The sequence below is a fragment of the Schistocerca nitens genome, chromosome 11 (assembly GCF_023898315.1).
Source record: "Schistocerca nitens isolate TAMUIC-IGC-003100 chromosome 11, iqSchNite1.1, whole genome shotgun sequence".
In the NCBI taxonomy this organism is placed as follows: domain Eukaryota; kingdom Metazoa; phylum Arthropoda; class Insecta; order Orthoptera; family Acrididae; genus Schistocerca; species Schistocerca nitens.
The window spans coordinates 37,453,382-37,597,560 of NC_064624.1; the positions used below are offsets into that span (position 1 = coordinate 37,453,382).

At 41.1% G+C, this 144,179-nt stretch overlaps 1 protein-coding gene across 1 annotated transcript; it reads right to left on the reverse strand.

Annotated features, from left to right (window-relative positions):
* Positions 1-9,998: 9,998 nt before the first annotated feature.
* On the reverse strand, positions 9,999-120,434 carry LOC126213110 (zinc finger protein 708-like). Its single transcript, XM_049940712.1, has 6 exons — positions 120,385-120,434; positions 119,275-119,363; positions 73,986-74,078; positions 72,858-72,950; positions 45,188-45,225; positions 9,999-12,025 (listed from the first exon to the last, which is right to left on the reverse strand). The coding sequence occupies exons 2-6, from the start codon at positions 119,344-119,346 to the stop codon at positions 10,618-10,620; spliced, it is 1,704 nt and encodes a 567-aa protein (XP_049796669.1). The 5' UTR covers positions 119,347-119,363; positions 120,385-120,434; the 3' UTR covers positions 9,999-10,617.
* Between the last annotated feature and the right edge of the window lie 23,745 nt (positions 120,435-144,179).

Here is a 144,179-nt window from a genome sequence, read left to right on the forward strand (position 1 = left end):
ACATTGTTATGAGATGAGAATTACAGTTTTGAGGTAGAAGATTTCCCTAAATCGTTTCAGGCAAATGCCGGGATGTTTCCTTTGAAAGGGCACGGCCGATTTCCTTCCCCATCTTTCCCTAACCTGAGCTTGCGCTCCGTCTCTAATGCCCTCATTGTCGATGGGATGTTAAACACTAACCTCCTCCTCCTCAGGTTAGTTAGGTTTGAGTAGTCCTAAGTTCTAGGGGACTGATGACCTCAGCTGTTAAGTCCCATAGTGCTCAGAGCCATTTATACTTTAGAATTCATAGTTCTCTTGTCCACAATATGCAAGTAAACTACTTAATTAAATACATGAAGAGACAAGAGATAAGTGCATTCATTTATATACTAGTTAAGAACCAAATTTGCAGCAACCAGATGACCTCTATATCAAGTGTTTGGAGTTAACACTAAAGGCTAACTCTTCCCATGAATAACCTACAGAGATCATGCACTTGCTATACTCGCCTAATATATGCAAACCACAGGTACTTGAAATTATCCAAATCTCTAGTAGTACACACAAGTGGGAAGTTATAATGTATAAAACAATATTATCTGGGGGGTTGTGTTAGCCTTTTGTAAACAAAGAATAACTCTCACTGCAACATTTCACTAGTAGTCAGGCCAATGCATGCATACAGTGTAGTATACGTTACTGTTTGTCAGCACCGTTGCACGTCAAATGATCTATATTCTTTGTATGTAAAGGATAACACACCAAAAGTAAGTCCTGGTGTTTGTAATTTGTGGTGGAATGAATCGTACCTTATGTGGATTGGTCTGGTGAAACAAGCTAGTTATGGTTACGAATTTTGCCATATGCTAGTCTAGGAAATTTATTATGCCTTTAACAACTACACTTTTCTCGATTCTCCACCTAATTTACAATAGACTTCAGATGTGAAATCCTGAACATCATAGATAAGTCCACTGTCAGAAGACACTGCTACATGTCGAGACCACAGATTCAGCATGACAAAAATATAGAGTATCAATGGTAGGTCAGGAGAAAGAGAGCATAGATACGTTAAATTATATACTACTTCTGTATCACGAATGACTTAACTTCATTACCAAACAATGATACTGGAAAGCCACTAAAGATATAGAAGGTGTCAAATGTAGTTTCCCTGCAATGGTTTGTGAAAGGTAATGTTTTATTATGCCCAGTTGTATATGAAGTTCAGAGAAAAAAAAATTTTAAACAACAGTAGCACCTTCACTGTCAAATGGATGAATTAGAATTACTTATGGTTCTGCAAAGAAGGGTAGATGCATTGATTGTTGTAATTACACAGTGATGGGCTATCAGCTCTTATCACTGCTACAGTTACTCTGAAAGTATTTTACTTTAAATATTTCTGTGAGTACCTCTTTTTATGCTTTGTGTTACTTTTTCTATATTTTGTTTACTGTATTTCATATGTGATAGAAATGATGTCATGAGAGTCGCTCTCCCCTGACACTAGCCAAAACCAGTGAACTAGTTTGTTGTACTAGTATGTGGTAGATTACCTTCCTTTTAGCTTCAACATAGTATTTCATTTGAAATACTCTGATCGGCCAGTGATTTTATTTCTTTCGTTTATGGGTAACCCAGTGATTGTGATTTAATATCCTTCTGGGAAAACCTACTTACTATGTGCACTACAGTGACACATTTTCTCTCTTCATCTACTTTTGGAATCATGAACTACACTGCGTGTACTCTGACCAAGTAATATAATAGATGCACTTCTACTGCATCTCTCACTATTCAGATGTGTAGCCATAATTAAAACGAGTTGTTCCCACAAGACCTTGTGGTATTTACCTGTATTACAAATGATTAATGTCCATGTGGACATAATTTTGATAGAACCCCACAGATATGAATACATGTGTGCATGGATCCATGGTTGTACCATTTTGCTGTTAGACAATCCTATGGTGCTGGCACGTGATACTGTACATTATGCTATCCTCTTTTAATCTGGCTATCTGCTAAAAAAATGTATGTAGAGACATTGGTTCTCATCCTCAGTAAACGAGGAGGAATAGGGACAACTTCTCAATAACATGTTTTCTTAACTACTGCTAAGGCACAACGAACAGTCATTCTGTACTGCTGGAGAAATTCTGTAGTCACATATAATTGAAGTTAGTTTCTTAACCCTTTCATGTTATTCCTGTCCCTACTACCATGTTCCTCAATCTATTCTGTTCTTCTGTTAAGGAGGGACTAGTCTGAGCTCATCTGGGCCATGTCACTCTACATCTACATCCATACTCCGCAAACCACCTGACAGTGTGTGGAGGAGGGTACCTTGACTACCTCTATCAGTTCTCCCTTCTATTCCAGTCTCACATTGTTTGTGGAAAGAAAGATTGCCTGTATGCTTCTGTGTGGGCTCTAATCTCTCTGCTTTTATCCTCATGGTCTCTTCACGAGATATACATAGGAGGGAGCAATATACTGCCTGACTCCTTGGTGAAGGTATGTTCTTGAAACTTCAACAAAAGCCCTTACCGAGCTACTGAGCATCTCTCTTGCAGAGTCTTCCACTGGAGTTTATCTATCATCTCTCTAACGCTTTTGCGATTACTAAATGATCCTGTAACAAATTGCACTGCTCTCCATTCGATCTTCTCTGTCTCTTCTATCAACCCTATCTGGTAGAGATCCCATACCAGTGAGCAGTATTCAAAATGGCTCTGAGCACTATGGGACTCAACTGCTGTGGTCATCAGTCCCCTAGAACTTAGAACTACTTAAACCTAACTAGCCTAAGGACATCACACACATCCATGCCCGAGGCAGGATTCGAACCTGCGACCGTAGCAGTCGCACGGTTCCGGACTGCGCGCCTAGAACCGCGAGACCACCACGGCCGGCAGCAGTATTCAAGCAGGGGCGAACAAGTTTACAGTAACCCACTTCCTTTGTTTTGGACTGAATTTTCTTAGGATTCTTCCAATGAATCTCAGTCTGGCATCTACTTTACCGGCAATTAATTTTATATATGGTCATCCCATTATAAATCACTCTTAATGCCTACTCCCAGACAATTTATGGAATTAACTGCTTCCAGGTGCTGACCTGCTATAATGCAGCTAAATGATAAAGGATCTATCTTTCTATGTATTTGCAGCACATTACACTTGTCTACAATGAGATTCAATTGCCAATCCCTGCACCATGCGTCAATTTGTTGCAGACAATTTGTTGCAGATCCTCCTGCATTTCAGTACAATTTTCCATTGTTACAACCTATAGATATTCTACAGCATCATCCGCAAAACGCCTCAGTGAACTTCTGATGTTATCGACAAGGTCATTGATATATATTGTGAATAGCAACGTTTCTACGACATTCCCCTGTGGCACATCTGAAATCACTCTTACTTTGGAAGACTTCTCTCCATTGAGAACGACATACTGCGTTCTGTTATCTAGGAACTCTTCAATCCAATCACACAACTGATCTGATAGTCCATATGCTCTTACTTTGTTAATTAAACGACTGTGGAGAACTGTATCAAACGCCTTGCGGAAGTCATGAATCACTGCATCTACCTGTGAACCCGTGTCTATCGCCCTCTGTGTCTCGTGGACGAATAGCGCGAGCTGCGTTTCACACGATCGTCTTTTTCGAAACCCATGGCAATTCCTACAGAGCAGATTTCTAGTTTCCAGAAAAGTCATTATACTCGAACATAATACGTGTTCCAAAATTCTACAACTGATCGACGTTAGAGATATATGTCTATAGTTCTGCACATCTGTTCGACGTCCCTTCTTGAAAACGGGGATGACTTGTGCCCTTTTCCAATCCTCTGGAATGCTACGCTTTTCTAGAGACCTACGGTACACCGCTGCAAGAATGGGGCAAGTTCCTTCGCGTACTCTGTGTAAAATCGAACTGGTATCCCATCAGGTCCAGCGGCCTTTCCTCTTTTGGGCGATTTTAATTGTTTCTCTGTCCCTCTGTCGTCTATTTCGATATCTACCATTTTGTCATCTGTGCGACAATCAAGAGAGGGAACTGGTCTTCCTCTGTGAAACAGCTTTGGAAAAAGACATTTAGTATATCGGCCTTTAGTCTGTCATCCTCTGTTTCAGTACCATTTTGGTCTCAGAGTGTCTGGACATTTTCTTTGTTCCACCCACCGCTTTGACATAAGACCAAAATTTCTTTGGATTTTCTGCCAAGGCAGTACATAGAACTTTACTTTCGAATTCATTGAACGCCTCTCGCATAGCCCTCCTCACACTACATTTCGCTTTGTGTAAGTTTTGTTTGTCTGCAAGGCTTTGTCTGTGTTTATGTTTGCTGTGAAGTTCCCTTTGCTTCCGTAGCAGTTTTCTAACTCGGTTGTTGTACTACGGTGGCTCTTTTCCATCTCTTACGATCTTGCTTGGCACATACTCATCTAATGCATATTCTACGATGATTTTGAACTTTGTCCACTGATCCTCAACATTATCTGTACTGGAGACAAAACTTTTGTGTTGAGCCGTCAGGTAATCTGTAATCTGCTTTTTGTCACTTTTGCTAAACAGAAAAATCGTCCTACGTTTTTTAATATTTCTATTTACGGCTGAAATCATCGATGCCGTAACCGCTTTATGATCGCTGGTTCCCTGTTCTGCGTTAACTGTTTCAAATAGTTCGGGTCTGTTTGTCACCAGAAGGACTATTATGTTATTCCAATGATTTGGCACATCAGTTGTCAAAGAGTAAGTGTTTGAGCAATGACAAGAATATCGTTAAGCACTTCATCTTGGCCCCCACTAACCCTACCTATGATTTATTCACATCGTCTTGGCTCATATGTCTTGGCAATGGGCATATCACCACTCCATTCATGCATTTCACTGTTAATTATGGACTTACCATTGCATAAGCAAACTATCTGAAACTGTGATCATTCTTTTAAGATATTAATATGGTTGTTTCAATTGCAAAACCTACAAAGGTGATTCCAGCAAGTTGCAAACTGCTTCCAGCGTGCATCCTAATCTGAATGATAATAGTACTGCTATCCTTTACACCATCTTTTTTTTCCAACCACTTCCATTTAACATAAGGGTGTAAGACCATTAAACAATGATATACTGTGAGAAATGTGATATGCCTTGTTCGATGTACAGGCTCCTGTTTATTCCACATCATTAAGTGCTCAACAATTTGCTCGTGAAAGGAACCAATGGGCCTCGCTAGATAGGCAATTAGTGTCTTTCAAAATCTATCCAACGCAAATGAGGCAGGAAGATGTTGCTTGGCCTTCTGGTTCCTCCAGAGGCGTCATCCTAAGATGGTGCGATTAGTGATCAGAGAGACCCTGTTCTGGTCATAGCACTTACTTCTGATTCTTCTTTGTACTATGGTCCATTTTACCATCTGTCATCTTGCTGTCAAATAAAAACATACGTGCCCCACTTGCACACTGAGAACTACAACACCTCAATAACGGTAGTAGTGGCTCCACTCACACACAATACAAACACCTATGAAACACAACATTCCCTCTTAGACACTTAAAGAGAGTGGGTAACTATCTCTAATTCCTACACTACCATGTTATTTTGACTCATAATGTTTCACCTACCACTGACACGGCTTTGAATACTATGTGTACACAGGCAGTAATGTTCCATATTGTTTCCAGTTTGAACACTGATCTGCTCTTGGGTATCTATCCGTTTAGTACCTTTTTATAATAATACTGGAGCTTTCATTTGATGCTTATGAACACTTGTCCTACATTACTCGTCGCCATTGTGCAAAAGGGGACCTCAGACATTATCTACATCCTCCATTGAATAAAATGTGGCATTCAGTAGTACTGAATCACATTTATCAAGCAGTTCCTGGCTGATGCACCTGGCACCACACCAAATTTCAGGCCTGTTCACTCCTTCAAGATAAATATGAATAATGAAGTCTTTTTTCCCAATAAGGCCACCACCAATGTTATCAATTACATTCATACTCTAATTAAACACTCACTAACCAACAATTTTGTGCATTTGTCCCTCCAGTGATGTGTTTTACCTGCCACTTAGGCTCTGCTATTTTGATGACGCGAATGCCAACTAATCTGATGCCCTCCATTCCGTTTATGGAACGATTTAGAACGCTTCATGCAATCAGTTCAGCTGCTCTGTGCTTCCCAATCTGTCACTAACCAAAAGAGCCGTGTATCTGGATAGGCATACATTACTGATACAGGTTACTTTTGTGACCCTTTCATTTGCACTAATACATACCACGTGCATTCACATGTACACTATAAATAGCTATACAGTTGGACACAACCCCGTGCTTTACACACCCACAAAGCTGATGTACTACTTGCCAGCACTGCATCACTGAGAAAAACTTTAAATGTTTTGCCTCTTTAAATTCATTTACTTACCTGACTTATCAATAGGCGTTTCTGCTCATTTCATATTCCTTTACCACCTTTGCTTTGACATACTTTTATAGCAGCAGAATAAATCTCTATGGCTTCATGACACAAATCTTGTATGGCAGCAGCACACACACTTCGATTCCTAACACTCAAAAGTTCAGTACACCTTGATAGGCTGATGAGATGAAAAACGTCTGATTCATCTAGCAACAAGCTCCTGCCCTTCCTTTTGCATCCCTTTATGAGATTAAATCTAAGTTGTCATAGTTGTAGCGCATGATGTCACCTCTTTTCCTGTTAATGTATTTCTGTTTTTCACTTTCTACTGTCATGTTCTGCCATCTGTTTTTATCACCTAATTTAATTAGGACTGGCATGGACCAGTTAAGTCCCTCAACAGTCACAAGACCGTAATCCTTTTACAAAATTTACTATTGTGAACACGTTTTCCGTTCATTATATAGGGCACCCTGTGTGGTGCACAACACAACAGTTTGCTTGAGCCATCATGAGCTTGGACAGTTGATCATGATTCCTTTCGTAGTTCACCTCTGATCCTTATTGCACCTTCCATTATATTTTAATGCATTACATAAATGTAACAAATCTGTCAACTTTAATTTCGATACAGACAATTGAAGCTGGTTTGTCCATTTTCCTAACAGCGAAGCCCTCTATTCTTTCCCATAGCTCACCAAGGAAGTTATCACTACTGGGTAGGTCTACTGGCTCCTATTTTGTCAACCTTGTCCTAAATCTAACATCTCCATATTCATGCCAGTTTACATAATGGACACTTCCAAAATGTGGTTTCATTCTCATTAGATTTTCAGAAAAGTGGGGATAGAAACTCGCATTTGGTTTACCAACAAAGTACAGAATTAGCACAACTACAGTAAATCATACACATCAGCCAACCGTTGACCTAATTCTGCAATATGTCAGGCCATGACGTCTTCTGGTCTTTCTGAAAGCATCCCAAACACAACTGGCTGTGAATTCAGTCCTCTCAACGTTCAGCCTTACTCAACATAAATTATCACTATTTTTTAGAAAGAATAATAAACTTTTAAACTTGTGCAAAGTTTCACGACAACTAGCACCTGTGAACATACTATAAATACCGCTGATCAATCATCTTGACTGCAGAGGCATCGAACCTTGGTCCCTGTTGCAATTGCCTCCACATGAGTGCTAACTTTTGCAGCATTCAAGCAGAAACGACCAGGCAATATGAACTACCATCTTTGTCTTTTCACACTGATTTCATTTTCCTTCACTGCATTACAGACACTATTCATCCTGTGGATAACTAGTCACAGTACCACTCCACCATGTTAGGCAGCAACTTTGGTTTAATGGAAGTGCAGCTGTGCTGAAAACAAACTTTGTACCCCTGATCATACTGATGCTGATAGCTGTGATAAAAGCTCCCCAGCAAGCTTCATTCATTGTTACACAGTATAATGAAATCCTAGTATGTGCGGCTCACTCACACTGAGGATAACCTATTGGCTACCAACTGACAAATCCATAATATAGTCACTGTGCCAATACAGAAATATTAGGGACTTAAAAACGCGATCCAGCGTGTCTTAATAACTATACACAGGGAACTGTGCAGCCTGACTGCTACTTTGGAAGTAACCAAAGCTTCAGAGATTTTGTTGTACAGCAGCCATGCAACAGTTGCATGTTAACACCTTGCTCCTACCATTCAGCCAAAACTGCAACAGAGACTCAGCCCTAACTTAGTGCCAGCTGAAACCTTCCAGCAAACCATAACTAGTAATTCATTTCATGCATCAGTACACAAGCAAAAGACCAACTCCATGTAGGAATCAACCTTGCTGTATTATTGCACTGGTGGTATTGTAAAACTGTCAAGATCGATAGACGTGTTAATTGTGCAGCTATCCCTGTCAATAATCTGCACCATTTGCAAATCTGAGTGTTATCGCCTTCTCTTTCCCTGTCACCTGTGTAGCTTCTTATGAACGCAATGTTTGGCAACGGATATCCTGATTGTTTGCTAGGGTTGTACATCAGACTGTCATGTAGTTCGAATTTCAACTGTGCATTCACACTAATTATTACAAGCATCCTACTTTATTACCCTCACTACTGTCACAAATTGTGAAATTACATTAATTTTAGAGGAAACCAAAGAATTCCCTTGCTCTTGCACTGTTGTTGCAATGCACAAACCTTTATTTTGGCCACTGCGAACAAATTACCGTATTTGGTAGCACAGCCAACTACAGTAGCAGTTCTCTGCTCTGGCCATACAATTACACTTCAGACTTTTTAGTTTCTCTAACAGTAGATTTTATTCAACTTTCTTATTATAATGTATCACACCCACCATTAGGTTATCTGTTCATTTAACTTACACACACAACAGCTTTGAACTTTTCTGTTAATTTCCCTGAAACACCTTTTGTGCTGGCACCCAACCGACAGACTGCCTACACCACCAAAAAAATCAAAGACTCGCCTTCAGCAAACCATTGATGAATACTAGCTTGGGAAAATTGCAAGTTACCATTGACCACGACACTGCACACATCACTGAGTGGAGTAAGCTGGATTACCTACATTGAGTGGTTGCCTTGGTGTCATCATCTCCCAGTCACTGTAGTTGTCCTCAGATTGGTTATGTTGTTGTTGTTGTCTTCCGTCCTGAGACTGGTTTGATGCAGCTCTCCATGCTACTCTATCCTGTGCAAGCGTCTTCATCTCCCAGTACCTACTGCAACCTACAACCTTTTGAATCGAATCTGCTTAGTGTATTCGTCTCTTGGTCTCCCTCTACGAATCTTACCCTCCACGCTGCCCTCCAATACTAAATTGGTGATCCCTTGATCCCTCAGAACATGTCCTACCAACCAATCCCTTCTTCTAGTCACGTTGTGCCACAAACTTCTCTTCTCCCCAATCCTATTCAATACCTCCTCATTAGTTATGTGAGCTGCCCATCTAATCTTCAGCATTCTTCTGTAGCACCACATTTCGAAAGCTTCTATTCTCTTCTTGTCCAAACTATTTATCGTCCATGTTTCCCATACATGGCTACACTCCATACAAATACTTTCACAAATGACTTCCTGACACTTCAATCTATACTCGATGTTAACAAATTTCTCTCATATGTAATCAAGGATATTGTGAATTATTGAGATCACCGAAACCAGTGGTGCATGAGCAGCAGCTGTTGGGTAATTTTATACTTAAGTAGATTTTGGACACTGGCACAATTCAGTCACGACTCTCGTTTACGACTAAGCATTAGGAGATTGGATGCCTTATGTATTAGTTTGTTTACATTGAATTTTGTCATTTTTCTTATTTTGCAAAATGGGAGAGTATTACTTTCCACTTAGTTAAGGACCAAACCAATGAGGTAGGATTTAACAATCAGTACCAATTAAGTACATGAAACAATATTTAATAAAACATCTGGTGCAACATACTTCCAGAAACATGTAAACAACTTGTCAAGTACCTATCATGTAGAACTGTCTACGCATTGTGTTCCCAACGTGGACAATCATGCTATTGAGCAGGTTGTTATATTTGTTGCTACATTTACTAATGCAGGATTAGTACTAACAGAACAAATGTACACACTTAATGACACACAGGGCAAATCTCTTGAGAAAACATACCTGAGTAAAATAATTGCCATAATCATGTTTCTCCAGTGTTGAGTTTATTAACCTGAGTGAAGGAACTGCCATGAATGTATGGGTACCCAATTGCTGACATTGTTCCTAAAATGCAGAGTAACAAGTAATACATGATGACTATGTTAGGGATAATAATCAGAAAGTCATGACATTTCCTTGGCCTTATACTAAATATTGCATGCTACTTATGATTACTGAGAAAAGTAAGGATTTATCGCAATTCAGAATCCTCTTGTCTCAAGATCGGTAGGAAAAAATAGTGTTAATAACAGAAACATATTTGATTCACATTTGAGGCACATTTAGCAATACAATTTCTTGAGATTTCAAGCTGCAGATATGGATTTTTTTTTGTCATTTTATCTGCTACCATTCTAAAGTACACATAATTACACATTTTTTCACAATTCTACCACATTCTACTGTTATTTCACAGCCATTACAATTTGTCTCCCTGCTACATCCATTATTTTACAGGCCTTGAGAGCACCAACCAGGGATGCCTATTTGCTTAAACTAACACCTACTTGTTTCTTCCTCAAGTGGAGTAATGCATGTGTCTTGAGCGTACTCAATTGAGTGAAACTTCTGTCACAGATTACACATTTATGAGGCTTTATTCCAGTGTGAATTAATACATGCCTATTGAGAGTGCCTGACATAGCAAAAGATTTCCCACAAATCTCACATTTGTGAGGTTTCTTTCCAGTGTGAATTAATGTGTGTTTCTTGAGATTGCCTGACATAGCAAAAGATTTCCCACAAATAACACATTTGTTAGGTTTCTGTCCAGTGTGAATGAAAACATGTGCCTTCAGACTGCCCGACATAGCAAAAGATTTCCCACAGATGTCACATTTGTGCGCTTTCTTTCCAGTGTGAATTAATGTGTGTTTCTTGAGATCACCTGACATAGCAAAAGATTTCCCACAAACCTCACATTTGTGAGGTTTCTCTCCAGTGTGGAAGAATGTGTGTTTCTTTAGATCGCCTATCATAGTAAAACATTTCCCACAAATCTGGCATTTGTGAGGTTTCTTCCCAGTGTGAATTAATGTGTGTTTCTTGAGATCACCTAACATAGTAAAAGATTTTCCACAGATTTCACATTTGTGAGGTTTCTCTCCAGTGTGAATCAATATATGAGTCTTCAGATGACATGACTGGGCAAACGATTTGCCACAAATATCACATTTGTGAGGTCTTTTCCCGGTGTGTATCAGTGCATGCCTCTTTAGATCACATGACCTAGCAAACAATTTGCGACAAATATCACATTTGTGGGTTCTGTTTGCAGTAGGTAGATCAGCCTGGGCAGTGACATTAACAGCTGTAGATGAAGCTCCACAATCATTTGATTTCTCCATCTCATTTCTCATATGTGTGTAACGCCTGACATTAGAGGACGTCTTTGAAGCTTTCGAAATTTTCTTACATGAAGACTGCTCGTTGTGTTCTGTAACAGAAACTTCTGGCTCACTATCCAAGAAGATACTGCTTTGATGATGATCACTAGAGCCATATTTTTCATGGTTGCCAGCAGGTAAGACAGAATTCTCACTCATTCTCAAATGGTTTTTCAAACTAACATTACTGTGAAATACCTCACCACACCACTTACAAACATACAAAGGTGGTTGCGTACCATCAATGTGCACAAACACATGCATTATGAGTCTGTATTTGGAAGGAAAGCTTTGTCGGCAGAAATTACAGCTATATACATGAAATTCCTTTTCCCTTGTACTACAGTCATATTGGGTAGCAACTGAGCACTCCTTATCAATAATCACATCTTCTGTATTGGGACCCAACTCGTGTGTTGACATCTTCAACTTATCCTGGACTAGCCCATGGTGATAAGTTTCCTCACATAATATGCCACAGCTCCCACCAGTACTCTGAGTCAATCTGAAGAGTAAGGACAAGAATGTTAAATAATGATATACAAACAACAAAGAAACAATATTTGAGTGTCCATAAATCAAGTACTATAGGCCACAAGTCATAAAAGTGTATAAGAAATTACATATTCAGTAACTGTTAGTAATTTAAAATTACAATATTCACCAGAAAGAAAGAAATGAAGTAAACTTGGTTTAAAACGAAAATAACCAGACGAAACTCAATAATGATCAATATGAGCCACTGCAGATTTTATGTGTAATTATTAAAATGGTTCAAATGGCTCTAAGCACTATGGGACTTAACATCTGAGGTAATCAGTCCCCTAGACTTAGAAGTACTTAAATCCAAGTAACCTAAGGACATCACACACATCCACACTGCCTTCGTAAGAAGAAGTTGATCCGAGGCATTCTAAGTGGTTGTAATTAAACTGACAGTGTTCGGGGTGCTGCAATATGGGCTTTATACTTTGCAGGATGCAAAAACATTGTAGCATGTTCATTAACTGGTGTCCTCACGGAGTATGCTGAAAAGTAATTTTTCACTTTCTACCACCAGGTGAAAATATGTTGCTATAAGCATCCAGAATGAGTTACCAGTGCAGGAAAATAGGAAAAACGACCAGAGCAATGATAATGGTGGTTCTCGTGCGTTTACGAGGCTATTATCAGGTGTTACGTGTTCAAAATGGTCTACCGACTCTGCAAAATGATGTATCCATGACATGACATGGTTAACGGTTGCCTACAACAAATCCAGTGTATCTCACATCAAAATAATGGTGCAGGCACTGAAATGCAGGAATCACGTTGCATAACAAGGTCCTTATCAAGTTCAGATGTCACTGTACACCGAAGGGGTCCATTATGTGTCATTGTCTCCAAGAAACGCTGACAGAATGAAGGGGCTTGTGAAACCACACCACATTCACATAAGCTGAGTGCAGTGGATGTTCTGGCACAATATTTGGGAGGAGAAACCCATATGTGACAGTTCTGTGCATTCACAGCCCCATGCAAAGCAAAATATGCTTTGTCCATCCAAAAGTTACTCATTTCCCTGCATGCCAAAAATGAAGGTCAAAGTCACTTCAAGCCTATCTTGGGGCTTCTTTAGCAGCACATTGAGATACTAGTGTAAAATGTGCCACAAAATCTTTTGAACTGTTGACCAGGTGGTGGGGTGGTGGTGGTAGACAGAGGCAGAAGCAGAAGTGGGGGGGGGGAGAGAGGGGGGGAGAGGGGGGGGGGAGAGAGAGAGAGAGAGAGAGAGAGAGAGAGAGAGAGAGAGAGAGAGAGAGAGAGAGAGAGAGAGGGGGGGGGATATCCTGTGACAACTCTAGAGCCATCTGCTGCATGGTCGGCTGTAGCTAAAAGCAACTTCACCAACTGATATTGGAATCTGCTGCAGCACTCAATTCACGTATTTCTTCAAATTTCTTGATCATATTCTTCAACACATTTATTCACACAGAGCCACTTCACAGCCATTTCTTTCAATGATATTCCTGCAACGTAGTGCTACTGTTCTGATAAAACAACTGTACCACCAGTGCATGGCGTTTCTTCTCAATAGCCACTTCATTTCATATGGAAGGCTGAAACCATAACGAGGGTGTATACCTGGACAAGACAAAGAAATTCCCCTATTTCCCAGTTAGAAACGCCCTTTCTAGGGTGAAAACTAGTTACTGGTTGGAAGCACATTTTTCCATGTTAAAAGATGGTATCATTTCCCTAGGAGCTGTAAATCTTATGAATCCCTTGAATGGTTATGGATTTATAAACCTGTATAGATCTTCCTGGCAGTATAGCAATCTCAACCCAGCAAAAATCGAAGAATTTTTGAAAATTCTTTGATGTGTGGATACATATGCACTAGATAATTTCGTATCACAGAAGTATGAACACGAATTCCACCAATTACATCATGGTAGCTTCCAAAGCACTGAAACAAAGATTGTGACGTGCTTTTGTCGACCAAGCATAGCTCGTGTCACATGATCTTGCCAGCCAATGGCAGCAGATATTCAGAGCGTAGGAAACGTGTGTCAGCCAGTAACAACATGAATGTTACGCTGTGCAAACACACAAATAGGAAAAGTTAATGGTTTACACTAATATACATCAGTACACCCACAATAAAAGCAAAGTTTTCATATATAATATTGACTTTCGAAAAATTTTTGCTGTTTTTCCGAGGGTGTGGTTACAAGAGCACCAGCGTCAATTGCAGCAGCTTAATATTTCTGACGAGCACGGACACTTCATTCCTTACGTGTTCTGTAGAACACTGATTTTTTACATAGATCACTCAAGAACTTACTTCACACTTGTTTTTGAAAGGCAACTATACTTTGTGTCACATTATTGCATAACCTGTAATCAGTGAAAGAACTAAAATAAATATGAAAGACTAAACTCGAAACTTTGTTATCTTTTGTGTATTACCTTTTCAAGATATGTGGAAATGCAAATGTGCAGTCAAAATTTAGATTTATGTCATGGTCTTCTGGGACCATAATTTATCTATATGGCTGGACAGGAGCGTTAAGTTTTGAATGGGAATATAATGATTTAGTAAATTCATCACACGTTCTCAAACATAACATCTTGCATAAAATGAAATTTACTTTGAAATTAACGCTTCTGAAACAAACATTCGCAATATTTCCTCTGTCCAGTTGTAAATGTAAGCAATTACGACGTCACTCATCAAAATGAGCCCAGGAATGAGACTTATTGAAAGCAGTTCGTTGTTACAAAGTATTGCAGAATCTTTAACACTGTTGTCAGCAGGTGCTTGTGTGGCACGGGTTGTTGTTGTTGTTGTTGTGGTGAATGGCCCATTTTCCTTGTAACAAGAGAATTATTTTGGTGACATTCCCCCGTTTTTGTTTTATTGCTGCAGTATTATTCTGCAGTGGCGGGCTACAGTACAATTTTTAATTAGTATATCAAGTTCTTAGGAATCAAAATTGCAAAACTTTTGCTTAAAAATAAAATAAAAATTGCTGGAAATCTGAAAAATCCCTCGTCTGGATCTGAACAGACTTGAGTCCTTTTTGTATGGATATATTAAACAGAAGGTGTACAGCAGTAACCCCAAAACCATTTCTGAGCTGAAAACATATATTCAGGTGGTCATCGACGATACTGATGTTCCCATACTTCAGTGGGTCTTCCAGAATCTTGCTATTTGGCTGTGCCACTTCATCGCCAATGATGGCAGCCATATTGAACATGTCATAACCTAAATCCGAATATCTGTAGAGAAGTTTACATTTTGAATAAAGTGTGTGAACGCTGTAGTTTGCAACTAATTTACGATATTTTCCATATAGTTCAATAACTGTCACCTTGTATGTTTGCTAAGTTACAGACTGGGCACTGGGCTATGGGCTGCATGTCCCTCACTGTTACCTGTATTTTGACGGAGTAATTCAATTACAGATGTTGGTGTGGCTTTCTGCCCAAGTTGAAAGTGAGATTATTTCTTTTGTTATAATGCAAAGGAAGGTGAAATCACTGTTGATGTTCAACATCCTTCCCCACAGTATCACTCCCTCCTTGACTCTCTCATTCTTTTATGGAAACAATTTGTGGTCAAGAGAAAATTTAAGGGACCACTGATTGAAGCTTTCACCTTTTCCTGATCTTTGTTTACTGGACAGTATACATCATTAATGTACATAGTCATTAGAACCATTTAGTCTGAATGTCTAATCATATATATATTTACTTTGCGATTGATCAAAATGTTTGCGGGTACTCACTTTATTGGTTACTAGTATTAACTGCTTATGGTGTTACACATTGTGTCAATGATGAATTGCAAATTGTAGTTTAAAAAGGAAACAATGAAATGGTCTTACATCCAAATTTCCAAGTTGGCAGGTTAATGTATAATACTCTATCCCACTGATTTCTGAACTTAGTCTTCAAAAACTATTTGCATGTCTGGTACCCATGTAGGTACATTTCTTATACACCTGCTGTCAGATAAGACAAGTTACACAGCACAGAGGTCTAGTGAACCCTTTTAGATATTACTCAGAAGACTGAAGCTTTCACGATCTACAGATGGCAAGTGCTGACTATCAACTTTAGAGTCCTCTAAACACAACTAATAAGACCATTCCAGACTTAATTTATCAGACTGGTTTGTAGAGTGGGCAACCACAGCCAAACTTCGACAATTTTTCAAAGAAAATTCCGCCCTGACTATATGAATGATTTTTATTAAATCTGTGACTGGTTTCGCACCAGTTATCGGTGCATCCTCAGGCAATCTGTACAAAAAATAATATATTATGAGCTCATATAAACTATTTGATCCTCAATTCTGAGGTGTCAATTAAACTTTTAAATAGCCAGTTTTTTAATGAAACAAGAAAGTACTCACATACACCATTTATAACATAGTAATGCTGAACATTGCCCTGTAGCCACTGCCTACCACTCACATTCAATATACTGTCATCTGGTGAAAGCAGTAGTCAAAACTTGAAAATCTTTTTAAAATTTTTTTTTAATGATGGGAGCGGCAATGACCTAGAAAATACGCACTGCCCAAATGTTGCAGTGGCGTACAGGTGGTTAGTGCATTCCAGCGATCATAGGAAGTCACTCGGTTTCTTGCAGTCTGTCACCCAGATAAACCATATGCTGATCCACCTTTCAACATGATTCTGCTTACAGCTAGTAAGATACAAATTATAGTAACTATAGAGTAATGTACAGTCCTTGCCTGGTTTCGTGATATTACACTACATTGTGTTACATTAACACCTGATCCACAGATCATGAATATGACATTTTGTAATGTGGAATTTGTCAGTTTAACATTAGGTTTCTTAGCACAATGAAATTTTTTTACAATAAGTATTTCATATTTAAAGACTCATCTACTGAGGAGACAACATCATCATTCATAAATTCTTTTGATTTGTTCTTAGATGCTGGTTGGTTATCTGGTAGACAATCAAAGATTTTTGTGGCAGCATAATTCATCTCTTCCTGTGCCCAAGTCAGATTTAGCCCAGTGCACTTTGCTATTATCTTTGAACTGTGATTCGTCATTAATAACAAATTTAGTAAGTGAACGTACGTATTGTGAAAGTACTGTGAATATCCCAAGTTTCTTAAATAAGTGTCTACAAGGTTATCTTGGGTGCTCTCCTACTACTAATCTGCTTTTGTGCAATGATTACTTTTTCTCTTAATGATGAGTTTCCCCAAAACTTGATGCTATATAAGAGCAGTGAATGAAAATAGGCGTTGTAGGTTAATTTACTGATGTTTGTCACCAAAATTTGCAATAACCCTAATAGCTTAAGTTGCTGAACTGTTCAGTTTCATCAGCTCATCGATCTGCTCCTTCAAATTTATTTCTCATCAATGCACACACCCAGAAATTTCGAATATTCTGCTTAGCAACAGATTTGTGATCAAAATCTATATTTAAGAAATGGTATTATGCTATTTACTGCACAGAACAGTATTTATTGTGTTTTCTCAAAATTTAGTGTGAGACCATCTGCAGACAACTTCATAATTTCCTGAAAAACGATTCACAATTTCCTCAGCTAATTCTTGTTTCTTGGGTGTGATTACAGTATAATCAGAAAAATAACTAGCTTTGCATCTTCATGAATATAGAGTGTGAAGTCGTTAATACATATTAAGAAAAAATGGGGAACAAAACTGAACACCATGGAACACCATTCTTCATACTTCCCCAGTTACAGTTGCACACTATCTCTACTGTTAATTTCAACCTTCTGCATTCTTCCACTTAAATATGAATTTCTCTGAGTTCTGCTTTCCTGTACTACCTCTGCAGCAAAATCAATAACCAATGTCACATTGAAAGAAGTCATACTTCAAAGTCTTTCTTTCTGTCAGATTATTTCAGAATATCTACATTGAAAACCCCACAAACAATAATGTGATTCTCTCTCACTGCCAGATGGCATAATAAAGAATCCAAGTACTTCAGAAATCGCTGGAAAATTCCCAATGGGGACCTATACACAGCTACAATCATTTAATTTAAGCTCACAGGCACATGTTTCTATATGTCGCACTACACAATTTTTTTTGTTTCTAAATTTTTCATACTGTCTTTAATTTTAACGTATGGAGTCCCCTCTATGACCTCAACTTGCCCCCTCCCCTCTACTCACACAGTCCCCTCCCTCTTGCCCCTCCATTCCACTCCATTTCTCTTCTGCTTTTCTTCCCCCTCCACTCCCCTTGCCTCTTCATTCCCCTTCCCTTCCGCTCAATGATACCCTGTCCACCTTTTCTGCACTAATAGGGCAGTCTCACAATCGTGTGTTCCATTTCTGTTGCTAAGCTGTGAAGTTCATATCGATTATAAAGATGACAATGACACGTGACAAACTCCACCTTAGTATAGCAGCATTAAATTTACTTTTCTCTTCAAGCTCATGTGGAATTTCCTCCTCCTCTGTTCTTTAACTAGGAAATTTCTCCTTTATTGTGGAATTGTAACTGGCATTGTCGATGACAATCAGACAGTCCTCATTGAATAGACTCAATAAAGGTAAACACAAGGGTTGAAACACGCTGCTGCTAAGTTCTTCATGATAATCATTGGTTTTGGGGCATGTAAATAATAGCTTTTGGTAAAGCCATATTTAGATCATCCTGCATGACAGTAAACGTGTTTCCTTTGCCATACAGTACTTTCATTCTATTATTGCTTTTTGAACTCTGTCATATGTTTAGTGCATTATTTTGATTGAGCCACATCTGACCAAAATAAATAATACAGAAACGATTATTTCCTTTCCTGAGGCTGTGAATTTATCTCAGAGAAGTAGTAATATTTACTACACTATCAGATCCTCTATTGGGGTGCATCTTTCGTCATTCCATTTGTTGTATGTGTATCCCAAAGGTTTCAGGATTCTTCCTCTTGATTGGTGACACCCTGTGAAAGCTATCTTACAATTTACAACATCATCTACATTTTTCCTTGTAGGATAGTCGCCATGGTCAAGAAATTTCAATATAGTACAAACAGCACAGCAAACGCATTGTTGTGGCCAAGATAGACATGAAGCCCACACCTACGACAGTAGTACAAGTCTATATGCCTACTAGCTCCGCAGATGACGAAGAAATTGAAGAAATGTATGATGAAATAAAATTATTCAGATAGTGAAGGGAGACGAAAATTTAATAGTCATGGGTGACTGGAATTCGATAGTAGGAAAAGGAAGAGAAGGAAACGTAGTAGGTGAATATGGATTGGGGCTAAGAAATGAAAGAGGAAGCCGCCTGGTAGAATTTTGCACAGAGCACAACTTAATCATAGCTAACAATTGGTTCAAGAATCATAAAAGAAGGTTGTATATATGGAGGAATCCTGGAGATACGAGAAGGTATCACATAGATTACATAATGGCAAGACAGAGATTTAGGAACCACGTTTTAAATTGTAAGACATTTCCAGGGGCAGATGTGGACTCTGACCACAATCTATTGGTTATGAACTGCAGATTAAAACTGAAGAAACTGCAAAAAGGTGGGAATCCAAGGAGATGGGACCTGGATAAACTGACTAAACCAGAGGTTGTACAGAGTTTCAGGGAGAGCATAAGGGAACAATTGAAAAGAATGGGGGAAAGAAATACAGTAGAAGAAGAATGGGTAGCTTTGAGGGATGAAGTAGTGAAGGCAGCACAGGATCAAGTAGGTAAAAAGATGAGGGCTAGTATAAATCCTTGGGTGACAGAAGAAATACTGAATTTAATTGACGAAAGGAGGAAATACAAAAATACAGTAAATGAAGCAGGCAAAAATGAATACAAATGTCTCAAAAATGAGATCGACAGGAAGTGCAAAATGGCTAAGCAGGCATGGCTAGAGGACAAATGTAAGGATGTAGAGGCTTATCTCACAAGCGGTAAGATAGATGGTGCCTACAGGAAAATTGAAGAGACCTTTGGAGAAAAGAGAACCACTTGTATGAATATCAAGAGCTCAGATGGAAACCCAGTTCAAAGCAAAGAAGGGAAAGCAGAAAGGTGGAAGGAGTATATAGAAGGTCTATACAAGGGCGATGTACTTGAGGGCAATGTTATAGAAATGGAAGAGGATGTAGATGAAGATGAAATGGGAGAAACGATACTGCATGAAGAGTTTGACAGCGCACTGAAAGACCTGAGTCGAAACAAGGCCCCGGGAGTAGACATTCCATTAGAACTACTGATGGCCTTGGGAGAGCCAGTCCTGACAAAACTCTACCATCTGGTGAACAAAATGTATGAGACAGGCGAAATACCCTCAGACTTCGAGAAGAATATAATAATTCCAATCCCAAAGAAAGCAGGCATTGACAGATGTGAAAATTACCGAACTATCAGTTTAATAAGTCACAGCTGCAAAATACACTCCTGTAAATTGAAATAAGAACACCGTGAATTCATTGTCCCAGGAAGGGGAAACTTTATTGACACATTCCTGGGGTCAGATACATCACATGATCACACTGACAGAACCACAGGCACATAGACACAGGCAACAGAGCATGCACAATGTCGGCACTAGTACAGTGTATATCCACCTTTCGCAGCAATGCAGGCTGCTATTCTCCCATGGAGACGATCGTAGAGATGCTGGATGTAGTCCTGTGGAACGGCTTGCCATGCCATTTCCACCTGGCGCCTCAGTTGGACCAGCGTTCGTGCTGGACGTGCAGACCGCGTGAGACGACGCTTCATCCAGTCCCAAACATGCTCAATGGGGGACAGATCCGGAGATCTTGCTGGCCAGGGTAGTTGACTTACACCTTCTAGAGCACGTTGGGTGGCACGGGATATATGCGGACGTGCATTGTCCTGTTGGAACAGCAACTTCCCTTGCCGGTCTAGGAATGGTAGAACGATGGGTTTGATGACGGTTTGGATGTACCGTGCACTATTCAGTGTCCCCTCGATGATCACCAGTGGTGTATGGCCAGTGTAGGAGATCGCTCCCCACACCATGATGCCGGGTGTTGGCCCTGTGTGCCTCGGTCGTATGCAGTCCTGATTGTGGCGCTCACCTGCACGGCGCCAAACACGCATACGACCATCATTGGCACCAAGGCAGAAGCGACTCTCATCGCTGAAGACGACACGTCTCCATTCGTCCCTCCATTCACGCCTGTCGCGACACCACTGGAGGCGGGCTGTACGATGTTGGGGCGTGAGCGGAAGACGGCCTAACGGTGTGCGGGACCGTAGCCCAGCTTCGTGGAGACGGTTGCGAATGGTCCTCGCCGATACCCCAGGAGCAACAGTGTCTCTAATTTGCTGGGAAGTGGCGGTGTGGTCCCCTACGGCACTGCGTAGGATCCTACAGTCTTTGCGTGCATCCGTGCGTCGCTGCGGTCTGGTCCCAGGTCGACGGGCACGTGCACCTTCCGCCGACCACTGGCGACAACATCGATGTACTGTGGAGACCTCACGCCCCACGTGTTGAGCAATTCGGCGGTACGTCCACCCGGCCTCCCGCATGCCCACTATATGCCCTCGCTCAAAGTCCGTCAACTGCACATACGGTTCACGTCCACGCTGTCGCGGCATGCTACCAGTGTTAAAGACTGCGATGGAGCTCCGTATGCCACGGCAAACTCGCTGACACTGACGGCGGCGGTGCACAAATGCTGCGCAGCTAGCGCCATTCGACGGCCAACACCGCGGTTCCTGGTGTGTCCACTGTGCCGTGCGTGTGATCATTGCTTGTACAGCCCTCTCGCAGTGTCCGGAGCAAGTATGGTGGGTCTGACACACTGGTGTCAATGTGTTCTTTTTTCCATTTCCAGGAGTGTACTAACGCGAATTCTTTACAGATGGATGGAAAAACTGATAGAAGCCGACATCTGGGAAGATCAGTTTGGATTCCGTAGAAATATGGGAACACATGAGGCAATACTGACTCTATGACGTATTTTAGAAACTAGATTAAGAAAAGGCAAACCTACGTTTCTAGCATTTGTAGACTTAGAGAAAGCTTTTGACAATGTTGACTGGAATATTCTCTTTCAAATTCTGAAGGTGGCAGGGGTAAAATACAGGGAGCGAAAGGCTATTTACAATTTGTACAGAAACCAGATGGCAGTTATAAGAGTCGAGGGACATGAAAAGGAAGCTGTGGTTGGGAAGGGAGTGAGACAGGGTTGTAGCCTCTCCCTGATGATGTTCAATCTGTATATTGAGCAAGCAGTAAAAGAAACAAAAGAAAAATTCGGAGTAGGTATTAAAATCCATGGAGAATATATAAAAACTTTAAGGTTCGCCAATGACATTTTAATTCTGTCACAGAGAGCAAAGGACATGGAAGAGCAGTTGAACGGAATGGACAGTGTCTTTTAAAGGAGGATATAAGATTAACATCAACAAAAGCAAAACGAGGGTAATGGAATGTAGTCGAATTAAGTTGGGTGATGCTGAGGGAATTAGATTAGGAAATGAGACAAAGTAGTAAAGGAGTTTTGATATTTGGGGAGCAAACTAACTGATGATGGTCGAAGTAGAGAGGATATAATATGTAGACTGGCAATGGCAAGAAAAGCGTTTCTGAAGAAGAGAAATTTGTTAACACTGAATATTCATTTAAGTGTCAGGAAGTCGTTTCTGAAAGTATTTGTATGGAGTGTAGCCATGTATGGAAGTGAAACATGGACGATAAATAGTTTGGACAAGAAGAGAACAGAAGATTTCGAAATGTGGTGCTACAGAAGAATGTTGAAGATTAGATGGGTAGATCACATAAGTAATGAGGAGCTACTGAATAGAATTGGGGAGAAGAGGAGTTTGTGGCACATCACCAATTTAGTATTGGAGGGCAGAGTGGAGGGTAAAAATCGTAGAGGGAGACCAAGAGATGAATACACTAAGCAGATTCAGAAGGATGTGGGCTGCAGTACGTACTGGGGGATGAAGAAGCTTGCATAGGATAGATTAGCATGGAGAGCTGCATAAAACCAGTCTCAGGACTGAAGACCACAACAACAACAACAACAACAACAACAACAACAACGGCTACGACGAACATCTTTCTACACATCTTCGAAATCCTTTTCCTCGACACAGGTTTCCATCGACTGCACTTCTGCAAATAATCTCAGTAAAGTTCAGTGGTCAAACACCAGATACCTATGCTGAAGTCTGCAGAGCTTTAAGATTTCCTCTCTTTTCGCTTAGTCTTTAAGGTCATAAAGAAATCCGTTTACCTAGTATAACACTATGTGCCGGCTATGTGTGTTTTGGAACGAAGTCATCTTAACTCAGAAATAAAAATTGCCATATTAATCAATGAAAATCACTTCTCTCTTAGCAAACATATGCTTCTTTCAGGGTGCACAAGTGAATGTTGGATAGTGAGCTTTACCATATGACCTTGTCTGTCCGGTACCCATTGCTTATTATGCTATTCCGAAGGCACCTATGGTGGAAATGACACTGTGGCAAAAGTATGAGCTTAGAGACATGGACCAAGCCAAAAAATAGGCCAAAGGGTGCTCGGTGACATTCAAAAACTGGAGGGAAGATGAAGGCTTTGAAAACTGGCATAACACTCTGAACCACAATTGTTGCTCCCTGATGTAGAGAAGCACGAACTTTATGCAAGGAAGCAATCTTGTTTTCTTTCAGAAGTTACAGGCGACAAGTTTCTGCAAGCCCAGTGCATGTCTTAGCCTAGTGACTGAGAATGTAGGATCATTGTGCAAGGGTTTCACAAAGCAAGACGATGTGATAATGGGTGGAACCAGTATTGACATGGGTCAGGTCTACAATATTGAGTACAACCTGCTAAAAATATCATCTGCACCCAATCTTACAAACGTGGGCTTGGTTCCTGCTTTCATGGGGTTAGGTTTGCCCCAACTGAACAGTTTTGTCAGGAAGGTCAATAAGGTCAATATGGAGTTAGATCAGCTACTTTGGGCAGCTACTTTGTCAGGTATGCCTTTAGTTCGTATTGATACTATTAGCAGGTGGGACTTCACAAGGTGTGGCCTGCATCTCAGTAGGAAAGGAAAGGGTAAATTGGTAGTGATGATAGCAAAATTTTTAAGCGGAGTACTGAAACTCAGGGAAGTACCTCTTTTTTTAGGCTAAGATCAGTGTCCAATGATTCGACACTGAATGAAATTAAGCTTAATGAGAATGTCAGACAGGTGGGCACTACACATTCTCATGAAAGTACAGTGAAAAATAATGTTAGACCATCGCATCAGAATGTCGGGATTAAAACATTGAATCAGATGAGCTTCTTTTTCGTTTAGAAGATTTAGAAACAGAGTGGAATAGATGTATTATGGCTGTGCAAACACGATATCACCAAAGATGTGGAGAAGAAAAATGTAGGTGGGTGTAAGGTTTCAGCATATGTAAATAGACACATTATGGAAAGGTGGAGCTGCCATATACAAGGTCTGTTCAAAAAATTCCGTAACATTCGTAATTTCGCGCCAATGGCGTCTTGGAGCGAAATGCAGTTGGCATCCCTGCACATGCTTGTGTTTAATGTGGGGGTGCCAGAACTTTCATTGTTTTATGTCTGTTATTGTTCAGTGCTGTATTGAGTAGAATATGTCACACAGTTTGCGAATTTCAAGATGGCAGAGTCAGAAAATCTATGATCCTGCATTAAATTTCGCATGAAAATCAAGAAAACCTTTACAGAGACACAACTGATGCACGAACCCTATGGTGGTCAGTGCTTAAGCTATATTCAGTTTTACGAATAGTGAACATAGTTTAAATGTGGCCGGACTCATTTTACAAAGGACCCTCAATCGGGATACCCTTCACAACATGTAGCAGTAATGCTGATGTCAGGAGTGTGAACGAAATTGCGCATCCCAATCGAAGAATGACTGTCAGAGAGATTGCAGAAAACTAACATTTCTGTTGGATCATTTCATGAAATCCTAACACAGCATCTTGGAATGCATCATGTTGCTGCCAACTTCATCCCACAGTTCGAGTCAAGACCAGGAAGACGTTAACCTCAATCTGTGAAGAGCTGTTGAATCTCGCAAACGAGAATGATATGATGTTTAAGAGGATCATAAATGGTGATGAGGTGTAGGTCTCTCATTGTGATGTTGAAACCAAGGTTCAATCCAGGAGCAATTCTCGAATACCAACAATAGTTTGTCAGGTTACGTGAAATGTGAAGGACAGGCTTACAGTTTTCGTTCACTTCAGGTGATTAGTTCAACATGAATCTGTGCCACGGAGACAAACTTGACTGTGCTATCGACACGTGTCAACAACACTTGCAAGAAAATGTTAGAAAGAAATGGCCTGAGAGATGAAGTAAGGCATGGCTCTTCAATCACTATCACACATCCACACACTCATCCCTGTTTCCCTGTTGGTGTGAGAATACTGCGCAAGAAATGGAAAGAGACGGAGGGCGGGGAGCGAGGGAGACGGAGGGCGGGGAGCGAGGGAGACGGAGGGCGGGAGGGATAGAGACTGCGCAGGAGGGACGGAGAGAGACGGCGCGCGAGGGAGGGGGAGGGAGGGGTGAAGGGAAGGAGGGGGTGGAGGGAGACGGAGATGACGTGGGAGGGAGGCATTGGGGAGGGATGGGGAGTGGAGAGAGAGAGGGGAGAGTGGGGGGAGACAGAGGCAGAGAGAGTGGGGGGAGACAGAGGCAGAGAGAGTGGGGGCAGGCAGAGAGAGTGGGGGCAGGCAGAGAGAGTGGGGGCAGGCAGAGAGAGTGGGGGGAGACATAGAGAGTGGGGGGAGACATAGAGAGTGGGGGGAGACATAGAGAGTGGGGGGAGACATAGAGAGTGGGGGGAGACATAGAGAGTGGGGGGAGACATAGAGAGTGGGGGGAGACATAGAGAGTGGGGGGAGACATAGAGAGTGGGGGGAGACATAGAGAGTGGGGGGAGACATAGAGAGTGGGGGGAGACATAGAGAGTGGGGGGAGACATAGAGAGTGGGGGGAGACATAGAGAGTGGGGGGAGACATAGAGAGTGGGGGGAGACATAGAGAGTGGGGGGAGACATAGAGAGTGGGGGGAGACATAGAGAGTGGGGGGAGACATAGAGAGTGGGGGGAGACATAGAGAGTGGGGGGAGACATAGAGAGTGGGGGGAGACATAGAGAGTGGGGGGAGACATAGAGAGTGGGGGGAGACATAGAGAGTGGGGGGAGACATAGAGAGTGGGGGGAGACATAGAGAGTGGGGGGAGACATAGAGAGTGGGGGGAGACATAGAGAGTGGGGGGAGACATAGAGAGTGGGGGGAGACATAGAGAGTGGGGGGAGACATAGAGAGTGGGGGGAGACATAGAGAGTGGGGGGGAGACAGAGAGTGGGGGGGGGAGACATAGAGAGTGGGGGGGAGACAGAGAGTGGGGGGGGGAGACAGAGAGTGGGGGGGGGAGACAGAGAGTGGGGGGGGAGACAGAGAGTGGGGGGGGAGACAGAGAGTGGGGGGGGAGACAGAGAGTGGGGGGGGAGACAGAGAGTGGGGGGGGGAGACAGAGAGTGGGGGGGGAGACAGAGAGTGGGGGGGAGACAGAGAGTGGGGGGGAGACAGAGAGTGGGGGGGAGACAGAGAGTGGGGGGGAGACAGAGAGTGGGGGGGAGACAGAGAGTGGGGGGAGACAGAGAGTGGGGGGAGACAGAGAGTGGGGGGAGACAGAGAGTGGGGGGAGACAGAGAGTGGGGGGAGACAGAGAGTGGGGGGAGACAGAGAGTGGGGGGAGACAGAGAGTGGGGGGAGACAGAGAGTGGGGGGAGACAGAGAGTGGGGGGAGACAGAGAGTGGGGGGAGACAGAGAGTGGGGGGAGACAGAGAGTGGGGGGAGACAGAGAGTGGGGGGAGACAGAGAGTGGGGGGAGACAGAGGGAGAGAGAGTGGGGGGAGACAGAGAGTGGGGGAGACTGAGAGAGTGGTGGGAGACTGAGAGGGAGAGAGAGTGGGGGGAGACTGAGGGAGAGAGAGTGGGGGGAGACTGAGGGAGAGAGAGTGGGGGCATACTGAGAGGGAGAGAGAGTGGGGGCATACTGAGAGGGAGAGAGAGTGGGGGGATACTGAGAGGGAGAGAGAGTGGGGGGAGACTGAGAGGGAGAGAGAGTGGGGGGAGACTGAGAGGGAGAGAGAGTGGGGGGGACGGAGAGGGAGAGAGAGTGGGGGGGACGGAGAGGGAGAGAGTGGGGGGGACGGAGAGGGAGAGAGTGGGGGGACGGAGAGAGAGTGGGGGGGACGGAGAGAGAGTGGGGGGGACGGAGAGAGAGTGGGGGGGACGGAGAGAGAGTGGGGGGGACGGAGAGAGAGTGGGGGGGACGGAGAGAGAGTGGGGGGGACGGAGAGAGAGTGGGGGGGACGGAGAGAGTGGGGGGGACGGAGAGAGAGTGGGGGGGACGGAGAGAGAGTGGGGGGGACGGAGAGAGGGGGGGACGGAGAGAGAGTGGGGGGAGACGGAGAGAGAGAGAGTGGGGGGAGACGGAGAGAGAGAGAGAGAGTGGGGGGGAGACGGAGAGAGTGGGGCGGAGAGGGAGAGAGAGAGGGGGGGAGAGGGAGAGAGAGTGGGGGGGAGAGGGAGAGAGAGGGGGGGAGAGGGAGAGAGAGTGGGGGGAGAGGGAGAGAGAGAGTGGGGGGGAGAGGGAGAGAGAGAGAGTGGGGGGGAGAGGGAGAGAGAGAGAGTGGGAGGGAGAGGGAGAGAGAGAGAGTGGGAGGGAGAGGGAGAGAGAGAGAGTGGGAGGGAGAGGGAGAGAGAGAGAGTGGGAGGGAGAGGGAGAGAGAGAGAGTGGGAGGGAGAGGGAGAGAGAGAGAGTAGGAGGGAGAGGGAGAGAGTAGGAGGGAGAGGGAGAGAGAGAGTAGGAGGGAGAGGGAGAGAGAGAGTAGGAGGGAGAGGGAGAGAGAGAGAGTAGGAGGGAGAGGGAGAGAGAGTAGGAGGGAGAGGGAGAGAGAGAGTAGGAGGGAGAGGGAGAGAGAGAGTAGGAAGGAGAGGGAGAGTAGGAGGGAGAGGAAGAGAGAGAGTAGGAGGGAGAGGGAGTGAGAGAGTAGGAGGGAGAGGGAGTGAGAGAGAGTAGGAGGGAGAGGGAGTGAGAGAGAGTAGGAGGGAGAGGGAGAGAGAGAGAGTAGGAGGGAGAGGGAGAGAGAGAGTAGGAGGGAGAGGGAGAGAGAGAGTAGGAGGGAGAGGGAGAGAGAGAGTAGGAGGGAGAGGGAGAGAGAGAGTAGGAGGGAGAGGGAGAGAGAGAGTAGGAGGGAGAGGGAAAGAGAGAGTAGGAGGGAGAGGGAGAGAGAGAGTAGGAGGGAGAGGGAGAGAGAGGGTAGGAGGGAGAGGGAGAGAGAGGGTAGGAGGGAGAGGGAGAGAGAGGGTAGGAGGGAGAGGGAGAGAGAGGGTAGGAGGGAGAGGGAGAGAGAGTAGGAGGGAGAGGGAGAGAGAGTAGGAGGGAGAGGGAGAGAGAGTAGGAGGGTGAGGGAGGGAGTAGGAGGGAGTGGGAAGGAGGAGAGGAAATGGGTTACAACCTGAAGGGCATAGAGTCAATGTGGATCTGGCAGGGGAGGCGAGAAGGAAATGTAAGAGTACACCCTCCTGCCTCCTCCCTGTGCTTCTGCTAATTGTTTTTATATCACCTCCCACGTCAAGTCCCCCTCTGCTCGGATTTCACAAGACAAAGATCCAATGCAGGTCAGATGCAGGTCATATTTCACTAACATGAGCATAAACATCCAACCACGAGTACCTCCACTCTGGTGGCCAGTGCTCCAGCAACTTTCATGAAGCACTCTCTTTTCCCCATGCACCTAACATCTCTGAGCCCATGTGATATCACATTACTACAACTAACATGTTTACAGTTTGCGTATGTTGGAATTGTTTAAAATGCCTGTCCGTACAAGAAATGTTTACGAACTGATCTACCTGTAAATTCCATTATGTTTTGATAATATTATATCAGCAGCAGGTCGTACTTCTTTTTAAAATATCTATGCACAGCACTGTTTCGGCATTTGCATCATGGCACTGACTGATGAAGACATCGATTGTAAGTATTTGAAATAAAAAAGAAATATCACTGCTAGGCATTCGATTTTGTATATTCAATTAATTTACTTTTTGTCCATGGCACAATGTAATGGGAGTGCTGATGATGATGATACTGAATCAACTTGCTGTTGTTGCTGTAGTATTCCAGAAAAGGTATTTAGAATAGTGTTGGCAAATATGTGAAGAGCAACTGGCATGCCACCTCTGGCTTTGAGACCATTTTCAGCCACACTACCTAACTGTCTTAAGGCAACAAACACAGACATATGGAAGAAGAAGAAGAAGAAGAAGAAGAAGAAGAAGAAGAAGAAGAAGATGATGATGATCTACATGATTACTTTGTAATTCACAATTAAGGTCCTGGCAGCGGGTCATCAAACCATCATATTTAATCTACTTCTCTGCCATTCCACACATCTTTCCATATGAGCTCTGATTTCTCGTACTTTACAATGATGGTAATTTCTCCCTACATAGATGGGCACCAAAAAACTATCATACTCTGATGACAATATTCGTGATTGAAATTTTATGAAAAAGTCTTACCATAGCGAAAAACGCCTTTGTTTTAATTATCACCACCCCAGTTCATGTATCCATAGCACCCTCTCCCTTATTTCATGAGAATACATAACGATCTGCCCTTCTTTGAATTTCTTTGATGTCCCACACCACACTGCAATACTCCACAAGAGGACAGACAAGCATAGTGTATGCCTTTTCTTTAGTAGAACTGTTACGTTTTCTAAGTGGTCTGCCAAGGAATCAGTCTTTGGTTTGCTTTCTCCAGAGCATTATCTATATGAATGTAATGATTTAATTTATTCATAATTGTAATCCCTATGTATCTAGTTGAGTTCACAGCTTTTAGGTTTGTATGATTTATCGTGCAAACGCAATTTAGCACATTCCTTTTAGTACTGATGTGGTTGACTTCATACTTTTCATTATTTACCGTCAGTTGCCATTTCTCACACTATACAGATATCTTGTCTATCACTTCACAATTCTTTTTGATTATCTGATGACTTTACAATAAGGTAAATGACAGTATCCTCTGCAAACCATCTAAGAGAGCTGCTCAGACTGTCTCCAAAGTCGTGTATGTAGATTAGGAACAAGAGAGGGCCTATAACACTTCCTTGGGAAACCACAGATACTACTTCGATGACTTTCTGTCAGTTATTACGAACTGTGACCTTTCTGGTACAAAATCACGGATCAGTACACACAACTAGCATGATACTCCAGGGGCACGCAATTTAATTGGAAGTCTTTTGTGAGGAACTGAGTCAAAAGCCTTCTGAAAATCAAAAAAATATGGAATCACTGTAATGTCATATGTCCATATCAGTCATTACTTTGCGAGAATAAAGAGCTTGCTGTGTTTCACATGAATTATATTTTCCGAATACGTGTTGGCTATTTGTCAAAAATGATGTCTTCAAGGTAATTCATAATGTTCAAACAGATTTTATTTTCCAAAATCCTACTGCAAAGCGACATTAGTGGAATGGGTCTGCTTTTCATCGGATTACTCCCATTTCCTTTCTTGGGTGTGATTTGTGCAACTTTCCTGTCTTTGTGTACCGATCTTTTTGTTGTTGAGCTGTATACGACTGCTAAGTATGTAGCTATTGTATCAGCATAATCTGAAAGGAAACTGAATGGTGTACAATGTGGACCAGAGGCATTGCTTTTTTCAAGTGTTTTAAGCTGCTCTGCTACATTTAGGATATCCACTCTTAAGTTATTCATGCAGGAAGTTATTCTTGATTAGAATTCGGGAATACTCTCTTTACTATTCTTGTGAAGGAATTTAGAAAAACCAGTATCAGCACTGCCATCAATAACATTACCATTGCTCTTGCGCAATGAACATATTAATGCACCTTGTCAATGGTACACTTCACACACAACCAGAATTTCTTTGGGTTTTCTACTAGATTTCGAGACAGAGTGTCGTTCTGAAAACTATTAAAAGCCTCTCTCACTGAAATTTGTGCTAAATTTTGGGCTCTGCAAGACTTTACCAATCTTGTGGATTTTGCGTTCTTTTAAATTTAGCAGGTGTATTTCATTGCTCCTGCACCAGTGGTCTGACCTGTTTTGTGTCAGTGCCACCTCTTACTAATTTATTTGACACATATCTCTCAGTTATTCCTTATTTGACTTTAAACCACATCTGGACTATGTTTACAAAAACTTATCTGAAGGAGTGGAGACTGTCTCTTCGGAATGTGTCAAGTGAACTTTTATCTGCTTTTTCAAGGGCAGATATTTTGTGTTTATTTTTGGTTAGTTTAGATATTACAGTATTCACTCTTATGAACTCTTCACGGTAGAACAACATTGTGGTCACTAATCCCTGAACCTGTTATGCTCCCTGTTTGGCCATGGTTATTAAGATGTCAAGGTTGTTTTCGCACCCATTTACACTTTCGGTGCACTTCTGAACTCATTGTTCGAAGTAATTTTCAGAGACGCCATTCAGCACGGTTTCAGACGATGTTTTATGCCTAACACTGACAAACATTTAATTTCGCCAATATATTGAGGGTAGACTGAAGTCCCAACCAATTATAACGGTACAAGTGGCATACCTATTTGAAATGACACTCAAGTTTTCTTTGAACTGTCCAGCAATTGTTTCATCTGAGTCAGAGCGTTGATAAAAGGAACTTATTAATTTATTCCAGTTGGTTGGTATAACCACCTACACTAACCGTAACGTGTAGGCTTTTACAGCTGGCGTCTTCATTAGTTAGAACTTCTGGGCTGAGAGGCTGTGGTCAATCTGTTAAACTACTACTTCCTGACGTTTCGTTGCCAACTGCGGACAACATCTTCTGAGGTAATTCAACGACTGGCTGCCAGGGCGTGGAGATCCCGACATTGCCCATCCATAACTTATTTCCAGTATGATGATGAGTTTTATGAACAGCCCTCCGAGTCCAGCTGTTGCTAATCTTTTCATGGAATTTTTTGAACAGCAGGCGCTGCAGTCTGCCACTAAAAGCGCTTTGAAGTGGTATCGGGATGTGTATGACGTATCGGTATGTGGATGAGATTTTTGTGGTATGGAATCACGGTGAAGAGGAACTGTATGGGTTATTGGTGTATCTGAATAGTATTAATCCAAAGATACAATTTACTATGGAGAATAAGAGAAATGGACAACTAAATTTTTTTGGATTTATCAGTAATCAAATGGGCAGATGGGAGTCTAGGGCATGAAGTGTGTAGAAAAGATACACACACCGACCATTACCTCCATAAGAATTCGAACCTTCATCTCAGGCAGAAGAGCAGTGTCATTAAAACATTGGTAGACAGAGCTACGAAGATCTGTGAGCCAGCTTATTTAGACGATGAACAAAATCATTTGTGAACGGCTGTTAATAAAAATGAATACGCTGACAACGAGATAGATCAAGCACTTCATCCCAGAAGAAAAGTGACAACATTCAGCGACAACCACTGTCAGCTGGAGAGGTTTTTCTTCCATTTATTCGCAATATTAAGGGCCGTATTGGGAAAGTTCTGGCCAAATTTCAAATTGAAACAATACTTAGACCCACAAAGAAGATTAATGAGTATTTAAGGTCGGCAGAAGATGCACAACACCTCTTAGCAACTCCTGAGATGTATAAAATTGCATGTAGCTGTTGTAAGGTTTATATTGGAACAACGAAAAGAAGTGTCAATACCCACTTAACCGAACATAAAAGGAACTGTCGACTGGGATGTACCTGCAAATCAACTGTAGCGGAACATGTTTTCAAAGATGGTGCTCATAAAATAAACTTTCGTGAGACAAGTGTGCTACGCAGTACATCACATTATTATGCATGTGTATGTATAGGGAAGGAACACCACAATAATTTCAGCAGAAAACAGGAAGGCTTAAAGTTACACAGGATATGGTGGTCGACTTTGCACCAACGGTGTGACGATTGATTACATTCAATTGAGAATAATGTTGTTACTCACAGATAGACTTACAGTCAGTGGAAGTGAAGTATGGTGATGCACTCGAAACATGATCTCTCTGGCCTGGCAGCCATTGTTGACTCACCTCCGAAGAAGTTTCCCCGCAGTTGGCAATGAAACATCAGGAAGAAGCAGTTTTACAGATCGACCAGTCTCTCAGCCAGGAACTTTTAACTGATCACTACCCATACTACCTCACAGGAACTATTTACTGAAATTTCACTGCAAGGTAAACTACTTCTAACAGCAATGAACAGTATAACATCAATCCTTTATGAACATGGTTAAGTCTTTTGAAAAAAATTCAGCTTGTTTCCGTACCTATAACGATTTGAGGTTCAGTGCTTTCTGTTAGCACTGAGCCCTGGTTCTTTTCTAATGCAGCTACGACAGTTTACAACTACAGTACTTATTGTGGTTGTATCTACCCTTTTTTGGTTGTCTACTTGCAATCTTTGAAGCTGAAGCCCTTTCTGCACTCATCCGAGACCATCTCACCTAAAAAAAGCACCGTCTCCTCTACACATCCCCCACACTCGTGTGGAACTGCTTCCTTTGTGTAATGGATTCCTGACCAATTTAGCAGAACTCGTGAACTACCACCTTTTAGCGCTAGTCGAGGAATCTGCAACCTACATAGTTGCAGAACTGTCTCGGAAATTGATTCCGACCTCCACTCCGCTCCGTACCAAAGAACCACTTTCAGTTGTGCCCATGATGCTAAAAATGGTGGGCTCCACCTTCATCTCACAAACGAGACTGTGAGTAGTACTACTACAGGTAGTCGCCTGAAACTAGATAGAATCTCTTCCGATCCAACGTGGTACATATTGTCAGCACCAACATGAGCCAACACCAACAGCTGACTATGCCACACTTTTCATGGCATCCGGAAGCACCCATTCCTCCGCCCTCTCAGTATGCACACAGAAAGCACAATGGATTCCTTCCGGTCCTATGCAGCCATATCTCTAAATGGCTCCACTACACACCTATCATCAGAGCTTCCAATTAACAGTAATACTACCAACTGCAAATGCCCAGTCTAGCATGCTGAGAGGCTTCCTCTGGAACATGGCAAGTGGAATTCATCAGCCATAGACAGCACCCAAATCTTTTCACCAGATGAACTGAGCAGGCTCTCTGATTGGCAACATGGAAATTCTTCCACTGCCACCCACACACTAGAACGACTTCCCACTCACAAACAAGTGAGAGGTAGATCTCAGTGTGGGCAGTACCCAAGGTGACCGCAGCAGTGGACCAATCGGTGGAAACACTGCCTGGAGCTGTGAGCGAAGTATCACCAGCTTGGTTCACAGCAATTACTATATCTGCCCATACCAGAGTTGGCATGGTAAATACACACACACATATGAAATATAGGAGTTGAATGTAAGGAACACTGACAAAATTTAAAGTAACACGCTTCTTACGAAAACGTGGACCAGCTCACAGTACTCTGACGTGCTACTGCTGCTACTACTATGAGAGCTATCACTGGATTGTGCGATCTAAGTGCAGCAAGTAACACAAAACAAGTGAGTGATGCAATGCAGACAGTGGCTCTATGCACTACACAGTTAATAAAGTGCATAAATGTGCCTGATAAGTACACAAATGTGCACAAAATACGGGATTTGAAGATCATCATCATCATCATCATCACAATTATAACTATAATAATAGTAGATGACGCAAAAATATACTAACAGCAATTGATAAATAAATCGCTCACTTGTAACAAACATCAAAGGATAATGAAGTCAAGTTATGCATCAAAAGTCCCTGTTCTGAGCCAGTTCAAGTATTAATGCTGATGCTGATGAACAGAGAAAATGAGCAAATAAGCTTCTAACTAACACTATGTGCTTTCCTTGCAGGAAAGGTGAAGTCGTTGCAGCAGCAGACATATGGTGTCAACATAATGCTGTTCAATCAAACCAACTGTTTGAATACCAGTGAGTGTAAGCACGCCAGTGTCAGTGTAATATCAAATAGGGTGGTAGTACTTAAAAACTATCAATTTAGTGATGACAAAGTATACTTCTCCTTAAATGAATGACATTGACCATGCAACGTGTCAGAGCAGAGTTCAACCTTGTTCCACGGAAAAATTTGTTCCCCCTGATGTTACTATTTCTGTAGGGGATTAAGTTGGTACAGTTAAAATATTTAATAACAGAGGGAGCACAGATCTACAGGAGCAGATTTTTAACATTTTAATGAAATGCAGTACAGGATGAGCTAATGTGTTGGCAAAGAAGGCAATCACATAGCCTCCAGTTCTATGACACACTGGGCAGTGATCTGCTGTGGACAGTTTGCCAAACTCTCCACCCATTGGAAACTACCATAGCTCAACTCCATGATGCATTCTCTGCAGTGATGGAAGTGGAAATGTATGATTTAACATTAACAGATGTGAGCAATGAATTATGATCTTATTTAAGTTAGTTTATATAAACAGCTATAAGTAAGTTTATAAAACCCCTCCATTTCAATGTAAATAAACTGGTTACCACCATAACCAAGTGGATGAAACAGTGTCACCACACAGGTCTTTAAATGACTGGTCCTGCAATGAAGAAGGTAGAAACCAGAACAACGGGACGAATGGATCATTACTTCCTACTATTAGAAGTGTTTTGGTTTTCAGGGATGCAGCAGAAAATAATCTACTTTTTACACTGCTGACATATTCTGTGGGAGTCCACTTAGAGCACGTATATATTTTTCAAAAATTGTTTCAGTCAAAATATCAGCTTCTGCAGGAAATTTCACATGGAGTTAAGGGAGTAACACACTAGACAGCCAGCAAAAGCAGTGATATTCCACCACCTGGAAACGTAAAACCAAACAGCATATTCATATTTGGCAACAACTCAGTGGAAAATCAAGATATCTGCAGATATCTCTGCTTTGCTCGCCACATGTAAGTCAATACATTTTATTTCAGTGAGACATACTTAAGCAAACCAAAGCTGTTAGTCTGGGATACACCAACCTTGTAACTTTCGAACAGGACAATCTGAATTCAAAGCATATTTTCCAAGCAGGTGTAGGAACTGACATGTCACTCAATGAATTCGTTGTATGTGAGGATTGCTGCAGTAACTCTCAGTATAATTTGCTGGTTATAGATGAAACTAGTAAACTGAATGAGGGTCAATAGAAACAAAACTTCAACAAATTTATTCAAAAAGGGCAATGCACCAAAACGCACCTGTGTCAGTATTTTTACATTATGTACAAATTTGCACTTTCATTCAGAGGACACAAAGCATGTGCATTTGACAAAAAAAATGGAAGCAGTCAGCACTAAATTAATGGAAGTAAGCAGGTGCTATGAATGTTGAGGTGTTGAATGCTCGAATACAGCAATATGAACTGTGTGTCGACAAGAAAATTGAAGGAGTCAATGTAAAACTAACATATGTGTGGAATGTAAATGTGATAGCTAAGGCACTTCATGCCCATCACCACTCAGTCTGAACGCACATGTAAGATTAAACTGTCTCAAATATGGCTTAGTATACAGCAGCATGTTGTCAAAAAAGTGTAATGTTAAAAACTGTGGTGCAGAAGGCAATTTGGCAGAAATTACTTTTGTGAAAGTTAGGTCAACTGCAATGAGACCAGTATCTCTCAGTAACATTTAAACCAGTAAGTGACAGGCTGGAGCAGCTGTTGTGGACTATGGATAAAAGCAGAAACAGGAGTAATGCTGAGTTAAGACAGAACATATGGGGTCGTCAGGACAAAGCCATATTTGTTATCTAAGCACTCAATATGTTTAACCAAGAAGGCAATAAGAATTGGGAACAAGGAATTTGAAAGATTTCCTAGGCAGCTACAGTTAATAACTCTGAAAATGTCAAATGTTAAAAATATACCCTGAAACTATAAAAACATGTGGTCCAATATTACACATTACCAATGCATGTAAAACAACGAAAAGATGAATGGAAGTACCATAGAGCGACAAATACAGGATTTTAACTAAACCATCTGTAGTAGCTCCACATTGTGCAGGTAAAATAGTCTATGTTCAGTATAGAAGACTGAACAATCTACCTCCAGAGAATATATATTATGATAATTAAATGAAATCGTAAATCAATTACGACTGCTTACAGTTTCAGCCAGTGCAGAGATTCGAGCTTATCTGAGCTTCGAAAAATATGCATCGTCGAGTAATTGTGGAGAGAGTTGTTCATGAGCTTTACAGACCTGCATGCACAATATTTCTGATAATACGAGGAATGGATTATGTATGACAGGCGGACCTCTTAGATACGCAAGAATACTTACAAACCAATAATGGTTTCATGCACATTCTAATGGTCACACACACACATTCCAATTTCGCTTGGAGCTTACCTTTGAAGGTAAAGACTGGGAAGGTGGTTTCAGAGGTTTCTGATCAATTGTTGCAGACAGGACTGCCCAATAACCTTGAGGCATGCCACAGAAGTGAATTTTACGAGAGGCATTTCAAAGCAGAATTGGAATGATGTGGGATAAATCACAATTCAACATTCTCTCATTTGGAAACTAGTACTGCCAAATAGTTTAAATGGACAATCAAAAAACTACTGTGGAAGGAATTTAATCTTCAACATAAGTGAAAATGGCTGAACATACAGCCAGAAATCATTGCAAGTACAATCGCATTATTAAACAGACAGTTAAGAACAAACCTATTGATGTCAGAAACGAATTACAGAAAATCTTTGAACCCAATATGTTCCTCACAGAGCAGGTCATAAAATGTAGAGTGAACAGGGCACTGATGAAATTGCTTAGTTTCTCATCGAAGCTCAACAGCTGGGTGAACACTCGCAATTTGCTATGTAATATGAAAAGCAAACCTCAAACCATGCAGTAGTGTGACATGAGTGCTAGGAAACACATCAACAGAGTTGAAGGTGGTATTCTCGAGTATCTGCCATTTGAACTTTGTATCTCTCAATAGAATTTCTGTGGAGCTGGAAAAAAATTGAAATAGCGCCTGGCTTATGGTGATAAGGGCTTTAAGGTTCTGGACAATGTATGCAAAAAGCACAACATTGAATGCACTACAAATAAATATAATCATATAGCAGACTAAATATTCATTGATAAGGCTGCACAGGTATGTCAAGGGATGGATGTTGATGTAGGACAACCTATTTCTGTATATGGGGTTGATAAGGCAATGTTTTCTCGAACTTAAATTGGGTGCTGGACTAAACTTCAAGCAATAATGAATGCACTTCACTGCACACTAAAGAAGAAGAACCAATGGGGTGTTTAAAAAACTGCATCAAATCAGTGGTGATAGTGGCAAAAAGTGCCTTGGGGCAGAAAGAAGGAAGGAAACGATGTGTTAAAACGCCCAGATTCCTACCAATACCAAAGACATCCGGTGGAATAATTTAGTTCCTAATACCTCCATTTGCTGGGCTGTCAGCTCTGGTTAGATAAGCTAGGAGAGCTGCTATCATATTCCAAGCAGTAGAGAACGCCCGAAAAAGCGAAAAGCAAATACAAACAGATAAAAAGCATAATGACTATGGAGGCCATCGCTATCGGTTAAGGCCTATATTTAAAATACAGGAAATGGATTGGGTTGGATATTTTAAAAAGGCCCACAGCAATGGTAATGGAGAGAAGGATTACAAACATACTCTGAGATCGCCTTAATCTAGTCAGAAAATTTAAAATCACGAAATTTTACAGAGTCTTTATGTAGGATACATTGCTTGAGACAGTGTGGAAATCCAAGAAAAGTGGAACTGTCAATTTAGATGTTGCTGGGGCCACCTGAAGAATTCTGTTGTCACTTCACCAATAGGAATCAGCTGTTGTACAATGTTCGACACTACCATGACTTCAGTTCATACCTGAGGATATTTGCCTGATATTGTTCCTCAAAATTGTATAAAAACAAGCAGTATGCAAGTCTCCACATCATTTGAAGCTACGATGTAATGACGTTCACTCTAATCATAATTGGTCTAAATTGAAAGCAAATTAATTTCCTGCAATAGATGAGCAGGGGGTAATGATGTACAGCATTGAGTGGACTGCAAACACACAAAAGCATAGCTATCACCACAGAATTAATAATAAATTGCATCTAGGGAATGGGGAAATTGTGATAATACCTCCTGGACCTTGCAACATCGACAATTCATATGTATACTGGATACATATTTTTAAACGATTTGAGGTACGTGCAAATGTTATGTTGAAATCAGAGATGAAAACAAAACACATTGCAGACTTTCGTCACAAATATTCAACAGGATCGCCACTAGGTTTCTCGAAAAAACAAGTGATGATGCATAATATTGGTAAAATGTTTGAGTTATCAACTGGTGGGCATACTGCCAGTCAGTACAATTCGTGTAGAGTGTAATATTGCAACGAATTTTGTACCCTGACAACAGATTAGTCCATACTATTTATGCATTTTTTCCTACGGTGGGTCCTCCTTATAAAAGTGAGGAAAATGAAGTCCACGATGAACATGGGCAGCTACATGAAGCCAAGATGCCGAAGGGTTAACAACCATCAGGAACGTGGGAGGTAACCTGAAGTTACACTGCCGAAGCAGAAGCCAAAAGCGAACTCCAGGAGGTAATAGGGAAGAATGGCGTTCCCCATACTGGCAGGCAAGGGAGTAATCAAATAAGATGGAATAGGTTGAGTGACCAGGTGTGAAAGAGAAATGGCATGCCTATCCACTGAGGAGGACATCATCCAGTATGACTAGTAGTCCAGCGTCTTCTGCAGACACTCAACCGGGCTGGTGAAAAAGCAGCCACTGGAGAAATGTATTCCATGATGGAGTGTGTTCAGACAGCATATGATGAACAGAGGTGCAGAGGAATGAACTTAACACCCACAGTCTAGTTATGAATGGACAAGAGATCACAAGAAATGGAGGAGGGCTGTCTGATCTGCTCCTCTGGAAATACCAATTAGGAGATGTAGGACACTGAGGGATTGGGTACTATGTACAGCCAAGTACGATACATGGGAGGACGAAGGAAGTTTCCTATCAAACATGAGCTCCAGGAATTTCCTGTTTCAGTGAAAGAAAGAGCACAAGGCGCAAAATGTAAAGATGGTGGAAGAAACTCATTCCACCGCCAAATACTTATACAAAAGGTTATGACAGTGGAAAAGTGAAAGCCACTGCCCATGTTCCATGAGAAAAGATGATAGGAATGATGCTGAAGACGCTGCTCAAGGAGACATGTTGACGTATGACTGGAACAGATACTTGGTGGGAGTCAGCCCATAATATGGTTAAAGGGGATAGCAAAGACAATGATACCCAGGACGAGTATTCGGGAATCCCGTTTTCCTGGATAAATGTGTGTGACAAGGCCAAACAATATAAACTTTGGGAAAACATCTTTCAAAACTTCCTCTAGTAAATGGGGCAGATGGCTTCTGAAGCCCCACATGTATAGACTACAGATGATACCAGTCCTCCAGCAGATGTATCAGACTTCTTCCGAATCAAATAATATGGCCATAGCCTTATTTCCACAAGGAACCATTCATGATATCGGACGACGAAGTGAAAACACGGTCAAACACAGAACAGCATGCTCGAAATCCACACTGTGCAGTGCTTAGCAGTTGGGCAGACTCAAGCCACAAAACCATCTGCCAATGAATCATATCCATCACCCTGGAAACACAGCTGGTGAGAGAAGGAAGGCTTAGGTTGGGTATAACAGTGGCTTCACACCAGCATCTAGGAAACATGCAATCTGCCCAAATATAATTGTACCTACCAAGGAGAAGGTGCTGACCTACAAGAGAATGCTGCAACATCTCAATTTGAACACTGTCTGGCTCTAGGGCAAATGATCTGGATGAAGTGAGAGCATGGCCTACATCCCTCATAGTAATAGCAACATTGTAGCATTCATGTTTCTGAGAGGATATGAGCTGAGCTGCCTCCACTTGTTTCCCTACATAACAGCATGACCGGAGCAGGTGACATGGTCGGGGTTGTAGGGCATGGCTGGGTAGAAGAAGGTGGCTGATTTTAGCAATCTTCCTATTTTTTATTGTTGGTTCTTCCAATAAATTCTCTGGTAGCTCAGCCCCACCGCTCGTGTCATGGTGGAGACGTGCTGATGCACGCAGTCTGGGGAACGCGATGCTGCACTCGGTCAGCAGCTGTGCAGGCGGTAGGTCAGCGGCATGAGGCCCGGCCCAGCTCGCCCCCTGCAGATGCGGCGGCTCGTGAGGACGCCGGGAGTCGCTGGTGCAGCAGCGGGCAACGCCCTCCGCCAGCCAGTCCTCAGGGACAGCGTCACTGATGACGACGATGTGACAGTGACCGAATGCCCAATCGGTCGAACCGAATGCCAACGCCCACCTCTGATGCCCTTAAATAGTGCAGGCCGCTGCTGAATCCGCCAGTTACACGGCTGCGTGTTTATTAGAAGGTTCTCTAGGAGTTGGCTAACGCAACCGTGCCACATGCAGCCCGCGCCTGCTTAATTCTGCTAATGCTGCGTTCTGTTGGCTGTCGCGCACATACACACATACCGACGATTATTGCAAAACTGTGTCACCTGCATAACGTGCTTGCGGCCTTCGTCCATCGTTTGCCATGAGGCTGGCACATCACGCACTGAAGCACACTAAATCAAAATTTCACACCGTATTTCTTAAACATAACTCCCTTGTCCTCTACACATGGAAGGCACCGTTACAGTGGGTGGGGCTTGAAATCTCTGTAAAATAGCTGTCCGAGGTGTTGGAGATAGCATGGGAGTTGACATGGTCATACCAGGAATTGGGGAATCGAATTTGGTCCCAGAGAGCCGATGAATGTTGCTCCACACAACAGAAGAGGGAGTGAAACTTAAAATACCTAATAAACGACATCCAGGTAGGTTTTTTAGTATCCCGAAAAATGTGACAACACTGCACACACCTCTCTTCATAATGAATATAACTCACCATCATAGGGTGAAGAGCACATCTCCACCAGTGAAACACATTGCTGCATGCCTCAGTCTACCAGGGACCAGGACATGCTACAGTCAACTTGAAGTACACGGCATGGAACATTCTGCAGCAGTAAGGATAAGTTTTGGAAGATACTTTACCTGGTCATCACAGCTGTGTAAACGTCGCGAGGGACGAGTAAAGCCTCCAGTCGGCCATAGAAAGCTGCAAATTGGGTTTACACTCAGGTGGGGTAAGAGTCTGCGAATAGGCAGCAAACAGAAAGTGATCATTTGAGTATGTGTCAGAGGGAATGGGCCATTTGAGATGACGGGCAAGCTGGACAGTGCAGAACAAGAGGTCTAGATGGTAATAAATGTGCATGGAATCTGAAAGGGACATGGGTGTTTCACTGATATGAGAGAGGATTCAGAATGTCAGCTAAGACAAAACCTCTTCGACAGGTTCTCCTAGAGCCCGAAAGCAGATGGCGGGCATTAAACTAACCAAGCAGCAAAAAGGAGTGAGGGAGCTGACCAATGAGCTGGAGCAAGTCCAACTTGGTAACAGCAAATCACGGAGGAGTGTAGATGTTACAAAAGAAAAAAGGTGAAATGAGGAAGAAAAGTGCAGACTGCCATAGCTAGCAGTCGAGTGTTCAATGAGACCGATGACCAACATGGCTCCCCCATGAGGTGGAATGCTGCCTGGGGGGGAAAGGTGAAAATGGACCAGAAGAAACATGAGAGGTCAAAGGGGTTGTGAGGACAATTTTTATTCTTGGAAGCAGAAAAAAGCAGACACTGCAATTCCAAGAACAGCTGTAATTCCTGTTGGCTCGATCTAATGCCACAAACGTTCCATTGGAGAAGTCATAATGGGGATTGGGAAGGAGGGAACAAATGAGGGTTAGTCACCTTGGTAGCTGCTGAGTGCCCACCTTCAAAAATTCACTGCTACAGGGGCAGAGGCTGGAAAATCCTGTTCCACGAGATCTACAAACATATTGGCATTCTCCCTGGGCCATCCTGTGAATCCCATGGCAGAAAATTGGTAGGCAGCGGGCACCAGCAAAATGGAGGTCAGCCAGGTGAGGGTATATGTGCCAACACCACTGAAGAGGATCTCCTAGTCAAGGAAGGTGACGACCGTTTGTTTTTGTACGATTTCTTAGAACTTTCTAGTTGCCAGATAAATATCATGTTTTTTAGCTGTAGAAAGTCTTTGTGCGAGTATTGCTTTTGTTCTTTCAGATTGACAGTTGTGTTACCATTTACTTCACCACAAGGGACAAAGATCAGATGTCTTGTTACACATCTGTAGGAGGAGATGGGGATGCTACTGTGACCTGGGTAACTCCACTACTGCAATACTGAACTTGTGGTCGCAAGTCTGGGTGGGCATATCCTCCATTATGCATAGCATAGCAAAAACGGTACTGTAAATGCCAATCATAAAATTCACAGATTTTGACTAGCTAACAACTGTGAGTGACAAAGTGGAGTTTGATGTCCTTCACTCAGATCTCCTGTATGGTTCGCTCGTTAACACACATGGGAAATTCATGGGATTACAATTGAGACAGCAGAGAGGAGGAGGAAACTGCTGCCCTCGTGAGCATCTCTGCCAAGAGTAACACATTTGGCCATGTTTCGACAGGATACGTGTTTTATTATAACGTTGACACTTGTAGGAACTCATCTGGTTTGGAATGTAAGGTTGGACCATGATGACTTTAAAGCCTGCCTTAATCTTTGAGGCAAACATTACTCAAGCAAACGGTAGAAAAAGAATGCATGTGGGCATTAAGTTTGCATCCATCTTTTTCATTACTCAATGGGCCACAGTGATGCCATGATGAGAGAGATGACTGTGGACTTCTTCCTCCGTGAGGCCATCAAGCATCAGAACGTAAAGAACACTATGTGAAGAGTTCAGTTTAAGATGGTTCTCCACACGAACAGGATAGCTCTGGATATGTGATGCTGTAAGCAGTTGAGCTTGAGAATCACAATACGTCTTCAGAAGCAAAGTTGTATTACATAAATGAGAATAGGATTTCACACAGCCTGCAACTGCAACACCACATTTCAGAATAATGCACACACTAACTGTAGCAAAGGATGGACCACCTCCAGTACATGATACCATGAGGAACCAAGGTGCAGTTGGGAGGGTCTTCAAATCTTGAGCCTCATTCTGTTTACGTTTAGCAGACACGCACTAAGATGGTGAGCCACTGTAAAAAAAACAAATCCCCATGATTGCCAACATCTACAATGGCATGCTCCTTCCAACTGGGGGCACCCTCAGAGGTGGGATTCACCCACCATAAATGACTGTTCACACCTCAGGTCACACCTCCCAAACTCCTGACAGAGGGACCAATTGGGATTTGGGAAGGTAACAGCTTAGGCAGTTACCCGTCTCTGGGCCTGGACTGTATAAGAGTGTATGTGCGAACCCTACCCGTTGACCCGGAGCTGGGAATTATGCATTACCTTGTCACCTGTAATGTGTCTAATGAATGGGCCAGCCTTCAGGAACACACCGGGACGAAGGAGAAACAAAGAGAATGAGGATTCACCAGTTAAGTCTCCACAGCCTTACTGAAAGTGGCAGCAGATACTTAAGATTCTTCTTGATGGTGTCCTGTACACTGTCACCACAACAAGCTTGTGTGCTTCCTGAGCACCAATGTGGCACAGCGTTGAAAGAGCTGTTCAACACTATATTCATTAATCTGGAAGGCCAGGAATCAGCTCCAATTTTTGAATATATAGCCACTCACCCTTCCTTCTTACTTTTCTATTGCAGTATGATATTAGCTTGTGCTCATCAAGATGAATCTGTTGAATTTCAGTGATTTTCATGTGACATTCTGCATTCAGCCCAATACAGGTGCTGACATTCCACCTGAACTTTGGTTTTCCTGTATGGATATTAGACATTCGCTCTACATATTTAGGAACAGTGACATAATGATTGTTGCAGAGAATAGCATTACTGACCATACTGCCTTGTAATGTTGTTGCTTATCACTAATACTGAATAATTACAGTAGTGCATTTTATATCTGAAGTACTCTCACAATTAATAAATAAAAATTTATATTTCTCAAAAAAGTTCTGCAGTGAATTATGAAAACTTACCTTGCACTATCATATCTGTATCTTGTTGAGGTTTCCACCTGAAATATTTCAAGAAATGTAAAGTGATTTACAAATGATGAGACAGTAAATAAATACCATTATATTAACACCCACCAACATGTGATTGGTCCACAAAATGCTGTAAGTGAGGCTTGAAAATATCATTAAAGAGGACATGATAAACTGTTGCAGTTACTGAAACAGAATGGTAGTAAGATTCTCTCATCATTTTCTCCCTTTGTCTTCAGTACTGTAAATAACAATACAAGCCAGTAATTAAGTTGTAATCATACTTCCTCCAACACTTCACAAAGAAAAGTGACCAAAAACATCTTTAATCTGCCATGCACTTACACCTTGGGTGAAATTTACGTTTACTTTTTCTTATTATGAATTCTGACAGTTGAATCGATCATCGGAAGTGACACATTTGGTCCTTTGTGCTCTGGGCAGCCCAGAGCAACTTGAGGAGTGACTGCTAAACCCAACCTTAAGTTCACATCCAAAACTACATACAGGCTTTGACCATTAAATATGGAAACATTAACAAATATTGGCAAACTCTAAATACTTTCAGGCATTGTAAATGGACAAGTTAAAGTTGGCACTACAAAGTACTACATTCACAGATGAAGAAATACCACGTTCGGAGAACTGTAGATTCTTCCCAGAGAACACAGGGAAGAAATTCATGAAACTACTCCAGGACTAGGCTTGGTACTCATAAATGGCAAATCTATGTTGCAATTGGTACCAAATTTTTCATTACCTCCAGAAAGACTCTCTCCCTGCAATAATTCAATATGTAAATGAGAGCTACACAATCATTGATTTTATTAAATTTTTTATCCTCAAACTGGTACAGAATGGAGATGAGTACATTTTCTCCCTAAACTGCTATTAAACGTATTTATTCACAACTGGAATTTTGACTTATGCCATTCTCAAGTGAGAGCTTACTATGAACTAAGTCAAAGCCATTAAATGTAACATCTGGTGCAGGGGAGTGGAAATTAAGATGTGCAGTATGACATGACTTTGATGGAAATTATTACATGAAGTACTACTATTGTATAGGCATACAGATGACAAAGACACTTGTCTTATAATGAATATGGAATTTGTAAACATGGTTAACACAAAGAAAGTGTTGTCTCAAACAGAATTACAAATCATTCATATGTCACACTGAGCTATTACTTTAGAATCGTGCAACTGCCAAATTAACAATTTTGAATAAATACATTCTGTAACAGCCCAGGGAGAAAATTTTTTCATTTATAAACGTCTGCCTGACTGTGGATGTAAGAAAAAAGGAAAGATGGTAAAAAAAGACATTTAGCAAAATTGTTGGCAGCGAACACCCCCCTACCCCTACATACGCCACCAAAAAGATATGAGGTCAACAATAATATGATTTGGGAATATCAGATGGCTTATGTGCCAATAGCAAAGCACAATTCCAAAAAGATGATTAATTTCAGAGTCAGACATAGATACCTGTTGAAATTGACCATTACCACTGAATAATAAAAGGAAGATTCCTGGCCTAGAATAACTGATAACCATGTTCACAGAAGATTCAAGGAAATTCCATGAAAAGTTCAAGGAGAAAACAAAAGCAGAAATTCTAAAATGCAAGATATATCAGAGATAGCTTAGGACAGCAAGGTCCTATGAAGGGCAAAATGATAAAAGACTAAAGGAGCAAAATACTATTGGAATACATTTGTAAAATTTTAGAAGTCTTATGACTATAAAGCAAGACTGCTTTTATTCAATATTCTTAAAGAATCTGAAATACGGAAGACAACACGAGTCCTATCAAAAGAACTTCAGTCTCATTTCAGATATGAACAGACTTTACCCAAGGCAATGGACTAACTCCATTCTTCTTTCAGACCATACTTTGACAAGTGAACACTGAACAGATGGAGCTGTTGTCAGAATCTAATACCAGAAGTTGAATACTACTTAGAAAATGGATAATGTCAAAATTGTCTGTTCAAATTTTGTAGATAACCCAGCAATACTGAAAGTGTAGAGAAAGCACAAAACAGATAGGAAGAGAAACAGTAGGAAAAGCATTACTACTCATCTCCTCTGATAAGAAGCAGTGAAGCAGTAATGACTAACAACAGGACTGCAACATCCCAATCAAATACAAGTATGGGAGTAACAGGGGAAGACAAAGTTAAGTATCTAGGAGAAGTCATGTAGCCAAAACTGACTTGCAAGGCAGTCATTTGGCCAGAATACACATCTGTATCACAAATACTAATTTTAGAATCAACAAAAGATAGTGAAAATTACCATAAAAGAAAAGATATTAGGAAACAGAAAACCAGCAAAAACATTTAAATTCAGAAGCAATACAGAAGTATAGATAAATATGTAGGAAAATAACTGGAGACAAAATTTGGCAAAGAAGGCTAATGAGTCTTAGCATACTAAAAAGAAAAACTGTGCAGCAGTACTAAAAACTTAAAAAAATAACTCATTGGCTTACAGAAGTGCACAAAGACCTATAAGAAACTTGTATAAATAAGCAAGAAATTGAATCAAACCAAATACAGAAACAGAATTGATTTTATAAATTCTCCGTAACAAAATAGTTCCAAGAAGACAAGATAGTAACTGGACATCAGGAGAGAAGAAAGAAAGAAGTGTGCAGATGAAGTAGTAGCATAAAGAAATGTAAAACCTTAGCTGGCCTGTATTGGAGCAGGACAAAAAAATTTTTTTTTTGTTCCACATTTGCAATACCTTATCAGGAAAGCATAGTGATGGTGTATGTACTGCAAACAAATTACAGCAAGGAGGTCAAAGAGTCTCTGCAAATATGCTGGCAACAGTATTCGGAGTATTGTGTTAAGCTACAGCAGTGCTCATAAATATTTTGCAGTTACATTGCTATCCTGTCAGTACTGCTTGCATGCAGTCACAAAAGAAAAACACATGGAAGTGTCACTCCATCAAGAGCATCATGCTGCTGTGGTTTTGTATCTAGTGAACGAACAAGATGGTACAACAACAATGTAAGTATATATTCCTTTAGCTGAAAATTACATAACTTGCCATGATGGTATGGTATTCATTAACTACTATTTCTCACACATTCACTAAGTGATTACTTGTAGAGAACTAGAAGCATACCAAAACAGAACACTTGCTTGATGTGAGACAAGCTGTTTTGCATGTCTTCAAGATTGGGAGGTAGCAGTCTAGTACTGCTATACAATATGGCATATCACAACCACTAACAAGTGTGCACAGTCAGTACATGAAATAACAGTAACCAATAAACCAAGGTCAGGTCATCCTTGAAGAAGAGTGAGGAAGAAGGACAGAAAGATTTGTAAGCAATCAGCTGCTGCTCCACGAGAAACATCTTACCATATTAGGGATGATCTCAAGCAACATCATAGACTATGCTGACAAGTCTACTGTAAAAAGTCATGTAGTAACAAGTGATCTACATGCTAAATGACATAAACCCATTCATAAATTCAAAAATTAGGGACAGGATAGAGTTTGGAAGGAAAACTCGAACTTAGAATGCCAAAGACAGGTCTAAGGTGGGGATGTTTCCAGTACAGTCACATTTTAGAACATAATATGATTCCATGTAGAAGAAAGAATATGTCAAATAATTGGATATTTCAGTAGGTCAATGATTCTAAACACACCTCTGTCTATTTTCAAAACAATTCTTTTCTGACCAAAAACAAACTTTTTGGGTGCATAAGCCAAAGCATGGATCTAAAGCCAGCTGAATGCCTCTGATATGCACTGAATTAATGCGTTCGTGACAGAAGAACAAGAATCAATTTGCTGGTATCTTATTGGACCTATGGTCAGAACTCCCAATTGACGAATTACAAAAGCTTGTGGATTCAATGCCAAATTGATGTGCAGCTGTGATCAAAGACCATGGGTATGCACCAAATAGTGATTTGTTCTTCAGATCCCAAAATAGTTTTATTCTTATATAGTGAGACCTACAAATTACTTTTCAGTCAAAAGAATTACTTCTCTCTTGATGTAACATAACCTTATTTAAACTATATGTAGACTTGTACTAAATAGATTACAATTTCATATTTTTCAATTACCCATGGCAGTTTTTTCTATTATACACTTATGTTTATGTAAGTGAAACTAATGCTTTCTAGCAAACATTTTTGAGTGTTACTGTAGTAGAACTGTATTTAGAACCATGGTGATATGAAATGAGCAAATAGTAAACAGTGGCAGAGTACAAATACTGTTTTGTTCTGCAGATCACTATACGCAACCTGATGACCGTCTGGACAGCAGCAACAATCCTTAAGTACATTGTTTTACGTGAGCTCATCAGATCAAATCAAAATGAATTCAAATAAAATAACTACCATATTTTACAGACTGTAAAGTACACCTTAATTTTCAAGCAATATTTAAGAAAAGTACATTTTTACCACTTTTATCACTAAATTGCAAAGTCAGCCTAAAAATTTCTCAGTTTATAAAACCAAAACGACCTTTAAAAATCACTGAAATTCAATATCTGAACTTCCCTCTTTCCTCCACATCATTGTCCTCTTTATAAGTAAGATGGTCTTCACTACTACTGAGAGCATTACTTATGCCATCCTTCGTGAAAGATTTAACTGTGATATTTTCTTTCACCCTAGATCACAACAGCTTTATTGACCAACACACTTATTTGTTTGTAGATCATTTTAAGACACCCTTTGTCATGATTTCATGTTGGGCTTAATCCATCATCCATTTGTTCCAATCCTCTTCCATATACACCGTAAATACACTGAAGTGGCACTGAAACTGGTCTAAGCAATCGTATTCAAAGACAGAGACATGTAAACAAAGATAATATGACACTGCAGTCCACAATACCTATATACGACAAGTCCTGAACCAGCTGTTTCTGCTGCGACAACGGCAGGTAATTAAGATTTAATTAAGTCTGAACGTGTTGTTACAGCCAGAGCATGAGCAATGGGGCAAAGCATTTCTGAGGTAGCAATGAAGTGGGGATCTTCTCATGTGACCATTTCAAAAGTGTACAGTGAATATCAGTAATTCAGTAAAACAAAAAATTTCTTACATCGCTGTGGCCAGAAAAAGATACTGCAAGAATGGCGCCAACAACAACCGAAGAGAATCATTCAATGTCACATAAGTGCAATCCTGCAAATTGCTGTAGGTTTCAATGCTGGGCCATCAAAAAGTATTAACATGCAAACCATTCAACAAAACATCACTGATATGGGCTTTTGGAGCCAAAGGTCCACTTGTGCACCTTTGATGACTGCACAACACAAAGTATTACACCTCACCTGCAACTGTCAATACCGACATTGGACTGTTGATGACTGGAAACATGTTGACTGGTCAGACAAATCTAATTTCAAATTGTATTGAGTGGATGGAAGTGTATAGGTATGGAGACAGCCTCATGAATCCATGGACCCTGCTTGTCAGCAGGGGACTGTTCAAGCTCGTGTTGGTTCTGTAATGGTGTTGTGGGGTGTGTGGTGTAGTTGTATGGGACCCCTGATACATCTAGATATGACTGACAGGTGACATGTACATAAGCATCCTGTCTGATCACCTGCATCCATTCATGTCCATTCCAGCAGACTTTGGCAATTCCAGCAGGACAATGCAACAACCCACACATCCACAACTGCTACAGAGTGGTTCCATGAATACTCTTCTGAGAAACACTTCTGCTAGCATCCTAATTCCCCCAACATTAACATTATTAAGCGTATCTGGGATGCCTTCCAATGTGCTGTTCAGAAAAGATCTCCGCTCCCTTGTACTCTTGGATTTATGGTCAGCCCTGCAAGATTCATGGTGTCAATTCCCCCTCCCTCCCTCCCCCTCCAGCACTACTTCAGACATTAGTTGAGTCCATGGCATGTCATGTTGTGGCACTTCTGCATGCTTACTGGGGCCCTACATGATATTACACAGGTATACTAGCTTCTTTAGCTCTTCAGTGTAGTGTCAACATCAAGAAGTTGCAATTGTGAAGCAAGTCCTCCAGCAATAACAGCAAGATCTGTATTTAACTGTCTCAGTTTCTCTTTCACAGAATTTTACAAATGACTACTCAAGTGATCTAGCACAAGAAGAGAACTCTTCTTCAATGAAGTGCCCTTCCTTCACTCCAACACACTGTTCATCCATAATTTAGTACCGGCCTCATCCATCCAACCCTTGTCATATATGTAAACACCTGGGAGTATTTCAGAAGGTTCTGACATTGTTTAAAACTTGAAAATGATCACTGGATTTAGTTCAGTACCTTCAACACAACATGAAAGAACAATAGTGTAGTGCATTTTTCATGTTCACTTGTTTTTATAGTTACTGTTTTAGCACCTTTCATGGCAACAATTTTGTTACTTGGAACATCAAGTCCATCATATTCACTATTTAGCTTAGTTCCACAATGATTTTCTTTCAATGTTGTATAATAGTGTGATGGAATGATAACACTCTCTCTTCGCACTCTTATGGCATTTTATACGACATTTTGGTCTTGGTTCGCATGCAAAGTCTATGACACTTCATAAACCTGTAGCACCAAACATTTTCACCCTTAATATCAGTTAAGCTCCACTGTAGCACTAGCTTACAAGCATATATTTGAGTCATTCTAGTCATTTTTGTAGCAAATCTAGTAACATTTAGATGGTGTGCTTGAATCCATTTCAATATAGAATCATCTATTGGAACACAGTGGCAAAGTTAAGCTGAATGCTGTGTGCTGTCAGTGTAAGACACTAAAATAGAAATGGCCATACTTATAATCAATAACTTGAATTATATAGGTTTACATAAGAAGCTTAAATACTAAATGCAGTCAAAATGTGTGACTAAGAATTTTACGACGAAGGAATTTCCAAGCTCGTCCTTCGCTACGATAAGTGCCTTAATTTAAATGGCAACTATGTAGAAAAGTAGTATTTAAGTGTGGCTTTCATCTGTATATAATAAAAAAAATGTCCAATACTTTATTTTTAATTCCAAAACGTAATGTACTTTGTGGATAGCCCTCGTATTATGCAGTGTGATCAAGAGAGGTCCACTTCAATTGGTATGTGCTACATAGTAACCTCAAGCAAAATGTATATGAACAAGAAATTATGATCTCACCTGATTTGACAAACTTGTTTGTATCGAAATATTTCCTTGTATTTTCTTATTTTAACAGTTGCATATGATGGCAGTTTATCATGTTTTCACTGATATTTAATGTAATATTTATCCAAGAATGTTTGGTAAGCTTCAAAGTGACCAGCATAGGAAGGTGCTTATTTCAAGTTGTTTAGCTTCAATAAAAACAATGTACTTTCAATCACTGTTATTTTAATTTACTTTTGCATGATGTTTTGAAAATGACTAGCATGGTATGGTTTCTTAAGGTTATAAATAAGCAGTGCTGCTGTGCCTCATAGTCTTTGGTAATATATTTGTTTCTCACATAGTCTGGGCTAATGAACAGTTACTGCTAAGTCTGGGTAGGTTTTGACAGTAGTTGAACTGAAGTCTCTGGGCAGCCAACCAGTTGTGCCGTTTGAACACTCTAAAATTGTATGGATGACAGGATTTTGGCATATTCTTATTACATTCAATTCATTTATGTTTTTGAGACTGAAGAACTTTCACTTTGCACAACTGATATTTCTTTTTTTCTGTACTTTGATGGACAGTGACACAGCATCACTAATCAATTTATATTAACACATAGTTGAAACTTAGATTTTAGTTCTGATGTCACAGTAGCTTATGTAACTGGGGAATCTGCCGAGTATTCTTAGTCACACAATTTCACTGCATTTAGTATTTAAGCTTCTTATGTAAACCTATATAATTCAAGTTATTGATTATAAGTATGGCCATTTCTATTTTAGTCTCTTAGACTGACAGCACACAGCATTCAGCTTAACTTTGCCACTGTGTTTACATCTCATTATTTCCTTTCCACTGCATTTAACATCTGTTTAAGTAACTTGTTTAATTATGCATTAAGTATTGAAATATATGAATAACTTTATACGTTTAGATGTTGCTTGACTGACAAAATCTACAGTAGACAGCTGGTGGTGTTATCAGGGTATATACTCAGTGCTGAATGGGCCTGACCTATGCATGGGACTGTAGAGGTACATTCCACCATCAGCTTTGTTCACCAGCCTGAAAACACATCATAGGACCAATTTCAGAACATTAATATTATACATCTTGACTGAATTTTCTCAAGTAAGGAGTCAGCTCACAGAGTCAGTAATGCTACTGGCACACAAACTGAAGATAACAAACACAAGGCCAAAATATTCAATTAGCCCTTCCAAATCAATTTCATCATGGAATTTTGTAATGGAGTTTCTCCTTTCAGTACCGGTACCAACATCAAAATGACAGATTTTGAGATGATCAATTTCTGTTGATTTTCTACTGTGTAGCCACTTAATAGAAAAAAAGGGCAACTAGATCATATGAGATGGCTGTACAATACTGCTCATATTACACTGAACTTGTTCCTTCTCTAACGGCAGCTTGACAAATGTCTCAGAGGCAATGAAAGTTTTCTACTAACTGGAAAAAGGCACCAATCAATCATGTTCTCAATTAATGTCACGTGATAGATGCACATAATCATAGCAAAATGAAGCATGTGCATGAATAATGCTGTATGGCACATTTTGGAGTTTTTAGGAAATCAACAAAAACCATTAATAATATTATAGCAGATATGTATTGTTTGCAGATGCAGACTGTTGAAAATTGTTGGTTGTGCTTTTTAAAATTGCGCTCAGGATAGGTTTTAGAAAATAAATAACTATTAAAATGGAAAGATCGTGTATAGCAACTGATATACAGCATTACAGCAGATCACTCTTTCTCTACTGTAATGATAAGGTTGCCTAGAATCTGAAAGTTTTAAATAAGAAATTTATAACCAGATACAAACTAATATTTATTGTAAACTGATTACTTTGGTCTTAAAAAAGTTATAGAACATATCTGATACAGTACACTCAGTTGGCACACTGCATGTTTTCATAAAATGCCTGTATTTTGATTCCATGTATTTCGTCACGTCCAATAGATTGCTTTTCTTCTCCTTACAAGTTTCAGTACCCCATTGTAGAGCAACCAAAAACCGCAAGGCATCAGAATTTCTTTACTTCACGTTCACCACCATGTTTCAAAGTAAAATGTCTTTCACACGGATGAAGTATGCTTATGCCTCAAGGATCGTCATTGCATAACTTCAACCAGAGCACACCAGTAATTTTCAAAGCTGGTGGCGTTTTGTGAACCAGCTCAATGGATCCTATGCCCTTGAAGTCTTCCATCACCTCCTGAAGTCAGTTTTGAATGTTCTACAGAGGCCTAAGCACTGACATGCTTCCATTCTAAAGGAGCCATAAATTTTGACACTTTTTCCTCGATCATTGCAAAGTTCCTGTCACAAGGTAGGAAACTATGACTCGAACATAGAAACTTTTTATGTGGTTCCCCACAGTACTTTCAGTTGACCAGACAGAAATGAAATGCTAAAACTCTTCAGTTATTGTTCTGCCCAACATGGTGGCCAGACCATATAATTAGTTTGCATTCCAAACCTTCTTCAAGCATCACAAATTTAATTGGACAGGAAACTATTTTGGCTGAACCACACCTTGCACCAGATCCATCCTACATGGTTCATGACTTTGGTGCTTAACTAAAACAGTCCAATTGTGGCATTTCCACATTTTAATAGAGAATTTGTTTTATTATGTGATGCATAAAACAATACACCAGGCTGTGTGTTATCAGAAGAGGTGGAATGTGTAGAACATCCAGTAGCTTACGCTCAAGGCAGCGGAATTCTGCAGAATGAAATTATCCCACAATGGAGAATGACATGTTAACCTTATTTATAGACTAACATATTTCAAATTTTATCTGTTATGGTAATAGATTTGGAGTAATAACAGATCGTGTGGCATTAAAATGGTTGTTGTGGTGAAAGAATCCTTCCCAATACGTTGACATGATGGGCAGCAAGACTAAGCGAATTTGAAGTTGAACTTATGCATGAAACAGAGTAAAAGCATGGCAATGCAGATAGCTGAAGCAGAAGAGTAGCAGTATTACATATTACTCAAAATATCAGGGAACTAAAACCCAAGTAGAAGTCTTAGATAGGAAAGTAGTAATGATAAAATGATTGCAGTCTGTAGAAGGCAGCATTTCAGCTAGGAGTAAATTTGTTACAAGAAGGTCAGTATATAAGGGTCCAAGGAAAGTATAGAAGAAACTAACACTAAAGTTGATGCTGGTTTTGGAACCTGAGCACAAAGACTTCCCCATTAATTTGGAGTAGACACACCATCAGTGAGAGAACTGGTGGAAGAAAAGTTTACATTTACATTTCTGTAACAGTAGCAGGGAATCAAGCACATCATGAGTGCTACATAATCCGTACGTAACTCTTCAAGAGGGAAGTAGTGGGGAAAATTGTAAGAGTAAAATCTCAGCAACTGTTATTAACTGCAAAAGACAAAGGAAGACAAGTAGAAATGGAGGAAGCAACATCACCAAAATGGCACTGGGAAAAAATCACCATCTGTCTGGGTATGGTAATATGAGTGGGGCAGGATTCCTGTACAGTGAAACTGTTAGAGGAAAAGGAATGCAATAAAGAAATGGTCAAGCCAGAACTGTACTTTCAGCAGGTCAAGGCACAATGGTTGTACTCTAGCTTTGTCAAGATGGTAGTACCAGCTAATTGTTTCAAGAAGCAGACGGGTACATCAGCAAAGAGACTAGAATGGAAGGTGAATGCTTTCTTATTAAATGGAACAGCATGCAACATAATGGGGCCTAATTCTGCCTGTCTGCCATGATTTCATGGATAACTCCCTTGAGTATTTCCCAGCTGCATTTGGAGCCCATGGAAATACCACCTACCACAAATCTAATCAGCTTGAATCAAACTGTAGGTCCAGAATTAATGTAATCTATAAACTCACTGCAGAACCAGCAGGAGGGACCAGTCTCCCTGGAAACCTTATTGCAGCATGTAAATTCATATTGTGAAAATCAGCATCAGAATGAGACAACACTCACTGCAGAACCAGCAGGAGGGACCAGTCTCCCTGGAAACCTTATTGCAGCATGTAAATTCATATTGTGAAAATCAGCATCAGAATGAGACAACACCGTCTATTGTCATACCAACTACTGCAGTGGCACTTGTTCTGCTGAGCCTGGTGTTCTTTTGGAACATAAAAAGACAAAGAACATGACTGAGTTCGGACCCAGCCATAGTTCAGATTACACTGGGTTGGATAACCCAAGCATAAAAGCAGCAGAATGAAGCAGAATGCACAGTGATATATTATGAAGAATAATAGATTTATTTTTGCTTTTAAGTGCGGAGTATAGAGTTGGAAAAAACTCTGCAAGAAGCATAGTAATGAAGTAAGTTCCATGGTGGTTGAGTTCAGGTGTAGGACAAGGGGACCTAAGGAAATGTATAACATTCCGTGAAAGAGTTAAGGTAACTAATTTGTAGAATGATATTTAAGAGGCAAAATAAGGCTGGAAATACTGGTCGCCAGTAGCTCTGCTGTAATGGGTAGTATGGTTTGGTCAACCCGAGCGACAGAGTCTTGATAAGAAGAAGGCCAATGTAGCATATCGACCATAAATAGTCAAAAAATATGCCAGAGCAGAAGTGAGTTGAAACACAGCCATCTGCAGATGGATGAGAGTGTTATGAATTACAAAGCAAAACATGGCCTACTTGCTTTGCAAAGCAGAGCCAGCTGGGCATAGTATAGCAACAGCCAATCCTGCAACTTGCTAGATGGAAGCTTTTCCCCACTTGCCATCACAGAAGTATTTATAATGCATGCCTTAAACCCTTAAACATAGTCTGGAGCGTAGAAGTACTCAGCGGTTCGTATACTACATGATTCTTGTCCCACTATCACAGCCTATGCCACATGCATGTGACACCCACAGTGACATTGCAGAATGCAGCACAGGGTCCACCAATCGAACACAAGACAGGACAGCCTGTCCTGAGTGACAAGCTAGGTGCCTGCTCATTCTAGACATTGCCTTCTGTAAAGATGTGTCAAAGGTACACATACAGCAGGTCTCTGACAAAGGTCACTCTGTCAAAGCCATCTGCACAGTTTGCCTTGATACAACACACCCAGCGGATGCAGCAGCTCACATGCCATTTGCTGTGCAGTAATAAGGCGGTCTGTTGTGAGCTTACAGCCAAATAACAGTCCTCTCATCTGAAGTGACACATGGTCAGCCCTGCCCTGGACTTTGGGATACAGCTTCTGTCTCTATGAATTGTCGCCACATCCAAGAAACAACCAAACGATTCACACTAAGCTATCAGGCCATATCCAGTTTTGACTGTCCTGCTTCCTTTCTTTCTATGGCCCTCCACTGCTGAGTCTGGTAGGCATATTCTCCATGTCATACTGCACTGTATGTGGCTGTGTACATGGCATTTGTGGATGTGGGGCTACTCAACAAACACTATCACGTTTCATAGGGGCCCCGACAACATTGGTATAGTTGTCATATGGCAGGAATGCCATCTTCCATGCAGAATGTGACTGTACGGTCATCTGGTTGACAATTTGTAGGATTGTATTGTGAATTAAACACAGGACAAGGAAGTTGTGATTTGTTGCTTTAATTTTTGACCCCAGTGTAGTTTTGAGTATTTGCATTCAGTGTTCAATTTGCACATGTAGTCTTTTTTTCAGTCCTCCTTTACTAGCAAGCCAATGACGAATGGCTCTATCTGGTGGAAGAGGACCAAAATGCCACTCAGCTGCTCTGTTTCCATATTGTTCTGCTTATGATATTACCTTCAATTTATAGCCCACATCATATGAAACCTCTATTTTTTCCACTAGGAAAGTACTAAAAAATACTCTTCTGCTTCTGATAACACAAATCACAAGTTCAAGTTCACTGGCACTGTAAACTGCAGTGACACATCATAAGCTAGACAGTGTTCTGGATCTGTGATGGCAGGGCAGGAGGGGGAGTGAGTTAGTAAGCTCGTGAAGCCCCACAACTCGTGTTCATCGCATCAGTGCACTACTGCTGCCAGTTGAATCCAGTGTTGCCAGATAGAGAGAGGTTTCCCACAGCATTGAATATATGGCCCCTTTTAAGCCTATCAGGAATTTTAAATCCCTTTTAAGCCTGTCAGGAATTTTAAATCCCTTTTAAGCCTGTCAGGAATTTTAAATCAAACACTGGACATTTTTATATTCTTCTTCTGTAGTAGCGCTACAGCCCTTTGTGAGCCTTGGCTCCTTCAACAATCCTCCTCCACACTTCTTGGTTATTTGCTGCTCTTTTCCACCACCGGACTCCCATTTGGTGATATCCATTATTACTTCGTAGATCCATCTTCTTCTAGGTCTCCCTTTTTGTCTGACTGAATGGATCATACCTTTCATCATTTTCTTCGGAATCCTATCCTCTGCCATTATCTCCAAGTGTCCTAGCCATCGTATTCGCTGTGATTTCACAAATTTTATTATGTCCCTGGCTTGTATTAACTCTTGTAATTCGGCATTGTAGCATATTCTCCAGCCTTCTTCCTCCCTTATTGGCCCATAGATTTTGCGTAGTATTTTCCGCTCAATGCCTCTTAGTGCATTTTTATCGTGTTCTGTCAATGTCCATTCCTCTGAGCTGTATGTGATACCTGGGCAGACTAGGGAATTATATATTAGCAGTTTAGTTTTTCTTGTAACAAGGCTATTTTTGTAAAGCTGCATATTTGCAAAGTAAGCTCTGTTTCCTTCTTGTATTCTTTCCCTTATAGCCTTTCCAATACTGTTGCCATTTGTTATTAGGGCTCCCAAGTAGTTAAAAGAGGACACTCCATTGAAGCATATCCCATTGATGTTTAGGTTTTTAGGGGTTCTTCTGGCCTCAGATTGTGACATTACCATATATTTTGTTTTGTTTTTATTTACTATGAGGACAATTTTTAAGGCTTCTCTTTCCATTGCCCGGTATGTTACTAGGAGTGTATTGGTATTTCTTCCTACTATAGTAATGTCATCAGCGTATGCACATATCTGGCTAGTTTTCATAAATAGGGTGCCTCTTTTGTTGATTTTATTTACTACACTATGCAGGGCTATATTGAATAGGACAGTGGAGAGACTATCCCCTTCTTTCACACCTTTATTAAAGTCAAAGCTTTCACTCGTTCTGCTAAGAACCTTTACTTTTGCTCTTGTTTCTGTCATTGTCAGTCTGATTAGTCTTATTAATTTAGCACATACACCAACTTCTTTCAGTACTCTCTATAGTTCTTGCCAATTTGATCAGTTGTTCCTCTGCCTGGTCGAAAGCTACACTGATATTCCCCTAGTATGCCTTCTGCACACTTCTATATCCTTTCATTTAATATACTTGTGAAGATCTTATAAGCTGTGCTTAGGAGTGTTACACCTCTATAGTTTTCACATGCTGTTCTGTCCCCTTTCTTGTGAATGGGGACTATTACTCCAATTTTCCAATTATCTGGCATAGTTTCTGTTTCCCATATATCTGATATTAATATGTGCAGTTCCTTTATTACAGTATCACAACCAGTTTTTATTAATTCAGCAATTATGCTGTCTTCCCCATGGGCTCGATTGTTTGTTGACTTGTGCACAGCCTGGGAGACCTCTTGTAGTGTTGGCTTTCTTGCATCATTGGTTTCATTGTCTACTTCCAGCTCCACTCTTCCCTCCTGTGTGGCTGTCTATTCATCTTCTAGGCTGGTGCTTAGTGTATCTTTGAAATAACCTGCCCATCTTCCCACTATCTCTTCTTCCTCCCTTATTTTCCCATCTTTACTGGAACAGGCCACTGTTTTTGGTTGGAATTATTCTTCAATTTGCCTATGGCATGAAAGAACTTTCTTATTTCACTCTGTTCCTTTAGTTGTTCTAGTTCTTGAATTTCTTCTTATTCCACTCTCTTCTTTCTCTTGCACAGTCTGTTAGCTCTTCTCCTATATTGTTCCACATTATTTCTGGTTTCCCTCTGTAGCTCTTTTGTTCTTGCCCTGTTCTTTTCCTCTATTGCTGACCTGCAATCTTCATCAAACCATTCCTGGTTTCTTCTGTTCCTTGTTATGCCTATTATTTCCTCTGCAGCATCCTTAATGGCTTTTCAAACCTGTTCCACCTTTCATCTACTCCTACTGTGGTCTCTTCATTGCTCAACTTTCTGCTTAGTACTTCATCAGGGATGTTCAGTTTGTATTCCATTTCATCATCTTTCCCATTCTGTTGCCATTTGTTAGTGGCAGTTTCTCTCTCAAGACTGATTTTATCACAAAGTGGTCTGTATCACAGTTTGGTCCTCTGCAGCTCCGTACATCCGTAACTGACGTGGAGTGGCGTGCAATCACTAAAATATGGTCAATCTGATTGACTACTCCATTGGCTGCAGACTTCCAAGTACCCAGATGGATCCTTTTGTGTGGAAAGGTGGTACTTTTAATAATCATATTATTCCTTGCTGCGAATTGGCATAGTTAGTCTCCGTTCTCATTGTTTTCTTCATGTAGTGAATATTTTCCAGAAATATTCATTCCTCCCTATTTTTGCATTAAAATCTTCTATTACTAGCATCAGGTCATATTTAGGTACTGCACAGCATACTTTTTCCAAGTCTTCGTAGAACTGTTCTTTAATTATATCCTCTTTTCCCTCTGTTGGTGCATGTGCATTAACTATTGAGGTATTCCTAAATTTATGTTTTAGTCTCAGTCTGCACATCCTTTCATTAATGGGTTCAAATTCTAGAAGGCTTTTCCTAAATTCTCTAGTTATTATAAACATTGTACCAAGTTGGCCTGTTCTTTCTTCTGGTCCACTATATACCAATGAGTACTTTGGTTTATCTATCTGCCCATTCCCCTGCCATATTATTTCCTGTAGCCCTACAATATCATATTTAAATTTTAAAATTTCATTGGCTATTTTTATATTAGTTTTGAGTGTAAGATACACCAGAAATTTTTAGGCAATTTTTCAAAGAAAAAAAAATGTCTTACTCCATAAAATATGGTATGCTTTTGTTCTCTCTAAAATATAAGAGCAAACTGATGATGTTTCCTTGTGAGTGACACTCTTTGGGTCTCTGTGACCTGCCCTTCTTTCCTAACCTTCCTGTATCTATTACTAACTCTTGAAGTTAAGTGAAGGCCAGCCATGTTATCTGACAAATTTGTAGTTTTGAGCCATTCCAGAATGTAAGCTCGAGAGTAAAATATAATTTTCTAAGCTTTATCTTTGTTTTTACCTCAGGTTTCAACTGTGATATCTATTTTCCTGTCTGAGGAGGAAAATGGCAAATAATTTCCCACATCTATTTTTTGAAAGCTAGAAGTAGAGTTACAATGATACGAAATACATGCCTAATGTACTGATCAGTACGACACTTCCTGTGTACTCACTTGAACTACATAGATTATGTTACAAAATACATTTTGTTTTGTTACAGTGTTAAAGGAATTTAAATTCATCATGTTTGATGCCAGATATGGAACTAAAAGAGCTGATTAAGTTGTGAAATCCAAAGAAGAATTTAACATCAAGTATTCTTACTACACAGAAGGTAGGTCAGGAGTTCAAGTTTACATTTTTGGTTAGTTAACTTTAACCTAAACAATTTTTTAAAAAATGGTGCTGTAAAGCAAAGATTTTATGGGGGAATTATTTTGTGGATGAAACAATGAAAGTTTCATTTGCTGAATACCTTACATAGTAATACATCTGTATATGAAGGCTGGTGCATTGTTACACATTATTAATAGTAGCTTTCTGCTAAATATAATGGATAGTAAATTGGAGATATATATATTATTCCAAAACTGTAAGCAAATCAATTACAATTGGTTCAATGTAGAGAAAAAGACAAGAAAATATCACAAGATTTCAGAAGAAAGGAAAGACAGCAACGTAGCAAATGTCTCAACTTAAAATAAAGGAAGAGGAAGAAAGAGTTGTGAAGAGTTTGTACAAAGAAAGTAAATGCAAAAGGACTCATGTCACTGGAGTGTCATCATCAGAACCCTGTTTAGGTTAATACTAATCCCCCTAAAACTTTAAGAAAAGCAGGAAAAGATAGCTACATTCAGACAGCCCAACATGGAAATATGCAGTAACAAACAAATTAATTGTTCCAGTGCGATAACTTCCATAACTAGTAACCAAACATTAACAACACAAATTGAATAACACGGTTTCAGAAGAAGAGAAGCAAACAGTTGATTTGTTTTTTTTTTTTTTTTTTTACGGCAGAGATGACGATCAGTCAAGCACCTGACAGATGGGATACTAAATTATTTAAAGATCCTGAGAGTAAGATGCAGAGAGTTTTGCAAAAACACTAAATAGTATTTTCAGCTCACGGCGCTTATAAACAATTTTAGGCAGGCATTCAAATGGTATAAATAAAAAATACTTTCATGCATTACACATTTTGTTGGTTTTGAATACACCTCAATGTATGTGTGAAGGTATCATGCCAACTCTGATTATCTGGTGAATGCACTGAAAAATGACACAGAAAAGAGCATTTTATCATGAGGTAAGGAGTTACTGGAACATGTAGACTACTGTCAATTCATGTGTACTGTGAATTCATGTATAAAGCATAAAAACTGTAACTACTAAATTTCACTCCAAATTAAATAATGACGTTGACTGACAAAAAAATAAAATGGAAAAAATGGACTGATGTTGACAGGCAACAAAAATATACAGAAGGTAATGGTACCACTGGTGATGCAGTGTCAGAAATTGATAAGCAAATGTTATATTTCACTCCTTCATTAAAAATTCACAATCTGCTGAACTGGGGACATGTGCAAAATGGATCTCTCAAATCTAGAGATCTACAGACAGGCTTTGTAGATAATGTTTCTCTGATTAATGAAGACAAGTTAAACTGCTCATTCATCACATGAACAGGTTCAGGCTTCACAGGTTTTGCCTGGATGCTGCGGAAACATTTCATCATGCCATCATCACTAATGAGATCTAACACATGTTGCTGTGTGCTCATACAAATCAGATCTGATGTAAAGAAAACCATCTCATGTCTCAAAAAAGTTGACTATCTGTTGAGATGGCTGTACTTCCCTATTGGAAAACAAGTACACATTATCCACTAGGTGTTCGGAAGTATTTAAAGCGGAAATGGACTGTTATTCTTTGCTGCATGTCGTGGTGAACTTGTGATGGATGTTATTGGTGGTGCAATGAGGAGAGGAGTGTGAAACCAGATGAAACACAGAAAATGGTATGCTGACTGAGCTACAGATTTTTATAAATGTGCACAAACTCAGATTCAAGCAAAAACCATGTTTTATGGTACTGAAAGATGGTTTCTGGACAACTGAGTGAGCATAACTTACATTCAGGTCAAACCTTTTGCTCATTTTCAAAACTATTATTATTTTCTAACTTAAGGTATCATAATATTCTTGTCGAAACAAGCTTTAAGTTTGAAAAAAATCAAACAACTTCTCATAATTGTGGATGCAACCTATCAAAGATTGGTTGGTTGGTTTTTGGGGAAGGAGACCGGACAGCGTGGTCATCGGTCTCATCGGATTAGGGAAGGATGGGGAAGGAAGTCGGCCGTGCCCTTTCAGAGGAACCATCCCGGCATTTGCCTGGAGTGATTTAGGGAAATCACGGAAAACCTAAATCAGGATGGCCGGATGCGGGATTGAACCGTCGTCCTCCCGAATGCGAACCTATCAAAGATGTTCTGGGTATTCAGAAGAATAAAATCATTCTTTCAGGGAATCAAATGCAGCAATTGAAGACACAATTGCAACAGATGCTGGCAAGGATGTGCATGTTAATCTGATAAATCCTGGATTGTTTGTCACTGTAGAAATTTTAAATGAGAAAGGTATAAAACAATTTCTATGGCATCTCTGAAAATGCAGAAGCTATGGTAATGTTTTCCAAACCCATTCCAAAGCCTACAATTTATTCACAAAGTACAAAGTGACAGCACTTTTTGTTAGAACTGAACAAATTTGAACATTAAGAAAATGAAGTATAATGAAAAATTGAAAAACTCATGTTTTAAAATTGTACAATTTATGTATAGTTTTAGTTTTTTAGAGTATAAAAAACTGCATTAAGAAATGATGTTATTTGCATGAGTCATGTACAGAATCTATTGCATCCGAAATGCAATTAGTTTTTTACTTTTATCTTTCAGATTTCAAGTTTTATGTACACTTATTGCTTGCCTAATTTAACCCATTCCGTATGTATTTGTATTTTAAAGGAAGGGTGCAATTCAAACAATTTCTGATTTAAATATAATTCTAAAAAATTCTTTCAGGAGCTATCTTTAATTCCACACAGCCAATTGTGTGAACACATTGTCAATCATTTAGAAAAGGAAACGTTAGTATAACAATTTATGAAACTCACTTTGCATATGTGTGATTGCCCAAGAGGAAACTTGGAATCACTCTATCCACAGCTGAATTGTACTTTTGATTCAACTGACCTTTAATGAGTAACTATACTGTTGTTTTCCATTAAGAAATAATTGTATCTCTATCTGCTGCAACTAACAGGCCTACTGATCATACAAAAATTCAAATTATTTCCAACATCAATTGGTGGATATTTAGTAGTTCAGTCATTTTTACAATGATGTAAAATTTATCAACTACAGGTTCTGTCAATTCTTCATTGTATTTTCTTCATACAAAATTACTTTTAGAAGCATGCTCATATTTTGATAACCTACAAAATACATCAATGTACTATCTGTGTTGTTCATTAAAATTGTCCACACCAATACGTCAAAACAAGAATAATTAGCTTTCATGTTGGATGACTGTCACAACAGAGCTGACCCACATACTACTACTCAAAATGTTCTAAGAATCAATGGTGCACATATTACAGTCATCTCTCAACAGAGCCACATACTTTTATGACAAGAAATTAACAATTTTCTGATATTTACTCAGCCACAACCTCACTTGGGGATCAGAATTATTTTGAGAAAGTATTAAATCCTTTCTAAACTTGACAACTCAAGACAATAATATTCATCATCGAACACTTAGCACACATGCACTGAGTTAACTGCATTTGGAAAGATATGTACAATACCTAACTGTGTTTGCAATATCTGTACCTAGACACTGGGCTCAACAGACCAAGTATTATTTTGAACATTATACATACTGGTTAGACACAGATGAAAGGAAACAGTTTACCAGTAAAATGAAAAAAAAAGTTATGCATATGCATCCATTTGCAGCAAGTATTTGATTGTTGTATGGTTCATAATATTTTTCAGTAAGTTTAATAGTTAATAGACACTACAGATACAAATAAGAGAGACCTTAATAATCAATGAAATGTTCTCCTTCACTATTTACAGCAGTCTCCCAATGCTGGGGCGACTTTTTGTATGTGTAACTGTAGAAGTCACATGGTTTTTAAAGCGAAGAACTCGCTGAGCTAAGTTCGGTGTGCATTTTCATCTGGAAAGGAAGTTTCTTGAAGGTTGTTCAATAGAGAGCAGAAAAGGAGAAAATCTGCGAGTGCTAGATCAGGTGAATAAGGTGGGTGTGAAATGATTTTAAAATCCAACTCATGTGTACTGTTTTTTGTCAGTGTAGCATATTGGCGGGCTTTATCCTGGAGTAGTGTCTTCCTAGTCATCGTTCATGTACTGAATCTGCAACACATCTCAGTTGTTGACAAATTTCACCAGTAATCAGTGGTTACACCTTGAGGAAGCAATTCACAGTAAATCACTCTGGATGAACAACATTATCTTTCATGGATGCTTTTTGCTGCTGCTTTGTTTGGGCTCAACCATTCTCTTTTTTTCGTTATTTTAGCACAAAGCCACCATTTCTGATCAGCATAATGATACAGGGCAGGAATGGTTAGTGTTGTTCACAAGCCAACTGATGACAATCAAGCACAGATGGACATCGATTTTTGTGATTTTGGTGTAATGCATGTGGTACCTATACACCCTATTTTTGAGTCTTCCTCATTGCACGCAAATGTCAGAAGTTCATGAGATGATCAAAGTTCATTGAATTTGCCAGTTCTCAAGTACAATGACATGGATCACTGTGAATTAATGCATTTAAATGATCTTAATCAAATCCCAAATGTAGGTCACTAATAGCAAAACAAGTCTCATTAGAATAAAAAAAAACATTTTCTTGCAAAGCTCTGTCCAATGGCATTAAACACAAACAGGGCACAAATGTTTCTGGCTGCCTCCACTGCTGTTACCCCTCTATAGAACCCAAGCAGATGAGTATGTCAACAGTGCTCCTATTTCTCAACTTGGCACTCCACTTTCTAGTGACTATAGTTCCACTCGGTATCTCCAAATGACAATATATAAACACCAAGACCAACAGTGAACATGCCATGAAGACAATTTCTTAACAGTAGCTGAAAACATTGGGGAGAAAAAGTGACCATTGAAATTAGATCCATGGCACTCAGTGAGGAAGTGTATACTTGACCAGCCATCAATTTTATCAGATGATTGGTCAAATCAATCACAGAAGCAAGGACTCTTCTTGTAAAGGTCATAACCATGTAATTAGTAAAATATTGTGCTGACTTTACAGCATGACTGAAATATGCAGTAGAAGTGGAGAAAGCTTACTGGCATCACATTACAACCTTGATCTCCCTTTACTTGAGGAAACTAGGGTTAAAAGAATTACACTTACAAGAACTAACTCTTAGCTTAGCAACAAAAAACAAAACATTCATAGTAGAAACAGCCAGGAGATTAATAGAACATGTTTGTGGCTGGTTTACAGGCAACAGAACAAATATTCGATCTTTATACTTACAAAAACAAACATCATGCAATTCCAAACAAATCCAAATGACATAGATAGAAGGACATATCAATGACACACTGGATGAAAATCCACGAGTGAAGTTCTTAAGCATTCGGATTGATAATAAATTAAGGAGGCACCAGCATGAGAACAAGTTAACCAAAAAGCTCATATCTCTCTGCCTTGCAATTATAAGTGTTCCTCCTGAGTGTCAACTTGCAGAAATGCTTTCTAGCATGCTTTCACTCAGTCCTATCCTATAGGATAATCTTATAGGGCACTAGGATTTATCCTATACAACCTTGTAGTAGGAATGTGATGTGAACACCTTGCCCAAACCTCTTCATTGACCTAGGGAATCTTGCACCTACCTGTCACTACGGAACACTATTTGACAAGTTCACCGATTTTTTGACCCCGTTTCAATTTGAAATCCAAGCAGACACCAAGGAATTTTATGCAGTGTGTTTCATTTAGTGTATGACCAACTGTCTACTTCTTCCAGCAGCAAGTCATTTCTGATTGCTTTAAAACGTACAAAATGAATCCTCGAGGGATAAGACTAACTGGTAGCTGTAACAATAATAAGGGTAATGTGCTGTGCAATACAGGACAGGAAGTTTGTTGGTAGTAATCATGATTTATTACTAAACATATGTAATGTGATTAACAGTTTAGTGAGATTAACACTGAACTGAATCTGAAGATTAGAGAATTCTGTAACAAACTGATGGGAGTGGAAAATATTAGGGAACACACAAAAGGGCCAAAAACAGAAGAGATGAAAAAATGATCAAAAACATAATTTTTCATATGGGTGGAGTACCATTGCATATCTTCACGAAGGAGCACTTCTTAACAAGAAGGTGCCCGAGGGACTGATCAACTATAAGGGGCTGCAGATCTGACCTTGAAATTTGCTTCGTCTCTCAGTATGGTACCTTTTTTATTGGTGGGTGTTTGTGAAAGGCTCCACCTATGTGCATCCTCTTCCAACAACTTTGAACTATGATGCTACATGGCAACAGCAGTGAGTTTCCTAAACTGACATGATTACAAATGCACGGATGAAATCTATCGCCTGGATGCTTAAATGTGTTCAAAAGAGTTTCGATATTTGTGATCAATAAATGACGAATCTGATCCTAAAGACAGCTGTGAAAAGCACCTTGATGTTGTATGTGCACGCATATTAATTGTTCACAATGGGAAAATCTTCATTTCTTTGTAAATAAAGGCTTCTCAGGTATCTATAGAAGTACAAAACTGACCCCAATTCTGTACCTTTATTTATGACAAAGTTATAGCCTTGTGAAATCTGATGATTTTAAACACCCTGAGGAATTGCTTATACAGGTAGAATTTCTTTCAGTAAGTTATGATAACCTTAATTTGTCTTGAGTTTCAATAATAATAATAATAATGATAACCAAAAAGTTCCTAAATGCAATGTAACATATACCATACAGTTAAAAGGAAGTCACGCTTGATCAAGGTCCACGTCACTTTCCATTTTTAACCAGACATAACGTCTGAGAAAGGAAAGAAATAATAATAAATTATTATTTCCATTTTATGGCCTTCATTGGACCACTCTCGCCAACTTTCTACAAAGAATTTTTCAGTTTCCTATCAGCCCAGTACTTGTTCATTCTCTCAGGTCTCATTCTTCTGTCTTCATCAGGAATCACCCTTCCTATTGTCTGTCTGTTGATTCTCATTTGCAGTCTGGTTTTTTTGTCTGTGAGTTTCCTGATTGTCAGTTTTGTTTCTTAGGTCTTGAAATGTAATCTGTAGCTCATCCATATCTTCCTTGATTTCTGTAATCCACTTAATGTTGCACTCACTACTCCACAATTTTTCTATTGGCCTACTGATGATCCTGTTCTCTGGTGTTCTTATTACATGTCCAAAAAATGAAATTCTTTCTTCATGATTGTACTCATTACCAGTTCTATTTCCTTGTAGACTGTTTCATTTGTAGCTACTCTCCAGCGTCTATCTTTCTGGTATGAGTTGTTGATGCACATTCTGATGATTCTTCTCCCTATTTTGAGTATTTTGTCTATTTCTGTGTGTTAGTTGTTTTGAAGATGGTTTCACTTGTGTATGTTATTTCGGGCTGAGTGAATGCTTTGTTGTGCTTTAATTTTGTTGCTATTGACAGGATCTTTTTGTTGTAGGTGTTCTTGGTGATATATTGTGTTGTAGTCAATTTGTTTATTCTGTTATGCCATGTTGGCTTTTCATGGAGTTCGTGTGTTTTGATTTCTCCCAGTAATTCAAATTTATCTACAATTTTGATTTCTTGGTTTCTTATGCCAATTTTGTTTAAGAGTGTAGGGTCAGTTAACATGATGACTGGATTTTCAAAGGATATTTCAAGACCAATTTTCTGTGCTATTTCCTGTAGTGAGAATTTCTTGTTTGGTTTCCTGAATACTGTTGGACAAGAGAGCTAGGTCATCAGCAAATCCTAGACAATTTATAGTTATGTTGTTTTTGGATCTTCCAATTTGGATGTTCTTTGGGTTAATGTTGTACCATTTCATCATTATGTATTCTAAAGCACAGTTCAACAGCAAGAGTGCCAAACAATCTCCTTGTCTTAAACCTGCTTTTATGATGAATGGCTCAGAGAGTTCCTCCCTGAACTTGACATATCAAACAGTGTTGGTTAAGGTGAGTTCTATCAATTTGATTAATTTTGTATGGAGCCCAAAATTTCTTAAGATTTTTAACACTGAAGATCCATGGATACAGTCATGTGCTTTTTTAAAGTCCATGGAGGTTATTACAAGAGGTTCATTTTGTTTCTTGTAATATTATATGGCTAATTTTAAATTGATGATCTATTCTGCACAGCTTCTCCAATGTCTGAAGCCTCCTTGGTATTCACCTAATTCTTCCTCTATTTGCTGTTTGATCCTCTTGTATAGGACTGTGGAGAAAATCTATGTGCAGTCTAAGAGAGATACCTCTAATTACCTGGGTTGCTTTTATCTCCTTTTTTGTGGAATGGGTGGATTATGACTGTGGTCCAATGTTTGGGAAACTTTTCTGTTATCCAGATTTTTGTTAGGGCTATGTGTAAGGATGTTTGAATTATATCACTGGCATATGTCCACATATCTGCAAAAAACATGGTCTTCTCTGCACGCCTTATAAGTTTTCATCTCTGAGTGCTGTTTCCACCTCTTGAACTGTTGGAGGATTCATGAGATCAGGTGGAGTCTTGATGGGTGTGTGTGTATTAATTGCTACAAGTTCCTGGGGTTCTTCACAATTTAAAAATTTACTAAATGCTTTTGCCATGATTTCAGCATTTACCTCGTCACTATGTGGCTTTTTTCCCTCTTCCCTTTTCAGCATTAATGTGGCAGGGGCAAATTTTCAGAATTGTCTTCCAAACATGAATTTTGTCATATTCTGAGTTCCACCAGACATGTCTATTAGGTCGGTTCAATGGGTTCTGCTTGTTGCCTGAGCATTTTAACATTGTAGATTTTTCTGTGGAAGAATTTGTCCATAAATACATGATCCAGCTGCCATTCTCCTTTTCTCCAATCAGGATGTTTCCAAGTTTTACATTTGTTTGGTCTCCTTTTGAAGTATGTGTACTTTGAGATCAGTTTGTGTTCCCTACAGATTTCAGGAAGTCTTTGACAATTCTAATTTGTTTATGTGGAGCCTATTTCCCAATAATATCCCAGTATTTCTTTTCTCTTCTGAGTTGAGTATTGAAGTTCCCTAACAGGATCTTAACAATGTTAATATTTACATGGTTTATTGCTTGGTCAAGGAGATCCCAAAACTTTTCCACTTCGTTCCTGGTCTTTGTTAGAAAATTCTTTTCATTAGTAGGGGTATGGGCATTAACGATGATATAAATGTTGTTACATATTTTTAAACTCAAAGTTGCAATTCTAGGGGAGGTGGCTTGGAAATCAATAATCAAATCTATTATTTTCACATTACTATAAACCCAGTTCCAAATTGGGGACATTCTTTCATAACCCTTATTCCAGGTTTACCATTGTAAATTCAGTAGCCTTGTGATTTGAATGGTTCTTCTGTAGTATTTCTTATTTCCTGGAGTCCTGTTTCTAAAATTTTCTGCTTCTCTAAGTCATCCATCAAATCTTTATTTTCCTATTTTAAGTAGAGAATTAATATTATGAGTTGCAATGTCGCTGATCTGATCTTTGATCCTGTTCCTATGAACTGGCATAAGAATGGGTGATTGCCAATGCTCCAACCCATTGACACCTACATGGCTACCCACCGAATCTGATGTAGTCTTCTCCCACAGGAATTTACCTCTGAAGTGTAACTAATGCTAATCTAACACTGCTAATTATGGGAATTGCTAATAGATTAGTTTGTATGTACGATTTGCTCAGGTGACTACATTTCATACGTAATTTGAAAGTAACAAGTGGGGTACACATCAGTGATTTCAGTGCCAACCACATGACATGGTTTTCCAGGCCACACAACCAGCAACACACTGTTCTCCACACTTGCATTGACAGCAGCACTCCATGCAGTGGGCACTATCTCTGCACCTCTGGCCCAGGTGCTATGGAGGCATCCTGTACGACCTGTGATCTCTTGGGTTGCATATGAAGGCCAGTACTGCCTTTTGCATTTTCATGGTAACTGGTCACCAACTACAAGCCAGCCACTTTGACAACTACAGCTATGCCTTAGGACACCCTACAGTTCATTGTTTTGGCCAATCTTCTGATTTGCACATCCCTGACTACTATTCATGGTGTTATTTCTGTAAAACCCTTCTTGTGGAACAACACTATTAGTGTTCCACTTACTGTCCTGTCTACTTTTGATGCCAATGCATCCCTCTAATTTGTTCAAAATGGCATAATAGGAGTCTCTGCGACCTGAAGTCTTGGTCCGTTAGCTGTGAATCAGCTACACTCCTTTACATACTGTGAGCTGTCACTAGCATGATAGTTTGGTTCCTTGACCTGTAAGCTTGTATAGTCTCTCTCTAATTTTATTTCTGTGACATGTTTATCAATGTGAGCATCTCTTTCCCTTAGCAAGGTCATAAAGCATATTTAAACAAATAATCTTTCTTCTTTAGATCTTCCAGGACTCAAATGTTGAGGTTGGCTTCACCTGTGAACGATCATTCACCAAAAGCCATACACAGGGTTTTTCTATAACTGAAAAATTTGTAACTAATACAACAGGCACCACCGAAGCTGCCACAATATGTACAGGTTGTGGCCTAAGTATCAGGGCTGATCTACAACATACGAATTTTATCTCTTTTTTTTCAAAACCCAAAAAATTTTTATGACAATATCAAGAATAACTATTATTCACACAGAAGATAAGAACAGCATAATGACCTACACTATTAGAACTTACACTTAATATAAATGTGAATTAGGTTTATCCATCACACACAGCCATTATACGATATAGTTGATATCAACAAGGGCTACAGAAAACAGGATTATACCAGCAACCAGTCCCCTTCCACTTCTGTTTACAAGTCAGCACATAACAGATGATATGATAGTCAAGTTCAGGAGTAAAATAATACTCTACAATTACGAACAGCAAAAAGTTCCAGAAAACTGACAATCTGTGCTAATTCCACTGTAATACATCCTTTACTCTACACAATTAACAAAATGCTCATTACTTGGCTACATGCAATACATTAGAGATGTGAATACTTACAATATCCTCAGTGACATTAATTTCCAAATTCAATTCAGGATCCTCCTTGATAAAATCAGTGGACCAAGATATTCCAAATGGATCTTTAACAGACTGCATGAAAAAAAAAAAAAAATGCTGAATTATAACTGCTTGCTAACTTCTGACACAGTTCTCAATATTACTTTCTTATGAATATCATCCAACTCTGCAGAGATTCTAATCAACTGGAAAGAGTGAGTGTCACAATTCATCCAAATCAGTTCTAATGTCTCTGATTTTGCTATCAGCCATTGTGTAGTATTTATTTGGCATACTTTCACTTTCTATTCCTATCACATAATCCATTCTGATTTCAGTGGCAGTATGGCCTGCTCTATCGGATGGTCATACTCCCATATGCAAACTTGATATATGGGTGTGTGGCAACATTTCAAAATTAAACTCAGATAATAGAGAAACCCCAATAATCTTCCAGCTGTAAACCAATAAATAAGAGGGCTTTTCAGTCTTTAATCAAATGATTATGGCATTCTCTACATCATCATCAAAATTAACAAAATTTAATCCTATTTACACAGCTTCTTGCTCTTCACCAAATATTTTCAGTGCCCACTCTTTGGGAAACCATGCACATTTATGTCATGTGTACTGGAGGGAAATCAGAAGGAATTACACACAGCCACTGCAGGATTTCAGTAATAATGTAAATATTACAGTAAATAGTGACTGGGAACTCTAAACTATACCCCAACACATATAGTTCCAGATCTTCTGTTACAGCACTGTGACACAGAGACATATAACGATATTAAGTTTCTTCCAAGAGGAAGTCTTCCTTGCTCTGTTGATACCAAACATGTACTTAATGCATTCATTGCATACAATCATAATAAAAAATTAATAAAAGGGTAATGGTTCGTAAAAATATGCTTGTTACAAGTTCTGTTAAAATACTATTGGTGATAAACATGAAATAACACATCTAACTAGAGTCAACTGGAAGACCACAAAAATTCTTGAAAATAGCTGGTATCATAGGTTACAATTGCACACCATCCATGATAATTTAGCTTGAATGCCCCATATTTGTGTCATGACATTCTTACTACACTTCCTACGCAATAAAGTGCTTGTGTGAAAACTTACATTATGCTCTGATCCATCAGCATGTTGTTTCAGTTCGGGATCTTGCTTTACCGAAACACTAGGTCCTTCAGTCTTTAATGGGTCTTCAAGAAACTGAAAAAAGCAAAAAAGTTAAGTGATCAAGGCTTCTGTGTCTTGTTCCAAATGGCTCTCTCTTAGAGGAGCAGGAAAACAGGAGAGAGAGAGAGAGAGAGAGAGAGAGAGAGAGAGAGAGAGAGAGAGAGAGAGAGAGAGAGAAGAAACATTCAAACAGATCTTGTGTAGAAACTGTCATGGCCGTAACACTAATAATCACATATATTCAACAATTTGAAATAGGCAGCAAGAAAATGTGGTGCCACATTTCAAATATTTGGAACCGAATCTTTGTTTATTCTTGAAGACAGGCACAACAGTAAGCGATTGACCCCGAAATATCAATCAAAATTATTTCTTACATACCAAGCAGCTACCAGCATACACAGCAACCATACATACTACAAAAGTGGATGTGTTCTACATCACCTCCTAAACCACTGGTTCGACTACAACCAAGCCAGGTACATGTATTACTTACTATCTAGACTAAAATACAGAGAAGGTAAGAACCAGCAACCTCCCATGGAAGTGGGCAGGATGATGTGGAGAGAGGAACGGAAGAACAACAGACAGAGAGAGAGAGAGAGAGAGAGAGGTGGCAGAAACAGATGGACAGAGAGGGGTAGCAGATGGACAGAGGTTGTTGGCTGATTGAATGATTAAAGACACAAAACTACTAGGTCAACTGTCCTTCCTCAAACAGGCAGGTGGATCTACACAACTGTAGGTAAGAGAGACCCTACCACACACAATTTAGAGGAATAAAACCCCAATGTCTATGAGAGGTCAGTGAAACCGATATAAGGGACAAAAGGAAAAAATGAACACAGAGGATGGAAGACAGGCAAGGTGCCCCATTTAGGGAGCAGCCAGAAGCAGCAAAACGCAATGAGAGGACATACATCCCCCAGTCCCTGCCACTTACCAGAGGTACCTTACTCATGAACTGCCTACGAAAGACTAGCAATACAGACAGGGCAAGAGAAGTACAGAGACGAAAGATTAATTTGTCCAACACTATGTGACAGGAGGGAAGAAGTGTAAAAGAGCAGGTAGGGTGAGAACTGGGCTGGACCACCAAGCCCAGACAGCCACAGCCTGGTCTGTGCAGAGGAGTCAACAGTGTTCTGCCAACCTGTCGATGGGTCTCAATAGCAAGGATGGAGAGTACAGCAAAATGTAGACTACTGTTGAATGAGAATGACGACAGTGGGGTGTGTCCTCCCACTGGAAGACATGACCACAAGTCAGTCAGGTATGGTTGATGTGGAGCTGGCAAAGGACAGTAGAATACTTCTGAGAGGCCTGCATGAAAGGACCTACAAGGATTCGTAGTCTTCCTTATCACTGGTAGTTTGAAGTTAGAGTGATCCATTCCATATTTCAGGTTCCTAAAACTTGATGGTGTAATACCAATCAGAGGTCTGTTTCCAGAATACTGATCACCAGAGCTGGCTTACTGGTAGCCAGTTTGGCCTAGCTACCAGCAATGTTCATTCCCAGGGATCCCAACAATCGTCACTGAGCATCCACCTTCCTTAAGAGCATACTGGGAATACTGATTAGCAATAACCATGGGATGCTGAGGGTAATACTGGGTAAGAGCTTCTAAACTGGTCAAGAGGTTGCGGCAGATGAAGGACCCACCACTGGAGGGAAGGATATGCTCAAGAGCATGAGAGATGGCTAACAACACTACAGCTTCTGGCAAGGAAGGCAGTTCAGTATGACCCATGATAGTGTACGCAAAGCCCATGTGATCAGCAACCATCAAGCAATCTGTATAGACTACTGCTGAAGCCCAGTATGTACCATAAATGGAGAAAAATTGGTGGCAGAGGGCCTCAGGAGGGACCATGTCTTTCGGACCTCATGATGAGTCAGGACAAATCTGTGACCAAGGGGTTCCTCACAGAGGTGTACATGAGTGGGCCCAGAGGAGAGATGGAGGAAGAAATAACTGGAATTCAGTGGGGAGGGACAGTGTGTGGACTGCAATCATAATCCCTGATCTGGGCCACCATTGTGGGAGATAGGTTTCCATGTTTGGAAAGAGGGGACAATAGTTTGGATGCTTAGGAGAGTTGCAAACATAGGTAGCTCAACTGAGAAGCTGTTGTTGGCACCTGGTACACAATGATTGGACCCCAGCCTCCATGAGTAATCTGTCCATAGGACTAGCTCAAAAGGCTCCTGTTGCAAATCAAACCCCAGAGTGGTGTATCTGATCCAGTATCCGCAATGCTGAGGGTGATGCCGAACCATATGCCAGACTCCCATAACCAAGACAGTTTGATCATGGCTTTGTAAAGCTGCAGAAGGGTAGTGCACTCTGCACCCCTGTTGGTGTTACTCAGGCGACCAAGTGTACTGAGGAGCAGCAAGCACTTTCACTTACACTGCAAAAGACTGCAAAATCATGTCAATTAAGAAACAAAGACCAGTCCTAAAACAGTAAGTTCCTGCCACACTGAGTAGTTTGTAATCAAGATAAAGTTCTGGTTGTAGATGAACCATACGATGTTGACAAAAAACCATGATATGAGTTTTGGCAGCTGAAAACCAAAAGCCATGGATGAGTGCCCATGATCGTTTCTTTTGAATGGTGCCTTGTAGTCTACAGTCAGTGACACCCACACTACAGGAGCAATAGTAAGAGGCAGAAGTAGTCAGCATACAGGGAGGGTGATACTGATGACCTCACAGCTAGAGGTGGCTATTGATGGCTTGTAGAAGCACAAGGATATGCAGTACAGAACGCTGCAGGACTCCATTCTCTTGGATATGGGGAGTGTTGTGGAAGCACCAACTAGAACCTAGAATATACACTGTGACACGAAATTCTATATAAAAACTGGGAATGGATCCCAGAGACCCTATTCGCGTGAGGTATCAAGGATATGGTGTCACCTGCTGGTGTCATACAGCTTTTGCAGGTCGTTGAAGACTGCTACAATGCATTGACACTGGGCAAAAACTGACTGGCTGGCAGACTGTAGGCAAACCACATTATTAGTAGTGAAACAGCTTTGCCAAAAACCACACTGTGATGCAGCCAGAAGACCACGAGACTGAAGGAGCCACACAGCTGTCAGCTCACTGTGCATTCAAGCAATATACAGAGAACATTGGTGGAACTTAATGGGCGATAACTGCTCATCTCTAAAGGTGCTTACCCAGTTTCCGCACTGTGACAATGATGCTTTCTAATTGTTGTGATTGGAACTAGCCCTTGGTCCAGATGCAGTTACAGATGGCAAGGGTATGATGCTGACAATCCACTGATAGGTGCTTGATCATTTGGTTGTCAATGTGACCGGGCCCTGGGGCTGTACCATGGTAGAGGACAAGGACACTGATGAATTCCCACTCAATGAATTGAGCTTTATACAGCTCCAGGTGGCACACAGTAAAAGGTAATTCCTTTTACTCCACCCATTGCTTAAGAACATTAAAAACATGTTGATAAATCTCAGATGCTGAGACTCTAGCATATGCAGAGAAAAATGTTGGCAATGGTGTCTGGGTCAGTGAAGACAGTGGAATTTCAAGGCAACAGCAGATACACCTAATAGTGTCTGGTATATATAGAAATGTCTCATCTTAGGTCAAACATGCGAAGGAGAGGTTTATGGTCTGAGGGTTGAAACAGGCTGCTCCCAGCATTCTTGTTTACATCATTTCATCAGGTGGCAGACCTAGGCATGAAGACACTTGAAGTAAATAACATGCTCCATTGATTGGTGCCACTTATAGTGCTGGAGAGCCCACCTAGTATCACTAATGGCCTCTACAATTTCTGATGACCACCAATGTACTCTCTTCTGTCAGAGCAGGTCCAAGAAACAGAGGATTGCTAAATCAGCTGCCAGATGAATGGCTGTAATTATATTCTGGACTGCCTTGTTGATGCCTCCATGTGGCAGGTAGTCAGGGCCGACATGAAAGGCAAAAGTACTACAGTCAGCAATGATGTCAGCCGATCTGGGCACACATCCAAGGTAGTGATGATGAGGGAGGAACAGGGCTTGCAGTTCTGTTTGGCCTCTTTGCCAGTAGGTTTGTCCTGAGTCCTGTATTCTTGTATCTTCTTCACTATCTAGAAAACAGTGTAATCTGTTGGGTAAGGAGTGTGGTGTTTTCCTCAGTGGACAAAGAAGGGGAGAGATGCAAACAGCGCATTTGCAAGCGATACTCATCCACAATCTCTAGAGATGGGGTTAGTGCTGCAATGCAAATACGTGCCCAAATTCAAGACACTTTAAGCACCTGGGGGACCTACAATTTCACATGGCATCGGTATACCATCACATTGACCTTCTCAGCTAATGAATCACTCTAAAAGGCCCCTGGGGAGAGGGGGGGACATGTACAGAGAATGGAGTGAAATATAATGGAGGTCGAGGTGGTCAGAACTGGAGTAAATGCATACCCAGGTGAAGCCAAGAAGTCCACTTGTTTCCTTAAATAAAAGTTCCTTCATTCTGAAAAACAATGCCCTATCATTATTGTACAAAATATAAAACATGTAGATATCATGAGGACTTTCTGCTTCTCTCCAGTGTCATTGTCACAGTCATTATGTAATGAATTATGGATGCTATGTAACTTACAAATTTAATTATTTTACATTTGAATGTAATTGTGAATTTGTCCTACATTTACACAAATAAAAATAAATATAATCGTTTTGCTTGCACCCTTAGCAATCCTTCAGAAGTCACAAAAAACAACTCACGTATATGCCATCTGGACACCCATGGTTGTTGTCCTAGTAACACAAAACTAAAAACAAATTTTTCACTATAATGAACAGGAATAAGGAATAACTTTTGATGTAAAAAGCTATGACTACTTGTTTATCTGCAATGGACTACAAATTCACAGCTGGTTTACTCTCCATCACTTTCCCTAGTCAAATGGTGTAATGATGCAGTCAAACTCTTGGTACAATTACAGTTGTCAGTGAACATCTATACACGCCACCAAAGTTAATTTTACAGCCATTTCCCTCTTGTTACATCCACATTTGTTCTTTCATGATTTTTCTGAAATCTCCTACCTGCATTCACCACATCCAGTACCACAGGTTTATCCCTACAAAAGCAGTGGCATAACAAATTTATTTTTGGGCCACTGAACTAAAAGATTCTCATGGCATTTGCTGTACAAAATGCTAATTGAGTGGTACAATGTGTGCGAAACAAATACAGCACTTCTGCAGTAGCAGTATTAGCAGGTGCATAAATATATTTGGGTTAATAATTTTCTTTTACTGTATCTTTCTGTGTGGAAACCAATATTGTAAGCTTTTCTCCATCTTTATTTAGCTTTTCCTTTTTTTGTGGGAGTGTGAGAGCCTTGCCCTCAATTTACTAATTTTGTCGTTCATCTTAACCCTGCTGTAGCTGCCACTGCCATCATCTGTTGAAAACCTTCCTCGAGGGGAAACATCACCTGTGTGACTTACAAATGACAGAGTGCATTTGATATTCTTGAGAAAATGTTCTGACGACAACTGAGCCACAAACATAAGGGAAGCAGAGTCGCTGACAGGTAATCAGTTCGAATGCTACAATCTTCGCGATAACTTGGAAGTGATAATAAGTGAACAACTGCATTATCGGATATTACCACAGACTTTAGTCAGTATTGTGCTTAGTGATATTAGAAATATGGGGAGGATGGCTCAGTGTGTTTTACTGCTAAGTGTACCAGTGTTGTATTTTTCAGTGTGAATAAAGTATTTATTCAAGAATAATTGGCATCTGATTTACCTACATCGTAACAATATAATAAAATGGAGCATTATGTAATAAGGAAAAAAGTAGAAACATCTGACGACTCCGGTCACCATTCAGCTGCAAGAATGCCACCAGATGTAAAGGCAGAGGCCAACACTTCGTCGAAACTTCCACAACAAAGTTCATTGACAGATTCATTTAATCCCAAGGATATTGGCAATTATTTGGATATACACTACTGGTCATTAAAATTGCTGCACCACGAAGATGACGTGCTACAGATGTGAAATTTAACCAACAGGAAGAAGATGCTGTCATATGCAAATGATTAGTTTTTCAGAGCATTCACACAAGGTTGGTGCAAGTGGCGACACCTACAATGTGCTGACATGAGGAAAGTTTCCAACCGAATTCTCATACACAAACAGCAGTTGACCAGTGTTACCTGGTGAAACGTTGTTGTGATGCCTCTTGTACATAGGAGAAATACGTACCATCACGTTTCTGACTTTGACACAGGTCGGATTGTAGCCTATCGTGATTGCGGTTTATCGTATCGCAACATTGCTGCTCGCGTTGGTCAAGATCCAATGACTTAGCAGAATATGGAATCAGTGGGTTCAGGAGGGTAATACAGAATACCGTGCTAGATCCTAATGGCCTTGTATCACTAGCAGTCGAAATAACAGGCATCTTATCTGCATGGCTGTAACAGATAGTGCAGCCACGTCTCGATCCCTGAGTCAACAGATCGGGACGTTTGCAAGACGACAACCATCTGCACGAACAGTTCGACGACGTTTGCAGCAGCATGGACTATCAGCTCGGATACCATGGCTGCAGTTACCCTTGACGCTGCATCACAAACAGGAGTGCCAGCGATGGTGTACTCAACGACGAACCTGGGTACACGAATGGCAAAACAATTTTTTTCGGATGAACCCACGTTCTGTTTACAGCATCATGATGGTCGCATCTGTGTTTGGCGACACCGCAGTGAACACACATTGGAAGCATGTACCCATCATCACCATACTGGTGTATCACCTGGTCTGATGGTATGGTGTGCCACTGGTTACACGTCTCTGTCACCTCTTGTTCGCATTGACGGCTCTTTGAACAGGGATGTTTTATTTCAGATGTGTTACGACCCATGGCTCTACCCTTCAATCGATCCCTGCGAAACCCTACATTTTGGCAGGATAATGCACGACCGCATGTTGCAGGTCCTGTTTGGGCCTTTCTGGATACAGAAAATGTTCGACTGCTGCCCTGACCAGCACATTCTCCAGATCTCTCACCAATTGAAAATGTCTGGTCAATGGTGGCCGAGCAACTGGCTTGTCACAATACGCCAGTCACTACTCTTGATGAACTGCGGTATCGTGTTGAAGCTGCAGGGACAGCTGTGCCTGAACATGCCACCCAATGTCAGTTTGACTCAATGCCTAGGCATATCAAGGAGGTTATTACGGCCAGAGGTGGTTGTTTTGGGTACTGATTTCTCAGGATCTATGCACCCAAATTGCGTGAAAATTTAACCACATGTCAGTTCTAGTATAATATATTTGTCCAATGAATACCTGTTTATCATCTGTATTTCTTCTTGGTGCAGCAATTTTAATGGCCAGTAGTGTATTAGCATCAGGAAATATTAGTGATATAAAACACAAGCTTCTCACAGATCCAAGGAAAAATGGAAAAGGTTATGTCGTTCCTACTTCTGAGCACAACAATAGAGGGTGGGTGGAACATAGACAAAGCACTATCATCATTTTGAACAGTATCCACAGCTGGTGTTCTCACAAGTTAAATAGGACTTCTTTGCATGAACTGTTCAATTTTTGTGAATAATAAAATGGTTGGAGGAAAGAAATCGATTATCGCCAAGACACTTGTGACCGAACCACTAACAAAGTTTGCCAATCTTACTGGTATAGACAGTAATCTTGAGACTCACTCTCAGCTCTAGTACCATGTTGAAGCGTCAACAGATGCAAAATTATTTTTGGCAACATGAGGAATGAAAACTTGATGTCATAAATAAATTGTCAAGACAGAGAATGGAAAGCATTATGGAAAACAGAGACCATCTTGTACCTATAACAAAAACAATCATATTTCATGGAAAGCCAAGTACTCCCCTGTGGGGGATAGAGATGATGGGAGTCTATCAGAAAACGATAATGATTGTGAAAGTATAGTGAGTAACACGGGAAACTTAAGAGCTCTTCTAAGATTTAGAATTGACGATGGAGACTTGCAACTAAAACATGACCTTGAGACAACTAAAGCGAATGCCACTTAAATATGTAAAACAATGGGAAACAAACTTATTTCATGCTGTGAAAAAGTGATATTATCGAGACTACTGGAGGAAACCAAAGATTCTTGTTATTTCAGCATAATCTTTGATGAGACTACAGACACAGTGCACATTCTCCAACTGAGTTTAGCTGCAAGGTATATTGATCGTGATAGCAAATTACAGGAAAGATTTTTGGGTTTCATTGACATCAATAAAGATAATGATTGTAGTGGAAACATTGACAATGAACCTCTAGAGAGTTAAGATGAAGAGCGTAGCATTACTTGTGAACTATTAGGTTTTCGTGTATCTGCCTCCATCGCATATGAAATCTGGTGTAAGTTCTATTGGCCAGCTCCGTACTGTGGCTTGTATGCATTAACAAAAGTTGTTAGTTGTGCTCGGAGGGCATCCTAGGCTCAATTTTGGCTGTTGGCCGAAGTGTCAATGAACATCTGTTAATGAGACAAAAGAACAGCTTTTAATTTCTAGAGTGAAGCTGTGGATGAACTACTAACACCTAATTTGGAGCACAGTTTAAGATTCAGATCAGACCTTTATTAGTTTTGTGATCTCCACTACATATTCTGTGGAAAATGGTAGGGTTCCTATGTAGTGGCGATGAGTATGTTTCAGAAATGTAATCTCATGTTTACAAAAATTATGTGTAGATTCGTGCTGTCTACTGCACAGTCATCTTTTGTTTGTTTTGAATGGCCAGCAACTGCTTGTCTCAGAGGTTCAAACTGCAGTATGTGAAACACCAGCAGGGCACTGTAAGGGATGCACAATTACCTACTGAAATAAGAAAATTTTATTCACACCAGTAGAAGATACAAAGTATTGGTAGTCAATCACTTAATGCTCCCAGTATGTGTTGAAGCTGCATTCAGCTGCAGTGATGCAGTTGCACAATGAGAGAGAGCTGACTGTAATGGCACAGTGAGAGTAGGAATATTGCACTGACCGAATGTTTGTCCCCATTATTGTGGGTTTCATCAGCAAGCAAAATTATACCATATTGTGACAAATGTTTTTACCAAGAAATGATCATAAATATGGAATGCCATTATTACACATTCATGTCCACAACACTGGCCAAAGGATTGCAGTAAGGAAAACATGTTCAGATTGTTGGAACAGGATGTGACGATACATCGACATATCCAAAAGAATGGACACCACATATATAATTAAGGTGATGTCAGCCAATGATCCTTTCCGTGTAGATGCACACCACACTACCTCTTACAGGAACCAGTGAGACACCATGTGTAATGAGGATCATGAGCATGAGCACTGCATCAGTAGTGAGTGAATAAGTTGAGAATTTGGGTCTGACAGGAAGCATGCTAGAGTAGTCCATGCATATGTGATGACCACTGCGACCAGATGGCATAGTCGTCTGCATGGAACTCTGATTCAAATCCTGGTCCAGCACAAATTTTCAACCCTCCCCATTGATGTAAATTAATGCCCACAGGCAACTAATGTCTCTACTTCCTTTGTGCCCTTAGTCATTGTGGCTGCAGGATCAAAATACTGTCTGTGCCCTTCGACATGTCCAAAACAATAGACAACACAAACATATTTGATCTGTGTCAAGATTAGATATAGATTAAAATTTATTTTGCAGTGATATTGATGCCTTCCATTTATGTTCAGCAAAAATTTGTAACTTTACTTTGGACTAACTTTCATGACCTTATTTAATCAAAAATCTCTACTCCTTCACTGTAGCATTATCGAGCAGGCAAATTCTGGCTGAAACAACACCCATAGCGGTCAAAACCGAGTAACATGTATGAATTAGGATACAAAAACGTTTAAAACAAAGATTAAGCCGGCACCATTCTCTCTCTCTCTCTCTCTCTCTCTCTCTCTCTCTCTCTCTCTCTCTCTCTCTCTCTCTTTACGATTATATTCCTCCCATGTTTTTGTAGACAAGAGGTACAATCCCATATTTTAGTAACTTTAAAGTGTATTCACAGTCTGTTGCACAGATCTCAATTCTTTTGAATGAACAGCTACACAGCGCAGTAACGCATTAGCCTCCACTGGCGAAACATCAGAACAATAGCAAGTTAGATATGTTGCTTTCTCTGTGTGTCTTCTAGTTAAATCTTGAATGGTAGTACTCGGGTATAATGTGTGCACACTGTGTGCAGATGGAGGAGCTGGACTCAGTTCACAAACAGCTGAAGATGCTGTTTGCCATGTTCAGCAATGTCCACGCAGCTGCCAATTGTCGTAGCGGTGGCAGAGAACCTGGCTCATCACATGGGGATGCCTAAGGTGCCATCTGTTTTGCCCATTGGCTCTGCTGTCAAGACACATTGTTGTGTACCCAATGTGGCTGGGCTGTCCTCACCAAATGGTGAGGAATTAGTGGTAACTGTTAGCACTGTTTCAAGCAGAGAGTGAATACGGAGGCTGGTCTCACCCATTGACCCAGTGAGTTGAGTGACAGGTGTTCATTCATTAGGGTCGAAACAGCCGCAAATGGAGAGTGGTTTGATAGTTAATCAGGAGCTCCAATGTTAAATGCATTATGGAGCTCCTTAGGGAAATGGTATCCAGGACTGGAAATGAATCCAATTTGTACTGAATATGTCTGCCAGGGATCCTCATCCGAGATGTGGAAAATGTCCTGCCTGTGGCTATCAAACATGCACGGTGCAGCTGTCTGCAAGTTTTGGCTGATGTTGGCACCAATGATGCGCATTGTTTGGGTTCTGAGGCCATCCTCAGTTTATATGGACAGATAGCACAAATGGCGAAGAGCCCTTGACCCACACATGGAGTGCATGCAGCACACACAGTTTGTATCAGCATTCCCAGAACTGATTCGAGTCCTCTGGTTTGGAGTGAGTGGAGGGTCTCAACAAAAGGCTTCATAGATTCTTTGACTGTCCGAACTATAGACTACTGGAAATGTGTTATGAGGTGGAGAATTTTAGGAATACTTGATGGGTCAGGGGTGCACTACACAAAGCAAACTTTTTCAGGCTAGGCAGTAGTTTGAGGTCCTTTGATAATTGCACACTAGTCAGTGCAGATATACAGAAATCGGACCACATACAAAGTAGAGACCATACTACCATCAAAATTTTAACAGTAAATTCTTGACATATCTGTAGTTCCTGAATTTAATGCCCTCCAGGAAAGTTGTCATGTTCAAAATACTCTTGGAACCGAAAACTGGCTGAAACCTGAAGTAGAAACCCTCAAACTATTTAGCAAGATATGGAATGTACACTGAAGAGACAGATGAACACCAGTGGGATGGGAGTGTCAGAAGAGTAGAGGGGAGAGGAAGGAAGAGAATGAATATGTATAAAATTTGTGCAATAAATGAAAGCATATGCTGTTGGTGGTAACCCCTCAAATGCTAGTGAAAGTAGGATTCTCAGACTCAATAAAATTTTTATAATGCCAACATACAACTATACTTACAATACTTTTTGCCACAAATAACTAGGCAGTTGTGGAAACATTCATTTTCATGCCATATGTTTTGTGTATTAGCTACGACTGTTGGACACTTCATCACAAGAGAAGTTATTTGTATAGTTTACATGTGGTAATGGCAAGTACTTTGCACCTGTGCATTTGTACCATTCACTTCTAATGTATCTTAGTGCTTGCATGTAATTTAAGGCATAAGATGATGACTAACTATATAGCAGAAGTGCTGAGCCATTGAAAGGCACATCAACTTAGCTACCTTTCCCACAAATATTACTTCAGAACTATGGCCTCATTTTACATGCTGACTACATTGTGGCCACACTGTGAATAAGCAGACTAAACAGTTTCACATGACCAGTAATTATGGGATCCATTTCCATTCTTGCAGATGAATTGATTTTTTTCAAGAGCCATCATACAGAATTACAAGATCAATTAACAAGATTTTTACACCATCTAGATATGTCTGTAGTTTGGCACATATTTCCTATGAATTTTCTTAGAAATTGGAATAGCCTTTGCCTTTTTCTATAAATGTGACAAACCACTGTTCCATAAATTAACAATTCTGATGGCAGAGAGGGGTCAGTTCAGCACCATTTTTTGTGTAACAATTTGGTAACTACACTTTATGGTAGTGTGGCCTCCCCATAGTTCAGTATCATCTTTTGGTTTGCATTCCATATGGAATCTAAGATTACGTAGCTATTTATTCTTGTTTCTTTTTTCGTATTATGTCCCTAATGCCATTATTACCTAACGAGAATAACTCTGGGCTTAATTGCTAAATGCTTCTGCCCTTTTCTAGTATTAGGTGGCTCAATGGGTACTTGTGGCACTACAGATTCAAAGGTCCTTGATCATTGAGCTGCAGGTACTTTGTAACTACACTCATGCTCATAAATTAAGGATAATGCTGCTATATGGTGACAACACACTGGTGGGCGGTTTGCTGGTTTAAATCACCTCGGGATATGAGCATGCAGTGCTTTTGACCTGCAGTCGTTGCACGGTGGTGCTGGCAGCAGTCCACATATGCAGAGGTTTGTTGGTGCATGTCAGAGTACGGTGCAGCGAGTAAGTGTGCAGATGTTTTCAGACGTGCTAATGGTGACTGTGTTTTGAAAATGGCTCAAATAACACATGTTGATAACGTTATGAGGGGTAGAATACTAGGGCGACTGGAGACTGGTCAAACATAGGCCGTAGCACAAGCCCTCTGTGCACCACAAAGTGTTATCTCAAGATTATGGCAACGAATCCAGCAGACAGGAAACGTGTCCAGGTGCTACAGTACAGGACGTCCACAGTGTTCAACACCACAAGAAGACTGATATCTTACCATCAGTGCCCACAGACGGCCACAAAGTACTGCAGGTAGCCTTGCTCAGGACCTTACTGCAGCCACAGGAACGTTTTTCTCCAGACAGGAACGTTTTTCTCCAGACAGGAACGTTTTTCTCCAGACTGGAACGTTTTTCTCCAGACTGGAACGTTTTTCTCCAGACAAACAGTCTACAGACAACTGAATAGGCATGGTTTATTCGTATGGAGACCTGCAAGGTGCATTCCACTGACCTCTGGTCACAGGAGGGCCCATAAAGCCTGGTGTCAAGAACACAGTACATCATCTTTGGAACAGTGGTCCCAGGTTATGTTCACGGACGAGTCCAGGTATAAACTGAACAGTGATTCTCGCCGGGTTTTCATCTGGCATGAACCAGGAACCAGATACCAACCCCTTAATGTTCTTGAAAGGGACCTGTTGGAGGTCGTGGTTTGATGGTGTGGGGTGGGATTATGATTGGTGCACCTACACCCCTGCATGTCTTTGACAGAGGAACTGTAACAGGTCAGGTGTATTGGGACGTCATTTTGCACCAGTATGTCCACCTTTCCGTGGGTGCAGTGGGTCCCACCTTCCTCCTGATGGATGGTACCACATGGCCCCATTGAACTGCCATAGTGGAAGAGTACCTTGAAACAGAAGATATCAGGTGAATGGAGTGGCCTGCCTGTTCTCCAGACCTAAACCCCATCGAGCACGTCTGGGATGCTCTCAGTCAACGTATCGCTGCACATCTTAAAACCCCTGGGCCAATTCAGGAGCTCCGACAGGCACTGGTGCAAGAATGGGAAGCTATACCCCAGCAGCTGCTCGACCACCTGATCCAGAGTATGCCAACATGTCGCGCGTCCTGTGTACATGTGCATGGTGATCATATCCCAATGGATGTCGGGGTACATGCACACGAAACAGTGGCGTTTTGTAGCACACGTGTTTCGGGACGGTTTTCTCAACTTATCACCCATACCGTGGACTTACAGATATGTGTCATGTGCGTTATCTATGTTCCTAGGCCATCTGTGCCAGTTTTGTGTAGTGCCATGTTGTGTGGCACCACATTCTGCGATTATCCTTAATTTATGAGCATGAGTGTAGTTGGGAAAATCAGTTCAGAGGTGGAAAGAGGGCAACAGCATATGGTAGTCAGTAGGACTGTGTGTAGTAGAGAACTGCAGTGTTAAAAACATCCAGACTGATGACAGCTGTTTAATTTTATGTTTACTTTTCTGTCATGTATTCTTCTCATGACAAAAAGAGATGACTGATCCTTGGCTCTGTCACATACTCCAGTTAACAACTTATTAGTCTTACAAAGGGTCTTTTCAAACTTAAACAGCACAAGAATGCATTCCTCATGAAATCTGCAACTTGATTAGCTGCTGCTACTACTACTACCACCACCACTACTACTACTACTACTACTACGTGTTTCTAAGGTGTTATATATGTAATGTCCATTAAAGATGAACCACAGGTTTCCCAGTACAAAAAAAGTTTATCGTTCTCCATCCTACCACCACCCTTATGTGCTTGTTCCATTTCATATCAGTTTCCACTGTTATGCCTAGACATTTTATTGACCAGACTGTGTTAATCTGTACAGTAACAACGTTGTATTCTAACATTATGGGACTGTCTTTACTACTCATCGGCATTCACTTGAATATTTCTACACCTGCCATTCATCACACCAAATAAAAAGTTTGTCCAAGTCATCTTGTATCCTTGTAGTCACTCAGTGATGACCCTTTCCCACACACAAGGCCATCAGCAAAGAGAGACAGAATGCTGCCCATCAGATCATTTCACATATAGACTATAAGAACAGTCTTATAAAACATCTCTGTGGCACTTTTGATTATACTCTAAACAGTCGCCGAGAAACAGTCGCCGAGAAACAGTCGCCGAGAAACAGTCGCCGAGAAACAGTCGCCGAGAAACAGTCGCCGAGAAACAGTCGCCGAGAAACAGTCGCCGAGAAACAGTCGCCGAGAAACAGTCGCCGAGAAACAGTCGCCGAGAAACAGTCGCCGAGAAACAGTCGCCGAGAAACAGTCGCCGAGAAACAGTCGCCGAGAAACAGTCGCCGAGAAACAGTCGCCGAGAAACAGTCGCCGAGAAACAGTCGCCGAGAAACAGTCGCCGAGAAACAGTCGCCGAGAAACAGTCGCCGAGAAACAGTCGCCGAGAAACAGTCGCCGAGAAACAGTCGCCGAGAAACAGTCGCCGAGAAACAGTCGCCGAGAAACAGTCGCCGAGAAACAGTCGCCGAGAAACAGTCGCCGAGAAACAGTCGCCGAGAAACAGTCGCCGAGAAACAGTCGCCGAGAAACAGTCGCCGAGAAACAGTCGCCGAGAAACAGTCGCCGAGAAACAGTCGCCGAGAAACAGTCGCCGAGAAACAGTCGCCGAGAAACAGTCGCCGAGAAACAGTCGCCGAGAAACAGTCGCCGAGAAACAGTCGCCGAGAAAAAGTCGCCGAGAAAAAGTCGCCGAGAAAAAGTCGCCGAGAAAAAGTCGCCGAGAAAAAGTCGCCGAGAAAAAGTCGCCGAGAAAAAGTCGCCGAGAAAAAGTCGCCGAGAAAAAGTCGCCGAGAAAAAGTCGCCGAGAAAAAGTCGCCGAGAAAAAGTCGCCGAGAAAAAGTCGCCGAGAAAAAGTCGCCGAGAAAAAGTCGCCGAGGAAAAGTCGCCGAGAAAAAGTCGCCGAGAAAAAGTCGCCGAGAAAAAGTCGCCGAGAAAGTCGCCGAGAAAAAGTCGCCGAGAAAAAGTCGCCGAGAAAAAGTCGCCGAGAAAAAGTCGCCGAGAAAAAGTCGCCGAGAAAAAGTCGCCGAGAAAAAGTCGCCGAGAAAAAGTCGCCGAGAAAAAGTCGCCGAGAAAAAGTCGCTCTTGAGGTCAAAGTACTGGTCTCTCTTACTTCAGAGGTCTTTGTGCCATTCACATATCAGGAAACCTATTCCACATGCTCATTCCTCCATTAAAGTACACAGTGGGGCATTGTGTCAAATGCTTTCCGGAAATGTACGAATGTGGAATCTAGCCTGTGCCCATCATCCATGGTTCGCAGTACGTAATGTCACAAAAGAACAAGGTGAGTATTGCAGAAGATCCATGCTGATTTGTGGACAGAAACTTTTATGTCTCAATGAAATTAATTATATTTGAACTGGGGATATATTCGGGAATTCTGGTGCAAATAATTATATGATATTGGTCTACAATTTTGCAGGTATGTTCTTTTACCGTTCTTATACACAGAAGTCAGGTGAACTTTTGGCCAGCTGCCTGGGTCTTTGCACTAGGCAAGAGATCTGCAATAAATGCAAGCTAAGTAAGAGGCCAATGCTGTAGAGTACTCTCTGGACAAATGATTTGTGATTGCATTTGGACATGGCAACTATTTTGTTTTCTACTCTTTCAGTTGCTACTCTACTCCAGGGAGTCTATTGCTATGTCCCCAATACATGAGTCTGTGTGACAGTGAAACAACAATAAGTCTGTATGATCCTCTAGCACAAACTTGAAAACTCAATACAGAGAGGGGTTAGTGATCATCATCTGCTTTCGTCCAATGCCACACCAGACTGGTCAATGACTGCCTGGATAGAAGTCTTTGACTCAGTGATTTTATGTAGAATCAGAAATGTAATTTTGTCAGTAAAATATGTTCCTCAAGTATGATGGTGGTAGTTGTTTGCTTCATGCATCTATCTTTTTACATACACATGAACTTCCAAAAACTCTTGCCTGTTGCCACTGTGCACACTTTTTTGAACTGAGTGTATAACAGTCTGCTTCTTCAGCATTTTCAAATTTTGTTATTAAACCACAGTGGGTCTTTTCTGCCTGTAATCCAGTTACTCACCACCTACTTATTCAGTGTGTGATTTACAGTCCATTTAACATTTGCCCATACTCATCTAAGTGTATCATATTGGAAGTAAATGACATTCACTCATTGTTTAAATGGGATGCTAACAACTACTCATCTTCTCTTTCTAGCAAATCTATTCTCCTAGCCTTCTTGAAGGCTTCATTAAATTCATTTACCATTGTTGCTGTGATGGCATGTTCACTAACCCCTCTCTGCACTAATACCATCTAGAAGGACACACCTGTTCATAGTTACTAGGTATAAAGTATTACAATTTTGTGTAGGCTGTTAAACTAGCAGCTTACTACAGCTTTCAGAAAACTCTTCAAAAGTACTTCACAATACTGCCTGTACATACCACCCGCAATTTATGCACAGTCATCTTACTTCACAGCCATGGAACCATTAAGGGAACTACTCATTAAACAGGGAATCATGGTTTGAGTCTTGGGACTTAATACCAATTTTCATATAACTTCATCAATGCAATCTCATGCAATTCTTATTTGTGCTTATTAAGTAAAGGAGCAATTCTACAAACTCACAAACTAAACTACTTCACCTGCTCAAAGATAATGTTTAAATCCATATGGGTAAAGTGTAACAAAATATTGTATTTTACCTGCTTCCTCATTTCCAACCTGGGGAATACTGTAACACTGTAAGTCTTGTCATCTTTACCATAAAGATGAAACAGGACTGCTGAAGTGAACACACACACACAATTGCCAACCATCTCATTATTTTCACCACAACTCAGCTATGATTAATTCCATGCAGTCATATAAATTCTAATATTACCTCTTTATTCACACCCTCCTCATGCTGGATGGGTAAACCTGAGCCTGTGGTAAAAATAAACTGTAATAAGTGCATTTAAGCAGTCACAGTCCTCCTATATTGTACAAAATGTATCACATACATAAAGCCCAACCATAATACTTCTTAATAATTAGATAGTAGTTCTGTGTTAAGTGTTCTCTTTTGAGTTCCAAATTCTGGGTGACGAGTTCACTATGGTATATTTCAATGGGAGGCAGCAAAAAATTGTAAGACTGATTAATGACAAAGCCTTTGAACATTCATTATGATCTTAAAACTCAGCCTTCTCCCTATGCTATTATTTTCAATCACATTTTCTAGGATCGTTATCTTCATATGCATATAATGGTAGTGTAATCAAATTAAATAACACATCTACTACCTGAAACAATGAAAATGTTATTCACAAAATCAATATTGTTCGTATCGAATGACAATACTGTTTACACCAATTGTGTGGAGGAGCAGAAACTGGACTGTCAGAAACCACATCACTCATACTACGTTTACAATCAGAATCATAAAATGTCTACAACAGTTACATCAAAACCTTTTCTTTCACTGAATGCTTATTTACAATATAATTATTAAAAAACACACACACCCAACCTCAGCACACTACTTATTACTGTTTTAACTTCATGAATTCCTTTTGGTTGGTCAAGCACATTTCTAACAGAAAAGAAAGAGAGCGAAAGCTGCAGGCTAAACCGGTCTTATTCTATGGATCTGAACTATGGGTTTTACTTGCTGATCCCAAAAGGAGACAAAGTTCTGGAAACATTATTTATGGAGCAGCACCAGCATATTAAGACTGAAAAACCCGTAATGCTGAAGTGCTGGAACGAGAACAAATGAAACAGTGATAGCATAGAAAGAAAATCATTAACCTGATATGGGCACCTGTTGAGAATGTTCGATAATTAGCAGCCAAAGAACAGTTTGTGGTTAGAAATCACCTTATTGATAGAAACAAAATAGACCACTTAACTTTCAGAAGGAGCACATCGACAAAATAATGACGCAAAATGGTGTATGCAAAGAGGATGCCTTTGAGAGATGCTGGCAGCAGATAGTAAAAACACAGCAACATCATGTTGTTAACTGATCTTTGTATTAATTAACTGCCTACAACAACACTAATATACTAGTACCAATAATGATAACAATGATTTTATTATTATTACTATCTGAGCCATGGCAGGCTCCCTCTTTGATTTCCTGACCCATACTTGGTGTATGTCACTTCTTTTGCTTGGAGCTTGTGGTGCCATGGAGCATGGCAGAACCACACAGGGTACGTAGACAGTATTTGCCATTCAGCCAAATTGACACAATGGAGTGACTCGTAGCCATTTAAAAGTTCTGTAGAGTTAATAATTGCAAGCACAGGTGTTAACAAAAGATGGAACATTGGTGTGGTCTTTGCTATCTCCATTTGCTGCTTCTTGTTTTCAGTGGAAGCCACATTACACAAGGAGATTTCTCATCTGAAAAACTGACTGATTTGGGTTGTGCTGCACAACTTCATAGCTTGCGGTGTTACCTTGGAAGGGGTTAGAGTAATGTCTATAAACCAGCGAAGCTTGTTGGTTGATTGGTTTAAAGGAGGGGGAAAGGGACCAAACTGCGAAGTCATCAGTCCCTTGTTCCCGGTAAAATAATTACACAAGGGAAAGAAGAAAAGAAAGGAGACGTACTGCACAATAACAGGAGAATGGAAGAACCAGAAGAATGACACGACAACCAAGAGTACTATGGGCAAAACAGGAAGATAAAACCAGAGAAAGAATCAAGAAACAGGTAGAAGGGATAAAAACAAGAGAGCAGATGACTGTGGCTGGCCAATTTGAGAATAAAAAGGAAAAGCTAGCCTCTCTGTGACACATTAAATCGTCCAGCCTAAAAGTATTACAGTGGACAACAAACAGCGACAAAGGACTTGCGCAAAAACTTACATAGAATGATAAAACCTATAGTCATATATAAAATGTAAAAATAAATTAGCTAACGAGGATTTGTCAGCTAAAATTAATGGAAAAGAGTCCGGTAACTGAAGAGTCTGTCGCAGGGCTGCCAAAGGAGGACAGCTGACCAAGATGTGGGTCCCTGTCAGCCGGGTGCCACACCGACACTGAGGTGGGTCATCACAGCACAGGAGGTAGCCATGTACCACTCAAGTGTGGCCAATGCGGAGACGACAGAACCACAGAGTTCCTGTGAGAAGCCCGCATGGAGGTCTTCCACACATTCGTCTTCTCCTTAATGGCACGCAGTTTGTTGTGCATACTTAGGTCATGCCACTACGTCTCCCAAACCCGCAAAACCTTGCGACATAGTACTGAATGCAGGTCAGTTGCAGAAAAGCGGATCTCTATAAGTGGTTTCTAAGTAACCTGTTTGGCCAGCCTGTCAACAAGTTTGTTGCCTAGGATTCTGATGTGACCTGGGGTCCAGACAAATACCACTTAACGACTGGACCGTTCCAGGGCATAGATGGACTCCAGGATGGTTGCTAGCAAAGGATGACAAGGATAACACTGGTCAATAACTTGTAGGCTGCTGAAGGAGTCAGGACACAGAAGAAACGACTCCCCAGAGCAAGAACGGATGTGCTCGAGAGCACGAGATATAGCCACCAGCTTGGCAGTGAAAACACTGCTGCCATCAAGCACAAAATGCTGTTCAGTATGTCCTCCATGGACATATGTGAAATCAACGTGATCACCAGCCATCAAGCCATCGGCTCAAGGGACACAAGATTATCAGTGCTAGAGCATCCCTGGCGGAAGCCACCCCCTGACATGGAGCCAGTAGGCTGCTTGACTACAGGACCCAACTGCCGACTCACAAAATGTTCCAGCAGCTTACAAAGGAAGTTGATGAGGCTGATGGGCCGATAGCTATCAACATGGGTTTTTACTGGGTTTGAGCACCAGAATGATGGTGCTGTCCTGCCATCGCGATGGAAAGATGCCATCGCACCAGATCCGGTTGAAGTTGATGAGGAGACGTCATTTTTAGTCAGATGAGGGATGTTTAATCATCTGACTGTGGATCCGATCTGGCCCAGGAGCAGTGTCGGGGCAATGTGCAAGGGCACTGAGGAGTTCCCACTCTGTAAATGGGGCATTATAGGATTCACTGTAGCATGTAGTGAACAAGACGATTTTCCCTTTCAGCCGCCATTTGAGAGTGCGAAGGGCTGGGAGGTACTTCTCGGACACAGGGGCTTGAGCATGGTCCTCAGCAAAGTGCTCGGCAATCATGACTGTGTTGGTAGATAGCAATTGATATTAACACTGGGAACACCTGTTGGGTTCTGGTACCTGAAAACTCGTTTGATCCTTGCCCAGACATGGGAAGGTGGCGTGTGGCACCCAATGGTCAAGACATATCTCTCCCAACACTCCTGCTTCCGTCATTTGATAGGTTGGCGAATGTGGCCATGGAGCCATTTAAAGGATACGAGGTGCTCCAGGGAAGGGTGCTGCTTATGCTGCTGTAGATCTCGCCAATGCTCCTTAATTGCTTCAGTGACTTCTGGCGACCACCAAGGGACTGCCTTTCACTGGGGGCACCCTAAAGAGAGAGGGATCGTGTTTCCTGCCACAGAAAGGATTGTTGTAGTCACATGCTCAACCATCACATCAGTGTTTCCTTGTGGGGGAGATTCAACGGTGACAGCAGAGGTGAAAGTTTGCCAGTCCGCCTTGTTTAAAGCCCATCTGGGCAGGCGTCCGTGGGCCTAACACACAGTTCGTCATGTGCTCTCCAGTGGATAGATGGAAGAAGCCCTGGGCTGCAAATTGATATATGGTTGGTTGGTTGGTTTGTTTAAAAGAGGGCGAAAGGGACCAAACTATGAGGTCATCAGTCCCTTGTTCCTAATAAAAAATGCCAGAAGTGTGAGAATAAAATGGACGAAACATGTAACACAAAACAGAAAGAAAAGAAAATCCAGGAGAACAAAAGGAAGGCAACGAACACTAAAATGAACAAAAGACAAGAAAACAGAAGAGAGTAAAGCATGAAAGTCGATTACAGTGGCTGGCCAACCACAAGAATAAAAAGAGAAAGCCAGCCACTCTGCAACACATTAAAACATTCATCCTAAAAGCACTAGGGTGGAGGACAAAGAGGGACAAAGGACATGTGCTAAAACCTACATAGAAGTATAAAACCCACTCTCACGGATAAAACTTAAGACTAAAGCTGTTGTGGAGGCATTGTCACCCAACACTGAAGGCAGGGTGCTGGGAAAGTTAAAAGTCTGCCACAGAGCAGCTGAAAGTGGGCAGCCCAGCAAGAGGTGGACGACTGTCATTTGGGAGCCACAGTGACACTGAGGTCGATCCTTGCGACGGAGTAGGTAACCTTGCGCTAGCCACATATGGCCAATGCAGAGCCGGCAGAGAAAAACTGATTCCCTGTGAGAGGCCTGCACATTCGTAGTCTCCGTAACCACACACAGTTTGTTGTGCATGCTGTTATGCCATTCTGTCTCCCAAAATCGGAAAACCCTGCGGTGTAAGACAGAACACAGGTCAGCTTCGGATATGCCTATCTCCAGAAACGGTTTCCGTGTCGCCTGTTTGGACAGCCTGTTCACAAGTTAGTTTCCAGGTATTCTGACGTGACCTGGGGTCCACAAAAACAACACGGAACAGCGAGACTGTTTCAGGGCATAGATGGACTCCTGAATGGACGCTCCCAGAGGGTGGCGAGGGTAGCACTGGCCGATAGCTTGTAGGCTGCTCAATGAGTCAGCACACAGGAGATATGACTCACCAAGGCATGAGCGGATGTACTCAAGAGCATGAGATATGGCCACTAGCTCTGCAATGAAAACCCTGCAACCAAGTGGCAAGGAGTGCTGCTCAATATGTCCTCCATGAACATATGCAAAGCCTACATGACCATCAGCCATTGAGCCATCAGTGTAAACCACTTCAGAATCGACAGTAAGTGACAGCAGAGAGTGGAGGGGTTAACACAGTCCTTAGGGAAATGCAAAAGGTCCAGACGAAGCTGCGGCCAAGACGTACACCATTGAGGCGTACGTGAAAGGACCACAAGTAGAGGTGCTAAAGGGAAGGACTCCAGTTCGGAGAGAAGGGACCGCACACGAACCGCAATTGTTAGCCCCGATCTGGGCTGTTGATGCGGGAGATAGACTGCTGGGGACAGGGAAAGGAGACGGTAATTCGGATGCTCAGGGAACTATGAATGTGTGCTGCATAACTGGCGAGCAGTTGCACACGTCTGATCTGAGTGGAGGGACACCAGTTTCCACCAGTATGCTGGTCACCGGACTCGCCCTAGAAGCTCCTGTTGCTATTCGAACCCCACAGTGGTGCACAGGGTCAAGTAAATGCAATGCTGAAGGCCCTGCCAAACCATAAACCACACTCCCATAGTCAATTCAGGATTGGACAAGGGCTCTGTAGAGCTGCAGCAGCGTACAGCGATCTGCACCCCAATTGGTGTTGCTCAGGTAATGGAGGGCATTGAGGTGCTGCCAGCACTTCTGCTTAAGCTGAGGAAGATGAAGAAGCCAAGTCAATCGAGCTTCGAAAACCAGTCCTAGGAATTGATATGATTCCACTACAGTGAGTGGATCATTAAGGTAAAGTGTGGGTTCTGGATGAATGGCATGATGCTGACAGAAGTGCTTAACACATGCCTTTGAGGCCGAAAATTGGAAGCCGTGGGCTAGAGCCCATGACTGCACCTCGTTGATGGCTCCCTGGAGGCGCCACTCAGCAACAACACTACTGGAGCAGCAGTGCAAAATGCAGAATTCGTTTGCATACAGAGAAGGTGAGACTGAGGGCCCAACAACTGCTGCTAGACTTTTTTTTTGTCATCAGTCTACTGACTGGTTTGACGCGGCCCGCCACAAATTCCTTTCCTGTGCTAACCTCTTCATCTCAGAGTAGCACTTGCAACCTACGTCCTCAATTATTTGCTTGACGTATTCCAATCTCTGTCTTCCTCTACAGTTTTTGCCCTCTACAGCTCCCTCTAGTACCATGGAAGTCATTCCCTCATGTCTTAGTATATGTCCTGTCATCCTGTCCCTTCTCCTTATCAGTGTTTTCCACATATTCCTTTCCTCTCCGATTCTGCGTAGAACCTCCGCATTCCTTACCTTATCAGTCCACCTAATTTTCAACATTCGTCTATAGCACCACATCTCAAATGCTTCGATTCTCTTCTGTTCCGGTTTTCCCACATTCCATGTTTCACTACCATACAATACTGTACTCCAGACGTACATCCTCAGAAATTTCTTCCTCACATTAAGGCCGGTATTTGATATTAGTAGACTTCTCTTGGCCTGAAATGCCTTTTTTGCCATAGCGAGTCTGCTTTTGATGTCCTCCTTGCTCCGTCCGTCATTGGTTATTTTACTGCCTAGGTAGCAGAATTCCTTAACTTCATTGACTTCGTGACCATCAATCCTGATGTTAAGTTTCTCGCTGTTCTCATTTCTACTACTTCTCATTACCTTCGTCTTTCTCCGATTTACTCTCAAACCATGCTGCGTACTCATTAGACTGTTCATTCCGTTCAGCAGATCATTTAATTCTTCTTCACTTTCACTCAGGATAGCAATGTCATCAGCGAATCGTATCATTGATATCCTTTCACCTTGTATTTTAATTCCACTCCTGAACCTTTCTTTTATTCCCATCATTGCTTCCTCGATGTACAGATTGAAGAGTAGGGGCGAAAGGCTACAGCCTTGTCTTACACCCTTCTTAATACGAGCACTTCGTTCTTGATCGTCCACTCTTATTATTCCCTCTTGGTTGTTGTACATATTGCATATGACCCGTCTCTCCCTATAGCTTACCCCTACTTTTTTCAGAATCTCTAACAGCTTGCACCATTTTATATAGTCGAACGCTTTTTCCAGGTCGACAAATTCTATGAAAGTGTCTTGATTTTTCTTTAGCCTTGCTTCCATTATTAGCCATAACGTCAGAATTGGCTCTCTCGTCCCTTTACTTTTCCTAAAGCCAAACTGATCGTCACCTAGCGCATTCTCAATTTTCTTTTCCATTCTTCTGTATATTATACTTGTAAGCAGCTTCGATTCATGAGCTGTTAAGCTGATTGTGCGATAATTCTCGCACTTGTCAGCTCTTGCCATCTTCGGAATTGTGTGGATGATGCTTTTCCGAGAGTCAGATGGTGTATCGCCAGACTCATATATTCTACACACCAACATGAATAGTCGTTTTGTTGCCACTTCCCCCAATGATTTTAGAAATTCTGATGGAATGTTATCTATCCCTTCTGCCTTATTTGACTGTAAGTCCTCCAAATGTCTTAAATTCCGATTCTAATACTGGATCCCCTATCTCTTCTAAATCGACTCCTGTTTCTTCTTCTATCACATCAGACAAATCTTCACCCTGATAGAGGCTTTCAATGTATTCTTCCCACCTATCTGCTCTCTCCTCTGCATTTAACAGTGGAATTCCCGTTGCACTCTTAATGTTACCACCGTTGCTTTTAATGTCACCAAAGGTTGATTTGACTTTCCTGTATGCTGGGTCTGTCCTTCCGACAACCATATCTTTTTCGATGTCTTCACATTTTTCCTGCAGCCATTTCGTCTTAGCTTCCCTGCACTTCCTATTTATTTCATTCCTCAGCGACTTGTATTTCTGTATTCCTGATTTTCCCAGAACATGTTTGTACTTCCTCCTTTCATCAATCAACTGAAGTATTTCTTCTGTTACCCATGGTTTCTTCACATCTACCTTCTTTGTACCTATGTTTTCCTTCCCAACTTCTGTGATGGTCCTTTTTAGAGATGTCCATTCCTCTTCAACTGTAAGGCCTACTGTGCTATTCCTTGTTGCTGTATCTATAGCGTTAGAGAACTTCAAACGTATCTCATCATTCCTTAGTACTTCCGTATCCCACTTCTTTGCGTATTGATTCTTCCTGACTAATGTCTTTAACTTCAGCCTACTCTTCATCACTACTATATTGTGATCTGAGTGTATATCTGCTCCTGGGTACGCCTTACAATCCAGTATCTGATTTCGGAATCAATGTCTGACCATGATGTAATCTAATTGAAATCGTCCCGTATCTCCCGGCCTTTTCTAAGTATACCTCCTCCTCTTGTGATTCTTGAACAGGGTATTCGCTATTACTAGCTGAAACTTATTACAGAACTCAATTAGTCTTTCTCCTCTTTCATTCCTTGTCCCAACCCCATATTCTCCTGTAACCATTTCATCTACTCCTTCCCCTACAACTGCATTCCAGTCGCCCATGACTATTAGATTTTCGTCCCCCTTTACATACTGCATTACCCTTTCAATATCCTCATACACTTTCTCTATCTGTTCATCTTCAGCTTGCGACGTCGGCATGTATACCTGAACTATCGTTGTCGGTGTTGGTCTACTGTCGATTCTGATTAGAACAACCCGGCCACTGAACTGTTCACAGTAACACACCCTCTGCCCTACCTTCCTATTCAGAACGAATCCTACACCTGTTATACCATTTTCTGCTGCTGTTGATATTACTCGATACTCATCTGACCAGAAATCCCTGTCTTCCTTCCACTTCACTTCACTGACCCCTACTATATCTAGATTGAGCCTTTGCATTTCCCTTTTCAGATTTTATAGTTTCCCTACCACGTTCAAGCTTCTGACATTCCACGCCCTGAGTCGTAGAACGTTATCCTTTCGTAACCTCCCCCTTGGCAGTTCCCTCTCGGAGATCCGAATGGGGGACTATTCCGGAATCTTTTGTCAATGGAGAGATCATCATGACACTTCTTCAATTACAGGCCACATGTCCTGTGGATACACGTTACGTGTCTTTAATGCAGTGGTTTCCATTGCCTTCTGCATCCTCATGTCGTTGATCATTGCTGATTCTTCTGCCTTTAGGCTATCCGCTCCTCCGCCCGCTTTGACAAGGCCGTTGGCAGAATGAGGCTGACTTCTTATGCCGGAAGTCTTCAGCCGCCAATGCTGATTATTTATCAAAATTTAGGCAGTGGCGGGGATCAAACCCGGGACCGAAGACGTTTTTGATTATGAATCAAAGACGCTACCCCTAGACCACGGGTAGACTTAACGGCCACTAAAAATAGAGATACACTCAATAAAAAGCCCTGCGGGACTCCCTTCTCCTGGATATGGATGGAACTATGGGAGTCACTAACTTGGACACGGAACGTACGGAGCGACAGGAAGTTTTGGATAGAAATCAGAAGTGGTGTCCGGAAACCCCACTCATACAATGTGGCAAGGATATGATGTCGCCAAGTCGTGTCATATGCTTTACGTAAGTCAAAAAAGACAGCAATCAAGTGTTGTCAAAAAAGAGAGCAATCGAGTGTTGCCATCTGGAAAAGGCTGTTCGGATGGCAGACACAAGATTATCAGTGGTAGAGCGACCCTGGCGGAAGCTGTCCTGACATGGAGCCAACAAGCCACTTGACTCCAGGACCCGACCCAACCCAACCTCCGACATACCATACGTTCCAACAGCTTGTGAAGAACGTCGGTGAGGCTGATGGGCCAATAGCTATCCACATCAAGCGGGTTTTTACTGGTTTTGAGGACCAGAATGATGGTGCTCTCCCGCTATTGTGATTGAAAGACACTATCACACCAGAGCCTGACGCTGGGGCAGTGACAGGAAGATGGGCAATTGGTCACTACCACACAGTTCATCATGTGCTCTCCAGTGGATAGATGGGAGAAGTCCTGGGCTGCAAAATGATAAATCAATGGCCGAGTAAGTACCATGAGGCACACTGATATGTGTGGCGGCCCCAGTATTTAAGAGGCAGAGGTGGAATTGCAACAGTAAAGTTTCGACATCTATGCCTCAGCCAGTAAGCATAGTACCACCCCACAAGGGGTTATGGGCATTAAAATCTCCTTGACGTACGAAAGGTTTAGGGAGTTGATCAATCAGTGCGGCTAACACATTCAGGGGTACTGCACAGTCTGGAGGAAGATATACATTGCAGACAGTTATTTCCTGCGGCGCCCTTATTCTGACAGCCACAGCTTCTAGAGGGGTTTGAAGGGGCACATGTTCACTACAGACCAAGTTAAGGACATAAATGCAAACTCCACCTGACACTCGATTATAGTCAATATGGTTCCTGTAATATCCCTTACAGCTGCGGAGGACAGGAATCCACACTGCCGGGAACCAGGTTTTCTGGAGGACAATGCAGAAACCAGGTGTTAAGCTTAACAGAGTGTAGCTGCGCCAGGCGGTGGAAGAAACTGCCGCAATTCCACTGGAGGATGACATCGTGAGGCTGGGGAGGCATGGAACATTCAATGAGGCAGTTTACGCCTCGGTCACCTGCTGCCACCGACTCATTGCCTAAGCAATCTATGTCCATTGTGTCTGAAGGTCTGGAGAGATCTGGGTGCTCAGCAGACGCCACAATCCCCACCTAATCCGCAGATGCAGAGATTGTACGTAGTGGTGTAGTGGGTGCCACCACAATTCCCTTGGTCTTGGAAACTTCTTTTCGGATTCCTCTCACTGCTCTGTGTTTCCCTGGCTGAGAGGACTTCGCTGATTCAGTCTCCAAGACTGAGGATGAGCGTGAAGACCTATGACCAGCTGCTTTTCGTCTCTTCAGCCACTGGCGGGTGTCATCGTTCCCACTAGCAGAAACCTGAGATGGGAGTGAGCCAAGGGACCCCTTCCTGGCAAGAGGAGCCAAAGAAGACTTACGCTTCCCCAGCGCAGAAGTGGGGATTGATTCCCTGACAGTTGGGGGGTATTTCTCCTGAAGTAGGTGGTGAAGAAGCAACAGGGAGTGTAGTGCACCCCACCATCAAGGGGGGCAGGTGTAGTCTTCCGACTGACAAGCGACTAGAGTTGGCAGAGCTGATGAGGCTAGAATGGTTGTAGCGGCGGCGTAAGACGATGTCGTCTGTACAGGATGAGGCATTCAAATTTCCTCTTGGCCTCGGTATAAGTCAGGAGAATCCTGCAGTCAGGTGAGCAAGGTGAATGGTGCTCTCCGCAGTTGACACAGATGGGAGGCGGGGCACATGGAGTATTGGGATGTGACGGGCATCTGCAATCCCAACATGTGAGGCTGGAAGTACAGCAGGAAGCCAAACTTCCAACATTTAAAGCACTGCATTGGGGGGTGGATATAGGGCTTTATATCACAGCAATATACCATCACTTTGACCTTCTTGGGTAATGTATCACCCTCAAAGGCCAAGATTAAGGCACCAGTGGCCACCTGATTATCCCTCGAAACCCGGTGGACACGTCGAATGAAATGTACACCTCACCACTAAATTGGCACGAAGCTCATTGTCAGACTGAAAAAGAAGGTCTCTGAAATATGATACCCTGGACAATATTTAAGCTCTTATGGGGCGTGATGGTTACAGAAACATCCCCAGTTTGTCATAAACCAGTAACGACCGTGACTAGGCAGACAATGCTGTTTTGATCAAGACTGACCCAGATCTCATTTTGGACAAGCCTCCCACCTCCCCAAACTTGTCCTCTAAATGCTCAACAAGAAACTGAGGCTTTGTCATTATGTAAGATTCCCCATCAGCTCTTGAGCACACACGGTACCAGGGTGAATAAGAGCCACTGCCATCCTTAGCCTGATGTTCCTCCCATGGAGTGGCCATGGAGGGGAATGATTTGGGGTTGTACTTCCTTGTGATGAATTGAGCCCATAAACGGTTAGAGACTGCTGGTGGTTGACCACCAACAAGAGATGATGTACTACACTTCATTGCGTGTCATCTGCCCTGATGCCACCCACTCCAACCAGGGGCCCTCCCCACAGGTGCCACCCAGCCGCAGCAAAGGCCACCTGGCTGGATGGCCATTGCCAGGAGTCCCAATGCCCCAGGGTGATGGGCATCTACTCCTCAGCATACATAGGGAGTTAGCAACGCAGGCATCAGCAGAGCAATCCCTGTGTGGTCAGGGGACTACAACCAACAAGGTACATGGTGGCCCCACCACAACGGCCTGGCTACCGTGCTGTGTATCACGTGCAACCAAGCAAACAAGTCCATTATCATCGTCAGTGTAGAGAACGATTCTGCACAGTTGATTAAAAAATATGCACCCAGGAGGGTGACATTGCTCAACAGTTGGAGAATGAGCAGAAGAGCAGATCCATGTCGACGAAGGATGCGATAGGTCTCAGCACATGATGCATCATGTAAGACGCCCTTCCACAATTGGCTCACTCTTCAAAAAAATTTAAAAAAATAGTGGGCAAACCTTACAGGGGATGATTACATAAATGCCAAAATGTGTGAGGCTCCTTTTAGTCGCCTCTTACAACAGGCAGTAATACCTCAGGCCTATTCTAAGCCCCAGACCCACAAGGGGTGTTATTCAATTCCCCTCGTTCAGCAGTGGATTCGATGATTTGGTAATCCTGAACACTATTTTAAGTGTGACCATGCTTAGCCTTAGACCAAGTTTTTGATGAGAATCATCTGAAGAGTCCACTGATCTACACAACTACTGTGGTCATGTGGCTGTATTAAGTGTGAATGACAGTGGAATTTAGGTGCTCCCTTAGTATGGTCCAATTTTGTACAGTTTGGTACACTTTGTCTTGGACCTTCACTCAGTGTGTGCTCATCATATTGTGGGTGTTTAAATTGACTCAGTACATCAGCTTCATGGAATGCACCACTGCCAGCTACCCTTGGACCGCTTTCACTGAAGTTATGTAAATTATTGTTTGAAATTTGTATTAGCATTTTGTAAATTTTGGTGTTTGGGGGTTTGTTGGGTCAAGTGCTCTTCTTGTACACTGTGTCGAGCCCTATTAGGATGGCCACATGCTGATTGGCTCTATGTCAATCACATGCCATATTCAGATGTCCAGCCTTGTGAATGGTTGAGGTTCACGGGCTGGAAAAAGCAAAAGTGTGTAAAACTATCAAGTGTTACTGAGCTCTAAAGGATTTTTTGTGTGTTCGTTCACTAGCCATTTGTGAGATGGACAGTGAAAGAAATGTATTCTGCCTCACAGCTAGTTACTGCTTACTAGATTTAATTGTTCAACTGTCTGATATTTTAAAGTTGTCATGGGGTGACCTTTCCCCACTTACTTATTTCTACAAGTTGGTTCAGGGTACTAATTACCGGTTCTCCTTTTTAAATGGTGTTCTGGACTGCTATGCATGCACATTCACTTACTATGTCACTTACACATTTTCTGTGGTATACCTTAATAGAATTTTCACTGTGCCTGAAGCCATTTATATCAATCTGTGAACTCATTCCATTATTAATTACTTACCTGCTCATTGGGGCAAGATTTAAGGACAATTGTTCTGTCAGCCTGAAGGCAGCTCCAGAAATCAGTGCACTTGTTTACTTTTTCAAATTATCTAGGTATTTTAAGAATTTCCTTTTTCTAGTGGTCCTGAGGCAGCTATAAACTGCTCTGTCTTCCAGTATAGCTATTCAGTTTTAACCTCTGACATGAATTAGGCTTCTCTGTTGTCTTAAAGAGCCATCTGTTTCCAAATAATTATTTGTTCATTTGTTGAAGCACTTTCCCAGTTGCAGTCTGTGAAGGTGGAAATTTTGAATCTAAAATCTAAGAACTGAAGCCAGCCACAGCTTTTGTCTTTCACTATTGCCTTATTTAAATTGTCACTTAACTAAGGTGTGTACTGTCTTAAACTCGAAAAGTTCAGAGTGTTGTTTGTAACCCTGCTAATGCATCTGATTTTAGTTATTTTTCTTAAATAAATATGTTTTAATGAACAATGGTGACTCATGTGAACCCCAGTCTCTCCAGTCCTCCTCCCACTTAATTTCCCTTTTCCTGCTGGATGTTTGGTTGGTAACAGAGGATGGTTATTTTCCTGGAAGGAATGGGGGGAGGAGGCAAGGTATTCTCATACTCCAGAATGAGATTATCACTCTGCAGCGGAGTGTGCGCTGATATGAAACTTCCTGGCAGATTAAAACTGTGTGCCCGACCGAGACTCAAACTAGGGACCTTTGCCTTTCGCGGGCAAGTGCTCTACCATCTGAGCTACCGAAGCACGACTCACACCTGGTCTCACAGCTTTACTTCTGCCAGTATCTCGTCTCCTACCTTCCAAACTTTACAGAAGCTCTCCTGCGAACCTTGCAGAACTAGCACTCCTGAAAGAAAGGATATTGCGGAGACAAGATACTGGCAGAAGTAAAGCTGTGAGACCGGGTGTGAGTCGTGCTTCGGTAGCTCAGACGGTAGAGCACTTACCCGCGAAAGGCTAAGGTCCCGATTTCGAGTCTCGGTCGGGCACACAGTTTTAATCTGCCAGGAAGTTTCATATCCTCATACTGTCATTCACAATGAGGTGTGTGTTTGTAGGTATCCACTGCTAAACATGGGGTCCAATGACTGTCCCAATTTGTCCTTATTGAAGAAGCAACAGTTGATCTACGAATTAAAAGTGTGTCAGCTGCCATGTAAGGGCAGTGTTGCCCAACTTGTGGCTCATCTGCATACCGGTGTAGACTACCCCTTGGTGATTAGTACGAACTGCATCAGGGAGGTAGGTGTTGCACATCCTGACTGAGCTCTGGCCATGACAACCTTGTGTCAGGAGGTAGAGTGTTTAGAAAGTAGTCAGCCGCACCATAAGCAAATACGCGCAATTCAGACAGAATTGATTCATTGGGCTAATCACTTGTGGGGTATTTCACAATGTAATCTATTCTGAGCAGGTTAGATTAGCTCTGCAATTTCAGGGGCAGGTGATGACTTGCAAAGTGGTGTCAGCCACCTTGATTTAGAGAAATTAGGTGCAATAGGTAGTGAGCAAGATTCTCCCACCAACAGATGACTGCTGGAAGCAGTAGCAATACTACAAACACCTTCAAGGACCAGAGGGGAATTCATTTGGAAAATTACCTTACCAAATAATGTTACTGCTTCAAACTATAATAGAACTTTAAAATTAGAATTTAAGACAGGTGAAATCCATTCTGTGGATCATGGTCTAATTTATGTTTCATGCTGATGCTTTTGCTGTCTCCAATAATGTTGTTCATTCGTTGTACCCCGTGTGTTAAGCTGTGTTTTCAGTCGAATTTTACACAAAAGTGCAGGATCGAGGAATCCTGGAAATCAATTATTGGGTTGAAATTATCTCATATTAAGAGGCTGCTCAAGCATAAACATTTTGGTAAGTGCAGTTTCCTAATGAACCTTTTCTTATGTAAATAGATGAATATGTATGGCCATTCCAGCCTTGGAATGGCAAGTCACAGAGATACAAATACTCAATAATATATTAGAGAAAATGCAGCCACATGGCTTACATTCGATACGTCCGATCATAAATGCACATCTTTTACTGGATTAGAGGCTTTGGTGTCCGCTACAGATGCCAGAGTTTCGCGCACCAGTAGTGATGGGGGTTTCAGCACCATTATCAAGATGGGGATCGAGATTCCAGGCAATTTAAAAGGGGACCACCCAGAAGGAACAAGCATAGGATGTGTTTCCAGTGTAACAAAGAGGGGCATCTTGTATGGCAATTTCCAGTTCCATGGAAGGAGAGTCAAACAGCTGATGTCACAAGGAATAGAAGAGGCATGGTAGTGTTCTACTACCGGAGTGCTGTGTCTGTGTCAAGTCTGAGGTATGGAAACCACTGCCTTACCTTTGGGAACAACTTAACTCGGAACCAGTGTGCACCCTCCTCAACTATGGTAGTTCAGTTTGTCGTCTAGATTATCTGTGGTATTTGGAGTTCTGCCATACATGTGAATTACCTTGTTTGCATCCATCCTCCCAATGTCGAGCTCTCACTGGGCAGATGCTGCCTCTGGTTGTCAAAACTGAGTATTGGAAAATTTTGTTGGCCTGTGAAGTAGAAAGTAATTAAAAATCTTTCAGTGAATTTAATTTTGGGGTGTGTTTTTGTAAGTGGCAGTGGGTTGGCATTAGATTGTCAAGGCAGGGTTGTTTATTTGAAATTTAACCCAGCTGAAAAACTCATGTTGTGCTCCTGTCAGGTTGCCACCGGAATTCATAGCGTTACCGCAACATTCGCCATTTGGGCTCAGTCACCTTGGTCTAGTAGAGGTGAAGCAGGTACTGGAAGTTCTTGATTGTTTAGTGCAGATGTTAACTAACAGACTGGACATCACCAATAAAATCCAGTACAAGATTCGCCTTACAAATGACATTCCAGAGAGGTACAATCTTTACAACTTTCTCAATCAAAGATTAAATGTATATGTGCTTTGATCAATAATACGTTGTTCGATGGGGTCATCGAGCCCTCAACCTCAGCGTATGCTTCTCCCATATTCTCAATACCTATGGGCAGCAGAGCAGTGTTTCATCCAGTTGTGGATTATCGTGCAGTTAATGAGACGGTAGTTTTGGAATCTGTCACTTCCAAATCTACCTAATTTTTTTTCTTCATTGAGTGGGGCTCAGTATTTTACTGTCCCGGATCTCAATCAGGCATATTATCAGATCATGCTAACAGAGAATTCCAAGCATAGTACTGCCTTCTGTACAGACTGGAACCTCTACGATTTTCACAGGGTGGCCTTTGGTTTGTCAGTGGCAGCTGCCATTCTGTCTTGCCTTCTAGATTGTGTTTTGGGTGATTTCAAGTGTGTCTATAATTACCTATATGGCATTGTTATTTGTAGTGCTAGTCTGTCTGGACAGCTGCAACTTTTTGCAGACCTGGTTTACCAGAGGGAGGTGGGACTTGATGTGAAACCATCGAAAATCACACTGGTACATAGGTTTCATTCTTGGGACATCTTAGTTCCACTGACTGCATTAGAATTGACCAGGAGTATACTGGTGATTTGTGAAAATTTCCAGTTCCTAGAAATAAGAAAGGTGTGGCACCGTTCATAGACACGGCAAATGCCTTAACGATTCAAGAAATTTCAAATGGGACGAAAGTCATCAGGAATCTTTTGAAGGCATTAAGGTGGCACTTACTAACCAACTAGTATTAGCCATACTCAATTTTGAGCTCCTCTTGTTCTTGCAGATGGACACCTGTAATTCTTCTGGAACAGAAAGTGGCAGCTGGCCTCCTGCAGGAACAGAATGAGATGGGTCTGTGGTAGGCTGATGCTCTATAGCCTACGCACCTTAAAACTTTCACCTGTGGCGATGAAATATTTTATGTATGAATAGGAAGCCTTGGCAGTTCTGTTTTCCCTTGACAAATTCAGATTTTATTTTGAACACCGAGACTTTTGTTTAGAGACTGGCACTCAGCCTCTTAGTTAGGTTTTGGCTCATTACTTCCATAACACCCTCTTAGGCAGTCATTTGGGCATTTACACAACTGTTAAGATCATACAACACATCGCCTGGTCCTACCTGTATAACAAAGACTGGAGGTTGGTGGGGGTCAAGAACGTTCAACATGTCACCTGGTTTTCCCTGTATAAGGACGTCCAGAGTTTGGTGGAGGGGAGTGTGAGCTGTAAGGGAGCTGAGCCCAACCCGAATTCTCCCATGGGGCATTTAGAGTCTACACATGAGAAACACCTGATGCATAAATTTTTTATTGATTATATAGGACCACTTCCACATGTGTGGGTGTTAGGCACCTATTAGTTGTTATGAACAACTTCTCTTTTTTTTCTCATTCCGAGCAGAAGGGTGACTATTCTGGTAATTATCCAGCATTTGTTATGAATTTTTTCTCTTTATGGGCCACCCAGGGTGCTTGTTATCAATAATGCTGCTGCTTTTGCCTCCCAGCTATTCATGAGGTTCTCCTTTGTCAATGGAATTAAGGATGTGATCACAAATCCTTATTACCTGCATACTTTGCTGACCAGGTGAACTGCAAGTTGAAGGCTGTGCTTATCTTTCGCAACAAGGCTCATATGAAGTGGGACATGTCAGTACCATGAGTCAATTTTGTCTTTAACACTGCACAACCCAAGTCCCTGGAGGCTCCTCCAGTATTCCTTATGCTAGCACATCCAGTCAATTCTCCCCTTGTCAACCTGTGGTCAATCAATGATTTGCTTCCAGACCAAGTCACCCTAGCATTAACACAGCACAACTGGAGCCAGGCTAGGCATAATACCAAAATTTCACATCACAGGCTAGCCATCTGCAACAATCATGGACTAAATGGTTCAGTGCAAAGGTTGGGGACAATGTTAGTCCAAAATCCTAATATTGCTCAAAAAGGGGAGTTAAGGTTCGCTAGCAAGCTGGCTCCTCAGTTCTCTGTACCCTATGAGATTGCCAGGGTGGTGAGCCAGGCAAACCACCTGGCTCTGAATTTCTGCACAAGTAAAGACACACGTGTGCTTATTACCCAGGTGAAGGAGAGTCACATGTAAAGGGCTTTTTAATGTCGGGACAGGGGGAATTTGGTTTGGTGGGGGATGTTAAGATATGGTGGGGTCCGTCTATGAATTCCATCCCCATGTGCCAGGCAGATGTCACATCTCACAGCTCGGAGCTCATGGCACCAGTGGTGTTGTGGAGCCACACTGGGTGCCAAGGAAAAGCAGTGCATTTCACAGGCAGTCAGTGTCTTGAAGCTGGACTGGAGGGTGAGCCATGCAGGGCTCATGGGCGGCATGTGTTGTTTGGCCGAATTTTATGTGCCACTATCATTATCACCATCACTACACTAAAACAATCTTCTTTCAATTATGGTAAGTGCCATAGTCTGATCTGCCCCAACGTTATGATCACCACTCTAAAAGCTGGTATGTCCACCTTTGGCACAGATAACAGCAGGAAGACATTGTGGCATGGAAGCAATTAGGCCTTGGTAGATCATTTGAGGTAGTTGGCACACGTTATGTTAAATCACATCCCACATGTGTTCGATCAGGTTCAGAGCTGGCAAATTGGGTGACCATCGTATCAATTGGAACTCACCACTGTGTTCCTCAAACCATTCCACCACACTCATGGCCTTGTGAAATGGTGCATAATTTTGATGAAAAGTGCCACTGCCATTGCGAAATATGATCATCATGAAGAGGTGGACCTAACATGAACCATAGATCTTGTCACTGGTTGGGAGGCTTGTGTGGCTCAGCAACAAAGACAGCTGTAACAAAGGTGAAACTGCAACGGAGGGGTATCTACTGACAGGCCAGACAAACATGTGGTTGCTGAAGGAGGGGCAGCAGCCTTTTCAGTAGATGCAGGGGCAACTTTCAGGATGAATGATTAATTTGGCCTTGTAACATTAACCAGAATGGTGTTGCAGTGCTGATAGTGCAAGCAGGTGAAACCAATGGGAAACTACAGCTTTGTGATTAAATGGTGAAGGCGTCCTCTTGGGTAAAATATTCTAGAGGTAAAATAGTCCCCCATTCAAAACTCCAGGTGGTGGTAACTCGGGACCAAGTTGTTATCAGGAGTAAGAAAACTGGCATTCTACAGATTGGTGCATGGAATGTCAGATCTCTTAATTCGGCAGGTAGGTTAGAAAATTGAAAAAGGGAAATGGATAGGTTAAAGCTAGATATAGTGGGAATTAGTGAAGTTCAACGGCATGAGGAACAAGACTTCTCGTCAAATGAATACAGAATTATAAATAAAAATGAAATAGGGGTGATGGAGGTGTAGGTTTAATAATGGATAAAAGAAAAGGAGTGTGGGTAAGCTACTACAAACAGCATAGCGAATGCATTATTGTAGTCAAGATGAACATGAAGCCCATGCCTACCACAGTAGTACAAATTTATATGCCAACTAGTTCCATGGATAATGAAACAATAGAAGGAATGTAATGTAAGATAAACAAAATTATTTAGATAGTGAACGGAGACAAAAATTTAATAGTCATGGGGGAGTGGAATTCGATAGTTGGAAAAGAGAAGGAAAAGTAGTAGGTGAATATGGAATGTGGTTAAGGAATGAAAGAGGAAGCCGTCTGATAGAATTTTGCACAGAACATAACTTCATCATACACTATGTGCTCAAAAGTATCCACACACCCCAAAAAACATTAGTTTCTCATATAGGTGCATTGTGCTGCCACCTACTGCAAGGTACTCCACACCAGGGACCTATGTAATCATGAAAGAGCAGAATCGGGTGCTCCCCGTAACTCATGGACTTCGAATGTGGTCATGTGATAGGGTGTCACTTGTGTAATACATCTGTATGTGAGATTTACACACTCCTAAACATGCCTTGGTCCACTGTTTCCAATGTGATAGCAACGTTGAAACATGGAGGGACATGTACAGCACAAAAGCGAATAGGGCGATCTTGTCTGTCGACTGACCGATACTGCCGACACTTAAAGAGGGTCGTAATGTGTAATAGGCAGACATCTATCCAGACCAACGGACAGGAATTGCACACTGCATCAGGATCAACTGCAAGTACTATGACAGTTAGGCAAGTGGTGAGAAAACTTGGATTTCATGGTCGAGCAGCTACTCAATTTGTTAGAGGAGCTTGAAATTTATAAAGCAAAAAAATAGAGAACCAACTAAACTGCTTAACTGGCAAAATGATTGTGCCCAGTGCCTACTTTGCTTTACTTGACAATGTTTTACTCTAACCACTGCACACCTCTGTTACATATGGTGTGTTGATAAGTTCACCTAGTATTGAGTGCATCACATATTTACTTAGTTTTCATATGTTTTACGCATGACTCTAGTATCTTCTTGTTCCTTCCCTATTCATTTCATAGCCTGCATTAATCAGATAGTGTGGATCATCCACTGTTACAGAGTTTTATCATTATTTTCTTGCAATGGAGTGCCGCAGGGTACGAAGGGCTCTCTGCCGGTCATGTTCCTCCAACCAGTTCCCACCTGTGCGGAATACTGGCGTTAGCGCTAACAGAGGGCACTGATTATGTGCAGCACTATGTTTTCTTTCATTTGTGGCTCCTTTAGCAATTTGTTTTATGGTTGTTTAATATTAGCAGGTGCACTCTCACTGGTGTTCAATATTAACGTCATTATCTAGAATATTGGCACTTGAGCACATGTCAACCACTGTTCCTTAACTCTTCCTCTTTTTAACAATATTACTTATGTCATTTTTTTACTGCTTTTTATTACTGTAATGCCTTTTATACATTATAAGCTTATTACAGACTTCCCTCTTTATTTCTGCTGTTTCAATTAATTATTGAAAACTAGTGTATGCCGACATTAGCGACATCTGGTGACCTTACAACACAAACATCTTGTGGCTACTGTACAGCAGCTTGTTTTAAACAGTAGCACTACTGACAACATGACTCGTGCATGTGATGTTATTTATATGTATTTGACGATGCTGGTGCTGATTCCACATTTAACATTTGACGATGCCACTATGGCTGCAGTACATTAGGACTTTGTTTTTATGAAACAGGTATGCCTCTTCATATTTAAAATGCAGAAATATGTCAGTAGTACTTTTCATTATGGTCTTTTTATTGTTTTTTAAGCTGTAGACAATCTGCGAGTATTTATGTTTTTCCCATTTTGTGCTGCAGATCTGATGATGGTCATTATAGACCGAAACCGGTAATCTGTTAACAAAACGTTTGTGACCATAGACGTAAATTAAAGGAAACTTAGCCTAACTTGGTTTCGTGTTTTTCATGGAGGGGCTTGCACCGCCTATTGTTTTGTGCGGCACTATCACAGCACAACACCTACATTGATGTTTTAAGCACCTTCTTGCTCCCTACTGTTGAAGAGCAATTTGGGGACAGCAATTGCACCTTTCAACACAATCGATCACCTATTCATGATGCACGGCCTGTGGTGAAGTCGTTACATGACAATAACATTCCTGTAATGAAGTGGCCTTCATGGAGTCCTGACCCGAATCCTATACGACATCCTTGGGAAGTTTTGGAATGCCGATGTTGTGCCAGGCCTCACTGACTGACATTGATACCTCTTCTCAGTGCAGCATTCTGTGAAAAATTGGCTGCCATTACCTAAGAAACATTCCAGCACCTGATTGAACATATGCCCACAAACGTAGACGCTGTCATCAATGCGAAGGGTGGATGAACATCATATTGAATTCCAGCATTACCGATGGAGGGCAACACGAAATTTTAAGTCATTTTCAGCCTGGGGTCCAGATACTTTTGATCACATAGTGTAGCTAACACTTCGTTAAAGAATCATGACAGAAGGTTGAACACATGGAAGAGGTCTTGAGACACTGGAAGGTTTTAGATAGATTATGCATTGGTAAGACAGAGATTTAGGAATCAGGTTTTAAACTGTAAGACATTTCCAAGGGCAGATGTGGACTCTGACCGCAATTCATTGGTTGTGAACTGTATATTGAAACTGAAGGAACTGCAAAATTGTAGGAATTTTAGGAGATGGGATCTGGATAAACTAAAAGAATCAGAGGCTGTGCAGAGTTTCAGAGGGCATTAGGACACCACTGACAAGAATATGGGAAAGAGATACAGTAGAAGAGGAAAGGGTAGCTTTGAGAGATGAAATAGTGAAGGCAGCAGACGATCAAGTAGGTAAAAAGACGAGGGCTAGTAGAAATCCTTGGGTAACAGAAGAGAGATGGAATTTAATTGATGAAAGGGGAAAATATAAAAATGCAGTAAATGAAGCAGCCAAAAAGGAATACGAACATCGCAAAAACGATATCGACAGGGATGGGTACAGAGCAAATTTAAGGATGTGGAGTCCATATGACTAGGGGCAAAATAGATACTGCCTACAGGAAAATTGAAGAGACCTTTGGAGAAAAGAGAACCACGTAAGAGTATCAAGAGCTCAGGTGGAAAACCAGTTCCAAGCAAAGAAGGGAAGGCAAAAAGGTGAAAGGAGTATATAGAAGGTCTCTACAAGGACAATGTACTTGCAGGCAATATTATGGAAATGGAAGAGGACGTAGATGAGGATGAAATGGGAAATATGATCCTGCATGATGAGTTTGACAGAGCACCAAAAGACCTAAATTGAAACAAGGCCCTGGGAGTAGATGGCATCCATTAGAACTACTGATAGCCTTGGGAGAGCCAGCCTTGACAAAACTCTACCATCTGGTGAGCAAGATGTAGGAGACAAGTGAAATACCATCAAACTTCAAGAAGAATATAATAATTCCAATCCCAAAGGGCACAGGTGCTGACAGGTCCGAAAATTACCAAACTATCAGTTTAATAAGTCACAGGTACAAAATACTAACACGAATTCTTTGCAGACAAATGAAAAAACCAGTAGATGCAGACCTCAGGGAAGATAAGTTTGGATTCCATAGAAATTTCGGAAAACGTGAGGCAATATTTACTTACATTTCTAGCATTTGTAGACTTAGAAAAAGCTTTTGACAATATTGAATGGAATACTGTCTTCCAAATTCCAAAGGTGGCACTCATCGAATGCAGGGAGCAGAAGGCTATTTATAATTTGTATGGAAACCAGATGGCAGAGTCGAGGGGCATGTAAGGGTAGCAGTGGTTGGGAAGGGAGTGAGACAGGGTTGTAGCCTATCCCTGATGTTGTTTAATCTGTATATTGAGCAAGCAGTAAAGGAAACAAAAGAAAAATTTGAAGTAGGAATTAAAATCCAAGGAGAAGAAATAAAAACTTCAAGGTTTGCGGAGGACGTAATTCTGTCAGAGTCAGCAAAGGACCTGCAAGAGCACTTGAACATAATGGACGGTGTCTTGGAAGGAGGATATAAGATGAACATCAACTAAAGCAAAGTGAGGATGATGGAACGTAGTCAAATTAAATCAGATGATGATTACGGAATTAGATTAGGAAATAAGACACTTAAAAGTAGTGGATGAGTTTTACTATCTGGGGGGCAAAATAACTGATGATGGTCGTAGCAGAGAGGATATAAAATGTAGATTGGCAATGCCAAGAAAAGCCTTTCTGTCCAAGAGATATCTATTAACATGGAGTATAAACGTATGGGTCAGGATGTCTTTTCAGAAAGTATTTGTATGGAGTTTATCCATGTATGGAATTGAAACATGGATAATAAAGTGTTTAGACAAGAAGAGAAGCTTTCGAAACATGGTGCTATAGAAGAACGCTGAAGATCAGATGGGTAGATCATGTAATTAATGAGGAGGTACCGAATAGAATTGGGGAGGAGAGCAATTTGTGGCACAACTTTACTAGAAGGGATCAGTTGCGAGGACATGTAATGAGGTTGCAAAGGATCACCAATTTAGTATTGAAGGTAAGTTCGGAGGGTAAAAATCATAGTGGGAGACCAAGGCATGAATACACTAAACAGATTCAGGAGGATGTGGGTTGCAGCAGTTACTCAGAGATGAAGAAGCTTGCACAGGATAGAGTAGCATGGAGAGCTGCATTAAACCAGTCTCAGGACTGAAGATCGCAATGACAACATAAGAGGTGGATGTGGTTTGCAACCAGTTCACAATACTCCTTTTCTAACATAGTGCCTTGCACGAGCTCCAGTGAACCCATGGGTGCCCACATGGTCTTTTCCTGGAGGATAATGGAGGTCCTGCCAGTACAGGAGTAAAGGAACTGTTCCCTTTGTGGGTGAAGGAAATGTACCCTCACAAAGGGAGGACCATGCAGTGGTCTGCCATTGTGCCAAATCCAGCACCAATAGTTACCTGTCTATTTCAGTTGAAGTTGTTGATGTCATGGCATTAACACTGGCACATTCGTGGGTCATCAGCTAAACAGACTCATCATTATGAGTGTTTTGAGCATTGTGCATTCAGACACACTTGTACTCTGCCAAGCATTAAAGTCTGATGTTAGTTACACCATAGTTTGCTGCCTGTCTTTTTTTAACAGTCTGCCCAACCTATGATGTCTACCATCTGTCATGACAGGTGCTTGCCCAACCCCATAATGTCTGGGCACAGTTTAACCTTTATTTCACCCTGTGTTGAAGACAACTGCGACAACACTCCTCAAACAGCCAACAAGCTGTACAGCTTCCAAAATGCTCCTGCCAAGCCTTCCAGCCATCAAAATCTGCTCTTGGTCAGACTAAGATAGATTGTGCACAGTCCCTATTTTACAACCGGTCAGCATGCTCATTGATAATCCATGCACCGTGCGTGTCTGACTAGAAGACAAGGTTAGGTGCTATTGCCTGGATGAGTTTATATTGATAGCAAATCCGTGGTCATAATGTTTTGGCTGATGTGTATATGGATTTAGTATTATGACTTCCAAATGGAGGCTGGGCAATGCCAAGGGAACCATTCTGCAACATTCGAGGCAATTGTCAAATGCATCAATTTACTACAAGGGCCTATCAGAAAATAATGCCTCCAAAGTTTTTATTCTGTTCTTTATATCAGTTATAGTATTACTTGTCACGCATATTGCTCTGTTGATGTTTCCACTTTTCTGAGAATATGCAGGACCCTCCTGCTGGAGAGTTTTGAATTACAGTGTGTAAGATGGGTGTGTTATTTAAGCATGTCCACATGTGAGAAAACCCTCAGAAAACAGAGCACTGATTCAAATAGTTCACACACACATGGGGCACCCTTTCCTTCAGCATGACAATGCCGGACCATACACAACCTGCAAGTGACACCCTTGATTCATTATTATTGATCATCCACCATAGTGTCCTGGCTTGATTCAATGAATTTTCAACTGTTTCCAAAACCTAAAGAACACCTTCAAGGATAATAGTGATGAATTGGTGTGAGCAGAGGTGAGGCTGTGGAGCTACCAAGAAAATCAAACATTCTACAGTAATGACACCAACAACCTGGTGTCTCATTGAGAGAAAGGTTTCAGTGCCAGGGTGACTATGTTTGAAATAAACATACAAACACGAAGAATAAATATGTTAAATGTTAAGTTTGTTTTAATTAAAATGCTTCAATAATTTTCAAATAAAAATTATGAGTCATTACTTTCCAGCATGTCCTCATGCCCAAACTATACACAATCAAAAATTAAGTTTTAATTAATTTGGCAAAGGTGGCTTTCCATTGATATAATATCTACATGCATCTGTTAAGGTCATATGGAAGTTCAGTCCATCAACTAACTCAGCACACATTGTAAGAGAAGACTTATTGTGGGTAAAGGTTACAGTCTAGGCACCATTTGGATTTTTTAGTAATTATTAGGCTGTGCTACTAGTCAATTTCCTACATCCTTTATTTGACTTTCACATTTCTAGGCTTTGTCAGCTCACACCCACATTGCCACCTTTCAACCTAGGCTAGGCCTTGAGCTGCACTATGGGTCAGTCACCACAACCAATATTTCAAGGGGGGCTAGAACCCCATTTTAACCGTGTAGCCTTTGAATAGTTCTGTGGCTCAGGTCCAAGGTGAATGATTCTTCAAATTGCTTTTCATTCACATGCTGTGTGTTGTGCATACGTATCATTCTATATGTCGAACAATCATTATGTGGGGGGTAAAAGCCAAAGCCTGAACTATGTTGGGTCTAACCACTCTTACTGTATTTAATAAAATTTAGTAAATTTACTTTCCTATCATTTCCTCACAGTGATAGTTTAGGTCTACTGTACTGATACTTCTCATCAAATGAATTGCCTCACATAGTTTGTACGAACTATAATAAAACACTCACATATATTCAAATGCAAATGCTGCATTAATGCTATCACAGTACTTCTGCAGTTGCACCCAAGATGGATGTTGAAACAGACTTGTTCAGCACAGATAGTTGACAAGTAGTTTGTGTGATTGTGTCAGGACTCTCAGTTCTGGTTGGCAGAATAAAAATATTAGTGGGACCAAGTGAATTTATTTGCCTGCTGATAGCCAAATACCCTATTAACAGTTGCACTACATCAGATTTTAAGTGACATGTATATGTAAGATTATTGACAGCAGTAACTGCAACATTCTGCCAGTTTCACAAGCAATGTGTGTAACAATGTGCAGCAAACGCAGAAAGTCATTATGAACAAACCTATCAATATTTAATTTGTAACCCCATGGCTTCATCAAAACTGCTGCCAACATACAAATTCATTCTGCACCTACCGGCTGTGTACCAATTTACGCTTCCAGGTGATATTTGTCTGAAATTTAACTTTAGTGTTGACAGTTCTACTTACACTTTGTTCACATATTCAAAGTTAATAGTAATATTCAATGTGAATAGTACTACGAAACATACTTCTCAGGTTGGTGACCATGCAAATGTCACTTTAAAGTTATTTACAATTAGGCCTAACTTATTGTACATCATCAATAAATAAATGACAATTCTCACTCCACACCACAATACACTGCAATAATGCATTAACTGCAGCCATACCATCTATAGATGTAATGGCACTTAACATTCACTATAGTCAGTTATTCTTAAGCTGCACATTAAGGTTGTCATTTAAACGAAGTGTATCAGAGCAGAATATACCCACTTTATGGCAACCACCTTATCAGTGTAACTGGATTGTGCATTAAGGTTTTCCATGTTTACTGAACATTAAATTGAAACTCTTGCTCAATTCTATCTGAGGTTTTATACAAGGCTTATTTCAAACTGTGCAACATGTCATATTTAAGACTGAATGTTCATCAGTTTTTTAGTAAACACAATTACTCATGTTTCCAGCAATATGACATGAATTGTATGTATTCACACACTATACACATAAATTAATGAAACACAGTTACGAAATACGAGTAAGCTACTCACCATGGAGTGTAACTCAGTTTTTACTTCATCTGTTTCCTCTTTTTTTATCCACATAGTTGGGTCCTGGTCCATGGCTTCAGTTCTACAGTCTGAAAAAGAAAAGCAATCAGATAAGAATAGGTGCACTCTGTTTCCATTGTTACCTTGAGGTATCGCTCAAAGGCAGTATTTTCACTCATCTACTGGGTGAGAACAATCATAAAATAACATGCACTGGAAATGGAGTATTTACAGTTGCTACTGGTTCTTTGTAACACTGGCTTGTAGATACTGTCCTATGTGGCAATTTTGGAAGATGTGTATTTTCTTGTGCATGAACTAACTTCAGTATTACAAACAACCCAAGCAGTCAATAGATCGAAGAGAAAATACTGGATAACAGCAAATATTTCATTCTACACTTTGTTCGTTGTGTTAATTTCAGTCCAATAGGGACATGATGAAAATCTGGACATACAGATTGTTTGTTTATCAATGAATATGCATATTCAACATAGGTATTACTGAAACTTTCTCCATCTGTATTCATTCACCGTTGTATAATCAATTTACCATAAGCATCATCATTTTGGAATCTTAACCTGCTTTTAAGGAAAACCATAAAAATGTAACGTAGATTGCACACTGCAATGCGGAAGCTCTCATTCTTGATTACCATCAAGATTAAACACTGGTGAGTTTTTTTTCTGACGAAACTGGTTTACTGAAACTACTTCCTACTAACTGTAACTATGATGAGTGATCTATTAAGTTCTGATGACATGTAATGCTTTATGTTTGACGAATTACAGTTAATTTGTACCTCTTATTTCGCCATTTCCTAAATTACAGTATTCTTATACAGAAGTCCATTATAACCCACACATTCCAACAAATTGGTATTTACACATGATTAGACGAATATAACGACACGAATAATCAAAGCACAGTGAAGACTAACAAAATTCAACATAATTACATCATTTCCTTTCATGCGAACTTGCTCAAACCACGAATTTAAAAAATGCTTACGTTAGCGCTACAATCTGGCGCCGCTCTATGTCTACATCAGATCACAGCAAATTATCATCACGAACATTATTACACTTAAGTTAAAATAACCGTACTAACATAGCGAATGTTTGAACTTCACTGTCCGCCTTTTCCCGTCAGTCACCAAATACATGACGGAAATCACTGCATAGGCAAACTGCTCCTGACAACACGTCATAATCTCAACCGTTTCTTTTATGAAGATACACGTAGCGACTTTACCGGACAGGCCAAAAATAGCAGCCACTAATAAATCAGATATTTGGCTGTTATGAAAATAACCTGAAAAATTACAACATTCACACACCGTCAACAACTCAGCTGTTATTGTAATATAAATGAAATACCGTGTTAATTTACTTCCGGAACAATTTTTTCACTTATTCTTGTTTGCAGTTTATAAACGCTTATAAATTACCACGAGAATGTCACACACAAATTTCCACAAAATCACGAGGTTGCAGCTGGATACACACTGACACCAGCTAAACCAAAGAACTTACACCAAGTCGAAGCTCTATGCCGTGGGCTATGAGACAAGCAGTATGGTAGAAAGGGAAAGATAAAATGCGAAAATTAAATTCCATAGGATATTCTATCCCTTTGGTAAACCCTTATCGCTATTTTAGTACAACAACGAGATAGCGTAAAATAGTTGTTATTGAAGGAATGCGATTGAAAGTTTTTGGAATTTTAAATCTTCACTGTACTGTATGGGAAGCACTATTCTGAACAGGGACATCACATCGTCGTAACTTTCCTTTGTTACAGGCAGGACGGGCATGCACAAAGTGCTTGACAGTGAGAACTTGTTGATTTTTCTTGTTTTCTTATTAGAGTTATGAGCTCTAAACTCTTCTTCAAAGTTTTCTTTAAATCGCGTAACAAATGGACGCTGATTTACGACATTCCCATCCGAAGAAGGAAGGAAGATTAGATTTAACGTCCCATCGACATCAAGGTCATTTCTAGACAGTGCACAAGCTCGGACTGTGTTAAGGATGGGGAAGGAAATCGGCCGTGCCGTTTGAAATGGAGCACCCCAGCTTTTGCTTGGAGCGATTTAGGGAAGTCACGGAAAACCTTAATCTCTGTTCTCAGATACTGGTCTGCACCATCGTTCTCCCAATTGCGAGTCCAGTGTGCTAACCACTGCACCACCTCCCTCGGTCTTAGCCACCTGACTAGTTTCTTGTTCACATCTTCTTTCACAACAGCAACATAGCGAATCATATGATACTGTCAATTGATAATCTTCTCACGCGTTGTTTCACGAACAATATAAGGTTTGTCACCCCCTTCTTCTCGCATATTCATCAATAGTATTCCAGTCAGCAGGCCATTCCACTTTTTACTAACTTTTTTTAAAATTCTGTGGTGACTGCCAAATGCAATGAGGTACATTCCATTTCACTGTGATGAATAAACATGACTTTCAAATCAAGGAATTATAGGTTAGATTTTCCAGTGTTTGATTAATTCTACGTTAGATATTTCCTGAAGAACGGACGAGCACATTGCTGCAACAAATTTGTTTGGATTCTGTCCTGCACAACAATCGCTAAAATGAGCTTTCCCGTTGCAGATAGAGACTTCAACATTCATACAAATCTCGCTATCTCACATCTTCCTCGTTTTCCTTGTATTTCCGAGCATGTGAAACAGGCTTTTTGTTTTGTCTTTATCTTATTGTCTGTAAAATTAAAAACAAAAATCAGTCGCTGCTTATAAAACAAAGCACTTTTGATGGGATCAGTTGTTCTCAACAGAACCTGCTGGAAACAGATTTTGCAGTTTACAAAAGTCCTATATAAGTTTTGGGCTCATTCCATCTCTTGTTTCATCTCCTGTCTGTTTCTAAAAGATGAGCATTATAATTAAGTGTCGGTGCTCCTTTATTGACTCCAGCGGTACTCTAGGGCATGTATAGACGTCACTTATCTTTTTTTGTGATGATGAAAACAGAGACTATAATCCTCTGAAACTGTCTTCCTGTAAATATGGTCTGTACGCACAGATTTGTAAAGGGAGCACGTGAGTGTGATGTTAAGTGACAATCTTAGGAATTTTATTTTCTTTTTCCAGAGTGAACGTAGTAAGACTGAGCCACTGAAAAACTCACAACTTGATTCCTCACACCATCTCAGATTTCTGGTGAACTCAATTTCCTTAGATGATGGTCCTTCTGCCTGCTTCAGTTGTGTTTTCCAAAGCTCTTTTCTTCATCACTATAATTCCAACACCTTAACAGATTCCAAGTTTATTCAGAAACATGGTCTTACAGACTTGGATTCATTCTGTTCCTCATAGCAAGTAGAACATAACAGTGAAGTTACTTTTTGAGTTCACTCATGTGCTAGCTTTTTAAAGATCTTGCCGGAATTACTGCAAATAAAGCCTCTTCTTCTCTCATACATCTCTAATTTGTAATATCTTTAAGAAATGTGCAGCCTTTGTGCATGGACAAACTTCTTATGACATTTACTTCTGCAGTTGTCTCAACATGGATCTTTCATGTAACCTCCTGGAACATGGAGTTCTCTGGATGAAATGTGTGATTCTTTGCACCAGTATCAGATTTTGAAAACATTTATATCCCTGTTTCCTCAATTTTTATATATTTTTTATGATACTGCTTGTCCTTCAAAGTGTTTCTCCTCTGTCTCTAAATTCTGTTCTGTAAATGGGTGCACATCAGTAATGTCACCTTCATTGACTGTCTACAATAGCTCTGAACTTCGTTACCATCAGTTAGCATTAACTGCTTCTAATTAACATTTGCTCATTTTTGTGGGTCTTCATCTGATTCATCACCAAATGTTAGATGGTATTGCAAAATAGAAGGAGAGATATCCGATGACAGATGTGAATCGTGATTGTTGTCACTGGCGAGGAAAGTATACTGACTGATTTGAATGGTTTCTCATTCAGGAAACAAGAAGAATCAAATCTGCTTACAGAAGAACAGAAACATATCCTAGTATATTGTGTATTCTATATTTCAAACTTTCCTCACTCTTCAGCTAGACAAAAATTTTAAAAAAGTGTTTCCATTCTGCACCCATTAAAACGAAGGAAACAGGAAAGAGAAATAAAACGTTGAAATTTGATTTCTAGGCTGCAGTATTTCAGAAGAACATTGTTATACATACAAGCAAGAGACTACAATTCTATAGAGCAGTGGTTCCCAACAGGTGGTCCGTGTACCCCCAGGGGTCCTCGAGCTATGCCAGAGGGGTTCGCAAGATGCTATTAGAATAAAAAACATATTAAATATATTTCATATGATAACAGATTTTTTTTGTCTCGGCCGCTTTCTGCATGAGCAGAGCTTTAGCGAACGCTAACTTCTGCGTTTAGCCTCTTCCTAGAGCCAACTGACACTAGCACACTCTAGCACAAAAAATTTTGATCCAGCAGTAAATCCTGAGAGTTACCTAGCTGTAGCAGAGGGAAGAGTAATATTGACGACTCAAAGGTGCAACAGATCGAGTAACCTAGTTATTGTACTAATGTGGCTATATTTTTCAGCAGTTGTGAAGATTGGTTGAAATACTATGAATAACTGAACAGCAAGTAAAGACACAATGGCCACACTAGTAAAAATAACCATATTCAAAGCAGCAAGCAATATTTGAAAATGTCAATTGAAAAAATATTACAAAAAAAAATAAGTTACAAAATATATTACGAACAAAACACAGGACATAACCTCCATATAGTTTAATGTGTATTAAGGTATGATATCCCAGCTTAACATTTTATCTGGAAGCATCTAGCATATTTTAAAGAAATTCAAGTAAAGCAAGATTGATACCATTTCAGCAATGGTATCCTCGTTCAAAAAATCTTTCACCCAGATGTTAAATGTATATCAACTTGAAACAAAATGAATTTTTGGAAATTGCAAGTGCTATGTGTATGACATTTCAAGGTAAATCGGCGTTTGTGCTAATAAGAACAGTTTTTCGTTCTGATGGGATTTGATGCCAATTCAAATTTACCTTTAAATATCTGAAAGCATTAATAAATTTTCTGTTGCTATACTCTAATTAATAAATCTTAAAATACTGATAGTTTTGCAGTTCTGTAAATATATACATGACTATACTCAGTGTTCTAGAAAACTATTGTCACTCTTTGGTAAGGAAAATGGAGCTGTATTACCTTACTAACAAGCATCAATTGAAAGTAATTGCTGAAATATAGAATCAGATTCGTTTCACAAAGTTTAAGTATATTTTGCCACTTAACAAAAATTTTATTTACATTTCATACTCGCAAAATGATAGCTCAGAGAACATGTTAGAACAGTGTCAATTCATTAAATAATTAGTATCAAAACCCAATAATAGAAAGTTGCATCAGCTACATCTATACTAACTTATGTAATTCCTTTTTCTTGGCAAGACTGTAGGTTTCCTCCTTCTGCAGTGTTTAAAAAAGTACTCATGTTCAAGCTCAGTGAAAAATACATGCCACAAAGCTACTCATAGTAGGCTTAATATAGTTTACAAATAAAATTAAGTTTATTTCTTTGAGAGATGTATGTGCCAATTATTCACCAAATCAAAGTTGATTGTAGTGTCTACTAATTAGTCACAAAACTTACCTGCTTATACAAGTCACAATTAAGTAAAAATCACTGTTTAGATGTCATATGTCTTCTTTTGTTGCATGACAACAGACAGGCAAATATACACTCCTGGAAATTGAAATAAGAAACCGTGAATTCATTGTCCCAGGAAGGGGAAACTTTATTGACACATTCCTGGGGTCAGATACATCACATGATCACACTGACAAAACCACAGGCACAGAGACACAGGCAACAGAGCATGCACAATGTCGGCACTAGTACAGTGTATATCCACCTTTCGTAGCAATGCAGGCTGCTATTCTCCTATGGAGACGATCGTAGTGATGCTGGATGTAGTCCTGTGGAACGGCTTGCCATGCCATTTCCACCTGGCGCCTCAGTTGGACCAGCGTTCGTGCTGGACGTGCAGACCGCGTGAGACGACGCTTCATCCAGTCCCAAACATGCTCAATGGGGGACAGATCCGGAGATCTTGCTGGCCAAGGTAGTTGACTTACACCTTCTAGAGCACGTTGGGTGGCACGGGATACATGCGGACGTGCATTGTCCTGTTGGAACAGCAAGTTCCCTTGCCGGTCTAGGAATGGTAGAACGATGGGTTCGATGACGGTTTGGATGTACCGTGCACTATTCAGTGTCCCCTCGACGATCACCAGTGGTGTACGGCCAGTGTAGGAGATCGCTCCCCCACACCATGATGCCGGGTGTTGGCCCTGTGTGCCTCGGTCGTATGCAGTCCTGATTGTGGCGCTCACCTGCACGGCGCCAAACATGCATACGACCATCATTGGCACCAAGGCAGAAGCGACTCTCATCGCTGAAGACGACACATCTCCATTCGTCCCTCCATTCACGCCTGTCGCGACACCACTGGAGGTGGGCTGCACGATGTTGGGGCGTGAGCGGAAGACGGCCTAACAGTGTGCGGGACCGTAGCCCAGCTTCATGGAGACGGTTGCGAATGGTCCTCGCCGATACCCCAGGAGCAACAGTGTCCCTAATTTGCTGGGAAGTGGCGGTGCGGTTCCCTACGGCACTGCGTAGGATCCTACGGTCTTGGCGTGCATCCGTGCGTCGCTGCGGTCCGGTCCCAGGTCGACGGGCATGTGCACCTTCCGCCGACCACTGGCGACAACATCGATGTACTGTGGAGACCTCACGCCCCACGTGTTGAGCAATTCGGCGGTACGTCCACCCGGCCTCCCGCATGCCCACTATACGCCCTCGCTCAAAGTCCGTCAACTGCACATACGGTTCACGTCCACGCTGTCGCGGCATGCTACCAGTGTTAAAGACTGCGATGGAGCTCCGTATGCCACGGCTAACTGGCTGACACTGACGGCGGCGGTGCACAAATGCTGCGCAGCTAGCGCCATTCGACGGCCAACACCGCGGTTCCTGGTGTGTCCGCTGTGCCGTGCGTGTGATCATTGCTTGTACAGCCCTCTCGCAGTGTCCGGAGCAAGTATGGTGGGTCTGACACACCGGTGTCAATGTGTTCTTTTTTCCATTTCCAGGAGTGTATATTAATTAAAACACTGGATAAAGGTACACTTACCTAGCCAGCTGCCAACTGCAAATCTGGAAGCTCATTCAGAATTTTCTATGGCGCCTAAATAAAGTTAGATAGTATTTTATTCTGTTAGGTTACAATTTAATCACTTAGTCACAGTTTTTGGCAAAATTGGACATAAGGCACACAAGTTGATTACTGCAATGTCGACATATATCTTAGGTTACAGTACACATCAGTTTTTTTATTTCAGTCATACTTCTGTTTTGAGCTGCACTGGGCTTTGTTACTCACAACTGAACTGTTCCATCCCAACATTTCAAGGTCTTGCTCTACTAGTGCTCTGCAGATCAGCCTGTCAGCAGACCTACATTTCCTCTCATTCACATTCATTGGCTTTGCCAACTCACAGTAAAGTGGTCAAACTCTAGCCCTAACCTAGGCCTCAAGCTTCACTACAGATCATTGTGTCATTACATCTACTTTTTTCCATCCATCAAGCAACTATGAAAATCAGTAACCTACCCTAAAATTCATAATAACCAGACATGTAAAAGTTATTTTGGCACTGCGCATATTAAAAATAATGTAATCAATTCATTTCACCTACTGAAAGGAATAATTATGTTAAGCAATTCTTATTGGCTTCCATATACCGCCATCCAATTCCATATAACCAGCATCAATGAATTTCAGAGAGCACACAATGCAATATCCACCACTCTGTATGTGTACTCTCGTCATATTCCGTAATGAAATGTTATTCTTAATCACCTGTTACGCATCAAGTGATCTTAGGTAATGGTAACATATTAATAAATACCTCAGACTGTTATTAGATGTAATTTACTTAATGTTATCACATTTCATTGGCTGTACTTGCAACAAACATTACATATTTAAGAATGCTAAACAAAAACGAAAATTTATTCACAGCCTGCAAATATGCGCCCACCATTAACTTATACCAAAAGAGAGAGACAGTTTGTGTACATGTACCAAAGGGAGCTGACAGTTTGCTTAATGCACCACAGATATGCAATGCGCCTGACAAATACTGTATGTCAATCTCAAGTCACATCTACGTCCCCAACCCCCCCCCCTCCCCTCCTCCTCTCTTTCTGTCCTAGAGCTTAATTCAAAATGTGTTGTTGGAATTTGTGGTAAACTTGATGAACGATGCTTATGTGAATAGGTATCAGGGGATGTGTAGCCCAAAGGGTGTCCTCAGTAGAGGATAGTGGCGTAGGGGTTGCTGTCAACTGTGGTTCAATGAAATTACTCATCGCGTTTTGTGATGAACGAGATTGGTTCTAAGGTGGTAGCTGGTCGCTGGGTAACAGGTAAGATGGTTTCACCCTTCTGAGTGACACTGTTTTTGGGTTATCATTGCATACTATTTGCAGTTTATACAGACAACAAGTCCATTACTTTTGCTTTTACAAGGGCTAAGGAAACCTTTCCCTGATGTGGTTTTGGCAGTCACAATTATTAATCAATTTACCACAGATGAGAGAAATGTTAAAGGGACTGAAAACATGGTGGCCAACTATCTTTCTTGGTCAATGAAATTTTCTATACAACTGATCGACCAAATTCGTGTCAGAATAAGCAGCCAACATGTAGACAGAGGAGCTTATGTGAGTGGAGACTTGGAAATTCAGCTCAAAAGAACTGTATTTAAGAGAGTCAAAAACTTATTTGTGGTGCAGACCCTCTCAACTACCTCCCACACCTTATCATGCCTGCTGCTGTTTTTGCAAGCAAGTGTTCTTCATGGTGTACAAACTCACTCTGGGCTAATACCTCAATTAAATTTGTCATGGACAGATACATTTGGATGAGTACTAGGAAAGGCTGTTGATCATGCACTAGAGCATGTGTTGCACGTCACGCAGCAAAAACTACCACTATGTACGTTGGCCAATAGGTCATTTTTCAGGTTCCACACAGTGTTTTTCCTATGTATGCATTGACTCTATGTGCCTACTGCCTCCAGCAGAAGGGTTCTGGTAAGTCCTCAAGGCAACTGAGAGATACACCTGCTGGGCTGATATGATTCCAATTATGTACATTTCTGTGGAAAAACCAGCCAAGACTTTTCTTTCTACGTGACCCATTTGGTTTGACTGCCTGGTACACATCACAATGGACCATGGACAACAGTTTAAGTCAGCTTCATTCTACAAACTAGATAAGTTGTATGGTTTCCAACACGACCACCCCACTTGTTATGAAAATCTTGTACAACACTGTGGCACAGAATATATTTCCCTGAAGTATCCTCTTATCAGGTAGAAAAATATGTTATTATCAGCTTAATATCTGGCACATCCTGCTTCACAGGACTAGAATATTAACCTCATTTTTGGTTCATGATGGGGTGCTGAAAGCATTCTCTACCTCTGCCAAAGGATGTTTCCTGATGTTCGGACTCTCTTAAAGTAACCAAGTGCCACATAACCTACAAAGTCTCTCAAGGTAGCAGCACAGAGTAGTTGTAAATATCAGTTTATCACTACATATCACTTTATAAATTCGGTACTGTAGCTACATTTAATATGATCATCTCTCCCTGTGTAGTTGGGAGATTGAAATTCCGTTACAGAATTTCACCACAATTCAACTATCGAATCACATCTGTGGTAATTTCGCCCTCGCTTCCACCCTTCCAGCAGTATGTCATAGGCATCAAATTGATTGATTAATTAATGAGGTTGATCATGAGAGTCCCTTTGCACAGTGAGTAATTTTTTTCCTGCAGTCAGATTACACTCGTTATGTAACTGTTACAGATGCTCCTGTGGCGTCTCTGGAGGCTCTCCACAGTCTAAGTAGTTACTTCCTCTGATACCAAAATGGGTGCTTAGATTAGATTACATTAGATTTACTTTCATTCCAATTGATCCATAGTGAGGAGGTCCTCCAGGATGTGGAACATGTCAGGAAAACAATCATACATAACAGATATTTACAACTGAAACAAAAAAGCTAATGTACTTTTCACAAGTCCCAAGTGGAATGATCGTCATTTTTTTAATGAACACTATATGTAAGAAACATTTTAGAAACACCAATGCACTGCATTTTAAAATAAAAAGGGCTTTTTTATTTATGAGGTAATAAATATGTAATAGAACTACTACATCACTTATTTACAGTGAACACACTACTGCACCGAAGTGGTGCTGAAGTTATATATATATATATATATATATATATATATATATATATACGAGGGCGGTTCAGAAAGTAACCTCCAATTGGTCACAGTGCAGGTTGTGGGGGGAGTAGCGACGCCATCTGTGCGTTCACGCACTCAACAGGTCAGTCGGCATCAAGCCGTGGTCGAGTGAACGTCGTACCTGCGCTAGTTTAGTTTTTGTGGCAGTTTGAAATGTGTGCTGCAATAGAAAACCCTGCCAAATGTGAAGTGCGTGCTGTCATAAGGTTTTTTACAGCCAAAGGATATTCTGCAGCAGCTATTCATCGTGAGCTTTGTGCCATGTACGGACCAAGAGTTATGAGTGAAGGAGTTGTCCGTGAATGGGTACGTTTATTTAAAAGTGGACGAGAAAACGTTCATGATGAAGAGAGGAGTGGTAGACCATCATTGGTGACTGACGAACTCGTTCAGACAGTTGATGCAAAAGTTCGTGAAAATCGACGTTTCTCAATGTCGGAGTTGTCTACTGGTTTTCCACAGATTTCTAAGACTCTCTTGTACGAGATAGTGACAGCAAGATTGGGTTACCGTAAATTCTGTGCACGATGGGTGCCCAAAATTCTTACCGACCACCACAAAACTCAAAGAATGGCCTCTGCATTAGACTTTCTGTCACGTTATGAGGACGAAGGAGAACCATTGTTAAACAGAATCGTGACTGGTGACGAAACCTGGATTAAGTACGTGAACCCTGAGACAAAAGAACAATCAAAGATGTGGGCACATTCAAATTCGCCTACCAAACCAAGAAAAGCCTCGCAAGATTTTTCTGCCAGAAAACTGATGGCAACGGTGTTTTGGGATGCCATAGGGGTGTTGTTGGTTGAATTCATGGAACGTGGTACGACCATTAATCAAGACGTGTACTGTGAAACAATAAAAAAGTTACGACGGGCTATACAGAACAAACGCCGTGGTATGCTGACTTCCGGTATCGTTTTTTTGCACGATAACGCCCGTCCTCACTTCGCTCGCAGAACAACGGCCCTTCTTGAGTCCTTCAAGTGGGACGTTATCAACCATCCACCTTACAGCCTCCAGCATTACAGTTATTGTATCACTGGCAGTTCTTATTAAGAAACATCGGTGCAATTCAAAGTAGCTATTTGTAGCAGATAAATACTCATTGACATAATATTTGCATATCTGTTGAAGTAAAAATTTTGATCCAGCAGTAAATCCTGAGAGTTACCTAGCTGTAGCAGAGGGAAGAGTAATATTGACGACTCAAAGGTGCAACAGATCGAGTAACCTAGTTATTGTACTAATGTGGCTATATTTTTCAGCAGTTGTGAAGATTGGTTGAAATACTATGAATAACTGAACAGCAAGTAAAGACACAATGGCCACACTAGTAAAAATAACCATATTCAAAGCAGCAAGCAATATTTGAAAATGTCAATTGAAAAAATATTACAAAAAAAAATAAGTTACAAAATATATTACGAACAAAACACAGGACATAACCTCCATATAGTTTAATGTGTATTAAGGTATGATATCCCAGCTTAACATTTTATCTGGAAGCATCTAGCATATTTTAAAGAAATTCAAGTAAAGCAAGATTGATACCATTTCAGCAATGGTATCCTCGTTCAAAAAATCTTTCACCCAGATGTTAAATGTATATCAACTTGAAACAAAATGAATTTTTGGAAATTGCAAGTGCTATGTGTATGACATTTCAAGGTAAATCGGCGTTTGTGCTAATAAGAACAGTTTTTCGTTCTGATGGGATTTGATGCCAATTCAAATTTACCTTTAAATATCTGAAAGCATTAATAAATTTTCTGTTGCTATACTCTAATTAATAAATCTTAAAATACTGATAGTTTTGCAGTTCTGTAAATATATACATGACTATACTCAGTGTTCTAGAAAACTATTGTCACTCTTTGGTAAGGAAAATGGAGCTGTATTACCTTACTAACAAGCATCAATTGAAAGTAATTGCTGAAATATAGAATCAGATTCGTTTCACAAAGTTTAAGTATATTTTGCCACTTAACAAAAATTTTATTTACATTTCATACTCGCAAAATGATAGCTCAGAGAACATGTTAGAACAGTGTCAATTCATTAAATAATTAGTATCAAAACCCAATAATAGAAAGTTGCATCAGCTACATCTATACTAACTTATGTAATTCCTTTTTCTTGGCAAGACTGTAGGTTTCCTCCTTCTGCAGTGTTTAAAAAAGTACTCATGTTCAAGCTCAGTGAAAAATACATGCCACAAAGCTACTCATAGTAGGCTTAATATAGTTTACAAATAAAATTAAGTTTATTTCTTTGAGAGATGTATGTGCCAATTATTCACCAAATCAAAGTTGATTGTAGTGTCTACTAATTAGTCACAAAACTTACCTGCTTATACAAGTCACAATTAAGTAAAAATCACTGTTTAGATGTCATATGTCTTCTTTTGTTGCATGACAACAGACAGGCAAATATACACTCCTGGAAATTGAAATAAGAAACCGTGAATTCATTGTCCCAGGAAGGGGAAACTTTATTGACACATTCCTGGGGTCAGATACATCACATGATCACACTGACAAAACCACAGGCACAGAGACACAGGAAACAGAGCATGCGCAATGTCGGCACTAGTACAGTGTATATCCACCTTTCGCAGCAATGCAGGCTGCTATTCTCCTATGGAGACGATCGTAGAGATGCTGGATGTAGTCCTGTGGAACGGCTTGCCATGCCATTTCCACTTGGCGCCTCAGTTGGACCAGCGTTCGTGCTGGACGTGCAGACCGCGTGAGACGACGCTTCATCCAGTCCCAAACATGCTCAATGGGGGACAGATCCGGAGATCTTGCTGGCCAAGGTAGTTGACTTACACCTTCTAGAGCACGTTGGGTGGCACGGGATACATGCGGACGTGCATTGTCCTGTTGGAACAGCAAGTTCCCTTGCCGGTCTAGGAATGGTAGAACGATGGGTTCGATGACGGTTTGGATGTACCGTGCACTATTCAGTGTCCCCTCGACGATCACCAGTGGTGTACAGCCAGTGTAGGAGATCGCTCCCCCACACCATGATGCCGGGTGTTGGCCCTGTGTGCCTCGGTCGTATGCAGTCCTGATTGTGGCGCTCACCTGCACGGCGCCAAACATGCATACGACCATCATTGGCACCAAGGCAGAAGCGACTCTCATCGCTGAAGACGACACATCTCCATTCGTCCCTCCATTCACGCCTGTCGCGACACCACTGGAGGTGGGCTGCACGATGTTGGGGCGTGAGCGGAAGACGGCCTAACAGTGTGCGGGACCGTAGCCCAGCTTCATGGAGACGGTTGCGAATGGTCCTCGCCGATACCCCAGGAGCAACAGTGTCCCTAATTTGCTGGGAAGTGGCGGTGCGGTTCCCTACGGCACTGCGTAGGATCCTACGGTCTTGGCGTGCATCCGTGCGTCGCTGCGGTCCGGTCCCAGGTCGACGGGCATGTGCACCTTCCGCCGACCACTGGCGACAACATCGATGTACTGTGGAGACCTCACGCCCCACGTGTTGAGCAATTCGGCGGTACGTCCACCCGGCCTCCCGCATGCCCACTATACGCCCTCGCTCAAAGTCCGTCAACTGCACATACGGTTCACGTCCACGCTGTCGCGGCATGCTACCAGTGTTAAAGACTGCGATGGAGCTCCGTATGCCACGGCTAACTGGCTGACACTGACGGCGGCGGTGCACAAATGCTGCGCAGCTAGCGCCATTCGACGGCCAACACCGCGGTTCCTGGTGTGTCCGCTGTGCCGTGCGTGTGATCATTGCTTGTACAGCCCTCTCGCAGTGTCCGGAGCAAGTATGGTGGGTCTGACACACCGGTGTCAATGTGTTCTTTTTTCCATTTCCAGGAGTGTATATTAATTAAAACACTGGATAAAGGTACACTTACCTAGCCAGCTGCCAACTGCAAATCTGGAAGCTCATTCAGAATTTTCTATGGCGCCTAAATAAAGTTAGATAGTATTTTATTCTGTTAGGTTACAATTTAATCACTTAGTCACAGTTTTTGGCAAAATTGGACATAAGGCACACAAGTTGATTACTGCAATGTCGACATATATCTTAGGTTACAGTACACATCAGTTTTTTTATTTCAGTCATACTTCTGTTTTGAGCTGCACTGGGCTTTGTTACTCACAACTGAACTGTTCCATCCCAACATTTCAAGGTCTTGCTCTACTAGTGCTCTGCAGATCAGCCTGTCAGCAGACCTACATTTCCTCTCATTCACATTCATTGGCTTTGCCAACTCACAGTAAAGTGGTCAAACTCTAGCCCTAACCTAGGCCTCAAGCTTCACTACAGATCATTGTGTCATTACATCTACTTTTTTCCATCCATCAAGCAACTATGAAAATCAGTAACCTACCCTAAAATTCATAATAACCAGACATGTAAAAGTTATTTTGGCACTGCGCATATTAAAAATAATGTAATCAATTCATTTCACCTACTGAAAGGAATAATTATGTTAAGCAATTCTTATTGGCTTCCATATACCGCCATCCAATTCCATATAACCAGCATCAATGAATTTCAGAGAGCACACAATGCAATATCCACCACTCTGTATGTGTACTCTCGTCATATTCCGTAATGAAATGTTATTCTTAATCACCTGTTACGCATCAAGTGATCTTAGGTAATGGTAACATATTAATAAATACCTCAGACTGTTATTAGATGTAATTTACTTAATGTTATCACATTTCATTGGCTGTACTTGCAACAAACATTACATATTTAAGAATGCTAAACAAAAACGAAAATTTATTCAAAGCCTGCAAATATGCGCCCACCATTAACTTATACCAAAAGAGAGAGACAGTTTGTGTACATGTACCAAAGGGAGCTGACAGTTTGCTTAATGCACCACAGATATGCAATGCGCCTGACAAATACTGTATGTCAATCTCAAGTCACATCTACGTCCCCAACCCCCCCCCCCCCCTCCCCTCCTCCTCTCTTTCTGTCCTAGAGCTTAATTCAAAATGTGTTGTTGGAATTTGTGGTAAACTTGATGAACGATGCTTATGTGAATAGGTATCAGGGGATGTGTAGCCCAAAGGGTGTCCTCAGTAGAGGATAGTGGCGTAGGGGTTGCTGTCAACTGTGGTTCAATGAAATTACTCATCGCGTTTTGTGATGAACGAGATTGGTTCTAAGGTGGTAGCTGGTCGCTGGGTAACAGGTAAGATGGTTTCACCCTTCTGAGTGACACTGTTTTTGGGTTATCATTGCATACTATTTGCAGTTTATACAGACAACAAGTCCATTACTTTTGCTTTTACAAGGGCTAAGGAAACCTTTCCCTGATGTGGTTTTGGCAGTCACAATTATTAATCAATTTACCACAGATGAGAGAAATGTTAAAGGGACTGAAAACATGGTGGCCAACTATCTTTCTTGGTCAATGAAATTTTCTATACAACTGATCGACCAAATTCGTGTCAGAATAAGCAGCCAACATGTAGACAGAGGAGCTTATGTGAGTGGAGACTTGGAAATTCAGCTCAAAAGAACTGTATTTAAGAGAGTCAAAAACTTATTTGTGGTGCAGACCCTCTCAACTACCTCCCACACCTTATCATGCCTGCTGCTGTTTTTGCAAGCAAGTGTTCTTCATGGTGTACAAACTCACTCTGGGCTAATACCTCAATTAAATTTGTCATGGACAGATACATTTGGATGAGTACTAGGAAAGGCTGTTGATCATGCACTAGAGCATGTGTTGCACGTCACGCAGCAAAAACTACCACTATGTACGTTGGCCAATAGGTCATTTTTCAGGTTCCACACAGTGTTTTTCCTATGTATGCATTGACTCTATGTGCCTACTGCCTCCAGCAGAAGGGTTCTGGTAAGTCCTCAAGGCAACTGAGAGATACACCTGCTGGGCTGATATGATTCCAATTATGTACATTTCTGTGGAAAAACCAGCCAAGACTTTTCTTTCTACGTGACCCATTTGGTTTGACTGCCTGGTACACATCACAATGGACCATGGACAACAGTTTAAGTCAGCTTCATTCTACAAACTAGATAAGTTGTATGGTTTCCAACACGACCACCCCACTTGTTATGAAAATCTTGTACAACACTGTGGCACAGAATATATTTCCCTGAAGTATCCTCTTATCAGGTAGAAAAATATGTTATTATCAGCTTAATATCTGGCACATCCTGCTTCACAGGACTAGAATATTAACCTCATTTTTGGTTCATGATGGGGTGCTGAAAGCATTCTCTACCTCTGCCAAAGGATGTTTCCTGATGTTCGGACTCTCTTAAAGTAACCAAGTGCCACATAACCTACAAAGTCTCTCAAGGTAGCAGCACAGAGTAGTTGTAAATATCAGTTTATCACTACATATCACTTTATAAATTCGGTACTGTAGCTACATTTAATATGATCATCTCTCCCTGTGTAGTTGGGAGATTGAAATTCCGTTACAGAATTTCACCACAATTCAACTATCGAATCACATCTGTGGTAATTTCGCCCTCGCTTCCACCCTTCCAGCAGTATGTCATAGGCATCAAATTGATTGATTAATTAATGAGGTTGATCATGAGAGTCCCTTTGCACAGTGAGTAATTTTTTTCCTGCAGTCAGATTACACTCGTTATGTAACTGTTACAGATGCTCCTGTGGCGTCTCTGGAGGCTCTCCACAGTCTAAGTAGTTACTTCCTCTGATACCAAAATGGGTGCTTAGATTAGATTACATTAGATTTACTTTCATTCCAATTGATCCATAGTGAGGAGGTCCTCCAGGATGTGGAACATGTCAGGAAAACAATCATACATAACAGATATTTACAACTGAAACAAAAAAGCTAATGTACTTTTCACAAGTCCCAAGTGGAATGATCGTCATTTTTTTAATGAACACTATATGTAAGAAACATTTTAGAAACACCAATGCACTGCATTTTAAAATAAAAAGGGCTTTTTTATTTATGAGGTAATAAATATGTAATAGAACTACTACATCACTTATTTACAGTGAACACACTACTGCACCGAAGTGGTGCTGAAGTTATATATATATATATATATATATATATATATATATATATATATATATATATATATATACGAGGGCGGTTCAGAAAGTAACCTCCAATTGGTCACAGTGCAGGTTGTGGGGGGAGTAGCGACGCCATCTGTGCGTTCACGCACTCAACAGGTCAGTCGGCATCAAGCCGTGGTCGAGTGAACGTCGTACCTGCGCTAGTTTAGTTTTTGTGGCAGTTTGAAATGTGTGCTGCAATAGAAAACCCTGCCAAATGTGAAGTGCGTGCTGTCATAAGGTTTTTTACAGCCAAAGGATATTCTGCAGCAGCTATTCATCGTGAGCTTTGTGCCATGTACGGACCAAGAGTTATGAGTGAAGGAGTTGTCCGTGAATGGGTACGTTTATTTAAAAGTGGACGAGAAAACGTTCATGATGAAGAGAGGAGTGGTAGACCATCATTGGTGACTGACGAACTCGTTCAGACAGTTGATGCAAAAGTTCGTGAAAATCGACGTTTCTCAATGTCGGAGTTGTCTACTGGTTTTCCACAGATTTCTAAGACTCTCTTGTACGAGATAGTGACAGCAAGATTGGGTTACCGTAAATTCTGTGCACGATGGGTGCCCAAAATTCTTACCGACCACCACAAAACTCAAAGAATGGCCTCTGCATTAGACTTTCTGTCACGTTATGAGGACGAAGGAGAACCATTGTTAAACAGAATCGTGACTGGTGACGAAACCTGGATTAAGTACGTGAACCCTGAGACAAAAGAACAATCAAAGATGTGGGCACATTCAAATTCGCCTACCAAACCAAGAAAAGCCTCGCAAGATTTTTCTGCCAGAAAACTGATGGCAACGGTGTTTTGGGATGCCATAGGGGTGTTGTTGGTTGAATTCATGGAACGTGGTACGACCATTAATCAAGACGTGTACTGTGAAACAATAAAAAAGTTACGACGGGCTATACAGAACAAACGCCGTGGTATGCTGACTTCCGGTATCGTTTTTTTGCACGATAACGCCCGTCCTCACTTCGCTCGCAGAACAACGGCCCTTCTTGAGTCCTTCAAGTGGGACGTTATCAACCATCCACCTTACAGCCCAGACCTGGCACCAAGTGATTATCACCTCTTCATGCATTTGAAGAAATGGCTCGGGTCACAGCGGTTTGATGACGACGAAGAGCTTAAAGATGCGGTCACAGGCTGGCTCCAGGCACAAGCGGGTGATTTTTATGCAGAAGGAATTTCAAAGCTTGTGAAGAGATACGATAAGTGGCTCAATCGCTATGGAGACTATGTAGAAAAATAGTGCAAAGATGTAGTTGTAAGACGTATATATATTAAAATATTTTTATTTAACTTGGTGTATTTTTTTAAATCAACCAGAGGTTACTTTCTGAACAGCCCTCGTATATATATATATATATATATATATATATATATATATATATATATATATATATATATATATATATATATATATGGGTTCTACTGAGAAATTCATCAGTGGAGTAGAAGGAGTTGCCACCAGTAAATCCTTTAGGCTTCTCTTAAACTGAATTTCATTGGTTGCTAAGCTTTTTATGGCTGCTGGCAAGTTACTGAAAATGTGTGTTCCTAAATAGTGCACACCTTTTTGTACAAGAGTAAGTGACTTTAAATCCTCTTGAAGATTATTCTTATTTCTAGTATTGATTCCATAAACTGAGCTGTTGGTTTGGAAAAGTTTATTTTTAATGACAAATTTCAATAAGGAATAAATATATTGGGAAGCAGTAGTTAGTATACCTAGTTCCCTAAACAGGCTTCTGCAGGGTGTTCTTGAGTTCATACCACATATAACTCTTACTGCACGTTTTTGTGCCCAGAAAACTTTAGCTTGGCTTGATGAATTACCCCAAAAAATAATCCCAAATGAGATTATAGAATGTAAGTAAGCATGGTATGCCAGTTTTTTCATTTTTATAAGCCCTATGTCTGACATAATTCGCATTGCAAATAGAGATTTGTTAAGTTGCTTCAGGAGTTCTGTGGTGTGCTCCTTCCAGTTGAATTTATTATCAAGCTGTAATCCCAAGAATTTAACACTGTCCTCTTCTTCTATCTCCTTGTCATCGTATGTTAGGCATATACTCGTGGGACACCCCTTACAAGTTCTGAACTGTATGTAGTGTGTTTTTTCAAAGTTTAGTGACAAAGAATTGGCTAGGAACCAGTGAATAATGCACACAAATATTTTGTTAGGCGATCTTTCTAAGACTACACTTAATTTGCTGTTTATTCCACTGTTTGTATCATTGACAAACAAAACGAACTTGGCATCTTATGATGTTACTGATGAAAGGTCATTGATATACACAAGAAAAAGGAAGGGCCCTGAAATGAAACCTTGTGGGACCCCCTCATGTAATTAGTTTCCCGTTGGATAATACCTGATAGCTTAATACATGACTCTTTCCCAACAACACTCTTTGTTTCCTTCCAGAGATATAAGATTTGAACCATTTTGCAGCATTTCCTGTTACATCATAATATTCTAATGTAGTTAAGCACATTTTCACTGTAAGTGTAGATAGCCTTCTCAATATCAGAAGCCTTTAGAAATCCTAACTGCGACACTGACAGTATGTTATTTGAGATAAAGTGGTTATAAAGCCGATTGTACATTACTTTTTCTAATATTTTTGAGAATGCCGGCAAAAGTGAAACTGGACAGAAATTTGATGCTATTTCTTTATCTCCCTTCTTAAACAGTGGCTAAATTTCAGCATGTTTGAACCATTCAGGAAATATTCCACTGATAAATGACTGGTTACACAGATAGCTTAATGTGTTACCTAACTCATAATCACATTCTTTAATTAACTTTGTTGATATTTCATCATATACACTAGATGTTTTTGATTTTAAAGATTTTATGATGGACGTAATTGTCTTGAAATAGTTGAAGGTGACCAACTCTAACTATGGTCTGTCTCTCGGTTGCCTTGTCATGCTGCTGGAAGTAAGCCACTTAGAATTCTAGTTTGCCACTCTCAAACCATTCCTGCTGAGACCTGTCGGTGTATGGGTGAAGCAGAATGTTTCACTCCCCTCGCCACTCCCACATCGCCTCAGCCCCAATCACCACCCTGCCACTGTGTTTCATGTGAACCGCTGTCATTCCCACCTCAGGGACATGAACCCCTGCTCTTGTATCAGGGCTCTACTGCTCCTGTCCAACAATCCACTACATGCTGTGTCAGGCACCTGACTTCACACCTGCAAAAGTTGTCCTATCTTTCTCACAAGGAGTGGGAGTAAGTACCAGGATGGTCGAAAATATGCTCTCCCTAACCTCTTCTGCAAACCAAAACGTTCTGAGATGTGTTTTCGAAATGGGAATCCATGGAGGGAATGTAATGATCTTTTCAAGGAAAACTATTGAGAAACTTCATTTGAAATTGACTACAGAAGGATTTTACTGCTGCCAACATACATTCTGCGTATAGACCACAAAGATAAGATAAGAAAAATCAGCGCTCATACAGAGGCATGTAGACCATGTTTTTCTCCCACGTTTTTTTTGCGAGTGGAATAGGTAAAGAAATGAGCAGTAATGGAACAGGATATCCTTAGCCACTCACCATACAACGGCTGGTGATGTATGTCTACAGATGTATAAGAAAATTTAATATGTCAGTTCATCCATGTACGCGCACACAAAAAAATTAAGGAAGAACGTCGTCTCTGATTTATCGAGAAAACAGACAGAACTTCTGCTGCTGATTGTCTCTCTGTAAAAATGTTCGTATTAGCCGCTAATTTTCTCACTGTAGTCACTTCTCTAGACGTATGTGAGATGTTGTAATGTGTTTCGCCAAGTTACAGACGCCTGCAGTTTGTCTCGTAATTTCATCATATTCCAAGAGGTCTATTCCATTAGTTAGAAGGCTGTCTAATCATACACCCATCACTGACTAGACAGAGAGCTATCACAACGAGAAAAATTGCACACTAATGTACAGTAAGAAATTCAAAACCAAGCAGAGTATGCATGGACTGCACAAAGAAATTCAGCAGTCTACACATATCCCCCTGTAAATGACCCAATCCCTTTATCGTATTCTGATGATTACATCAGAAATATGACAGTGTAACGGTGTCTGAATCTTTGTTGATGGCACAGTGTATCTCTCCTTCCCTCTCTCTCTCTCTCTCCTTCTATACTCGTTATTTTCGTAACATGCACTGGAGGAAACCTACAAACTATAAAAATTTCATGAACGTCATCCGGTAGAGAACTCAATAACATTTTATCACATCTCTCTCTGCTCTTATATCAGAAACAAATACCATATGCTTGTTGACATCGACCATATGTGTGGCCTCGCCCATTCATCCTGTCAGTGGGCAGGTGGCCGCTCGTCCAGCAGGGTCCGAGCACGCACACGGGGGCAAAGGCTTGCTGGTTATTGGGAGCTCCAACGTTAGGCGGGTGATGGAGCCCCTTAGGGAAATAGCGTACAGGACCGGAAAGAATTCCAACGTGCACTCGGTTTGTCTGCCGGGGGGCCTCATCCAAGATGTGGAGGCGGGCTTGCCTGCAGCTATCGAGCGTAAGGGGTACAGTCGTCTGCAAGTAGTTGCTCACATCGGCACCAATGGTTCTGAGGCGGTCCTCAGTTCGTACAGGCGGCTGGCGGATTTGGTGAAGACCGCTGGCCTCGCACACAGGGTGCAGGCAGAGCTCTCTATTTGCAGAATCGTTCCCAGAGTGGATCGGGGTCATTTGGTTTGGAGCCTATTGGAGGGTCTCAACCAGAGACTTCGTCGGCTCTGTGACGGTCTTGGCTGAAGATTTATAGACTTGCGCTATTGGGCGGGGAATTGCAGGACGGCCCTAGATAGGTCAGGGGTGCACTACACAAAGGAAGCGGCTACTCAGGTAGCAGAGTACTTGTGGCGTGCACATGGGGTTTTTTTAGGCTAGGCAGTAGTGCGAGGTGTCCTGATGAACACTCACCAGTCGAAGTGCAGGCAGGGAAATCATGACGCGCTCAGTGTAAAGACACTTCAGGTATCAAGATATTAGCAGTAAATTTTCAGGGTGTTCAGAATAAAGTTCCTGAATTTACTGCTCTCCAGGAAGCGCGTGGCGCGCAAATTATTCTCGGCACTGAGACCTGGCTGAACCCTGAGATAGGAAGTTCTGAAATATTTAGTGAGGGTTGGAACGTGTATCGGAAAGACAGATTAGACACCATAGGAGGTCGAAGTAGAGTGTGATTGTGAAGTTATCTGGACACGTTTAACAGGGCTAGGGGAAATAAAGTTAATTATTGGGTGTTATTACCGGCCACCTGGTTCCACCGTGACAGTTCTAGAATCATTCAAAGGGAGTCCACATTCTGTATCGCAGAAGTACCCGGATCATGCCATATTAGTCGGAGGCGAGTTCAACCTACCTAGTATAGACTGGGATGTCTATGGATTCATTACAGGTGGTACATTCAAGCCGTCGTGTGAATTACTTTTGAACACATTATCCGAAAACTGTCTTGAGCAGCTAAATCGACAGCCAACGTGTAGTGGAAATATTTTAGATCTGATATCCACGAACAGACCAGACCTCATCGACGGTGTCAGTGTTGAGACAGGGATTAGTGATCATGATGTTGTCATTACGACTATGGTTACGAAAGTTAATAAGTCGGTCAAGAAGGCTAGGAGAGTGTTCTTAGTAGAAAGAGCAGATAAGCAGTTGTTAGCATCCCACTTAGTAAATGAATCGACTTCATTTACTTCCAGTACGATGGACGTGGAAGAATTATGGTCAAATTTTAAACACATTGTAAATCACGCATTGGACAAGTATGTGCCGAAAAACTGTGTTATGGACGGAGAAGACCCACCGTGGTTTAACAGCGCAATTCTGAGAATGCTCAGGAAGCAAAGACAGTTGCACTCGCGGTACAAGGAAGATCGGGAGAATGAGGACAGGCAACAGATTCGTGCTGCTGCAAAAAGAGCGATGCGCGAAGCATTCAACCACTACCACCGCCATACCTTAGCAAAAGATCTTGCTGAAAACCCAAGGAAATTCGGGTCTTACGTAAAATCGGTAAACGGGTCGAAGACATCCATCCAGTCACTCACTGATCAGTCTGGCCTGGCAACGGAAGACAGCAAAACGAAAGGTGAAATTTTAAATTTAGCGTTTGAGAAATCTTTCACGCAGGAGGATCGTACAGATTCCCGTATGGAAGACATAGTGATAGACATCCCTGGGGTTATGAATCAGCTGAATGGGTTGAAAATAAATAAATCACAAGGTCGTGATGGGATTCCAATTCGGTTTTACAGAGAGTACTCTACTGCATTGGCTCCTCACTTAGCTTGTATTTATCGCGAATCTCTTGCCCAACGTAAAGTCCCGAGCGACTGGAAAAAAACGCAGGTGACCGCTTATAAAACACTAGTACGACCTATTCTTGATTACTGTTCGAGCGTCTGGAATCCCTATCAGGTCGGATTGAGGGACGATATAGAAGCAATTCAGAGGCGGGCTGCTAGATTTGTTACTGGTAAGTTTGATCATCAAGCAAGTGTTACAGAAATGCTTTGGGAACTCGGGTGGGAGTCTCTAGAGGAAAGGAGGCGTTCTTTTCTTGAATCGCTACTGAGGAAATTTAGAGAACCAGCATTTGAGGCTGACTGCAGTACAATTTTACTGCCGCCAACTTACATTTCGCGGAAAGACCACAAAGATAAGATAAGAGAGATTAGGGCTCGTACAGAGGCATATAGATAGTCATTTTTCCCTCGTTCTGTTTGGGAGTGGAACAGGGAGAGAAGATGCTAGTTGTGGTACGAGGTACACTCCGCCACGCACCGTATGGTGGATTGCGGAGTATGTATGTAGATGTAGATGTAGATGTAATCCCATTAAATATACATGTATTGGTCCACTGGACCAGGTGGCCAGTGATTGAAGTCGTTTCCACAGATCTGACTAAAGTTTTGTCACCTGCACTGGAAGAAGATCATAGCCCACAGACTATCAATCATAAGGAGAGGGTTCTTGTGTTGTTGTTTCATAAGTAATTTGATACATTGTCTTTTTGCTGTAAGACACTGAAGCAGTGTATGACTACAGCTATGTACACAGTCATACATGTTGTTCTTCTACCATAACTTCGAGGTCTGTGTCAGGTTTGAACCAAACACTAACAAGTTTTGATCGATTGGCTCTCTCACAAAAAACTAGACATTGGATGATGTCAATAATGCTGCTACCACAATACATGAGGCGGTTGGAATAACAAGCAGAGATGGTGTTTCTTGCTGCCAAAGTGTGGAAGATAATACGACATCTGGAAACTGGAAGAGTTTGTGGCATTGTGCAATGTTTCCAAAAGTCTGTCCAAAGCTGACGACCTCTACATTTAATCTCGTCTTCTACAGTGATTACCTATTCTCCATCAATTTCAAAAGTGTACC

Excerpts from the sequence above, each read along its gene's own strand:
- LOC126213110 (XM_049940712.1), bottom strand. The coding sequence starts at position 119,346 with ATGGACCAGGACCCAACTATGTGGATAAAAAAAGAGGAAACAGATGAA. Across the intron at positions 74,079-119,274 it reads AAACTGAGTTACACTCCATG|TTTCTTGAAGACCCATTAAA; the intron begins GTGAGTAGCTTA and ends TGCTTTTTTCAG. Across the intron at positions 12,026-45,187 it reads TACAGATATGATAGTGCAAG|ATTGACTCAGAGTACTGGTG; the intron begins GTAAGTTTTCAT and ends CTTACTCTTCAG.